Source organism: Amphiura filiformis, chromosome 15 (genome assembly GCF_039555335.1).
Source record: "Amphiura filiformis chromosome 15, Afil_fr2py, whole genome shotgun sequence".
NCBI lineage: Eukaryota > Metazoa > Echinodermata > Ophiuroidea > Amphilepidida > Amphiuridae > Amphiura > Amphiura filiformis.
In genome coordinates this window covers 34,541,702-34,664,830 of record NC_092642.1, presented here as the reverse complement: position 1 = coordinate 34,664,830, position 123,129 = coordinate 34,541,702, and the positions used below count along the sequence as shown (strand labels likewise).

General features: G+C 37.5%; 6 protein-coding genes and 2 long non-coding RNA genes across 8 annotated transcripts; 6 read left to right on the top strand and 2 right to left on the bottom strand.

Moving 5' to 3' along the window:
- The first annotated feature begins 2,161 nt into the window (after positions 1–2,161).
- LOC140171556 (cytochrome c oxidase assembly protein COX18, mitochondrial-like) lies at positions 2,162–9,918 on the top strand. Its single transcript, XM_072194830.1, is given in 7 exon segments — positions 2,162–2,514; positions 2,517–2,573; positions 2,576–2,766; positions 6,156–6,309; positions 6,677–6,820; positions 8,530–8,618; positions 9,697–9,918. Coding segments are annotated over 7 exon segments (1,164 nt in total). The 5' UTR covers positions 2,162–2,165; the 3' UTR covers positions 9,877–9,918.
- Positions 9,919–12,881: 2,963 nt separating this feature from the next.
- Positions 12,882–17,016, bottom strand: LOC140171555 (uncharacterized). Its single transcript, XM_072194829.1, has 2 exons — positions 16,692–17,016; positions 12,882–14,939 (listed from the first exon to the last, which is right to left on the bottom strand). The coding sequence occupies exons 1-2, from the start codon at positions 16,973–16,975 to the stop codon at positions 14,528–14,530; spliced, it is 696 nt and encodes a 231-aa protein (XP_072050930.1). The 5' UTR covers positions 16,976–17,016; the 3' UTR covers positions 12,882–14,527.
- Positions 17,017–19,661: 2,645 nt separating this feature from the next.
- On the bottom strand, positions 19,662–116,360 carry LOC140171559 (short transient receptor potential channel 4-like). Its single transcript, XM_072194832.1, has 15 exons — positions 115,514–116,360; positions 114,427–114,545; positions 113,063–113,170; positions 107,691–107,869; positions 105,814–105,919; positions 46,125–46,235; positions 43,375–43,562; positions 41,972–42,102; positions 38,391–38,530; positions 35,419–36,579; positions 34,068–34,339; positions 26,655–26,850; positions 22,273–22,458; positions 20,641–20,682; positions 19,662–19,787 (listed from the first exon to the last, which is right to left on the bottom strand). Exons 1-15 carry the CDS (start codon positions 115,695–115,697, stop codon positions 19,662–19,664), a joined length of 3,249 nt encoding a protein of 1,082 aa, XP_072050933.1. The 5' UTR covers positions 115,698–116,360.
- Positions 59,485–66,573, top strand: LOC140172209 (transmembrane protein 145-like). Its single transcript, XM_072195524.1, has 9 exons — positions 59,485–59,651; positions 60,990–61,106; positions 62,121–62,198; positions 63,877–63,978; positions 64,572–64,745; positions 65,245–65,316; positions 65,774–65,926; positions 66,182–66,260; positions 66,410–66,573. Exons 2-6 carry the CDS (start codon positions 61,053–61,055, stop codon positions 65,272–65,274), a joined length of 438 nt encoding a protein of 145 aa, XP_072051625.1. The 5' UTR covers positions 59,485–59,651; positions 60,990–61,052; the 3' UTR covers positions 65,275–65,316; positions 65,774–65,926; positions 66,182–66,260; positions 66,410–66,573.
- On the top strand, positions 66,453–77,936 carry LOC140171998 (uncharacterized). Its single transcript, XM_072195346.1, has 13 exons — positions 66,453–66,579; positions 67,652–67,751; positions 67,991–68,111; positions 68,988–69,116; positions 69,269–69,361; positions 70,162–70,320; positions 71,007–71,042; positions 73,214–73,315; positions 73,834–74,109; positions 75,370–75,411; positions 76,199–76,246; positions 76,824–76,925; positions 77,808–77,936. Exons 1-13 carry the CDS (start codon positions 66,453–66,455, stop codon positions 77,934–77,936), a joined length of 1,464 nt encoding a protein of 487 aa, XP_072051447.1.
- LOC140171997 (uncharacterized) lies at positions 90,390–95,967 on the top strand. Its single transcript, XM_072195345.1, has 7 exons — positions 90,390–90,553; positions 91,571–91,727; positions 91,967–92,087; positions 92,971–93,099; positions 93,256–93,348; positions 95,183–95,341; positions 95,893–95,967. Exons 1-7 carry the CDS (start codon positions 90,427–90,429, stop codon positions 95,965–95,967), a joined length of 861 nt encoding a protein of 286 aa, XP_072051446.1. The 5' UTR covers positions 90,390–90,426.
- Positions 96,014–98,320, top strand: LOC140172207 (uncharacterized). Its single transcript, XR_011861701.1, has 3 exons — positions 96,014–96,050; positions 97,421–97,522; positions 98,051–98,320. It is a non-coding gene; the product is annotated as an uncharacterized lncRNA (long non-coding RNA).
- LOC140171554 (uncharacterized) lies at positions 99,361–100,938 on the top strand. Its single transcript, XR_011861617.1, has 3 exons — positions 99,361–99,523; positions 100,121–100,213; positions 100,769–100,938. It is a non-coding gene; the product is annotated as an uncharacterized lncRNA (long non-coding RNA).
- Positions 116,361–123,129: the final 6,769 nt, after the last annotated feature.

Here is a 123,129-nt window from a genome sequence, read left to right as displayed (position 1 = left end):
CCTAGTAGTGAGTGCAGCTGTACTACACGATGTAGTCCATACCGGACCAACGCAATATAAAATTAGAGTTTTGGTCCGATTTTGAGTTCAAAGCGCACGGCCAATTTCAAAGCGCATTCTAGCAGTGTATGAGACCACATCTGGTTTCTTGAGAAAAATTCATTTACGGAGATATTCATCATTTTCTAACCCGGTATCCGAAGATTTTCGTCTGATATCAAAATCGTGCATAGCAATTCATGTGTATCGATCCGGTGTATTCATTTTAGTGTAGACCTCTGCTACACCAAATAATTATTAGCCAGGCGGTGTCGGTGTGCCCTGCTTTGTATGTGTTTACCTAGGTCACGGTCTGTCTATGTGACAAACAGTCAGGGTCAGAGGACAGCGCAACCTGTCTGCTGCCATTCCATAGAGGCCGGTCGACTGCATATCCGTCAGTACACGCTTTTCAATATAATGCTAACCTCATTGTGACATCATCCAAGCAGCAAAGTTCATTTCCCATTGAAAAAGCGTGTATTGACGGATATGCAGTTTACCGTTCTGGTAATATATCTATCAGCATACCTGCCAACTACTCCGATTTTCGCGGAGTTACTCCGATTTCGAGTTTTAAACCCCGAAAATCGAGTACTCTGATTTTCTGAACAAAAAAAATTTTAATTTAAATTTCTTTTCCAAAGTTTTCGGCGACTTTGGAGAACCACTGGACCTATTCTGAAATTCTAGGATCATTCACAGTTAATTTGAAAACAATTGGAAAAAAATTACAAAAAAATTACAGTTTGTTATCCTTTAATATGCAAACCACTAACTAATGTTTACCTCTTCATCTAGCACATAATTATTATAAATGCATAGAAAACCAATGCATGTATAATAATGTGATAGATGAAGAGGTAAACATTAGTTAGTGGTTTCCATATTAAGGATAACAAACGGTAATTTTTTTGTAATTTTTTTCAAATTTTTTTCAAATGAACTGGGAATGATCCTAGCACTTCAGAATACGTCTAGTGGTTCACCAAAGTCAAAAAAATTGACATGTTTTATTTTAAATGGATTTTTTTTTCTGAATTTTTAACTTTGTATTGTGCATTATATCAGTGTCCTATCAGTCACGTAGGCCTTGTTATAAAGCCAAAAAACGGCTTCAACGAATGATCGTTATGTACAAAAGTATAGGAAACTGCATTTTTAAAAGCACATTTTCTGTGTGAAGGTAGCATATTTTTCAAACTTATAAAAACAGATCCCAGAATGTTTTTTCACATTTTTTCATTGTAGTCATCAAATATGTGTTGAAATTGTTGCTAGATATGGAGTATAAATCCCTCCTCAAAGTGTATAAAAGCCTAGGGCTTCATTTTCACCTTGTTCTTTATTGTTGTTTTTCTATAAAATGTGTCTTCTGTGAAGGGGCTTACAAGGGTTTTTACAGTGTAGAAACCCTCTAGCTTTGGGGGGCTTCGCCCCCTCAACCCCCACCGGGGCTTTGCCCCTGCACCCACCACGGGCCCTTAAGCGGGCCCCTGGACCCCCAAAATCAGAGGTGATACTACTGGCCATGTACTCTGTTTTCTAGGTTTTCAATGTTGGCAGGTATGTATCAGTCACCTTTTTGTACCGTTCGCAGAGCGTGACGTCTGCACAACAACAGCCTAATATGGGCATAATGGCTCCGCCCAATGAACCATATACGGCGCTGTCAATCATCCTTTTCGAAGCTACGTCACATTATAGCTCATTCATATAACTTTGCCTCATTAATCCATATTTGGCGGGAACAGTAAATTGGTTCAGCAACTCACAGGTCGAGATCGAGCTACCTGACGGAGACATGCTGAGGGTTTCGTCCAGCAGTGGACCAACAATGGCTGATGATGATGATGATAGTTGTTAGGGTCTCTACAACCTGGATATAGTCCATGTTGTTCTCAAATGCATCAATTATAAGGGTTCTGTACAGATTTGAAACATGGTTGTAGGACCCACTTTGTCTCGTTGCCATATCATTGTGAAAGCTAAATTCAGATTCATGAGTAATAATTTTTTTTGGATTTGGCTAACAAAAAATTAACCAACTTACTGTTTTTGTTATGGTATTTTTATTTTTATGTGTTTGTTTACTCTTCAACAGGAAGTAACTTCGAGAAGTACAGATGTTTCAAACCATGGCTCTTGTAAAAATAGCACAAATACCCATCAGGACAAGAACACAAGTTACGTGGAGAACTTTTACAACATTTCGACAAAGCAAGCTATTGTACCAGAACAGTGGATCTTCAACATTACAGCAGTGGCATGTTAAATCGTCAAGAAACCTTGCGAACTATGTCAAAAGTTGCAGATATGCAAGTATATGTTGTACAACACATTCTAGAGAAAGAAAATTATTACAACATGACTTAGTTTCTTCAGTGCAATTATCAAATTCAAGACGGGGTGTAGCCACAGAGCCTAGCAGCGGATATGAGGCGGTGCTTGCCTCTCGACCTGTCCAGTTAGCACAAACAGTTTTGAGCAGTTTCATGACTTGACAGGTCTCCCATGGTGAAGTACAATAGTAGTTCGACTATAACTTTGAGACTGCTGTTGACATTGCCCCTGGCTGTGTATTCTAAACATATAGCTGCTAAGGTGGAGAAGTTACAACCAGAGATACAGACTCTTGCTAAACAGACATTTATAGCGAAGTATAGACATAGAGCCATGGCTGAGAAATGGTCTCAAGATAGAATAAAGAAGACAGTGTTTTATCTGGTAGGTGGTGGTATTATTATAAAATGAATCATTAACCATCAGGGCTGTACTTTTTTGTAAGATATCATCGTTGGACAGGGTGATGATATTCCAAAAAGTTGTTGACCTGCCAACAAAACTTGCCAGACTCATGATAGTGGAATACACACACATTTATGAGATTGTGGCAAAGTTCCTGCCACTGGTATGGTACGAGGGACGGTCAATAAGTTCGTAGAACAAGGTACTTGAAAGAGTACTAGCCAAATTCTTTCTATCTCACTCTTGAGCATGGTCACTACAAACCTTAATGCACCCGTCGCAATTTTTCTTTAAACCTTCTATGTCAACAAAATGGAAGTCTTCCGATAGCTCCTTGAGCCACTCTTCAGTAAAGGCTCACCAGCATTGATCACCAGCAAACCTGATATTATGAAGGTAGGGCTTAAAATTCTAAAATAGGTTTCACTAACTGGAGGCCATTCCTGAACCACAATGTGGTTACTTTCTAGTTAACTGACCCCTTTGTCGTGAATGGCAGCTAGGCAAACTAAGAATAGCGTACAGGACACAATCCGAGAATAGTCACATTCCTACCATCAACCTTCTTCACATGATGGCTTGCCTCAATTTTGCTATCAAAAGTGTATGATATATGCCTATGATTGTACTTTCATTTAGCAAATGATCTGTCATCAAGACTCTCCCTGGATCTCAGAAAAAGCGATGAAGACCTTGCACTATGGTGACCGAGTGATGGTCTTCTTAGGGGTGGGAGATCCAGGTGCGTCCACTAAATGCACTTGTAATTCCAGTGATTAATGTCTTGTCACCTTTAGCCACATATAAATTAAACTTGCCTCGGTCCTCATTGTAAGCGTATAGAAGGTGTGGACCTGAATATGTCAATTGGTATCAATTTTGTACATGAAGATTATGGGATCCCATCTAGAAGACACCCTGGAATACCCAATGTTAATGGATTAATGTTAAAAACATATTCATCAGAGTTGTCATATTTTGTGGCTATCTCATCTTTCTTATTTGGCTCCTTATTCATTATCAATGCCACTATACCAGCACATATATCATTAGTGGTGATGTCAGCAAGTCTTTTGGACCTTGGATGATCTTCAAGAACGCCCATTCCATTCTAGAACTCTAAGAACCATTTTGTTGCTGTTGAATACCACTGGGACTTCATTACCATTTACAGCAACTCTACATTGTTACATTTCATTTGAGTTTTCCCCGTCATCCGGAGAAATTTCCATAATGACCCTGTATTCACTTCTGGTAGTACCTGTGAATTCATGGAGGTAGGCTTCCTCTGAAGAGTGTCCTGCACACAGACAGTGATGCAAAAATCTAATATCTTTGCAGTAATGTTTTGAAGGAACAAGCTTTCAAATGAGATCAAATTCAATACCGTGCGACAAAGTAGCATACCGAGTTCTACGAACTTTTTGACCGCCCCTCGTATGTCATGGTTGTAAAGTTACAGCCCTACATATAAGTGCACAAACCAACTTCTGAGTTGGAGCAGGTTTTATGTGAAATACAAGCCATTGGCTAACAAAAAGATTAAATCCAGTACCCAAAGAGTACCGACTCAAAATTGCTCTCTGTGTAATGCTATCATAAATCCGCCAGCATTTATCGGCTAATGCCATAATGGAACAAAATTTGGTGTCTTTTACAAAGACAGTGCTCAGTGCACATTTTTTTGCACACACTACACGAAACATGCGATTGCTTGCACATAACGCAAGCAACCACCACACACTTTGAATCGAAGTTTGATTGGCGCATAGCGAATACACTACTTTGCCCTCTATGAGTGACATGCAAACATGGCGGAGTTGGTACTCTTTAGTTCTATCTCTTTGAATCATATATATGGCTCAAAATAAGCTAAGGTGTCATAAAAGTGTAACACACAATTATTTTTCCAGCTCTTTTCTTTTGGTCTCCAACCAGGTTTAAATTATAGTATGCACATATATCGTTCATAATACACTAAAAGAAAGATAAGTTATAGACCATTTACTTCACAAATTTAATTTTCTAGCCCTTGCGTACGTTATATTTGACAGACACAATTTTGATGATTTTCTGCAATCAAATAAAAATTTATAAAGTATTACATTTATAAAGTATTTTGTGGTTATTTAGGTGTAGGACCTACAGCAACTGATTGTGGAAAAAAATGTGTCCAAATATTACAATAAGGAGGATAAATTGTTATAAATAAAATATGTGTGTCTGTCAAGCCATAACATACGCAAGATGTCTGTCAAATGTAACATACAGAATAATAATTTGGCAAAAACAGTAGTTCAAGATGGGAAATTGAATAAAGATCACATGCAACTATAAATCACATGTTTTAAAACACTTTTATAAACTCTAAACATAATGTGAACATCAAGTGATTTTTAATTTTTTTAAACGTATTGCGTATGTTACTTTTGACAGACACATACAAATCTTGCGTATGTTACTTGCGTACAAATGTTTGACAGACAACACTTAACAATGGATTGTGTCATCAAAAAAGCTTCTCCTCACAAAGTGATAGTGCCACAAAGCTAGGTGGAGCTAAATGCTATGTCATGTAGCATAATTAGCTGTATCACCCTAGTTTAGCAGGAATTACAGCACCGTCTTGCGTATGTTACTATTTGACAGACATTTCAAGAAAAATTTTAAAATTGTTATATGTTCAAAAAAAGATGGCAGCCACTTACAAATTGATTATAATATGGAGAAATGAAGTTATTTACAATAGATTTACCCTTTAGTTTATGCTTCAAGTCTTTGTTTATAAAAAACTGAGGGACTTCAAAATCAATCAAAAGTTTGACAGACAATAGTAACATACATAAGGCAAACTTTTAAATCCTTTTTTGATCTGTTAACTTATAATTCATAATGCCTCTTTCTGTTTTTTGATTGGTTTACTGCACCATTTTGGGAAACAGGTCACATGAATTTCTATAAGGATCCATAAAAAAAATTAAAAGCTGTTGAAAAAAGGCGTCTCTTGGCATGTTACAAATAAAAGTGTAAAAATAGGCATTTTTACAGCTATATTTTTATTGTTTTAATTATTTAGAGTGAAAGGATTTTACTTAAATTGTGTATGCTATGTCTTTACTACCTAAACTTGCCACTAAACTAGCAAATATTCCATTTCTATAATTATTATTTTTAAAAAAAGATGTCAAAATATACAGGACTTCTCTAGTCTAACCTCTTTGACTATTCTGGCTTGTTGATTTGTTGTTGTTGCTGTTGTTGTCATCATCGTCGTTGTCGTCATCGTCGTTGTAGTTTACAGTTGCTCCACTTCTTTGTTTATAAATGACTCACAAAATGACTTGCTGTGTGTTATTTTCTCTTTTTAGTCTAAAACTCACGCCAAGGATCTGTATATACGAGACAACTGCCATCCGGGTAAAACCTTCACCATACTAATGACACAGCTACCTCTATGGATATGTCTCTCCCTGTCTCTCAGGAACATGAGTGGCTTCCACTTTGGTAACAAAATATTCACAGGTAAGCTCAAATGGGCTATTCCATTTAAAATCCACACTACCCCTGTGCATGATTTAGCTAAAGTCTTCCATATAGGGAGTATGAGTTTCAAATAGAATAGACAGTTGGGTAACTTCTATTTGAAGTGCTCACTCCATTTGTGGAAGATATAGGTAAAGCCATATATGCTTGCATCAGTCATTTGTAAAGCTACATTTTACAGAAAAACCCCATTGAAATTGAACATTTAGCTCCAAAGATATGAACAGTTCAGACTTCAGACTGATTTTGCTTGATCACATCACATATGGTGCTGCAATCATTTGAAATCAAGATGACATCAAATAAACATTAAAATAGGAAAGTTACCTTTCTCCCCTTTCCCTAGATCCAAACTTGTTGATATCAGACTTAAGTACCGGAGGAATGCTGTGGTTTCATAATCTAGCCGTAGCAGACCCATACTACATCTTCCCTGTTATGTTTGGTATGCTGAACCTCTTCAATATTCAAATGAATTTACTCCAGAAAGGTGAGAATTATTGAATTATTGGGCTATTCCAGATGAAATCCATACACCCCTATGGAAGATATGACTTTAATCTTTCACACAGGGTGTGTAGATTTCAAGTGGAGTCGCCCATTCAGGTAATCCCATTTGAAATTCACACTCCCTGTGTGGAAGATTAAGATCATGTCTTCCATAGGGGGTGTGTGGATTTCAACTGGAATAGCCCATTGCTCTATACTATGATCAGCACAAAATAGGCAGGACTTGCTCATTGATATAGAATACCATACACACAGCTGGGCACAGCCCCTATCTGAAGGAACTTTTGCCTATTGCGTGACTGATCAGCACTTTTTTTACTTTACACTGGCGTACAAAAATGCAAGTTGGGACTTTATTGATGGGCACAGTTACAAAAACTGAATCATTTTTGACTATTACGAGCTGATCATAAAATCTTGCACCATAATGATTTTACAAGTCAGCACACTCAAAACTGCACATACTAAATTTGAAGCTTAATCCCGCAACCGAATACGCACACAGGGGAAGTCAAAAGAAATATAGATAGTTCTTTACAGAAGACATGCAATTATGAGGAAATGTGCAACCTTCTATTGTCAATGTCAGTGTCTACATAGCAATAGTAATAAGCACATTGAGTCACTGAATGAGCATGCAGAAGAAAATCAAGCACAGCACTTGTCTGTTTTGTCAACTGTATTTTAATATATACAAAATAATATATAATCTTAATATGAAACCATTTCTTTTTTAACATACAAAATAATATTTATGAAATAGTGATAAAAATACTGAATACAAATTATACATGTACAATATATGCTTAAATACTTGGGAATATGTTTGAATAATAAGCAATACACTAGTATACATGATAACAAAGAAAATATTTGTCCTATTGTGGACACCATATATTGAAGGGGTGAACAATGGGCTGGGCTAGTCCAGTTGAAATCCATACACCCCTCATGGAAGACATGACCTTAATGTTTCACACAGGGAGTGTGAATTTCAAATGGGATTCCATTTGAAATCTACACCCCCTGTGTGGGAGATTCAAGTCATGCCTTCCATACAGGGTGTATGGATTTCAACTGGAATGTTCTTATTAGATAAAACCTGCAAACATCCACATCTCAGTTTAGAATGAGTTTTATATCTCTTTAAAAATTAAATTGGGCCTAAAAACATTTTTTGATTGGCGTAACCCGACCTACTCTAAAAAGAAGCCTGACCCTGACTTTTTTTTGCAAAAAAAAAGAGTTAAAAAGTATTTTTTTTAAATTGAATTAAGTTTTAAAAAAAGAAAAAAAAAAAAAAAGTTCCAAATAAATTTCAGCTTTAAAAGTTAAAAAAAAATCCCTACCTACCTACCATAATATTTTTTTATGTTATGCCAATCAAACCATTCTTTTAGGCCTTACTGATATTACTAAATTGTTGGTAAGCAATATTAAATCTTATGATCAAAACCAAATTTTTAACCCACTATTGACGGTTTCACCTTTGGTCCATAGTCACGATCTATGCAACCATGAAGTCGGGACCAGCAAGGCGAAACATTAACAGTCAATAGTGCTAAGTAAAAGTTTGGTTTTGATTAAAAGAAATCTTTTAATATTCAAATAACTACCAAGGAGCAGGTATAATATTGCCTGCTTGTCAAATCATCTTCATTGCAAAATTTGATATCTTTTTTGTTTCAGCTCCAATGATGAGAGGCCAAATAAACTTGCTGAGATTTATGCAGGTTGTTTCTATTGGTATGGTCGGGATTGCTACATTAGTACCTGCAGTAAGTATACAAAATGCTTTTGAAGAACTGATTACTTGGAAAATAAAACAAATGTAAATGTATCAACCTGCCCGAAAAATGAATCAACAGGAATCTGATCTGAAATCTGATGAATCCTCATATAAATATGTAAATTGTCCACCCAGCCATACGGAATACTATACCATTTTTCACCCTGATGTGGCAGTGACGTCAAAGCGTTGAGGCAACTGTGTCGCACACGCATCTATGCCTCGCACTTTTAGCGTGTGTATGCCAGCATTTGAGCGAACACAAGTGATTTGTACCTGTGCCTAATGAAATGCGCACTGACGTCACTGCCACATCAAGGTGGAAAATGGTATAGAGTTAAACAATTTGAACCTCATCCGTCACCAGAACAGCTTTAATATTGTTCAATTCACAAAAACTACAAAATAATGCCTAAACCAGTCACCATACCATACTATATCTATCATTATTATATAAAGTTTAGACTGCGTCGGCAATTAAAATTACAATAAGTTAATTAGCGTTTGTGCGGTATTTTTGTCTGTGCACCATTTATCCATTGTTTTTTTATTAACTTATTTCTCCGACGTCCAAATCGGTGTTTTTGTTTTGCATCAACTATCTGGTGCTTAATAGTTTGCTTATTTCTCCGACGTCCGTGTTTTGTAGATATATATCGCGCTTTTCGTTCGTATTTTTTCTCTACAATCCTGCATTGCTTTTTTCACCTGAAGAAGGGCTAGGCCCGATACCGGTTGTTGTGTAATTGAAATATATTCACGACAATTCTGTCACTTATAAACGCTAATTAACTTATTATCATTATTATATGTTGTATAGACAGTGTCCCTGTATTGGGCCACCTCAGCCTGTACCAGTCACCATAACCTTTACACATCTATTATTACTTATATGTTGTACAGTCAACATCCCTGTATTGGGCCACCTCAGCCTGTACCAGCCACCATAACCTTTACACATCTAGTATTACTTATATCTTGTACAGTCAATGTCCCTGTATTGGACCACCTCAGCCTGAACCAGTCACCATAACCTATCATACATCTATTACTTATATCTCCTACAGTCAATGTCCCTGTATTGGGCCACCTCAGCAACCTATAGTACCTGCCAGAATATCCTTCTCAAGCTGCCCTCAACAAGAGCCCTCCTAGGAATGCCTAGTACAGCATACGACAGTGACACACCACTGAGAGATATGCAGGACAGATTTAAAGAAAAATATTTCAAGAAAGGTAGCAAATAAGAAGTTGATGGGAAGGGTGGTGATAGTGAGATACCGTATTTCGTCAAAGCGTTACATTTTCCCAAGGGATGGCGTTTATTCAAGGTCAATTTTAGAACGATAATTCTCGTTAAAATCATTAGGTAAACTTAAAACTCATGCTAAAATGACGAACTATGAACTAGAAACACTGACTTCTGGTTCACTTCGGGTTTACAATCCAGATTTTAGTCAAAAAGTGGCGCTATTATCGACCATGTGGGCAACTTGGTAAGCTTACTACACAAGATAGCATGGAAATATCTGCATTTTTGAAACATCTTGGTTGAAAAAAGTGGTGGGGCGTTTATTTGAGGGGGGCGACTATTTGACGAAATACGGTAGGACTGCAAGCAAACAAAAGTTGATTATGTTACAGATAAGGAAAACAACATTAACAAATTAAAGTGAAATTTAAAAGGCCATTTTGTGATCCATAGCATCATCCCCCCACTTTTCTCAAAAAAAAAAGGTGAGATTTTTATATCATTGGAAACCTCTGGCTACATAATGGTTATGTATAAAAAAATTCTTGCAGATCAATTCGTTTAGCAAAGAAATAACAACACATTGTCTATGGAGCAGTGTAATACACATAATCATGCATAACTTGCAAATGCAAAATTGGAATCAACTGACATTTCGGGAATAAGCTTTTTTTGTGGATATCTACTGAAAAATGTCATAAAAAGAGGATGCTAGGATCACGAAATACTCCTTTAAGTAAAATTTACCAGTCCAAAATGATGCACGCATTGTGCAGAAATTAAAGTATCTTTGTGACTTTTCCCCTCTTAACCAGGCTTTGCCGTTTGAGGAGAGCTAGAGCGATTGCTCCCCATTACTCCCCTCAAATAAAGCTGAGGAGTGCTTTTTATTGCTCGCCTACCTTTGGTGTAACAATAATAACCACATATATACAGTATAGTAAAAATGCTCTCCTAGTGCTCTCCTGTAGCACTCAAGGAGAGCGATTAAAAGCTCCCCTGCAAATTTCAAAATGGCAAAGCCTGCTTACTGATCTCTTATACCCACTATCCTAATATACTATCACTATCACTATTGCTCTATTATTCCTATAATTTTGCCAGGGCTGGCTTGAAGCCCTGAATTGCTCTAAAAAAGGTAAAGGAGGCAAAAACTTGTATAAACAGTGAACAGAGTGCCCATCTCTCTTTCACTGGAAATAGGGCCAGACTCCTCCATGAAATGTTGCTGCAGTACCTCCTCCACAGCGAGTCTGTTACCTTCCCAGCATTTAAGAATGCCGGTACCCATTTAAACACCTGGGTAGAGAGGAGTCATTGAGGTAAAGCGCCTTATCCAATGGCACAGCACGCATGGCCATGGCGGGGGCTAGAACCCACAATTTCATGAATGAGACCTGTGCTCCACCACTAGACCACACATGCCCTTATAACTACTGTGACTGGCCTGAGAGCATGGTGGCTTAGCGTTTAACACATGATCCCAAGGTTGTGGGTTCGAGTCACATCTCAGCCATCTTGTTGTGTTCTTGGACAAGGCACTTGATCCTGTTTGCTTCACTACACCCAGGTGTAAATGGGTACTTGCTTAAAGCCATATTGTAACATTTCCATAAAAATAGATTAGCATTATTTTTTTTTCATAAATTATTGTCAGATATGATCCCCTTTTAATTTTAAGCTGAACAACTGAGGTAAAGCAAAGAAAATTGGAGTTTACTACCAGCGCCAATGCATGTTACTCCTTCGACGCTTCAGCCGTGCTACAGTACGATCCTTTGATGTGTGTGTATGATTGTCCCGCTCGCCATGTACGGACTGTGTTATGAACACAGCATATGTAATGAACTAATGATAAACCATCTTATAAAAACGGTTTATTCAAAATCTGGGATTTTGACAAAACTACAGCAGCTAAAGTCATGATTTTTGCAATGCAGGGTATCTTAGTTTACTGCAGTACATTACAATTGTGTTAAAAACAGAATTAAAAAACAATATGTGACACGATCAAGGAAATGAGTCGGATGTCGCTAATATTGATTTTGAGATATTGGCAAAGAAAGTGTTAAAATTCTTTTGTTTTATATTGTTTTCAGCGATTGATAAATTGACTTAACTCCAAAGAAAAGTCATATTAACATGGGCTTTTCAGTTTCTGAAAGCTCTAAATGTCCTCTTTAGAAAAATATGTAAAACTCATTTTCGACCAGGGTCGACATGTGACTCATTCCCCTTGATCATGTCACATATTGATGATGCCCTTCACCAGCAAATGTTACAATATGGCTTTAAAGATGGGAAGGTGAACATACTCTTTGAGTAAGAGGAGTAAGCAGCCACACTGCAACAGAATACACAGATAAGTCAGGCCCCAAGTCGCTCCAAAGGAGAGATGGGCACTGTGGCATGTAAACACAGGCCTTCATTACCCCCGGGTCATTACCATATAAAAAATATTTAAAAAACATGAGATAAAATCAGACCACCAGCCCTTTCAGCTCATATGTTTGCTTTTTTTGTGATCTGATGACTTTTGTAAGAATACAATAAATTATGGATCTAGCAAGAAAGTTGGATCAAACCTTACTGTACATTGTACCAAATTCTTTACTTGGCAGGGACTGTCTTTTAGAATTTTGGAAAATTGCTCTCCTGGAGAGAGCTGTTAAAGCATTTGCAATAGAATGTAAGGAGAGAATGGTCAACTAAGTAGAGCTAAAAATCACTCTCCTGTAACAGATTTAAGGAGAGCAGTAGAGAGTGATTGCTCTTACTCTGAAAGAAATTCACATGAAGCGGAGAGTGAAACCCATGTTTGTGCTCTTAAGGCCAATATAAATGTGTCCTCATCCACAAAAGAGCATGTCACCATTGACAGCATGGCAATTAAACTATCACCACAGCAATATGAAAATAATATCACAATCTGGGATGGATTATATTCTGTTTATTTTCTCGAATGTTTAACGCATCAATGATGCGTGCATTTGTCACAAGACAAAGCATTCAAAATCTTGAGTATAGGCTAAGAGTTAGTTCATAAGGCCGCAAACTAGGGTAGCATTTTAAGCCTTTTGAAGGGGTGTGAGAGCGGATTTCAGCTTTTTTTTATTGCCAAAATTTACATGTTTTCTTTTATTTTCAGCCCATATTTGACATTTTTACCCTGATTTTACGCTGCTTTTTAGCTTTTTTAGTAATTTTCCTCTTGCCTCTCACACCCTGTTTTTGGTATGTCAGTGACCCCTTTTTCTAGCCCAATATGGATAGGTCCTATTTTCAAAATTTTTCTTGTCTGAGCTAATTCTTAGCCTATACTCAAGATTTTGAATGCTTTGCCTTGTGCCAAGTCTTTTGCGATTACAATTGCAAGAAAATGTGCAAAATTGCATGTTTTTTACCCATTTTCCCTCAAATTAGTAAAATATTAAAATCATGATTTAGATATGTTTCATTTTCCCCCGCAGTGGTGTGAAATCTCCTCTTTTAAGCTGAATTCCTCTTTTTTGGAAATTTCTTTGAGGCAAAATTTTAGTTTTTTCTTTCATTTTCAGTCCATTTTGAGCATATTTCAGTGCTTTTCCTCTTTTTTGAACAAAGTTCTTCTTTTTTCAATAGAAGTCACTCACACCCCTGATTTGGCAAAACAAGATAATATTCTTTTAATTCCAACAAGTGAGTGCTGTGTTTTCTGGAATCGGGAGTATCACTTTATGGATCTAGCAAGAGAGTTGGATCAAACTTTACTACGCATTGTATCAAATTCTTCAGTCTTTACTTGGGCATGAATTACTTAAAATTTTCAACAGATTCTCCTTTAGGCTATGAAAAAAACCCACTCCGTTCTATGGGCAGACAGACTTGCTATTAGAATCGGTCAGTCAGAGGTTTTTTTACTGGAAGAGCCTTAATGACCCTTGAAAAATCAGAAAATATTTTGCAAACATATTTTGAAAAAGAATTTCACAAAATTTCAGTCAAAATTAATCCACTTCTGCCAAAAAATGGCTGAAATCCCCAAAATGTAAGTCATAAGTCTGGGATTTTTTGGGATTAAAAAAAATTTAAGTTCTGCCAAATGAAACATAGCTCAATCCTAATCATTCATTTAGTACTAACTGGAGATAAAAGAAAAAGTTCACTATTTTACTAATTTCTTGAAAAAAGAGCCAAAAACATGCATTTCGGCATATTTTCTGACAATCCAGTCACAAAATCAAAGACTTGGAAGTTGGAACAAGTCTAAGTAGACATGGAACAAGTCTAAGCCTCAAAATCTTGAGTATATGCCAGATTGTTCCTCTATTTGTCACTTTTTTGTGTTTCTTTAATTAAATAATTGGTTATAAGAAATGAAACATGTCTTTCCACTGATTACAATGCATAAATTGAAATTAGATTTACAAGTTTTAGACGTACAAGTCTTTAGACTCAATTGTTACAGCATGTAAAAAACACCATAAAAATGCATGTTTTTAGCCTTTAATGCATAAATTTGGAATAGAGGAATTTAACTTTTATTGCCAGTTAGAACTAAATGAACAATTAGGATTAAGCTGTGTTTTATTTGGCAGTGGTTGATAATATTTTTTAATCTCAAAAAATCATTGCTGTATTTTTCTGGAATGGGGAGTAGATCCTACTTATTCTCTAGATAAATCCTCATCTTCTAAAATCGGTAAAGTGGATGGTCTTCTGGAAGATGTCGGTAAAGTAGATGTAGATGGTCTTCTGGAAGATGTCGGTAAAGTAGATGTAGATGGTCTTCTGGAAGATGTCGGTAAAGTAGATGTAGATGGTCTTCTGGAAGATGTCGGTAAAGAAGATGTAGATGGTCTTCTGAAAGACTCTCCTTGCTGGGCTTGAAGAAGCTCAGCAAGCTCTCCAAATGTCAATGACTGTCTTTCAGGACGACCTCTTTCAGATGATGCGGATGCAGCATATGATGCATATTGCTCGTCTTCTTCTCTCTGTTGTTGTAACTGGTCCACAAGACCAAGCAAGACAGGTGGTCGTTGTTTTTCAGTAGCTCCCTCATTCATCTGTTCTGTAAACCTGAAAAGTAATGGAATATTACGATGTTTGTCAAGTGTATGAAAGTATCAAGGCAGCTATTCTCTTTGATTTGACATGCACAAGGCAGCTATTCTCTTTGGTTTGACAGGCACATGCAGTGGCCCAGCACCACCAGGGTTGCCAAAAGATTTCAGCCCGATCGCGGGTCAAATAATCGAAAAGTCGCCCAATTTTTCTCTTTACCATTGGTTTCTATGGGGCAGGAAACTATCGGAAGTTGTGGGAGCCAATGTTGATAAGTTGCCAATTTTTTTCTTAACCATTGGTTTCTATGGGACAGGAAATTGTCAAAAGTCGCGGGAAAAATCTTCAAAAGTCGCCTAATTGGGCTACCAAATCGCGGGTTTGGCAACCCTGAGCACCACCAATAAATTTGGGAATGGGGCAAGTACAATAGGGCCCGCAATAATTTAAGGTAAAGCTCATAATTTTTAGGTAAAATTTCTAATTTAAGGTAAAATTCATAATGTTAAGGTATAACTTAAGGTACAATTCATGTCAAATGCACAGACCTATTGAAAGCTGATCATAGTATACTGTAAAACCTCATCTACAAGCATATAGATTGGCATATTTACGCTTGTTTCGTATTAAATTAGCTTTCATCATTTATAAACACTATAATATGCTTGCTCAGTCGCCTATATCTGTGCTTGATATATTCTTACTGGGCTATTAATTGTTCACCTTGCAATTTTTTTAAGCTTATTTGATTCTTTAACTGTAAAAGTGGGAATTGTCATGCACCATTTATTTTTACACTTCACACGTTCCATGCAGCTTTACTGAACATTTTCCTCAGGACTGTTGTTAATAAATAAATTAAGAGATTTCATATTTCTAGTCCAATACTCACTGTGGACGTTTCGAAGTCTAGCAGACTTCTTTCTCAGCACTGATGTTGTTGTGACGATCTTCTGTTTACCGCTGATGATACTGGTTGCTTAGCTGCAACGCGGTTGCCAGTTGGTTTTCCAAGAAGTGTGACTGAGATTGTATTGCCCCTCGTCCCTGTTCATGATGTTGTCTTGCTTCCTGATCTGAATTGATGATCTTCTTAGAAAGCCAACTGGCAACCGTGTTGCTAAGCAACCAGTATCATCAGCGGTAAACAGAAGATCGTCACAACAACATCAGTGTTGAGAAAGAAGTCTGCTAGACATCAAAACGTCCACAGTGAGTACTGTTTTATTGGACTAGAAATATGAAATCTCTTAATTTATCCATGCAGCTGTGATAATTCTATCGATCAGGGTTGTTCCATCCATTGCACTTTTCTCATGTCTGTCAAAGGGGACACTCTCACAAAATCCTTTCAGTTCCAGTCAATTTTCTCCGCATAGAAAACACCAATTTGCTTTTCTTTTTGTAATTATTGGTTGTTTATTCCCTTGATAAGAAGTCAAACTTTTTGAATTGTTTCACTAAGAGGTATTATTTTATGACATGTTTTGTGATTTCTCCCATTGAGTGCAACAGTAAGTGTTCAATTTGTGTCCGGTAGCGCGAGATGGAAGAGCGAACCCTGGCAAAAACAACCAATGGGGTGACAAGATCTATCGCGAGTGACGTCATGCTGACCGACAAAATAATAATGCGTAAATATAATCTTTTTTGTATGGGGTCAATGTAGAATTTAGAATCGCAAATTTAAAAACAAGATCAAAATTAGCAAAGCACAACAAAATTAATGTGCGAAAATTCCTAGTTGTTCAGTATGGTATGTCTTACTTTGTAGCCATTGTCGAGACAATTGATTTCTTTTTTATGCGTACAGGTTTTTCAGGTGTGGGTTTAGGTGGTAAACATCCTTCCCTCGTAAGCTCTGGTAATTGGTCCACCAATTCCTTGAGTCTCCTCACATCTGTCACTTGCTTGTGGCTTTCTTCTTGTATTTGGTTGATGGTGCAGGCGATATCGTCAACTTGGACCGTATTCGTAGAGAGGTGGTCGGCACAACCCATGGCATTGTGTAAAGTGTGGTCTGATGCTTGGAATTTGAGAGAGCGTTTCATATCTGGTGATAATAATACGGCAAAAAAAAGAAAAAGTTGTTTGTTTGTCCACTAATATTTTTTTTTCAATTTTTTTTTTTTTTTTAAATAAGTAAAATTCATTTTTTTTTTTTTTTTTTGGAGTGTCTCTGGACCTAGCTAGAACTAAATACTAAGATCTTTCATGGTTGAAAGTAAAAAAAAGCACCCCAAAAACATTTTGTGTTTTCAATATGCAAAGTTATAACTTGTGTTCATGTCATAGTCTATTATTTTAGTGACTTCAAAATACTTTGGATTTGAAATCATTAAAAGACTATGACATGATCACAAACTATAACTTTAACTGCATATTAAAGAAACAAAATGTTGTTCTTTTAAGGATCCAAAATGAGCGTTTATTATGCGTTTTAGACAGTATTTTTGTGGGACATGAGAGCACCTTAGACCTATCGAATTGCATTCTGAATACGAAGCATGTCTTTCTGATATCAAATAATTTTCATTTTTTAACAATCACAATATAATACAAATTTTATGACAAATTATAAAACTTTGATATTTTTCAAATTTTTGATATATAACAGTCCTCGAAGTAAATTATATAAATCTAATGATATATTCTTAAAGTGTATGTAGCAGGGAGGAAAAGCCGACGGTCAATTGAAAATTTTGACCTTTCATATTGAAGATATGGATTTTTTTCCCAAAAAGACCTAATTTTTGTTGGTGTTTTGGGAAAAAAATCCATATCTTCAATACGAAAGGTCAAAATTTTCAATTGATCGTCGGCTTTTCATCCCACCTACATACACTTTAAGTATAAATCATCAGATTTATAAAGTTTACTTCAAGTACTGTTAAATATCAAAATATCAATTTTAATGATTTGCCATAAAATGTGTATTAAATTGCGAATTTCAAAAAATCAAAATTATTTGATATCAGAATGACATTCTTCATATTCAGAATGCAATTCGATATGTTTGATGTGCTCTAATGTCCCAAAATAAATACTGTCCAAGCGCTCATACCCCAGCCCTTAAGTCACCATGAATGATTGTAGCATTTAGCTCTAGCTAGGTTCAGGAATACGCCAAATCCCAATTTTTTTATATTTTTAAATCCGCCCGCCCACACGTCCTCTTTCAAAGCTGTGGAGGACAAACAAACAATTATTTTTTTGGCCTAATGATGATGATGATAATAATGATAATGATAATGTCAATAAAGTGAATTTTAGAAAGGTTCCATTGTTGAAATAATAATAATAATAATGACAATAATGTGAATTTTAGAGAGGTTTCAAGTATAAATAACAATAATAATAATAATAATAATAACTAGGCGGTTACCCGTATTTGGCGGTTCTCGGCTGTCGCAATTACCTGGCTGATGGTGACTTTACTCACCAAGTTTCATGCCCATACGACATTTTTTACCAATGTGACCGCAGATGACCCCTGGGTGACCCCAAAATGACCGTCTAAAAATGTGACTCTAAAAGTTGACTGTACCCACCAAGTTTCATGCCCATACCACAGTTTTTACTAATTTGACCTCAGATGACCCCTGGATGACCTCGGGTGATCTTGGCCCACTAACCGAAACAAACTTGTTCTGTCTGAGGTCCAGATGCACCCACCCACCAAGTTTGAGGAACGTGTGACAAAAGACTCGAAAAAATAGGTGGAAAACAGTTTTTACTAATTTGACCTCAGATGACCCCTGGGTGACCTTGACCCACTAACCAATACAAACTTGTTCCGTCTTAGGTCAAGATGCACCTACCCACCAAGTTGCAAGCCCATATGACAGTTTTTACTAATTTGACCCCTAGATGACCTCTGGTGACCTTGACCCACTAACCAATACAAACTTGTTCTGTCCCGGGTCAAGAAGCATCCACCCGTCAAGTTTGAGGAACGTGCGACCCCCAGTCTCTGAGAAAAACAGTTTTTACTAATTTGACCCCTGGATGACCTCGGGTGACCTTGACCCACTAACCAATACAAACTTGATCTGTATGGGGTCAAGATGCACCCACCCACCAAGTTTGAGGAAAGTGCGACCCCTAGTCTCCGAGAAAATAGGCGGACAGACACACAGACAGATAGACGGATAGACAGACGATGCCTATTATTATTATAGATAGATGATAATTATCCATCACCTTCAGATCTGCTATTAGTGACCATGTGTTCTAGCCATCTACTTCATTTGTTTTGTCTGTAATCATCCATTTGCTTTCTCCATTTTTTGTCTGGCCCTTTTATTTTGTGTTCGGTGTATTTAGGCCACCTTTTAAAGACCATTCAGCGATCCCAGCGCAAGTGTAAAAAAATTTAAAATTATTTATAAATTGTTTAAAAGTGAAAAATAAGTTATTGAAATTGTCATTTAGTATTTTTGAAATGAAAAATTTGTCAAAAAACAAAGAAAACAGTAGTATTGACGAAGTTGAAGCCCCATTCAAATACTTTTTTTTTTCTTTACCAGCAGGCTATGTTAGCACATCTATGATAATGACAAAGGTACCAAAAAACAGGATTTTGATGATTTTTACGATCATCCAGATGAGCAAATCACTGAATGCGTAAAAAAACAGAATTTTGAAAAATATTGAGGGCGGCGTCGTCGGCAAATGTTACAATATGGCTTTAAGAATGCTACCTAATGGGTTGTAGATCTTGGCAAGATAATGTTCTTACCTGAATGCAATGATGTCATTTCTAAGCCCCCTCACATCCTGAAGAGACAGCGGAGCCTCTGCATTGTTATCATCTGTGGCCTCGTGCTGAACAAAACGACCCACTAGCGTCTTTAGCACTCTCTAGAAATCAAAGAAAATCAAAATTATTGAATCTTTGTTACAGGATGTGTCCTCTTTGTAAATTACCATGATAATACGTTCTCTGCTTGCAAGAAAGATATATCCACTTGTGGGAAGCTTGTTCACTCTTGCTCAAATTATGGGGATGATATAAAAAAAATCACAATTGTCATCTTCCTCCAGGCCCTGTTTAGATGACAATTATTAAAGTGAATGAGCCAAACTTAGTGTAACAAAATTACCATAGATTTTTCATAATTCAAACAGCAAATAGTAGCAATCCCTTCATATTATGCTTTGTGCATAGTAACCTTTTAAAGTAGCTTTTGTGTTATAATACATGCACATATTTTGGGGTGGGCTTTTGGGTGTGCGAGCCCCCCTGGGTAAAAGCAGGGGGCAGCCAAAACGAAGGGGCGGCGGAAGAAGAAGGGGCAGCAAAAAGAAGGGACGGCGGAAGGCGAAGGGGCGGCAAAAAGAATTAGTAAAGAAAAAAGGGCTCTATACATCAAAATGTGTTGCTTTTCTTCACTTTTTCAAACCACCGAAAAAAAAATTGGGTCATCCTTTTCGGGCTGTTGAGGAAGGGCGGCAAAATCCAATTTTCTTCAGCCCCTGGGGTAGTAGCGACCACGATGCACCACTGTAATATGTGGCTTCATTCCTATCGCAACAAAACTTGGTCATAGCTGTGCTATGTGTGGCGTTCATCACCCATATCTTCGGACAACCTATATCAGGCCGCCGTGACATCCCCTATTTTCCCTTATTTTAGTACTCTACCAATATGTTATAAAAGACGTCTACATATCTTTAATAAAAACAACAGAATTTATCAAAATTTCCCAGTTACCTTATAATGTTGTTCATCAGCAATTTCCTGTGCCATCTTTGCCTGGGAAAAGAAAAATGACAGATTCAGAATTGTACTCAACAGAATTCAATTCATAAGGCCGTTTTAATTAATTTCCGATTCCCATCGGGTCCGCATCGCTTTTTGATGTTGTTCTCCATATTTTTCTTTTTCAATTTTCAAGTATAACTTTTGATTTTAAAGCTCCAGCAAAATGATAATAATAAAAAGTTAATTAAGGGAGTGTTCAGTAAATACTATGGTGGAGGGAATTTGGAATCTCCAACATTAAAATTAATTTTGTAGATCCCCTAAAAAGTGAATTTTTTATCTCCCCTTTTTTATGATCTAAAATTTTTTTATCCCCCTTTCATGTCCTAAAAAAAAACCCAAAAATGTTATTAACTCATTAGCTAAATTGTAAAGTGCACACATTTTGTTGATTTGAAGCTTGAGAGTAGGCCTACCCAATCAAATTCTTATCATTCATGGAGTGCGCACAATTTTTGGAATGTACATGCCTCGCTTGTCGTACATTTTACCCTATACTTTTACCCTCAAATTTTTTTGATCCCCCCTTTTAGGACCCAAAATTACAAATGCATGATCACCCCCTCACACACACACAAACATATGCTCATATGACTGCATAATCTGCAGACTCAATTTCCAACTCTCCTAGTCCCTCGTCAGTAATGGATCTGAAAAAACTCAACTAAACCAATACAACCCAAATGTGCATCCATTACATAAAACAACTGATAGAACCATTACCTATAATATTCAACCTGTATTCCATGAAGTAACTGCATAATTCAACAGAAAAGGCATCAAATAATTGCTTTTCTCGTATATATAACTATATTCAGCACGTAGGATGACTGTATTGCATAATGAGACAATCAGATGACACATAAGGTTAATTGTATGCTAGGTTTATAGTATGTTGGCTAGAGTCTGAATGCTTGCTGTAGTAATTGCACACACCACTGCTCCAATATTACAGTGCTTTTTTCCCCGGGGCTTTTTAAAACCTGCCGATCTAAATGTTTTCTTATTCAACCACATTCTTGTAAATACTACCTTTTTTACTTCTTTTTTCTTTCTTTTTGAAGTACAAGAATAAATTAAACTAAAGGCTCATCCTGATGATCGTAAAAACCATCCAAATTCAGATTTTGGTAGATTTGTCATTTTCATAGATTTGCTAACATCATTGCTAGTGGTTCAGCCAAAAGCCATGTATAAAAGACAATTAAATTAATAACACATTTTGCATGAATCTGTCATTTATATACTGACAGTATATAAATTAGCTGCATGTATTTCAATGGGGCTTCAACTTTGTCAATAATGCTGTTTCCTTGTTTTTTGCCAAAATTTTCCATTTCAGAAATACCTAATGACAAATTTAACAACTTATAGGCCTATATCCTTCACTTTTTAAGGATTTACTTAGTATACAAAATTTTAACTTCTTTATACTTTCGCTGGAATCATTGCATGGGGCTTTAATAACACCCACCCTTTTGCAACTACCAAAATGCTCCAAACGCCAATATTAAAAAAAAGCTCAAAATACGTAAACTTGTATAAAACAATTTGGTTGAAATGGTCAACAACATCTCTTACCTTCTCATCACAGCTCTTTTTATACTCCTCTTCAGCCAATTTGTGACAGCAAGCATTATATATAATTCTCTTTAATGTCTTGAGTGATAGGATCAAGTTAAATGGTGGTGGCAATGCAGAACCTAACATCAAATAGGATGTCCATAGCTTGGAACGGGAAAATTTCCACTCCATGTCCGCATTTTCCTGAAAAAATTGCAGATTGAAATCAGGGTAAAATTTTAAGTAAAATCATGTTGAGTTATTCCATTTGAAATCCACACTAAGATTAAGCTAGTCTTCTGCAGACTGGAGTGGGCATGGACTAAAAGAGATACAGATGAACCCCAAACAGTCAAATTCTCAGCATCGTCCGATAATGAGGGCCGATCATTCCACGAAGTGCAACAGATGAAACTGCTACGAACATACCACATATTTTTAAGGTCTTTAAACACAAAGACACACAATTCTCTATTGTGTATACACAATAGATTCTATTGTGTATAAACAAAGTCACACAATGCTGGCGTGATTGTTAAACTCAAATGATCGGTCTTCATGAATATGCGAGGATTTACAGCATACAAAGCACGATAAATAGTCTGTATTAGTCTGTAAGAATGGATTTCAAATAGAACAGACAATTCCAACATCATTTAGCAACATCATTTTGGGTGGGCGCTTTTATTTGACATTGTTTACATGATTGCAAACGTAAACAATGTCCCAAAATATTGATTTTAATTGTATATAGATGGTTCCATGTTTGATGGTTGGTTCCTTTAATATCTGCTCCGTGTAAGCTTCTGATTGTTGGGGATTTCAATTTTCATATAGATATACCCAATGACCCAGATACCATCAAGTTTCAGGATTTACTGGATACATATAACTTTACCCAATTTGTGAAAGAACCAACTCACGTGGTAGCCACACTTTGGATTTGGCTGTAACTCGTTCAACTGATGATCTCATTCAATCAGTTGGTGTAGGTACCCTCTTTTCAGACCATTTTGCCGTTCATTGTAAATTAAACTTGAACAAGCCGGGATCGCCAAAAATCAGACTACATATCATAAGTTGAAAATGATAAACCATGTGGATTTTGATTGTGATATAAGAAACTCTGAGCTTATCACAAACCCCAAGACTGATCTATCTGGACTTATAAATCAATACAATGAGATTTTATGTACCATATTGGAAAAACATGCACCTCTGAAATCAAGAACTGTCACATTAAGACCTCGCAACCCATGGTATAACGATGAAATTGCTGGCGAAAAAGAAAAAGAAAACGACTAGAGAGGCGATGGCGGAAATCAAAGTTGCAAATCGACCGTGATCTTTTCAAGGCTCAGCGTCTCCTTGTAAACACATTGATTAATAAAGCAAAATCGTCATACTACAGGGATCAGATAGTAAACTGTGAAAACACTATAAGGAACTTTATAATATTGTCGAATCACTACTCCATCAAAAGGGTAAACCCAAGCTACCATCTCATTCTTCTAATCAAGCATTGGCAAATACCTTCAACAAATACTTCATTTCAAAAATCACCAACATCCGTGCATCTTTCACGCATAATGACTTTTCTCCAACTCCTGGACTTACTCCGCCATCTATATGTAATTCTACTGTGCCAGAGTTGAACACCTTTTTGCCGGCCTCTGAGGAAGAAGTTCTAAAATTAGTCATGTCTTCTCCATCTAAGCATTGCCAATTGGATCCAATTCCTACTTGATTCTCAAGGACCACATTGACCTTCTCCTCCCAACCATCACAAATATTGTAAATTTATCTCTTGAAACAGCTACTTTTCCTATGCAATTTAAAAGTGCTGTTGTTAAGCCATTGCTAAAGAAGGCAACTCTTGATTCTGAAAATCTCAGAAATTATCGACCTGTATCAAATTTAACTTTTGTGTCAAAAACTATTGAAAAAATTGTAGCATCTCATCTGAACAATCACTTTGAAACGCACAACCTTCTGGAAAAGTACCAGTCCGCGTACAAAAAATTTCACGGAACCGAAACAGCAATTTTGAAGGTCCAAAATCATATCTTATGTGAACTTGATAAAAAACATGCTGTGTTCTTAGTTCTTCTGGATTTATCTGCGACCTTTGACACTATTGATCACAATATTCTTCTTTTCGCGTCTTGAATCCTTGGGTGTCAACGGCCCACCCTTAAATGGGTTTTGTCATATTTGTCATGCAGAAATCAATCCGTCAGCATTGGAAATACTCTATCATCTGCGGTAGACCTACCATTTGGAGTACCACAAGGCTCTGTGTTAGGCCCCATATTTTTCACTATATACGCATCACCTGTTATTGAAATTGCTCGTCATCATAACTTGAATGTTCATACTTATGCAGATGATATGCAGCTTTACCTTTCTTTTGATGTAAACAAACCCAAAGATGAAGACTTAGCTCGTCAGCGTATTGAAAACTGTATTTCTGATATACGATCATGGATGACAAAAATAAACTAAAACTTAATGATGACAAAACTGAATTGCTCATAGTATCTTCCAAAAACTCTCAAAGTAAGATTCATCGTAACAGTATTCAAATCGGATCCTCAACTATATCTGCTTCAACCAGTGTGCGAAATTTAGGCGTGTGTTTTGATTCTACACTGTCAATGGATAATCATATTAAAAAAGTGTGTCAATCTGCTTATTTTCAAATCCGCAACCTACGTAGTATTAGGAAACTTCTGTCAAAGGATACTGCCGAAATACTTCTTCACACCTTCATTACCTCGCGCTTAGACAATGGAAATGTTCTACTAAATGGAATTACTGAACAACAGCTTAGGAAACTTCAACTTGTACAGAACTCTGCCGCACGCGTTTTGACAAACACTCACAAATATGACCACATCACACCCATTCTTATGAATCTGCACTGGCTTCCCGTGCGTGAAAGAATTGTATTTAAAACTCTTCTTCTCACATGGAAAGGATTAAACAACATTGCACCTTCTTACATCACGGACCTTCTTGTTCCATACACACCTGTATGCACTCTCAGATCGTCAGACAAATGTCTATTAAAAATTCCCGATCTAATTATTCTCTGGGAGACCATGCTTTTTCTACTGTTGCACCAAAACTTTGGAACTCGCTTCCCTATAATCTGAGACAATCAATTTCTGTTGATCAGTTCAAATCTGGACTCAAGACTTTCTTATTCAATGCTGCGTATAATGTCAGTGTTTGATTTATCATGCTTTTATACTGCTCTGTATTTTCGTTTTACATGTATTTATGGATTCTTTGGTTTCATGTTGATTGTACATGTATTTTGTATGAAATTGTATTGAGCTAACAATTTGGATAGCTGATTTGTTTTAATCAGCTATACTTTTTTGTAAACTCTGTTTTCATGTTTACTTGTAGTGTATCTTGTTTTCTGCGCCTTGGATTAGATTTAATTTTCTAGATAAATGGCGCATTATAAATGCTTATTTATTATTATTTATTATTCCTGCACATAATAATAGGGGATCACATGTAGTAAAAGTTGCTGGGTGGGTGCTTATAGGGCATGGGCGGTTAATGGAACAAATACGGTAACGTCCATTTGAAATATTCACTCCAGTTGTTGAAGATTATTAGGCCAAAAAAAAATTGTTTGCTTGCCCTCCACCAACCGACCCAAAATTGAAAAAAAAAATGGCCAAAATCAGGGTTGGCCCTTTAAAAAAAATTTTTTTTTAGTTTTTAGTTTATAATTTTAATGGTTTTTACAACTTTTCTGGATCTAACTTTAATTTTATTTCAAAGCTAAATTTGGCCAACAACATTCATTACTGTAAACTCATTATAACATTTAGGCCTATATAATAACCATGATGTTTCCAATAAACTTGGCGTCTTATGCATGTAAGGGCGCACCATTAGATTTCAGAGGGCATGGGAGTTTTTGAAAAAAAAACTTACCCACTAGTGAGACGAAAAAAAAAATTTGCCTCACTGATGAGTAAAAAAAAAATTCCCCCACCCAACTTTGTATAAAGGTATACATTAAAATTGAAAAATAAATACTTTGCCGCCAAAGGCGGCGAAAAAAAAAATTCTGCCTGACCCAAACTCCCATGCCCCCCCTGAGAATCTAATGGTGCATCCCTAAGTATGCTGTCATTCTAATTGAATAAATTTCGGTGGTGTATCTTTCATATTGAAGGTCTGAAGTGAAGTATTGATGTATCTTTCTACATGACCAATGTTCATTGCATACAGGCCAATACACTATACAGTAGAGAGGCATTAAAAAAAAAAAATTCAGACCGACCGACCCACCCCAAAAATCCCACTGGAGGGCAAGCAAACAATTATTTTTCTTGGCCTTATTGTGATTTTACGATTTTATATAGACATACCTCAACAGTGGTATAGGTTGTTCCCATCATAGCGATCAGTACATTGAGTAAAACAATGACACCCAATACCAGATAGAATGCATACAGCATTATGCCAGTGAATTTAATGATGGTATGGTCCGTATCAAGCAGCGTGTCATTTTTACTCATAAAACCAAGAAGAATCCAGAATAGTGTTTCTAAGGAAGATGCAAAGCTGTAGGAAAATAATGGTAATTTTAAACAGTTAGCTTAGGTGATTTAAGAATACTTGATTAAAAATACACTGTCACATGGGTGCTGACATTACAGCATCTAAACAGGAAGTGACCTTCACTAATGTCATGACAGTGGGTGGACATCCTGTACATTTTAATGGAAAGGTGCCGATTTTGCAGCACATTGTTTCCTCTTTTTTTTTGCAAATTTGTTCCTTTGATAATTTTTCTTTTCCATTGGTGTAGCTTTCAAAATTTAGTTCTTGATGTAACATGTAAAAAATTCAAAATCCCCAATATGCAATAATTTAGCTAAAGATATTATCAGTAACTTTGATGATAACTGTGAGATGAATATTTCTATTCATTTGTGAAATAGATCTTGGCTTTTAGGTGAAGGGAATCAACCCATCTGTCACATGAATAATTATATTACCCTTTGGGTAGATTATTCGTCAGTAATTTACAAAAAAATTATTTTGTAAATTAAATCTTTTACTGGAACTAAAATTTGCAACTCACTTTGCTTTGCTTTGATCAGGGACCATGTATGAAGGGACTGGAAACGGATTATTGATAGCTATTGATATGAGATTATCTTTTACGAGTTTACGACCCTCGATTACATGCGAGTTGCGCTGATGGCACGATGTTTGATTTCTTATTATTTACTCATGTTGCCCTACAAGATACCAAAAAACCATCAAAATATTCCAATATTTTCTAAAGTTATGTCAAATTGTGTAAAATGTCTATCCTTTGTAGAACATAATTTCTGTGTAGCATTGAAAATCATTTACATAGGATTTTGGAGAAAAAATGTGATCATTCTGTGGATATACAGAATGCCAGAACAAACACATTAAAACTTTTCTAGGATGTGTACACCGTACGCTTTCCATTCCTACTGATTTCGCTACTGAAATAATTCTTAAAATAATGTTCTTTGATGATTTATGTTGGCATTTGTAGAGTCTTATCAGTATAGGAAAACTGTAGACTCATTTCGCAATATGCAAGGCAAGCCACGTGCTGTGTGGTAACTGTGCTTGGATTCGTCTATCGATCAATGCATTATACAATATACATGCTTGCTCAACCGACGATAATTTGTAAATCAGCAACTCGCATGGTACAATGGGTGGAAGCCGTTTCTAGTCCCTTCATACACTGTCCCTGGCTTTGATGATGGTGTGACATCAGATGGTGAGGAATGTCTCACAATGCCATGTGTGTGACAAATGGAGTCCCCCTTTCTTATACCTCCCAGCCCACTCTCTCCCATTATGGATTTTCTGTCTCATCTTTCAAATCACCTCTCTTTCAGGATTGAAGAAGTGTTCAGTGTTCTTATTACAGTGGTTATACACAGCGGAGTTTTGAGTTTTGTTGGAACTTGGGTGCCTGTATTGGTTTAAACAGGCTCATAGGGATTGTTTAGTTTCACCTACATAGGAGTCTCCACAGCTGAGGCAGCACACCATAACTGCAAAATAATCTGTATATGGGATGTGCAATTACTATTATATAAGAGTGTGTATCCATTGGAAATGCTAGAGAACCAGTTTTCTTGCTACATTTGCCTGACTTCGATGACAACTTTTGGGTCCAGGTTTGTACACAAACAAGGTAGCAGAATTTGGCACCTTTGGTACCACTGTCACACAAGTTTTAGGTTAAGCTTACATCAACTTTATCATTGCTTCATGTGCAATAAATACTGAACTATGGCTCCATCAACTATATAACCCTAGGCCGATGCTGACAACATTTTGGCTGATTTTATACTGGACTTTTAAACCGTTTTTAACTCTGTGAATAATATTAACTTTTGAAATCAGTGCCAACACCTGTTTTATAGTGGTTTGTGTGAACTGAACTTTTTGATAGCCGGTTTGGTCAATATGGTCAATATGCTACGTTACATGGTATCATCGAACTGGGTGTACCTTCTCTTAATTTCATGTGCAATAATATCCAGAACTCGAGCGTAAATCAACCAAGCTTCAATTTCATCATGAACTATGGTCTCCCAAATGAAAGTGAACACTGGGCGCCCCCTATCTCACTGACTGATAATCTGAGCACAACATCAACAATGTGCCAGTTTCGAGTGCCTTTTTGAACATGGCATCCCATTACTCCCCAATCAATCCAGAATTCTTCGTAAACTCGACAGAAGCTCACATGTAAGACTAGCACTTCTCATGATCCTGGCTGGAGATATTGCATCTAACCCAGGCCCTAGTACTACTGCAAGGAAACCTAAACACCCATGTGTCCACTGCAGTAAAGGCGTCGTTAGCAGAAGTAGAGCCATTACATGTGATAATTGTGATAGATGGGTACATAGCAGATGCACTCAAATACTAACCGGTGCAGAGTACGACATCATTGTTGCGGAAAACGCAGAGCTGAGTTACTTGTGCAATATTTGTTGCTTTGATGAGCTCCCGTTTGCCAACATTGAAGAAGACCAAGATATTAGCGGTACCAATAACTCTAAATCGTCTAACTTCAATCCTTCCGACGAACAATTTAGCTCCTTTTTTGACTGTTTCAAACAAAAGGGACTCCATTTCATCCATATCAATATTAGGTCGCTCACATCAAAAATATCTGAGCTCAAAATTCTTGCCAATAACTCTTCCGCGTCTGTAATAGCAATATCAGAAACATGGCTCGACAGTTCTGTCACTGACTCTGAAATAAACATCAATGGGTATACTGTGATCAGAGCTGATCGGAACAGAGAGGGTGGAGGTGTGTGTATGTACATTAAGAACAATTTGGCTTTTAATTGCAGATCAGATCTGCTTGATGCAAATGTTGAAGCCCTGTGGATTGAATTACTTTTGCCAAAAACAAAACCAATTGTTGTTGGGGTTTGTTATCGCCCTCCCAAGGACAGTGGGTTCCTTGATCGATTAGAGCTTATTATTTCTAAAATTAGATCTGATTGTGAGGTAATGGTCCTCGGCGACTTCAACATTAACACATTAGCACCTAAATCATATGGTCTGTTGAAAAAGTAGCTTGATATGTTGGGATTGTTTCACCTCAAAAATTTCATAAATGAACCAACCAGGATCACCTCAACTAGTTCTAGTGCTATTGATCACATCATTTGTAATAACAGCAACAAAATATGCCAGTCAGGGACTATCAATATTGGCATGAGTGATCATTTGTTGATTTTTTGTACTCGGAAAGTTGTCAAAGGCCAGATGAAACATCACAACATTGTCAAGATACGATCAAAGAAAAATTACACCGTTGATGCTTTGTTAACTGCCATTTCACTGGCAGACTGGTCTGGGGTTTTTGTACTGATGTCAATAGATCATGGTGTGTTTTTAAAACAGTTTTATCAAATATTATTGAAACCTTGGCTCCTGTCAAAGAAATCAGACTCAAAAATCACACTGAACCTTGGATGACTAGTGAAATCTTAGAAGCAATTAAATTGAGAGATAATCTTTTATACAGGTTCAAGAAAGAACAAAAGCCTGAATTGTATTCTGAGTATTCCAGATTAAGAAATAAAATTCAAAGGGATGTGAAAAAGGCCAAGAGTAGTTTCTTTAGGGATAAAATTGAAGAATTTAGATTCAATCCCAAAAACTCTGGGAGCAATTGAAAACCCTGGGTTACAGTAATAAAAGCAAGGATCAATCTCGTGTTATTCTTAAAATTGATGGTGACCTTTGTTTTGATCCTAGCACAGTTGCCAATCATATCAACCAGTTCTATACTACTGTTGCTAGCACATTAGTCAACAAATTGCCTGCCTCTCTCGGAAAGTTCAGCGTGAACTCCACAATTTTTTCGAGCCATTACAAAAAACTGGGCGTGTCACCTAATGCCTTTAAATTATGCCCTGTGTCAAGTGATTTTATCTTGAAAGAGCTTCGCTCTCTTAATCCCAACAAAAGCACTGGCCTTGATGGAGTTCCTGCCAAATTTCTGAGAGATGGGGCAGCATTATTAAAAAGTCAGTTGACCCATATAATTAATGTGTCAATAGCTACTAGCACTGTACCAACTGAATTTAAGCTTGCTCGTGTAAGACCCTTGTACAAAAAAAATAGTCGCTCTGAGGTTGGAAACTATAGGCCAGTGAGCATTTTATGTGTTACATCAAAATTATTGGAAAAAGCTGTGTATTCTCAGCTGGAGACCTATTTGAGAGAAAATAATATTTTGTATGGGTACCAATCTGGGTTTCGGAGTTCATTTTCTACTGATACCTGCTTAATTCACCTCAACGACTATATCAGGAGTCAAATGTCCATAGGTAATTACACGGTTTAGTCTTAATTGATCTACAGAAGGCATTCGACACTGTTGACCATGTCATTCTCTGCCAAAAACTTAGAGCCATGGGTGTATCTTCTGTTGACTGGTTTTCATCGTACCTAAGTGACAGGAAGCAGATTGTCAATGTAAACGATGTTGACTCTAATCCCCTTGGTGTCTCGTGCGGTGTGCCGCAAGGCAGCATTCTTGGTCCCCTTTTGTTTCTTTGCTATGTGAATGACATGGCCAGCAGTGTCGACTGCAAGCTTCTGCTCTACGCTGATGACAGCGCTCTTTTAGTGTCTGATAAAAATCCGGGGCACATTGCAGAGAGACTTGGTAAAGAGCTTGACTCATGTAGACAGTGGCTTATAGACAATAAACTTTCTTTACACCTTGGAAAGACTGAGTGCATGCTATTTGGTACAAAAAAAGACTCGGAAAGTTAATTCATTTTCTGTTTCTTGTGGTGGTCAGAAAATAACATCCTCCAAGGTTGCAAAATCTTTTGGGGTGACCCTTGATGAAACACTGAATGGGGAGTCAATTGCCCAAGATATTATTAAAAAGGCTAGCGCACGGTTGAGGTTCTTGTATAGACAAGCTGGTAATTTAAACTTAACCACTCGTAAGATACTTTGCAATGCCCTTATTATGTGTTATTATGATTATACATGCTCTTCATGGTATTCCTCTCTCTCACAACATTTTAAGAACAGGCTGCAAACCATGCAAAATAAAGTTGTGCGGTTCATTTTGGATTTGGGACCTCGTGCACACATTGGTCAGGCAGAGCGGAACAAAATTGGTTTGTTGTCTGTTCATGATAGGGTGATTCAGTTGAAACTGAATCAAGTTTTTAAAATCTTCCATGAAAAAGCCCCGGTCTATCTAAGTGCCAATTTTACTCGTACAAAATCTTTGCATAACTACGGTACCAGGGATAGCTCATACAATTTTGTTGTTCCTAGAAACCACGGTAATGTTAGTCACACCTTTTTTTATAGTGGCATCAAACATTGGAATTCATTACCAAATTCCATCAAACAGATCACCAATTTGACCCAATTTAAAAAACCGTCAAAAACATCTGATGGATCAAGCCATAAGAACTGAGCAAAGTTCTTTCATTAGGTATTGATGGAGTTTGATCTTTTTCTTTTTGGTCGTAATTTTATGTGCAATATGGGATTTGGGTGTTATTTATTTATTTTGTGCAATATTTTGGGTTCGGGAGTTATTTATTTATTTATTTATTTGGTTCTGTTGCCTGATCTGCTTGTTTCCCCATTTCTTTTTTTCTTTAAGGACCCCAATGGAAATAAGCCTCAATTTTATTGAGGCTTTTTGGGCTATCCTTGGTACTCGCCTGGTGTTTACTCCATAATCCATATATTTCGTTGCTATATCTGGTATTTCATGCAATTGACCACATCTTGTATACGTATTTATAATGTATATTTTTTTATCATATGTGCTGTAATATTTTTTATGTGAGTACTGAATAAATATGAATGAATGAATGAGGTAATGCCATAAGAATAGAGGAGCCTGCCATTAACTATACAGGGGACTCCATTTCGAGTTGTGACACACATGGGCCCGGCATTGCGAGACATTGCTACGTACCAAAGCGAGTTGCAAATTTTAGTTCAAATATTAGATTTAATTTACAAAATAATGTGTAATTATAGTTACTTGGTGGTCTTGTTATGGCAACTTATGGGTACATTGACATCATGTATTACTATACCTCATAAATATTTATTAGGTAATCCAGACATCTTATTGGTTAATAACGCTAGCGTCCGAGTACGGTATTTTGACTACTTCCGCGCCTGTGCAATTACGCTGTGAACGCGAGGGAAGTAGTAAAACTTCCGCACCCTACTACCACACAGTGTCTCGACCCAGCGCGTCACCGTTCCTTCAGGCGTAGCATTATGCTACACAACGGCGATTCTGCAGATGCGTTTATCGTGAAAATGGCGTCGGCTGCAGTTATTTTGCCGAGACTACCGATGGATAATAACACACGAATTTGACGTTTTATGAAACAAAATGTTATTTATGGAAAGTTAAAAAGAAAATCTGAATAATATAGGCCAAAATGTAAATATTGATTGAACAGAAATCCTGCAATAAAATCGGGTAAGCAAAATATTAAGCTTATTTACCATGCCGGCCGGCACATTGACTGGTGTGTGTTTTGACTTTTGTTTACGATTTTGCCGTGATAGTGAAAATATTTATGAGGTATAGTAAAACAAATACAACATGTTTCATTTTGGGGAAGTAATCAAAACTACTGGTCCCTCGGTGTTGGATGATTTGATTACTTCCCTCCGCTGACGCGTCGGGAAGTAGTCAAATCATCCAACACCGAGGGACCAGTAGTTTTGACTACTTCCCCAAAACATGTTGTATTTGTATATTATTGTTGACAATGTTAAAATGGTCCACTTTTGGTGACAGAAATTGCCAACAATTATATCACATCCTTGTTTGCCATCCAGCACTAACTTCCCATGCATTTGAATGGGAAAATACATAAGCCAGACCTGAGTACAAGAAAGTACCCAGTCAGTCAGTACAACATGAAACTTGGTTTTTGGCCCTTACAGGAAATTTGCTTTTAGGTAAAGGAAATCAACTGAAAAAGTCTTAACCAGCTTATCTTCAGGAAAACTACTTTTTTATGACGACCATGCTCAGAGGTGCACAACAACACAATAACACTAACATTCTCGATGTGTTATAATAACATACCAATATTCTTTTAGGTATACATAAGCTTTTATGTAAAATAGGCTTTTAAATAAGGTATAAATATTCTTTTAGGTATAAATATGCTTTCAGGTATAAAGTTACTTATATTTTAGTCTTTCTTTTCAAATTTTAAACATGAAAAACTTACGTTGCAAATTTTCCTTTGACACAACTTGAACCACCACCTTCTCTGATACATCTGATGTGGAAAGCGTTCAAATAAGGTGCATAGATCTGGGTCAGACCCACAGCAAATGCAAGCAAAATCACAGCATAAACGATGCAGAATTTGATGATGTCAGTGCCCATTGCACTTAAGGAGATTTGGAGGGGACCGATGGTTTCACTGACGGATATCAAGGCAAAGAGACGTATGGTGACACACAGGCCTACAACGCCGAAGAGGACCCTTGATACAACCTATGAAGAGAATATAAAACAGTGCCAGAAGTGGGTAAGTGTAATGGTTGCCCTGTGAACATTGGGTAATTTACACACAGTATATTGTACTCATCTAGACATTGCAGCTACACATGGCAGCTATTGCACTTACCCACTTCTGTCACTGAGCAGTACTGTACAGTTGACAGTCCGGACCGACTGTCTGATCAGGAAATACTGCCGAATCAGGCAGCATGTTGCCGAGTCAGGCAGCATGGTATCCCACAATGCAATGCTCTATTTCAAATAGAGCATCTTGTAATATACCGTTGTTTCTTGGTTTAGAGTAAAGAAGTAGGTAAAATATATAAAATTATCAATGGATGTACAATTAGTAGTATTTTTTCATCAATTTTTAGTTAAAATAAAGTTAATTTGAATATTTAAAGCAAAGTTTTGTGGCAGTGGCAGATTTGCATCGGTGCGTTTACATGGTTGTGTCGCCAGCGTACAGACAAATCCCCCTTCTATTCATGTGTATATGCCCTGTAGAATTAGGCTAGCGCACACAATTTGAATCTGCCACTTCAAAATCCAACATGGCGTTACTCTCAACTTGAGAGTTATCCCATATTTGAAAGACTATTCATGCCTTCAAGGTGAAATAAACCTACCCATGTTACCATCTGGCCATGGTCTGGTCCAATGTCAGATCTTTCCCTGGGAAAGATGACATTCCAATCTTCCCCTTTAAGAACCTTTTAAAGTCCTACTTGAAACTGATTTTAGCATTAGCACTGTTTGACATATATTTTAAGGGACAGATCCAGGGTTTTAAGTAAATTAGGGGAACAGAGGCTAAAATAGCTACAATAGGCAGACTGTGTAATTTATGATTTAGGCAGGGGAAGGGTCCTTCTGTCCCTCCCCTGTTTGATACATGCCTACCTTTTTTGGCTTTATTATTAGCAGGGCTGTCAACTTTTGGCAATTGTTTGAACCTATTTGTATAACAAAAGTCACAATTTTCAAGCAAATGTAATATAGTTTTAAACTTTTCCTCAAACTTTTGGTAAATTCTGAAAACAGGCTACAGTGAGACAAAAAAAGTAACTTACCCTGGGATCATTAGCATCCAGTGTATAGATATTTTCTTCTCCATCCTTGACAGTGGCAGAAAGATCATTTCCACTATCATCACTTATACCTCCAGAACCCCGCCTAGTACTAGTAGAACGCTTCAACCTGCTGCCATGACCAGCTGATGTTGCAGATGGTAAATCTGCTTGGTCGAGGTCAAACATGGAATCTAAGGCTGCATCTGAACTCTGCTCGCTGTTGTCTTTGTGCTCACTGCCACGATATGAAGGAAACTCTTGATCACTGCTGCTGTAATCAGGTCTGCTGCTGCTGTAACCAGGTCTACTGCTGCTGTAATCAGGTCTACTGCTGCTGTAATCAGGTCTACTGCTGCTGTAATCAGGTATACTGCTGCTGTAATCAGGTCCAGTACTGCTGTAATCAGGTATACTGCTGCTGTAATCAGGTACACTGCTGCTGTAATCAGGTACACTGCTGCTGTAATCAGGTACACTGCTGCTGTAATCAGGTAGACTGCTGCTGTAATCAGGTCCACTGCCGCTAAAATCAGGTCTACTGCTGCTGTAATCAGGTCTACTGCTGCTGTAATCAGGTATACTGCTGCTGTAATCAGGTCCAGTGCTGCTGTAATCGGGTATACTGCTGCTGTAATCAGGTATACTGCTGCTGTAATCAGGTCCAGTACTGCTGTAATCAGGTATACTGCTGCTGTAATCAGGTATACTGCTGCTGTAATCAGGTACACTGCTGCTGTAATCAGGTACACTGCTGCTGTAATCAGGTCCACTGCTGCTGAAATCAGGTCTACTGCTGCTGAAAACAGGTCTACTGTTGCTGTAATCAGGTCTACTGCTGCTGTAATCAGCTGATATTGTTAGTAAATCCTCAAACTTTGAATCTAATGAATCATCATTTTCATCCTGACTACCAGTCTTTTGTTTATCATCATTATGATCACCCTTCATCCTGTTGTGTAACTCATTATGACTGGACAAAATGTCCAATGAGTCTAGGTTTGGAAGGTCAAAGTTCAGATCAAAACTTCTTACATTCGTCTCTTTTGTTTCTGATTCTGGGAAAGCATTGTGATGTTTGAGATTGCTTGATTGGAAGTCCTCTGTACTGAGAAGAGATTTTTCTTGTACCTGTAGTCGGTATTGGGGTACCTCTGTGTTAATCTGTCAAGTCAACATGGAAACAAGATGTTTATTGAGTACATGTAGGCCTATATAATACAAGTCATTATGATTATGTGTACAGCATATCCCAGGTTCACATGTGACTAGTGGCAGCACCGGAAAAATATAATTGGAGGTATGGGGGGAATTAATTCCAGGGGAGGTGGGGAAAACATGAACAAAATATGTGCACAATTGCCTCAAAATATGCAAAAAGTGGAATTTCTTAAAATTTTGGGTTTTTTTTAGACAATAATAACTACAAGACCATCTATTTTGAGGTCATTGTGTGAAATCGAGGGTTTTGTTTTGGGCTGAGGTATTTCGGGAGGGAGCGGTAGCTCGAAAAATACCGAGGCCCAAAAACAAAACCCGATAATTTCACACAATGACCTCATAATAGATGGTGCAAAGTTATTATTGTCATTCATTACCGTCGTATCTAATATTTTGAACAAATCAAAATGGCATTTTATGTTATTTTATGCCATAAAACGCTGTTAAATATAACCAGATTTAATCATTGTTGTAACCTACCCTACAAAAAAATCAACCAGGCGAATATAACATTCGCGCCGACAACAAGAGCTACCAATCACAGAAGTGCGACAGCATCGCGTAGGCGTGTGCGTTGCCATAACGTGTAGCTTATACACGCACGCACGCGCAGAAGTCATTGTTGCGCGTCCGGAGTCTTGGGGGTTATTAATGACCTCGCAATTAGTGCGCGGTCAGGCAATCAATTTCTTTTGATTGGATTACAGGCTTCGCGTATATTAATGAGGTTATGAATGGGGAATATGGAGGCCAAAAGTTTCGACTCCCGCATTGCCATGATTGCCCCCTCCCTCTGTGGTGCCACCACTGCATGTGAAACCCGGGGGGGGGGGTCACTCCCATTGTGGCCTGTAAACCCTCCGCGATAATCAACTTTTGAAAAGCACTCTAAACAAGGATTTAACCCTTGGCTAAAACGATACCCTAAACAGGTGTTTTCACACCCTAAACAGGGATTTTATTCCTTGCATCAAATTTTATACCCTTAATTCCATTTCCGCATATTAGCAATTGCAATTTTGCTACCCTTTTCCCAATATTTCATGTTTTTGACACTACGTATCCACGAAAAACTACCCTTTTACGTGTTTTTATTATCGGGGATGGTGTAGAGGCCACAATGGGAGTGGCCCCCCCCCCCCCCCCGGATGTGAAACAATACAGGCGAATGAGTCTTTGGTCAGAAATTGATCAAATTTAGTTTTCATAAATACAATTATCTACAAGAATACATAAAAATATACACCCCACACACCCCACCTCCACACATTTTAATTACATATATATAACCAGGACAGTAGCCCAGTGGCAGGCGCAAAGGGGGGGGGGGGGTGCAGGGGGACACGTGTCCCCACTTTTGCTGGTCATTAGGGGGAAAACGCTAAAACCGCACCTTACACACCTAAATCAGACTCCATTCGGGGGAACTGAACAACCTGCCCCTCCCCCCATTTTCAATGTGCTGCGCATGCCACTGCAGTAGCCAGGATTGTTTGCATGAGAACAGAGGGGGGAAGAGAATTTCCAAAATGTGAACTTTTTCCCAAAATAATTTTGCTTACATACAAAAACTTAACCCCCCTTAAAAATTTACTGTTTTGGCTATTTCCACAGATTAAAATGTTGTTTCTTTGGTATGTTTTTAAATTGGACTTCTTAGGTACATTTTAGCATTTCCCCCCTGAAAAATGGACCCTTTTTGTTGATTTGAGGGTGCATCGCTACCCCATGGCTACAGGTCTATACACACATACCCGATGTGATCCTGCAGCTTCTACCATAAAGGCACTGGTGTAGAGAATCAATATCAATGTGTCAATCAAGTTCCTCCCATTAGACAGGTACTTCATCAGACCATCATCCATGATTTCTTTGCAATGTTTCCAAGCCAAACCTGAAACAGTATTGAAGCATCATTACACGTTATTAGATTTACAATTGAATATATGAATACAAAACCCACCATAGTCCACAGTTTGGCCAAATTGAGTTAAGCATGGGAAATTATTGTTGCTATACATAGGCCTGTTAGGCACAAGAAACAAATATGTTCGGTCTTTGGATCGACCGTCGATGCTGCTTCGATGCTTGTTATTAATGAACTATCAACTAATTAATCAAAATTAAGGCTAAATTTGCATTGGTCAATATCCCTACATGCAAAAATTACTATTTTATCACAATTAACAACAGTAAATTAATTGATTTCATAAGTAATAAGGATCGACCAAGCATCGATGGTCGATCGAAAGATCGAACTAATTTGTTTCTATTGCCTTATATGTATGAAAGAACAACTCAAATTCATCCTCTGTGTCTATTGAGCATGTGAAAAATGGCATGTATGCAAGAACCACCAAGTCCAGGATTTGAGTATTGTAACACATTGATTGAAATCCAGTATGTATAAAAGTCCACTTGTAACACATTCATTGCTGGAGAGTAACTTTTGAAAAAAAGGGGCTTAATCAAGGAAAGTGTGTGGTTTATATTACATGGCAGTATGCTTATCAACATTATACATTTTGTATTATCTTACTAGTGGTAATCTCATTCCAACATTGTCCAACCCAAGTCCAGCATTTAAAATGAACCCCCACAAAGTCCCTTAAATGCTAATCGTCATACCTAATACAGTTTAACCCACTCATTTGCATGTAAAACATACCATATTGACCAGGTAAATCTAACTGAAGGAATTAAAATGATATACAGGTTTTTTTTCTCAAAATCACTTCCCTTGGACTTGGGTGGGTTTTGTATTCATGTATTCAATTTCATTCAAAGCAATAACTGTACTGAACAATAACTTTTCTAATAAATTTTATAATTATCTTTCTTTCTTTCTCCCTTTATACGAGTAGTGCAGACTTTGTATGAACAAAGATAATTCGCACTGCTTTATCCTGGAACCTAGGATTGATTGCAGATATCAGAACCGGGGATGGTCCCCCTTCTCTTTTCAAATAGCTCTGACACTTAACATGTACAGGGTTTGACTCTTCCTGTACACAGGACCAACAGCTTTCGAACCATGAGACCTACCTATATCTGCATGTGTATGGGAGTGAGAAGAAATTCTACAATTTTATTCTGTAATGTAACTGAACACAATTGTAGGATTAGCCTGCTTAGTAAAAGTAAAGATACTTGCACATTTACAAACAAAACTGTGGTATATACAAGGGGCGATAAATAGTAGAACAAGATATTTGAAAGTGTACCAGCCAAATTCTTTCCAGCTCAATTTTTCTTGAAACCTTCTATGGCAACAAAATGGAAGTCTTCTGATTGCTCCATGAGCCAATCTTCAGTGAAGATTCACCAGCATTGATCACCAGCACACACACTAAAAACTACGGGGTTCATATTTTCCGTGGTCATTTTGAATTGACCACGATTGGGGTTGTTTTGACCCTTCAAGGGGGTTGTACTGTTTTAATTTGACCACTTTCACGAGGTCATTTTAGCCATGACGAACGTGGTCAAAAACTTAGTGGTCATTTTGCCGATACCGTCGCGCATTGATATCAGTTTCATTCTTCCGCTTTGAAAATCTCAATACATAAATGAGTTTAAACATGAGCTGCAAATAATGTTTGTTGATTAATAAATAAAACTAATTTTTTGACCGAAGTTACCCAATTTGTCAACTTTATCATGACTTGCATTTCGGAACTATTTGCACACACGGTGTGCATCGGCTCACGTGGTCACATCAGCGCCATATTTGTTCTGATTGTGCAGCTCAGCGGATTGTCGTGTGTGCTTGTCTGCATGATGGAATATGAAAAGTTAGTTGGAAAGGGAGACTGCAAGGATGCATATAGACCCTTGTCTATGCACGCAAATTCATTCCAATTTCATGCTGTTGTGGCTGGTGTTTTGGCTGCAGTTGTTATAAGCTTATATCATGTAAGCTTATAATACGTGAACTGTCATAGGCGATGACTGACTGTGTGTGAGTGTGATACACAGATGCATTTTGCAGTTTGCTGTTTATGTAATGCTTTCTCTGTGCAGAAACACACTTATGTCCTGGTGGGACCAGCATGACCATAGTCCTACTAAAAAATCCAAACAACCCCTAAATGTGGTTATTGAGTAACCCTATAAAACAACCCTTTCAAATGGGTCATTTCATTTGACCCCGAAATGAGGTCATTAAGTAACCCAATAAGGCAACCCTTTTGAAGGGGTCATTTCATTTGACCCCGAAATGTGGTAATATTTTGACCCCAATGGGGTTACTATTTGACCCAAATACGTAGTCATTGCAATGACCCGACCAATGGGGTCAAAATGACCCCGTTAGTGGTATGGTGTTTAGTTGATAACTATGCTGGGGTCAAAAATGACCCCGTTTGGGTCATTTTTTGACCCCGTAGTTTTAAGTGTGCACCTGATATTATGAAGGTAGGACTTAAACCAATAATGTGTAATTTGCTCACAAGGATGTGTTCAATTGTTAAATTTCTGATTTTTGCATGATTGTAATACCCAATGGTGTACTTAAATATTGTGAAAGACTAAGGCAATAGCAACAAATTAGTTTGATTTTCAACCGGGATCCCCGATTTTATTTGCCGCCCCCATAGAACTCCACAGTTAAGAGGCTACGTGATTCACTTCCAGTATTACCTGTGAATTCAAGAAGGTAGATCTTTGTTGGGTGTCATGCCCATATACAGAGATGTAAAAATCAACTAATGTGTTGTGAAGGAGCAAGCTTCGAAATGAGACCAAATTCGCTTCATTACCCAGTGATGAAGAAATAATGTGATACCTTGTTCTACAAATTTATTGACCGCCCCTTATAACCAAATTCAAAGTCCTTGAGAATGAGTATCTGTAAATAAATGTGCTGTAAATTTTAGGGCCCTTTTTCTTTAGGTCCAGCAAAGTGGAAATTGATTTTCACCATTAGGTTGATTTTGGCACAATCTCATGACAGTGGCGTAGCGACAGGGGGCAGGTGGGGGCACATGCCCTCCCCTGGGTAACCTTAGGGGGCACCAAAATGACCACTTCAGCATCAATTTTGCACCCCCTCCATGCAATTAAAGTCCAAATTTAATATTTAGTGATTTGAAAGATCAATTCAAGACCGAAATTCAACTTCATTATAACCAAAAAAATGAATTACTGGTATTTGTGCAAATTTTCTTGGGCTCCGGGCGCAATTGTTTCAGGTATGGGTTGGGGGGAGAGGCGCCATTATGTATCCTTAGCCCCGGGCGCCACAACCCGTAGCTACGCCACTGTTAAATTTCATGAGAATGGGAAATTGGGAACCTAAACAAGACCCCAAAACATTTTTATTTCATATATTTACCTACTGTGAAGAGCACTGCATAATTGATCATGAAATTTACTGTTGGTGTGATTTCTGCAGAATAAGAAATGACCACTAGTACAGCCAAGAAGGACATATCAGCACCAGTATGAAAAAGAAACTTCACAAACCTATAAAATAATATTAAGACAAAAATCAATGAGTGAGTAAGTATATAGATTATAGTATGCATTAGTATTACCATTTCTTCCAGTTCAATTTTTTTTGGCAAGTTAAGGAATTGAATAGCGATGTTTGTACAGTATTTTTGTGAGACCTGAGAGCACATCAGACACACCAAATTACATTCTGATATCAATATATTTTATGGTAACTTATTAAAAATTGTTATTTTTGACATTTATGGGGGTACTACACCCCTGGCCAATTTTGTGCTTATTTTTGCATTTTTCTCAAATATAGCACATAAGTAAAATATGTATATTATAGGGGCAAGGACTACAACTAACTCCACAACTGTTGTCTGTGCTGAAATAAAATAGCCAGTGTAGTAGTTGTAGTCCTTGCCCCTATAATATACATATCTTACTTGTCCCCAATGCGCTATAATTTTTGAGAAAAATGCAAAAATAGGCACAAAATTGTGCAGGGGTGTAGTACCCCCTTAACAGTCCTTGAAGTAAACTTTATAAAAATAATGATATGTACTTAAAGTGTATGTTGCTGGGAGGAAAAGCCAACCATCATTTGAAATTTTGACCTTTTACATTGAAGATATGCATTTTTTATCCAAAAAAGACCTACAAATTTGAGCACCCTGGATATAGTCAGAGAAGATATCTAACCCTTCCCAGAATTCTTTGCAACATGATACATCACCTCATTTCATCAAATGACACTCCCATTACTTTGTACATATTCCCTTTGTTTTCAATTTGAGAATAGACTGGCTATAAAACATGGGTCGATGTCGAGAAATCATTTTGATTCAATGTGCTCTGTTCATTGAGGTACATTCCGTCACCATCGACCCATGTTGCACTAGATATCAGTACTGGAAATTAAGATGGGAGAAATGCATTATGGGAAGTGTAAGATATCTTCTCTGGGATATATTACATCCTGTAAATTATATTCAAATTTACACTCTCGGAGAAAACGGTTCTAAGTAGAACCTAAAATGGTTCTTTAGCTGTCCTGTATGTGGAACCTTAAATAGTTCTACAAACGTGCCAAAGAAGAGAAAGAACCATTTTTAGACCTGAAAAGGATTCTGGAAGGTCACAAAGAACCATTTTAGATATGAAAATGGCTCTGGAAAAGCCAAAATGTTCTTTCCAAGAACCCTTTTCTCTTGAAGGTTCTACATACAAGACAGCTGAGAACCCTTTTTTTTCAAGAGTGTACTACCCAGCAGCTAACAAATGCATCAAAATACTCACGGAATTCGTACAAATCTTTTGATTTTCATGGATGGGATGAAGAGATATATGAGAGAGATCACAGGATATCCAAGTAACATCAGCACAGTAAACATCAGTTGTTTAACAGTATTCCAATCTCGATATGATGATAAACCACGGTAGAAATGGGTGATTAAGATTTGCTGGCAATTAGGGTGGGCAACAAACTGAAATGAGAAGTGAAGAAGATTAAGTTTGTAAGGTACCGCTCACAAACACTTGTTAGGGGGGGCCTGATGCAAAAAAATTCATCGCGAACATTTTTGGGGCCCCCCTTTACAGATCTCCAAAATTTCAGGCCCCCCCTTTTGACATGAAAATTATGGGTCAACCCCAAAGAATAAACTCAATTTTCCCAGGAAAATTTGTGGTCATTTTTTCAGCCCCCCTAGGAGGGTCAAAAAATTTCAGGGCCCCCCCTTTTTGCATCAGGCCCCCCTAACAAGTGTTTATGAACTGTCCCTAAGTTTATAACCTTACATATAAAGACATCCCAAAAAGTAATGACCCCCTTTAATATTACAAGGCAATAAGTCTTGTGTACTGTTATTTTGACATGTTTTTGGGTCTATGAACTGCTATTTTGACATGATTTTGGGTCTGTGAACTGCTATTTTGACATGTTTTTGGGACTGTGAACTGCTATTTTGACATGTTTATGAGTCTGTGAACTGCTATTTTGACATGTTTTTGGAGCTTTTTGGGTCTGTGAACTGCTATTTTGACATGTTTTTGGGTCTGTGAACTGCTATTTTGACATGTTTTTGGGTCTGTGAACTGCTATTTTGACATGTTTTTGGGTCTGTGAACTGCTATTTTAACATGTTTTTGGGTCTGTGAACTGCTATTTTGACATGTTTTTGCGTCTGTGAACTGCTATTTTGACATTTTTTGGGGACTGAACTGCTATTTTGACATGTTTATGAGTCTGTGAACTGCTATTTTGACATGTTTTTGGGTCTGTGAACTGCTATTTTGACATGTTTTTGGGTCTGTGAACTGCTATTGTGACATGTTTTTGGGTCTGTGAACTAAAATTGGTCCAAATTATTGGATGTAGAGCTATGGAAATTAAATATTTTTCCAAATTATATTTAAAGAGTTACAATTTTGGGTGTTTTTCTCAAAGTGGAGCTAATGAGCTAGAGTATGATCTCCCCATGTGGGAGGGAAGAGGAAAGTTGCTAATTGTTTTATTGTTTATTTGTTGGGCCTTACCATTTTGGAATTATTAATAAAACCGCCCTCTAATTGACCTTTTCAGTTAAAGCCTTAATGTACGATTTCCGTCAAATTTTAATTTTGTTATTCTTTATTAAAAATGTTGAAATTATATTAGTAATAACTGTGGGAAGGGTTGCTGTCCATTTTAAGTTGAAATAACAAGGTAAAATGAAAGAAACCCCACAGGTTATTTTGGCCATTTAACATGCAGTTCTATAAGAGGACATATTATCAGAATTTTTAAATTATGATAAAATGTCGAACTTTGCTCTGTTGACCTACAAAGACAACAAATTTGGCCGATTCCATTTAGGTGCAAGTTGGGACATGTGTAAACATTACAAATATGCAAAAAAATCAGGTTTGAAAAAAATTAACAAATTTCACATTATAAGATCGTACATTATGGCTTTAATCCAGTATAAGCCTTTGCGAGTACACCGAGATGTCGTCATATGACGTAACTTGCCGTCTTGCAATGTGCAGGTACGATGTTCGATATACAATGTGCGCACTGCGCAGCGGCGCAGATCGTCGTGACGTCAAATGACAACATCTCAGGTGTACTCGGAAAGGCTTATGGGATTTAAGGAAAAGGTCAATAACCGGATTGATGTTAAGGGGCAGGTCAATCTTTTTGCCCCCCCAAAAAAAATATTCACAATTTTTTAGACAAAAAAATAACATGCAAATAAAGAGCCCCACTTAATTTCCTAACTGAGTTAGTATTTGAAATTGTGTGTGTCCACCTTTTTTTGTAAATTCCCCATCACCACAGATTTACAGTAAACATGAACTCCAGTTGCAAGTCTTTAATTAATATGGAAGTCTCCGGCCCTGCCCTACCAGGCTTGCGGCCTTGATCAGATGAGTTGCAAGATCCTCGAAAGCCCATGGACAAGGAGTGGGACCAGGCAGTGGCGTAACGTGCGAAATTTTGGACAAATAAGGCCTACCCTAATTAATTTTGGTTACTAGAAGTTGAATATCGGTCTTAAAATGTTCTTTCAATTGGTTTTATGCTGAAATGACTTTCATCACTTGGAGGGGCGCAGAATCGATGCTGAATTGGTCAATTTCGTTCCCCCTAAGGGTGGTGCCCGAGGCATGTTGCCCGTCCCCCTGCCCCCTAGTTACGCCACTTGGACTAGGAGCAGTGCGGCGGGGCACTTTTAACATCTCCTTCATTAGCTCTTTTCCCCCTAATTTCATTTTCACTTTTGCTCAGAGCCCCAGAACCCTTCGGCCCCTGAACTTATGCCCCCAGCATACTTTCCTGCCGCTTGCCGCTCTGACAAGCGGCAGGGCGCTTCAACCAATGACAAGCCTTGATTGTGTCCATTTGTCTGCAATGCGTGTGCGCCACGCCACTCAGCGGCAGGGTAGTATGAAACCAGCTTAAGTCCACCTTGTTACGCCACTGGCCTTTGAAGTTTTTAAAGCCCTGATGGGCTGGGCAACCCAAAATATTGATGGAAAAAATAATAAAATGTACATGTATATACCTCTTTTTGATTAAACTCTATTCCACTAAGTAGTTTTACCAGCAAAAATCTAGTGCCTTCTGGTGCTTCTCTGCTATTCTGGTTTGCCTCATAGGTCATGATAGCCATAATCTGAAGAACATAATTTTATATAACAAGAAAGATAATTAAAAATTATTGCAAGGAAAGTAACTTTATTCCTGTAAAATAATAAATATAAATTGTAAATCTGTGGGAACAGATGACTAATCTGTGGGAACAGATAACTAATCTGTGGGAAAAGATGACTAATCTGTGGCAACAAATGACTATCTGTTGGAACAAATGACTGATCTGTGGAAACAGATTACTGATCTGTGGGAACAGATAACTAATCTGTGGGAATAAATGACTAATCTGTGGGAACAAATGACTGATCTGTGGGAACAGATGACTGATCCGTGGGAACAGATTACTGATCTGTGGGAACAGATAACTAATCTGTGGGAACAAATGACTAATCTGTGGGAACAAATGACTGATCTGTGGGAACAGATAACTAATCTGTGGGAACAAATGACTAATCTGTGGGAACAGATGACTGATCCGTGGGAACAGATGACTGATCCGTGGGAACAGATTACTTATCTGTGGGAACAGATGACTAATCTGTGGGAACAGATGACTGTTCCGTGGGAACAGATGACTGATCCGTGGGAACAGATTACTGATCTGTGGGAACAGATAACTAATCTGTGGGAACAGATGACTGATCCGTGGGAACAGATGACTGATCCGTGGGAACAGATGACTGATCCGTGGGAACAGATGACTGATCCGTGGGAACAGATTACTGATCTGTGGGAACAGATAACTATATATGTGGGAACAAATGACTAATCTGTGGGAACAGATGACTGATCCGTGGGAACAGATTACTGATCTGTGGGAACAGATAACTAATCTGTGGGAACAAATGACTAATCTGTGGGAACAAATGACTGATCCTTGGGAACAGATGACAAATCTGTGGGAACAGATGACAACTCTGTGGGAACAGATGACTAATCTGTGGGAACAGATGACTAATCTGTGGGAACAGATTACTGATCTGTGGGAACAGATAACTAATCCGTGGAAACAGATGACAAATTCGTGGGAACAGATGACTAATCCGTGGAAACAGATGACTAATCCGTGGGAGCAGATGACTAATCCGTTGGAGCAGATGACTAATCCGTGGGAGCAGATGACTAATCCGTGGGAGCAGATGACTAATCCGGGGGAATAGATGACTATAATCGGTGGGAACAGATTACTAATCCGTGGTAATTCAGATGACTTATCCGTGGTAATTCAGATGACTTATCCGTGGAAACAGATGACTAATCTATGGGAACAGATGACTAATCCGTGGGAACAGATGACTAATCTGTGGGAACAGATGACTAATCTGTGGGAACAAATGACTAATATGTGGGAACAGATGACTGATCTGTGGGAACAGATGGCAAATCTGTGGGAACAGATTACTGATCTGTGGGAACAGATAACTAATCTGTGGGAACAAATGACTAATCTGTGGGAACAGATGACTTATCCGTGGAAACAGATGACTAATCTGTGGGAACAGATGACTAATCCGTGGGAACAGATAACTAGTTCGTGGGAACAGATGACCAATCCGTGGGAACAGATGACTAATATATGAGAACAGATGACTATAATTTGTGGGAACAGATGACTAATCTGTGGGAACAGGTACCGGTAACTAATCTGTGGGACAGATGACTAATCTGTGGGAACAGATGACTAATCTGTGGGAACAGATGTACAATCTGTGGGAACATATGACCAATCTGTGGGAACAGATGACTAATCCGTGGGAACAGATGACTAATCCGCGGGAACAGATGACTAATCCGTGGGAACAGATGACTAATCCGTGGGAACAGATGACTAATCCGTGGAAGCAGATGACTAACCTATGGGAGCTCCGTAGGAGCAGATGCTAATCCGTGGGAACAGATGACTAATATATGAGATCAGATGACTATAATCTGTGGGAACAGATGACTTATCCGTGGAAACAGATGACCTATCTGTGGGAACAGATGACTAATCTGTAGGAACAGATGACTAATCCGTGGGGACAGATGACTAATTCGTGGGAGCAGATGACTTATCCGTGGGAACAGATGACTAATCCGTGGGAGCAGATGACTAATCCGTGGGAGCAGATGACTAATCCGGGGAACATATGACTAATATATGGGAACAGATTACTATAATCTGTGAGAACAGATGACTAATCTGTGGGAACAGGTGACTAATTCGTGGGAGCAGATGACTAGCCTAATTATCCGTGGGAGCAGATGACTAATCCGTGGGAACAGATGACTAATATGTGAGAGCAGTAGGCCTATATAATATGTGGGAACAGATGACTAATCAGTGGGAACAGATGACTCATCCGTGGGAACATATATGACTATATCTGTCGGAACAGATGGCTAATCTGTGGAAACAGATGACTAATCCGTGGGAACAGATAACTAATCTGTGGGAAAAGATGACTAATCCGTGGGAACAGATGACTAATCCGTGGAAACAGACGACTTATCCGTGGGAACAGATGACTAATCCGTGGAAACAGATGACTAATTCGTGGGAACAGATGACTAATCCGTGGAAACAGATGACTAATTCGTGGGAACAGATGACTAATCCGTGGGAGCAGATGACTAATCAGTGGGAGCAGATGACTAGTCCGGGGAAATAGATGACTATAATCTGTGGGAACAGATGACTAATCCGTGGTAACAGATTACTAATCCGTGGGAACAGATGACTTATCCGTGGAAACAGATGACAAATCTATGGGAACAGATGACTAATCTTTGGGAACAGATGACTAGTTCGTGGGAACAGATGACCAATCTGTGGGAACAGATGACTAATATATGAGAACAGATGACTATAATTTGTGGGATCAGATGACTAATCTGTGGGAACAGATGACTGATCTGTGGGAACAGGTACCGGTAACTAATCTGTGGGAGCAGATGACTAATCTGTGGGAACAGATGACTAATCTGTGAGAACAGATGACTAATCTGTAGAAACAGATGACTAATCTGTAGAAACAGATGACTAATCTGTGGGAACAGATGACTAATCTGTGGGAACAGATGACTAATCTGTGGGAACAGATGTACAATCTGTGGGAACATATGACCAATCTGTGGGAACAGATGACTAATCCGTGGGAACAGATGACTAATCCATGGGAGCTCCGTAGGAGCAGATGCTAATCCGTGGGAACAGATGACTAATATATGAGATCAGATGACTATAATCTGTGGGAACAGATGACTAATCCGTGGGAACAGATGACTTATCCGTGGAAACAGATGACCTATCTGTAGGAACAGATGACTAATCTGTAGGAACAGATGACTAATTTGTGGGAGCAGATGACTAATCCGTGGAAGCATATGACTAATCCGGGGAACATATGACTAAAATATGGGAACAGATGACTATAATCTTTGAGAACAGATGACTAATCTGTGGGAACAGATGACAAATTCGTGGGAGCAGATGACTAGCCTAATTATCCGTGGGAGCAGATGACTAATCCGTGGGAGCAAATGACTAATCTGTGGGAGCAGATGACTAATCCGTGGGAACAGATGACTAATATGTGGGAACAGTAGGCCTATATAATCTGTGGGAACAGATGACTAATCAGTGGGAACAGATGAATAATCTGTGGGAACAGGTGACTAATCTGTGGGAACAGATGACTTATGAGTGGGAACAGATGACTAGCCTAATCCGTGGGAGCAGATGACTAATCTGTGGAGCAGATGACTATAATCCGTGAGAGCAAATGACTTATCTGTGGGAGCAGATGACTAATCCGTTGGAGCAGATGACTAATCTGTGGGAACAGATGACTATTCTGTGGGAACAGATGACTAATCAGTGGGAACAGATGACTAATCCGACCGTGGGAACAGATGACTATAATCCGTGGGAACAGATGACTTATCCGTAGGAACATATGACTAATCTGTGGGAACAGATGACTAATCCGTGGAAACAGATGACTAATTCGTGGGAACAGATGACTAATCCGTGGGAGCAGATGACTAATCCGTTGGAGCAGATGACTAATCAGTGGGAGCAGATGACTAATCCGTAGGAGCAGATGACTAGTCCGGGGAAATAGATGACTATAATCTGTGGGAACAGATGACTAATCCGTGGTAACAGATGACTAATTCGTGGGAACAGATGACTAATCCGTGGGAGCAGATGACTAATCCGTTGGAGCAGATGACTAATCAGTGGGAGCAGATGACTAATCCGTAGGAGCAGATGACTAGTCCGGGGAAATAGATGACTATAATCTGTGGGAACAGATGACTAATCCGTGGTAACAGATTACTAATCCGTGGGAACAGATGACTTATCCGTGGAAACAGATGACAAATCTATGGGAACAGATGACTAATCCTTGGGAACAGATGACTAGTTCGTGGGAACAGATGACCAATCTGTGGGAACAGATGACTAATATATGAGAACAGATGACTATAATTTGTGGGATCAGATGACTAATCTGTGGGAACAGATGACTAATCTGTGGGAACAGATGACTGATCTGTGGGAACAGGTACCAGTAACTAATCTGTGGGAGCAGATGACTAATTTGTGGGAACAGATGACTAATCTGTGGGAACAGATGACTAATCTGTTTGAACAGATGACTAATCTGTGGGAACAGATGACTAATCTGTGAGAACAGATGACTAATCTGTAGAAACAGATGACTAATCTGTGGGAACAGATGACTAATCTGTGGGAACAGATGACTAATCTGTGGGAACAGATGTACAATCTGTGGGAACAGATGACTAATCCGTGGGAACAGATGACTAATCCATGGGAGCTCCGTAGGAGCAGATGCTGATCCGTGGGAACAGATGACTAATATATGAGATCAGATGACTATAATCTGTGGGAACAGATGACTAATCCGTGGGAACAGATGACTTATCCGTGGAAACAGATGACCTATCTGTAGGAACAGATGACTAATCTGTAGGAACAGATGACTAATCCGTGAGGACAGATGACTAATTCGTGGGAGCAGATGACTAATCCGTGGGAACAGATGACTAATTTGTGGGAGCAGATGACTAGCCTAATTATCCGTGGGAGCAGATGACTAATCCGTGGGAGCAAATGACTAATCTGTGGGAGCATATGACTAATCCGTGGGAACAGATGACTAATATGTGGGAACAGTAGGCCTATATAATCTGTGGGAACAGATGACTAATCAGTGGGAACAGATGAATAATCTGTGGGAACAGGTGACTAATCTGTGGGAACAGATGACTTATGAGTGGGAACAGATGACTAGCCTAATCCGTGGGAGCAGATGACTAATCTGTGGAGCAGATGACTATAATCCGTGAGAGCAAATGACTTATCTGTGGGAGCAGATGACTAATCCGTTGGAGCAGATGACTAATCTGTGGGAACAGATGACTATTCTGTGGGAACAGATGACTAATCAGTGGGAACAGATGACTAATCCGACCGTGGGAACAGATGACTATAATCCGTGGGAACAGATGACTTATCCGTAGGAACATATGACTAATCTGTGGGAACAGATGGCTAATCTGTGGGAGCAGATGACTAATCCGTTGGAGCAGATGACTAATCCGTGGGAACAGATGACTAATCCGTAGGAGCAGATGACTAGTCCGTGGTAACAGATTACTAATCCGTGGGAACAGATGACTTATCCGTGGAAACAGATGACAAATCTATGGGAACAGATGACTAATCCGTGGGAACAGATGACTAGTTCGTGGGAACAGATGACCAATCTGTGGGAACAGATGACTAATATATGAGAACAGATGACTATAATCTGTGGGAGCAGATGACTAATTTTTGGGAACAGATGACTAATCTGTTTGAACAGATGACTAATCTGTGAGAACAGATGACTAATCTGTGGGAACAGATGACTAATCTGTAGAAACAGATGACTAATCTGTAGAAACAGATGACTAATCTGTGGGAACAGATGACTAATCTGTGGGAACAGATGACTAATCTGTGGGAACAGATGTACAATCTGTGGGAACATATGACCAATATGTGGGAACAGATGACTAATCCGTGGGAACAGATGACTAATCCGTGGGAACAGATGACTATTCTGTGGGAACAGATGACTAATCAGTGGGAACAGGTGACTAATCCGACCGTGGGAACAGATGACTATAATCCGTGGGAACAGATGACTTATCCGTAGGAACATATGACTAATCTGTTGGAACAGATGGCTAATCTGTGGGAGCAGATGACTAATCCGTAGGAGCAGATGACTAGTCCGTGGGAGCAGATGACTAATCCGGGGAAATAGATGACTATAATCTGTAGGAACAGATGACTAATCCGTGGTAACAGATTACTAATCCGTGGGAACAGATGACTTATCCGTGGAAACAGATGACAAATCTATGGGAACAGATGACTAATCCGTGGGAACAGATGACTAGTTCGTGGGAACAGATGACCAATCTGTGGGAACAGATGACTAATATATGAGAACAGATGACTATAATTTGTGGGATCAGATGACTAATCTGTGGGAACAGATGACTGATCTGTGGGAACAGGTACCGGTAACTAATCTGTGGGAGCAGATGACTAATTTGTGGGAACAGATGACTAATCTGTTTGAACAGATGACTAATCTGTGGGAACAGATGACTAATCTGTGGGAACAGATGACTAATCTGTAGAAACAGATGACTAATCTGTGGGAACAGATGACTAATCTGTGGGAACAGATGACTAATCCGTGGGAACAGATGACTAATCCGTGGGAACAGATGACTAATCCGTGGGAACAGATGACTAATCCGTGGGAGCTCCGTAGGAGCAGATGCTAATCCGTGGGAACAGATGACTAATATATGAGATCAGATGACTATAATCTGTGGGAACAGATGACTAATCCGTGGGAACAGATGACTTATCCGTGGAAACAGATGACCTATCTGTAGGAACAGATGACTAATCTGTAGGAACAGATGACTAATCCGTGAGGACAGATGACTAATTCGTGGGAGCAGATGACTAATCCGTGGGAACAGATGACTAATTTGTGGGAGCAGATGACTAATCCGTGGAAGCATATGACTAATCCGGGGAACATATGACTAAAATATGGGAACAGATGACTATAATCTTTGAGAACAGATGACTAATCTGTGGGAACAGATGACAAATTCGTGGGAGCAGATGACTAGCCTAATTATCCGTGGGAGCAGATGACTAATCCGTGGGAGCAAATGACTAATCTGTGGGAGCAGATGACTAATCCGTGGGAACAGATGACTGGGAACATCGGTGGGAACAGATGAATAATCTGTGAGAACAGGTGACTAATCTGTGGGAACAGATGACTAATCCGTGGGAACAGATGACTTATGCGTGGGAACAGATGAATAATCTGTGGGAACAGATGACTTATCTGGACGTGGGAACAGATGAGAAATCTGTGGGAACAGATGACTAATCCGTGGGAGCAGATGACTAGCCTAATCCGTGGAGCAGATGACTAATCTGTGGGAGCAGATGACTATAATCCGTGAGAGCAAATGACTTATCTGTGGGAGCAGATGACTATATCCGTGGGAGCAGATGACTAATCTGTGGGAACAGATGACTAATCAGTGGGAACAGATGACTAATCCGACCGTGGGAACAGATGACTATAATCCGTGGGAACAGATGACTTATCCGTGGGAACATATGACTAATCTGTGGAAACAGGTGACTAATCTGTGGGAACAGATGACTAATCCGACCGTGGGAACAGATGACTATAATCCGTGGGAACAAAATGACTTATCTGTGGGAGCAAATGACTAATCTGTATGAACAGATTACTAATAGGCCTAGGCCTAGGGCCCTACGTGGTAACAGATGACTTATCAAACTTTATTTCTTTCATTTTTTTCTTTCAAACTTTCTCTCTTTCAAACGTTTTCATTTATTAACTTAGTTTCTTTCAAACTTTCTTTTTAAGTTTTTTTAAATTTTCTTTCTTTCAAACTTTCTTTTTTTAAATTTTCTTTCTTTCAAACTTTCTTTTTTTAAATTTTCTTTCTTTCAAACTTTCTTTCTTTTAAACTTCCTTTCAAACTTTGTTTCTTTCAAACTTTGTTTCTTTCAAACTTTGTTTCTTTCAAACTTCCTTTCAAACTTTCTTCTGGTTCTCTGGTTCTGGTTGATTGATTACTCCAACTAAGCGGGATCCCGCATCAGCGTTCTTTCTTTCAAACTTTCTTTCCTTCAAATTTCTTTCTTTCAAACTTTCTTTCTTTCAAACTTTCTTTCAAAATTTCTTTCTTTCAAACTTTATTTTGTTCAAATTTTCTTTTTTTCAAACTTTCTTTCTTTCAAAACTTCTTTCAAACTTTCTTTCAAACTTCCGACCAATTCAGGCAATTTCTACAGGAAACAATTTGTAGACCTGAAATGGATGTTGAAAATCACTTCCGGAAATCACTGCACCGCCACTGTTTTGGCGCAGAAAATTGCATGTACATGTACGCTCATGTTCCTTGGTAACTGTTCATACCGATGAGCGATTGATAGCTATAAATAAATGGCCAATAAACTCACGCGTTCGTTTTTAGCCAGGTAGTACGAGTCGGTCCATTGGCTAGACTAAATTAACTATCGCGTCTGAAGCTATGAGCATAGGAGAGCGTACATGTATGTACGCGTTTAATGGCCATGGTGACCATAGACATAGGTTCTCGTTTGTCTGGGATGGTGACGATGTTTGTTGTTGGTGGTGGGGTAAAGAGGAGTCAGTGTGAAGTTGCGAGAGTTTTGATCAGTTGGATCAATTTTCTTAGTTCTGTTTTGACAGATTTTTAAACCGATTTGCGTTTTAAACGTTTTATAATAAGTAGTAGGCTTACAACATCGAGCCTTTTGGCGGAGTTGGATCAACAAAATGGTTCAACTCCGAATTTTGATAATGATATTTGCACCAGCAGTTTTGCTGCTGAGTGGTGAAGTTCGGCAAGTGGAAGCCCGCACAGTTGCTGGTGAGATCGACACGAAATTGGTGAGTTCATATTATTCATTCTATCTTCAAATAAACATAGAATGTGTCATGGTGTATAAAAGGCCTAGGCTAGGCCTACAACTAATATGGCCTAATGCCTATGCAGTCGATATTGACCTCACCTAGTAGGCCAGGCCATTCAAACATGTCAATGTTGGTCGTGCTTCTTCTTCTTCTTCTTCCGGTACTGTGCAAAACCTCAAAAGAGTATCGACGCACATTGGTTGATTTGTAGACATACAGGTGCAAAACATGCTTGGACGTACTACTATTTAAAAAGCAAGAGGCCTCCAGCCTAGCCCTAGCATAGCATTCTAGGCTAAAAATAAGCCATGAATGATAATTTAAAAGCTATGAGTAAGCCTATGATTGTGTGATGTTGTACATACATGCATGCATGCAATGATGCATGCCTGGTTTATGCTTACTTAGGTAGGCCCAGGCCTAGCCTAGGCGAGGGGAAGTTAGGCTAGGCTTAATTCTAAATTTGATTCATCATTGTTGACAAGTCTAGGTTGATAGGAGACACAGGATTTGAATTCATGATCTTAAACTTTTATGGTCAGACTCAGGTCCCCTGTTGTTCTTGCTCTACTTGAATGACCTACCAGCCACCCTGAAGTCAAATTTGCGGATGATTGCGTAGTATATAAAACTATAAGGCCCTTCGCACTTGATTATTAGTTTCCTGTTTACCGCCCGCGTCCAAAATTGAAAATCTCTAAATAATTAATTATTTTATTTTTATTTCTAATTTTCTCCTTTAAAATAACTTTCAACTACTTCTACTTGCCATTTTCTGACTTTAATAATGTCAACAATAATGATGAATAAACAAATAGTAGGGCCTACAACTCCACCTTCACTTATTTATAAAATCAAATATTGTTGTGAAATAATTAAATGCCCGCTCTTGTCAAAATGAGTTGAAGGTTGCTTGTAATAGTTCAAACTAAATAAAGAAAATAAAAGATAATTAATCTTACTATAAATAGGGGAATGTTGTATGTATGTATCTATCTATGTATGTATCGCTATAAAGGCTCCGTCAGTTTCGATCCAAATGGCGCCAAATTCATACGGGAGATCGAGGAATATACGGGAACGTGTTTAAACTTTATTTAGTTGAAAACGGTCAAGAATTGGTCTCAAAATCAGTGAAAATGTGGTCCGTTGCTATCCAAGGTAAACAAAAAGAGGAGTCGGTTACTAAGCTAGGCCTGCAAGGCGTATGGCGTATCTAATGCCAAGCAGCTCACAGTAGCTCAGCGATACACGCTGGGTAACGCAGCACTACGCCATGGCACGCGTAAACGACGCAGAGTCACGTAATGAATGATATTACGGGTGCGAACGGCCGTAGCGTAATATACTGGCGAATACGGGAAACAGATGTGTGTTAAAAAGTACAAACAACATGAAGAGGTAGGCCTACTAAGTACTATAAATAAAAAAGAAAACAAAATGAGGACAAACAGGCTGTACGAGTATGTGGGTTATACTAAGTCACAAAATGAAACCGGGAATAAAATAGGCTAAAGAAGGAAAGAAAGAAACTCTTCAGGAAATGTAAGGGGAAAAAAAGCTATAATAAAATCAGGAAGTTTAAATAAAAAAAGCTATTAAACTGAGGACAGAATTAAATAAATAACATGAAAACGGGAAATCACAAGCTATGCAGCAAATAAAATAGAAGCTAAAATGGAAATGTAAGAAAGGACAGATTTAGAAAATAATGGGAACGGGGTTAAATAAATAAATAAACATGGTAACGGAAAATCGGAAGCTTAGCAGCAGAATTTTTTTTTTAAATGGAACAAAATTGGCCCATGTAGAAAAAACTAAAAAGAAAGAAAGAAGTTAAAATGGAAACGTAGGCTTAACATCTTTAGGTTCAGATAAATAAAATTTACCTTTTCAATGATTCTACCTGTTCAGTAATTCCTCCTGTTTTAGTGAACGCTCCCATTTACTCATCTAGCGGGGACCAGCAGCGTAGCGCTGGTGTCCCGCTAGTCTTACTATAAATAGGGAAATGTTGTATGTATCTATGTATCTATCTATGTATCATGGAAAGGCTCCGTCAGTTTCGATCCAAATGTCGCCAAATTCATACGGGAGATCGATGAATATACGGGAACGTGTTTAAACTTTATTTGGTTGAAAACGGTCAAGAATTGGCCTCAAAATCAGTGAAAATGTGGTACGTTGCTATGCTGGGTAAACAAAAAAGGGAGTCAGTTGTCAAGCTAGCCCGTGCGCCGTCGCACGGGCGTATCTAATGCCAAGCCGCTCGCGCGTAAGCGCAGCGATAGCGCCATGCTGGTAACGCAGCACTACGCCATGCCACAGATAAACGACGCAGAGTTGCGCAATGAATGATAATACGGGTGAACGACCGACCGTAGGCGTAATAAATCGGGGAAAAGATGTGTGTTAAAAAGTATAAACAACATGAAGAGTTAGGCCTACTAAATAAAAAAGAAAACAAAATGAGGACAAACAGGTAGGCCTCACGAGTATGTGGGTTAGCCTATAGTTAGTCACAGTAAGAAAAAGAAAACGGGAATAAAATAGGCTAAAGAAGGAAAGAATAATAAAATCTAATAAAATGAGATGATTTAAATAAAAAAGCTATTAAACTAAATAAATAACATGAAAACGGGAAATCACAAGCTAAGCAGCAAATAAAAAATGAAGTCAACGGGGAAATGTAAGAAAGGAAAGATTTAGAAAATAATGGGAGCGGGATTGAGTAAATAAAAAAACATGGTAACGGAAATTTGCAAGCTTAGCAGCAAAATGTTTTTAAAAAATGGAACAAAATTGGCCCATGTAGAAGAAACTAAAAAGAAAGAAAGAAGCTAAAATGGAAACTTAGGCTTAACGAGGGTCAGACTCAGATAAATGAAATTTACCTTTTCAATGATTCTACCTGTTCAGTAATTCCTCCCATTTTAGTGAACGCTCCCATTTACTCACCTAGCGGGGACCCGCGCATAGCGCGGGTGTCCCGCTAGTAATTAATAATTAAAAGTCACCTCGTCCCTTTTTCAAAATCTTCAACAGGAAACTAATAATCAAGTGCGAAGGGCCTAATCACCAAAAAGGACACACACATCCTGCAACAAGATATAGGAGTCACTTGTAAAAGTGGCAAAACACATGGCAAATGGCATTTAATGCCAGCAAATGCTTTCTGCTACGCATCACTCATAAAAAAAATCCAATTATCACAGAGAATAAACTTAGCAAGGAGGTTCTAACTGAAACCCAAAGTCATAGTTACCTAGGTGTTGAAATAACAAGTGATCTAAGGTGGAATGCACACATAAACAACATAACAGCAACGGCTAACCGCCAGTTGGGCTTCATTAGGAGAAACCTCCTATCGTGCCCAAAAGAATTAAAAGCTCAGGCTTATACAGCCTTGGTCAGACCTCAGCTCGAGTATTCGTCCACAGTTTGGGATCCGCATACAGGAAAACTAAAACAGCAGCTTGAATCCATCCAAAGAAGAGCTGCAAGGTTTGTTATCAAGAGACTACAGAAAAACTAGTAGTCCAACAAGCATGATGGCCAAACTCGAGTGGGACACTTTAGAACTCAGACGCAAAGCAGACAGACTCACCCTCATGCACAAAATCACCAGTGGTCAGGCAGCCATTCCGGAGCAAACGTTTCTGCAGCCTGTCAGACGTCACTCCAGAAATCTCCATACAAAAGCTTTCCAAAGACCAACAGGCAAGAAAGACTGCTGGGTTTACTCATACTTTCCCAACACAACCAAAGATTGGAACCAGCTTCCTCAAACCATAGTCGACATTACAGAAACCAAAGTATTCAAGAAAGAAGTCCTAAAACACCACCAAAACACAGCTCGAAACAACTAGCATCTGACGTTCTGCGCACAATACCCTTCTCGCCTGGCTTTGTAGAAAGTGTTGAGAAGTATTTAACCAGAACCAGAACCAGAGACATATCATATTAAAGATCATTCATGCACTGCAGAGAGTCTGGAAGAACTGTGAATCTGGAGCCACTCAAACCAGCTGAATCCCAAAATGATGTCATCCAACAGAAATTTGGAAGGGTAGAGATTTCATCCATCATCAGTATTCAGTTAATTGGGTCCCAATTTTTGGTTCTCTAGGAAATAAAATGATAAGGATTATCCGATATATTGAACTCTTTTTGTCAAATGTGTCTTGTCAAAAAGGGACATATTTTCCCCTATTTGTTGATGGGAAGAAGTTATGCACTCACCACTGTAATTGTTTTATATATGTTTTTTTTTCTATCCATAGGACACCTATTTTGTGTCCAGATTCGTCTTTGAGCCAAGTGTGAAGGCCAAATTCACTTACGAAATTAAATATAGAAAGGTAAGCAATAGTTTCTCTGATATAAATGTGATATAAATTAATTAAATAAATTCTTAATAATGTGGCTGCCTGCCAGTCTAGCTTATGCTTTAATTAGGTTAGGCCATATAAAAAAATTACTTAAATTGTTTCATCCGCCTCCCTGCTCATTTTCTTGGATATAAAAATATGTGCAATGCAGTTGTGGTCAATTTTGTCATGGTATTTTGAATGGGATTAAAGTTGACCCTTCTATAGATGAGGTGACCTCAATGTTTATCAACAAAGGCAAGGGACTGGTATATCTTTATGCTTGAATGAACCCCATGCAACCACTACACTGTTCAATTGCCTTATTGTGATGAGGCGGGAGTTTTAAAAACACGAGCCCTGAACAACATATGATGCGCACACATACTGCCAGGCAAAAACAATGGAAATTGTGATGATGCGTGCGCATACTGTCAGGCATTGACGTCAGAAGTCACATCATCTATAGAGGTTATCCGTGTTCTATAAGTTGCATATCCTATCAACGACTGCTAGGCCCTGTATCCATAGGCTGTTCCCTTGTGGCGTGTGCCCTTGTTCCATGTTCACTTGTTCCCATGTGACGTACCTGCCACACAGACAATGAACCTTTGTTTTGCTTAGCGGCCACTAAGCAAAACAAAGGTTCGTTGTCTGTGTGGCAGGTCACATGGGAACAAGTGAACATGGAACAAGGGTACACGCCACAAGGGAACAGCCTATTGATACAGGGCCATATACCTTGTTTAGGATTTTCAAAAGAAGTACCTGCATGTGCAACCATAACTGTTTCAAAAAAGCCCGCCAAATTCATGCAAGTGACTCCGAGGTCGTGCATTGAATTGGTTTGAACTTTGAATGAGGAATACTATGGGAACCAGCATATTTTGTTAGAAGTCACACATGAGTACCGTGGATAACCTCTATTGTTAAATCACACACACTTGAGAGAAGCAAATCTGTAGCAGCTAATGATTGCTTCCATCATGGCAACATTGGGCTATTCTATTTAAAATCCACACTACCCCTGTGGAAGATTGATCTAAAGTCTTCCACAGAGGGAGTATAAGTTTCGAATAAAATAGACAATTGGGTAACTTCCATTTGAAATACTCACTCCAGTTGTGGAAGATATAGGAAAAGCCATAATACAGAGGGAGTATGGGTTTCCAAATGATTAACTCTGACCAATTACATTTGAAAAACATACTCCCCCTATGGACGATATTTCCAAAATCTTTCACGGGGGTAGTGTGGATTTCAACTGGAATAGCCCATTGACTTCACTTTCATCATAATCACCACCATCATTCTTGCTATACTTCACAGTTCATTGACAACAGCGAACCTACGGCTAAATCTACCATATCTGTAGACCAGAGTGATGATGTCATGATCGATATCAATGACCGTCGTCAGCATGCCGTTGAAACTAGTGATAAAACTGTAAGTTTCTTGAAAAAGTGTTAGTTGTTGGAAAGGAAATAAATAATGCTGGGGATGATACAGAAATGTTCATTTTATATTTACAAATGTTTTGGATTTTGTAATAATCTAGAAAATATAGGCCTACTGGTACTTTAAGTGCGCTGCTCTGTAGTTTTTATTGTATTGTATCTTTTCCGGGGGGGGGGGGGGGTCCTCAAGTTTGGTTTTGGTAGGGACGTGCCACTGACTCTTGAGAATTTGAAAGTGGACCCATAAATATACCAATTTTTCAAGAAATTTGGACCCATTTATGTACCAAAAATCAAACTTTTCTGCCGAATTTAACCCAAATTGTCTTAGTTTTTACAAATTTTCCCAAAATTTTGGGAAAATTTGAAAATTGGGCTATTTTCCGAAAAAATTGAGAAAATTTTGAAAAAAGGACCCATTCATATACCAAAATAGGCTTTGAAAAAGGGGTCATTGGTCCCCGTATGGTAATTTGTACTGAGTACACCCCCGCAGGACTTTTTCAATATAAATAGTCTCGGATAATCACTAACAATGTAAACCTCATCTGAACTGCATGAAGCTAGCTTTGCCTTTTAAAAGAAATTTCGATTTTTATTGTCCGAATTCAGACTGGCATGAGATCTGTGTCTATAATAATTGTTAAAAGGTGGTATTTTAAAACCATTAAAGCTATTCTGAAGACAGTGAAAACAACAAACGGGTACACCCCGTCAGTCCAAACCACCGCTAGTCCAGGAGTCCAAATTTTAAGCTTCCCTAATGCTAACCCTAAACCTTACCCTAAAACTAACCCTAAAACTAACCCTAAAACTAACCCTAAACATAACCCTAAACATAACCCTAACCCTAAAAATTCGGACTAGCAGTGGTTCGGACTGACGGTGTTTCGGACTGACGGTGAGACCCTACAAAAACTCAATTTCTGTAGCTTATTGACAAAGTAAAAATAATCTAAAGAAACACATTAATGTGAAGAGTAATATTTGTTTATATCTGTAGAATGATTACTATCGCATAGTAATCTATAACGACAACCCAAACCAATGGCCATATATCCGGAAAAACGAGGACAAGTTGGTAAGTTGTACTAGATAGATAACACATGCAATGGGCTATTCCATTTAAAATCCACACTACCCCTGTGGAAGATTTTGGAAATATTTAACACAGAAGGAGTATGTTTGAGGCGCGGATCCAGGAATTTTCAATAGAGGCGCCGAGCCACCACCGCGCCGCCGCCGCTGCTCGGCGCCACGCAAAGTCGGGCGCTGCTCTGCAAAAATACACAGAGTCAGGCGCCGATCTGCAAAAAATAGAGGGGGCGCGCACCGGGTGCGTCACCCTCTAAATCCGCCCCTGTGTTTTTCAAAATGATTTACCCTGACCAATTACATTTCGTCACCCTCATAACAAAAAAGTCATTTTTATATGTTTCTCATTTTCTGAGTAATAAACCCATAATTAATAGTCTATTAATCAAATTTCCAGCCGCATTCTTCATTAATTTGTGGAATATATCACAGACATGTATTCCACAAGTTAATGAAGAATGCGGCTGGAAATTTGATTAATTATGAGTTTATTACTCCGAAATCAAAAATGCAAATGAGAAACATGTAAAAATGACTTTTTTGTTATGAGGGTGACGAAATGTAATTGGTCAGGGTAAATCATTTTGAAACCCATACTCCTCTGCATTATGGCTTTGCCTATATCTTCCACAACTGGAGTGAGTATTTCAAATGGAAGTGTCCAAATTGTTTATTATCAGGCCGTTGCAACTCATATGCTAGCGCAATACAAAAAGGTGGCGACAGTGTCGGCTTTCCCTGTGTATTACCCTGTACTAACATGGCGTCCAATGGCGTCTCCCGGGCGGGGCCATTTTGGAAAAGTAAAGAAAAATGCTGCTGCCACCACGATAGTACTATAAGCTACGTAAAAAATATGTGTAGTGCTGTGGAGACTTACTTTAACATGACGTCACGAATATGCTAATTAAAGAAAAATGCTGCTGCCATCTACGTCCACATGTTGCAAGCGTGACGATCGCTGGCCTCACGTCGACGAACAGAGTTCTACGTGCTCTATATTTAGTCCATGTTATAATATTTAAAACTCAAACTCCCTCTGTGGAAGACTAAATCTTCCACAGGGGTAGTGTGAGCTAAATTTTGTGTGGATTTTAAACGGAATTGGTCATGACACCAGGATTGGGCAATGGAGCACAGATTTGAGAAGGGCAAACAGTTTGTGAGTATGATACAGATGTGCAGCTGTTAAGGCCCAATATTGGGGCCATAATGGAGTCTCCTGACCTTTGACATTGGATGCATTGGGCAGACATGGGGAGGCATGGGAACAAAATTTCAAAATCATCCCAATAGCCCTCTGCTAAATGACTTTACTGAGACCATAACAAAAACCACATGAAAAGTTGCAGCCAAAGCTGAATTTATACTCCACCGCTGAGGGACGAGCGATTGGTATTTGACCAATGAAGAAGCACGCTTTTCTGAACCCAACAAAAAGTGAGCTAAAAACAAATCGCTCATCGCTCAGCTTTAATGATTACATGAGCCAAAATTATGTTATTTTGGTCTAAAACAGGCCAGAGAATGTGCATATCACAAATTTTGGTCAATTCTTCCCTGCTATTTCGGACCAGGAGGAAACTTGCCACTGGCACCGGTTGGATGTATTATAATATTTATGTTATCAGAAGAATAAATCTATTTGTCATATTTCAATTTAGTCGTGCCTAGACAAACAACAGATTGCAAGTGATGGTGGCATGGTCATGATTTCACTGTCAACGGAGAACGGGTGTATAGAAACAATCGAAAATGGCATCACGGTAAGTAGAAATAAATAACTTTTAGGCTCGCTTTTAAATTAGTTGATTTGATATATTGAAAATGGCAAGCGATAAGGTAAACATGATTAAAACTTAAGTTACTGAACAAGTTACTGATAATAAAGCCATTTTAGAATTAGCCACAGAGAAAGAGTCTATAATTTTTTGCTCTATGGATAAGATAAAGGAGTCAAACCTGCATTTTTTTATAGGACGGAGTGCCCATCTCTCTTTCGTAATAGGCTGTACTCCACCGTGAAATGTTGCTGTGGTGGGATTCCCAGTCAGCAAGTCTGTTACAAGTTCCCAGCATTTAAGAATGCCGGTACCCAATACACCTGGGTGGAGAGGCGTAATCGAAATAAAGTGCCTTACTCAAGGGCACAACACGATGGCGTCGCCAGGCCTCGAACTTGCAACCTTGCGATTATGCGTCGTAGCCTGTGCCGTTGGCCCACTGTGCTCCCAAAGACTTATAGAGGAAGGACTTTAGATTGGGCTATTTATGCACAACACTGAATTCACCACACACTTACACAAATTGACATAACTTTGCAAGAAAGTTGACCACTTAATTTTCATGTTAATTTTAGTTCATCAAGTGCAAAGGATACCGAACTTGGAAAGAATACAACTGGGCGAGATGGTGGTACATCACCATCCAGAATTGTGGCAGCTACAGAGAACCGGGTCTTGAACTATCTTATCGATTTAACATGACAAACGGGATGAATTCCTTACCAAACAATTCTCAGCCGACGAAAAGAGTAAGTTTACTTAATTTGTTCAAATGTTTTCTAAAAAATGAGGATTGAAGGTGAAATTATATGATATATTGCATTCTTTTTAAGTTTATACCTCAAATATTTTTGCACACATTACAACTTAGGCCAACAAAGGGAAAAAGGGTTTTCTGGCCTATACTTGAAAACTTATGTCTTCTCAGACTTGTGTAAAGTCTGAGAATTTTATGACTACAATGGAAAGAAAACATGCAAAATTTCATGTGTTTGGCCTATTTTCCCTAAAACTGCAAAAATATTAAAAATATGACTTATTTCCTGATAAAACTAACTAAATTATTAGGATTTAGCTATGTTTCATTTGGAAAAACAAGATAATTTTTTTTAATTCCAAAAAATTAAGTGCTGTATTTTTCTAGAATCAGGAGTATAGGCAATAGTGCGTCTTGCACCCCCTAGAATACGCCTCCTGATGATGAATAATATGAAAAATCTGTGTTTTGTTTTTGTTTGTTTTCATCAGTCGTACTGCAGACTGACATTGCCTATCTGACCCTGTCCATCCTGGTAATGGTGGTGGCATTCGTCTACCGACGTAAGTACCTTAAAAACTAAAATACAATTCTACCATAGAACCAAAATCGGAGGGGGGGGGGTTGTACTTGGATTTTTTTCTACAGAGATGTGCGGCTCGAGCCCTTACCCATTTCTAAGGGAAATTTTACTGAAAATAGGAACCCATATCTAAGGATTTTCCGAAAATAGGGACCCATACATAATGAGGTACATATCTAAGGATTTGAGCTTGAAAATAGTAAAAGCAACATGTTTTTCACACATATAGCACGGAAAATTTAAAAAGGAGACCCATATCTAAGTATATTTATCTATGTGATTTTTGTGGAAAACCTACCATGGAGCGGCACGTCCCCGGATGCCATTACCATGTGAGTTTATATTTATGAAACATTCATCAATTTACATCTATTCCACACTTCATAGGAAGTACATCTTATGAACTATGATATTTCTGTCTCTTTTCATCATGTTAGACATTTTGAGGAAGCGTCGAATGTTGCATTCAACTTTTCAGCTATATCTCTGGAGTGTAGTTGTGCAGTTCATTGGTATGGTATGCTTGGTGGTGTCACAGATGAATTTTGCGAGGACTGGATACATGTCACTAGAATGGCTTGAAACAACTGGTGAGAATTTTGAGTATTGATTGCACTGCATTTGTTGTTGTTGTTGTTGTTGTTGTTGTTGTTGTTGTTGTTGCCCATGTACTTTGATCATGATAAAGGTTACAGTACGCTAGCATTAGCTGGTAGCTTACAATTTGTATACCTTTCCTTTATTATTTTACTTTTTATTTTGTTCCTTGTATTATTATTCTGTATTTCTATTCAATACTTTGCAATCTATAAAATGCCTGTCTATAATATTTTCTTCATCCACAGGCCATGTTCTGACTACGATTTCCATGCTGCTATTGATCCTGGATTCGATCCTTATCGGAAAAGGTTTTACATTGACAAGGTACAAATTAGGCCAAATGAATTTACCAATTTTAACTTGACCTTAATTTTTGGTGACTTGTTATACAATCCTAACACTTTGCAACATTTGCATAAAATTGCTGTTTCTTTAAAAAAATAGTCATATAATATCTTTTTGGCACACTATAGGGGCAAGATATCTACCTCTGGATGTATCAAGATCACCGTTGTCATGGTGTTGTTCACCATCGCCTCTGCAGTCCAATACCTCTACAAACATGCATTAGCAGATGACAGGGACTACTTCAATGTGAACCAGACTCCTGCAGCATATGCTGGAATTGGACTGAATATCTTTGGTAAGGAAACAAGTGTTTCTAGAAAATCTGATTAAGTTGCTCCAACATCCATTTATATGGGTTTTCAGTGTGTGTGGATGCACAAATTTGATATCTTTGGGCACATTTGTAAGTTGTGTACAAAGCTTCTTCCTTTTAACATCCTCACAAGAAAATATTTACAAATATATGCAATGTAATTATCATGGAATATAGCAAATATTCATTGTTAAGGCTTTATTTCTTAAAATTACACAAAAGCTGAAGTGTTTAAGCTCATATCTGTCCGTAAAAGTGGACCAAAATTACATAAAACCCTGACAACTTAAAATTAAAAGTTACACGAGGTATAATTATATATATAGTGGTGTGTGTGTGAGGGTATTATTTGTATGTGTCTACAGTATGTGTGGTGTATATATTTATGGCTTTCTTACACATTTAAGAGGTTAATGCGAAACTCAATGTTGTCCGTAAAAGTGAACCAAAATGACATTAACCCTTGACAGTGGCGGCGGAAGCATTATGATATAGGGGGGTCAGGGGACGAGCATATTTTTTGTTTCGGTTTTACTTGGACTTTTTATGCATGAGTGAAGTGCAGGAAATATTTCAATTTCAGACTATTTAAGCCCAAATAAAGGTGTGTTTTGCTATTTTATGGGCCAGTACGCTAAGCACGCAAACTTTTGCAATATTACCCTATTTGGGCCCAAAACTTCGGGTATTTTTGTGCTAAAAAGGAAGATGCAGAGGGCAATTTTTTTATTCTATTATGATTTTAGTGGGGTCAGACCCCCATCTAAAAATTTAGGGGGGTCCTGACCCCTGCACCCCCTCCCTGCTTCCGCCACATATGAACCTTGATAACCTCAAATAAAAATGTGCAATTTAAGTTGCATAAAGCATTATCTGTATGTGTATGTATGGTAGGGGGGCATGTACAGTAGGGGTGTGCGTGTGATCAAAACATTGCCACAATAATCATGCTAACTACCTAAAACATGATGCAAGTTGTCACAATTTCCATAATTACAGGTCTTGCTTGGGTGCTTTACGCTTCACCATCTCTGTAAAACATTACCCGGTAAAGGGCGCTTTTACTGCTACTTTGGCTTATTCTTCATCGCTTGGTTTTTGAGTGAACCACTGATGATTTGGATTACCAACAGCGCTGTATCATCTCATTCAAGGTGAGTCATTATTGTGTATAATTGGAATTAATCTTCAGTAAAAATAATATTGCATTTAAATATGTTTTAATATGATATTCTCAAATCACAAAGGCAACACTATTACTTTCATCTTTTTTTCAGGAATGAGAATCACAAATTTAAGCAATTAAAATAAATTATACTATAAGTGACATGTAGCTCTTGTAATCTATCGTTAGATCATTTCAGCATCAGTGTGTCTTTGATTTTGTTTTCAGGGCCCAAATAGTGCACTGTGCACACCTGACCGTGATTCTCTCTGGACATGTATTCTGGCTGGTTTTGTTCTTTCCTCAAAGCTACAACACCCTGTTCCCTTATCACATGAAAGCCAACCAGGTAAGTTTGAGGATTTAAACTGTTGAGAACAAAACAATTCTACAATACTGCTATGCTATGCAGGGTAACGCTAAAACAAAGCGCCCAGAGTCAGCAGGGACCCACCGAACATGCAAAAAATCTGAAAGTAGGGGGTCCGTAGTAGAGTTTGGCGAGTCAGAGTACAAATGCAGCATAAATATTATGTCTGCGGTAGTGCTAGATTGCAACAAGAACCCCTAGACTCACAGAAATTTTTTTTAAAGGGGTCCCACCTGTATTTAGGTGAATCCGGGACCCCAAAACGCAGCCTGGTGCTACCCCTGAATTGCTATCCTGGCATGCTATTTGGTGTTGGGAGAGAGACCCTTTGGTAACACTAGCATGTAAAAAGTAAGTAGTGTTTGAGCATGCTAGTTTATTTATTAAATTCTTGGAATGCTCGCAACAAGTTTGTGTAACTTCTTTAAAAACAATCTGCCATTGCCTTCGGATTTTTGTTGTTGTTCTTTTCACCCTCTTTTCAACAATTTTGGCTGGATGTCCCCCCCACACACACACATTTCGAGCCGGATTGGCGCTATTGCACTCTGTGTTAAACATTCTTATTGGATGAAACCATATTGCAATGCCCCAAATATGGACTGGGCAGAGATCACTAGGACCCACAGCATGCTCATCTATCAAGCCACAGTTCTTTAACCCCAATACATTTGTACATTCATTGAATGACCTTTGAAAATTTGAGTACAAAAACTCATACTCTGAAAATTGAGGTCAAATTTTGCACTATGATTGTTTAATTGAGGTTATTGAACTATGCCATTGAGCTGAGGTCATTGTGGTCCATTATAACTTACAGGTTGATTTATTAAATCTGCACTTTTTTGTTTGCAGGTTGGAATCCTCCAGATTGGGGATGTCGAGGACACTGAGGGCAAATACTTCGATAGCGTTATCGTTGATGGAGAAGTGGAGACCAAAAATAACGTGATTCATGAATGCGAAACTGCCGCAACAGCAAGGGTAATTTGACATATAAAGATCCTTTACCATTATTTCCGATACCATTATTTTACCATTAAACATGTATAAAACCAAAGACAAACTATTTTCAATCATTTGTGAACTTCTGCAACAGTTTAGTTCTCTAACGACACTACTTTTTTTTGTTACAGCCTGTTCGTCCAAAATATAACAACTTCTTCCCAGATGCCAACAACAATTCTACCAAGAAAGAACACCCTGGAGCAGCTGTTCCCATGTGTGATGTAAGTTATTTGCTCGATTGTATGCACCCATGTTTAATTCCATCTAAGTTATACCGTTATATGGAAAAATATGATTTATGCATAGTCTAGTAACATTAAACTTACTGTTATGAGCTGTTTGGCTATTTGGCTCTATTAGACTGTTCCATTAAAAATCCACATTAATTTAACCTTGTGGAAGAGTTGGGAAATATCTGTCGCATGGGGAGCCGGAGTATGAATTTCAAATAGAATGAGCACATTAGGCACCTCCATTTAAATTTTATACGCTCTATGAGAAAGATTCAAGCTTACACGGAGGGAGAGTGAGTTCAGCCTGCTGTGTTAATTCCATTTGAAATCCATAATCTTCCACAGGGGGAGTGTGACTTTTTAATTGAATAGCCCCTGTCTACTTTCCTGTTTCATTCCTTCTAAGTTCCACATGGAAAAATAATTACTATTTCTGCACAGTATGTTTATATTGGTATGAGTTTTGCAGAACACCGAATAGCGATTTGTCGCTTTGTTAAATTCAGCATCACATGGTAAAGAGCCAGAGGGCAGAATATCAATTATTTAATGATGATTCAACATGATAAGTGAGCTGAAAATACCTGCATACAGGGTTTGGTTAACAGTGCAATGCTGTGCAGGTTGATCCATTTTATAATTCAGGAGAATTTATGCATAACAATATGAAAACAAATGTAAGATTTATGCACTGTTTAGCGATATTATTTAGAATCATGGGTATTATGTTCGTAAATTAATGTCGACATTTTATTTATCTAGTTGTCTTATAATTTGACTTGCTACAGCTCCCTGTATCAAAGATCTTCTACGCAACTGGCCCTCTACCACAACCACAGGTAGGCCAGAAACACCTGGCAGGCCAGGAACATGAGTCAGCCAAGAACATGCAGGTAGCACCAAAACAACAGCAAACCAAGGAACTAGAGCCAGTCCAGGTAACGATGGTAAGTATATACTGTACTAGGGGCTTGTAAATAAAAGAGAAATCGTCAATTTGATTTTTATTATAGGAATATCTTTTCACTATACTTAGAATAGGAATCATCCTTTTTGAGATTGGTAAATTTTCAAATTTTTCTAACTCCCATACTTCATTTCATCGCTAGTATACATGCTGGTTTACATTTCATGGAAATTTTTTTTTGTGGAAATATCTTCAACAGGGGGAGTATGTTTTCAAATGTAATTGGTCACGGTTAATCATTTTGAAACCCCTGCTCCCTCTGTAGGCTTCTTTTGGCTCACACCCAAAGACGCCAATTAAAAGAACATAATTATTCTCATCCAATGCCCCCTAATTTAACAGACCCAAACGGTCTGTCTCTCACCCAATGACCCCATATGTTGTACATTTTGCTCTCAGCGAATGCCAAAAATCATGCTCTCACCCAATGACCCAATACTTTTTACATTTTGCTCTCACCGAATGCCCCTTACTGTGAAAGTGCCAGCCCTACACCTATTATATTATATCTATTTCATATTGAAGTGTCACCCCCCCCCCCCAGATAGAGGTACCCTATTACACAGAATACCCACTTTTTGGAGTTTCGACTCTCCAGTTTAACCCTTCTGATGCATGATTGCATAATTTATGATGTAAAATTCACTTTGCTCTTTCTTATCTTAGAATGCACCAATCGCTCCATCTGGAAAAATTACACAGGTAATGCATAAAAAACATTTGCTTGCTACTTTTTTATATTTTGCTCTCAACAAATGCCCCTAACTGTGAAAGTGCCACACTAGACTACCCCGTAGTCCACTTGCCCATTGTGCATACTCTGGATATTGTATTTAAGCTTAAAACTCTGATTTAATTAATGTGTGCACAATTGATAGATTTTCACATCTGATCAGTCACCCTACTCCCTCTGTTTGTTAGCTACCCAAGTGGACTACTGACATTGCCTTGCGGTTAAGATTTTTAACACGGGACTCTATGGAGAGTTATTAAACTAAAATTGGCCATGATGTAATGCATCTTTAAATGGATCTGCCTTGTGATTGGTCGCCCATACCTCGCTATGGTTTAATCGTCTGCCCGCGCCATTACCATTAACTACACCGTAAACAACTGTCTGTGGTATTTGCGGTGCTTTTGTGTTGACGCGAAAGTTAATCTCTCATCAAACATCTAGCGCGTACTTGTGGTTAATGGACTGATAAACAAGTATGCTTGACAGTGTGTTTTTAGAGAGCCCAGGGGGTGGAAGTCCAGGGGGTAAAGTTCTGCTTACAATTCAAAGTTCATAGTCGAAATTTCGGGGTTCGCTATCAATAAACTGGTAGATTCTAAAATCAGAATTGTTCAGTATTAAACATGTTAAAGTGAGCCGTTATAATTATGCAAGATAATGTTGCATTCAATTACTTTTATTGTCACTAATCGTCTGATATTTTTAACTCTTTATGACCATTTTACTATTGAATACTTTAATCTTACTATAAATAGGGAAATGTTGTATCTATCTATCTATCTATCTATGTATCTATGTATGCCTATAAAGGCTCCGTCAGTTTCGATCCAAATGTCGCCAAATTCATACGGGAGATCGATGAATATACGGGAACGTGTTTAAACTTTATTTGGTTGAAAACGGTCAAGAATTGGCCTCAAAATCAGTGAAAATGTGGTCCGTTGCTATCCAAGGTAAACAAAAAGAGGAGACAGTTACTAAGCTAGGCCTGCGCGTGCATACGGGCGTATCTAATGCCAAGCAGCTCACAGTAGCGCAGCGATACCACTGCTGGGTAACGCAGCACTACGCCATGGCACGCGTAACGACGCAGAGTCACGTAATGAATGATATTACGGGTGAACGACCGTAGCGTAATAAATACGGGAAACAGATGTGTGTTAAAAAGTACAAACAACATGAAGAGGTAGGCCTACTATAAATAAAAAAAAGAAAACAAAATGAGGACAAACAAGTAGGCCTACAAGTATGTGGGTTAGCCTACCGTATAGTTAGTCACAGTAAGAAAATGAAAACGGGAATAAAATAGGCTAAAGAAGGAAAGAATAATAAAATCTAATAAAATTAGATGATTTAAATAAAAAAAGCTATTAAACTGAGGACAGAACTAAATAAATAACATGAAAACGGGAAATCACAAGCTAAGCAGCAAATAAAAAATGAAGTCAACAGGGAAATGTAAGAAAGGACAGATTTAGAAAATAATGGGAACGGGATTAAGTAAATAAAAAACATGGTAACGGAAATTTGCAAGCTTAGCAGCAAAATGTTTTTAAAAAATGGAACAAAATTGGCCCATGTAGAAGAAACTAAAAAGAAAGAAAGAAGCTAAAATGGAAACTTAGGCTTAACGAGGGTCAGACTCGGATAAATGAAATTTACCTTTTCAATGATTCTACCTGTTCAGTAATTCCTCCCGTTTTAGTGAACGCCCCATTTACATACCTCGCGGGGACCCGCGCGTAGCGCTGGTGTCCCGCTAGTGACTAATAATAACATATTTTTAATAACATTCGACTATGGCATAATCTAGCTCTACACCTATTATATATCCATTTCATATTGAAGTGTTCTCCTTGCCTCACTCCCCAGTTTGCCCCATCCCCAACTTTCAAGGCAAAACCAGAATATTACACAAATGTCCTCTTTTTTGGCAATTTTGGGCAAAATTTGTTGATTTGTCCCCCCGAAATTCACTTTGCCCCCCCTCCCCATGCCCATGGGCAAATTGTCAAAAAATGGCCTGTGTCCCCGCAATCAGACCCAGTGCCTCCCAATCATGGTCGGTTCCCCCATTATGATGACCCACGTACGGCACTGGTATCATCATTATAATCTTCATCGTGTTTATTTCCAGCCTGCTGCTTGCAAGGATTTCTCCATATTCTTAGCCTCTTCTGTTAGGGCAGCCCAGGAACAACGGGCAGCACAGGAACGCCGGGTCGCCCGAGCACAACAGGTAGGCTAGAAACAAAAGGTATATGTTGTCTATGTACACCTTTGGATGCATGAACAATATGTTGTGTTTTTTACAAATTGACAAGAATAAACCATTCAAATACAGCAACACCAAACTGCATAAATTTCATACAAGACAGCCTTGGAGGGATATTACTCTTCTAGTTCTCTTACTTCATCAGTTTTGCATCATGTGACACTTCAAGTTATCATCAAGTTAGACCATCTTAATGTAATAATTTGTCTCAAAGCTCCCGACTCCCACGCAGCATTAGTACGTAAATTTACTCGCTTTTTGCATTATTCCCGCTGGATTGAGTAAATTTCAGTTTTCTTCAGATGCTTTTTTTTGTGGTTCAAATCCACCACACGAAAATATCACGTCTGACATAGTCAAACGTCAAAATAGCATAAATCGTAAATCTAAAAAAAATGCATTCCGCATTAGGTTTTCAAAGGTTTCAACTTGAGAAGGGCTTTAAATTATTGCCTTATTTATTAATTTGACACTTGTTACAGTTCCATGCAGCAAAGACTAACTGCAACACCATCCTTGCATCTGACGCTGTACCACAAGCCAAGGAAGAACATGTTTCCAAGAAAGCACAAGGAGCCAAGCTCCCTGCATCAAAGACTGATTGCAACACCGTCCTTACATCTGACCATGTACCACAGCCACAAGCAAAGGAAGAACATGTTTCCAAGAAAGCACAAGGAGCCAGGAAAAAGCAGAGAGCAAAGAAAGCAAAGGTTGCTAAGAAATCACGGGGAGCAAAGGAACCACAGCAAGCACAGGTAACGATGATAAATATTATACCAAAGGCTTTTAAACAAGAGAAATCTTCAATTTTGTTTATTTCTGTTCTATTCATGATACTTATTGTGTCTCATGGTCTGCCATATCTCCAAAATGCTCTTGCATCGTTCAATAACAACAGCTACATGTGCATGAGCTATTATTATAATACAGGGTGAGTCAAAAAAAGTGCAATAGAGAAAAGAATCCATTTTTATTTAAGAACCGAGTTGAACTTTTTAGGTTTTAAAACATTTTATATATGGTATATTCATCAGTGACCTTGTGTGAAAAAATTAGGGAATTAGCATTTACCGTTTTGTTTTTATGACACATTTTATAGCGCTACCCAATTTTAATGTTTGTCCAAGAGACATCTAAAATTTGAATGTCAGCCCACTCTGTGTTAGGTAGATTTGGAACAACTGCTATTTTCTTAACCTCATTGGGATTAAAATAAAATGGAGCACTCAAAGTGTTATTGCCCTTGGTCTTGTTTAAGGAGAAGAAACATTATTTGTTGTTATTTTCATTTTACCTTTACTTTAAAGATGTTTATTCTCTATCAAAAATATACAAATTTGTAGGCGAGTTTTTCAAATGTCAAAATGAAATGCGCGCAAATTGAAGTGGAGTGAATTTCAAAATATCCAAAAAGTTGGACATATTGGGATTAAAAAACTGGTGTTGGAGTCGAGTGAGGTATGAAGGACTTAAAGTAATGTTATAAAAAGTTTGTTTGAACAAAAAAAAGAAATTAATATAACACAAAAACAACCTCATTTAAGTTAAAGTCAGTTTCAGATATGGTGTCTTTACCGTGCACTGTGTGCTCTCATTCAAAACACATGGTACCTCGTGGACAAATAACGAAATTGGGTATCGCAGCAAAAGGACTCATAAAAATTAAACGGTAGTCACGATTCACTTCATATTTTCACAGACAGTGGCCATTGAGTGTAGCATTTATAGATTTGTTCAATATTGGGAAAGTTCGACCTGGTTCTTACATAAATATTGATTCTTTGCTCTATTGCAGTTTTTTTGACTCACCCTGTACATGCATGTGCAATTTTGGTTGAATATTTTACCCAACGGAACTACATTATCGTTCCGTTTCTGGCTTTTGCCAATAAATGATAGAGGTACGAACGCTACAGATTTTCCTTTTTGGAGTTTGGACTCTCTAGTTTAACCCTTCTGATGACATGACTGCATAATTAATTGTGTTAAATTCACTTTGTTCTTCCTTATCATAGACTGCACCAGATGCATCAGATGCCATACATGTAGTTACCCAGGTAATGTATAACAAAACATCACATTTTTAATAATTTGTCATGTTTTTTACAACTTAACAAAAATGAACCATTAAAACAAAGCAACAACTAAATTGCATCAATTTTCACACAAGAGAGAGATTTGGAAGGATGATTAACCTTTTCAGTTCTCTTACTACCCAAGCTTTCATACTTACTTGTTTATCCCTACTAGCAGTCACCAATCTTTTGATTTTTGTAGCAGTTTGTTAATTGGGCATTTGAAAATTGCAATATTCATTTCAAATACCAATCTATGATTACAAAAGACTAATAGATTATTTGACTTTTGTACTGCTGTAAAGCATTATTATATGGGTGTTAATGATATGATTCCTAAAGTATTGGTTGTAGATTTTAGGCTGTTTGTGCTCAATTTTGGACTTATTACGAAGATTGGAAAGATTAGATGAATGTGCAGTGTGACCTATAGTGTATGATTTACATTTCATAAATGTAATGCTTCCCCATGGCACCCACTCTCTTCATTCATGTAGCCCTTCTGATGACATGACTGCATAATTAACCCCCTGGACACTACTGGTCATCTAACAGCATTTCTGATTGGTTGATAACTTGAAATGCTCATTTCAATTACCAATAATGACTAGGCTTTAACTATTTATGTTCAAACTTGCATTTGCAGATGATCTGTTTAATACCCTCCTTGATTGGTTCAAAATTGGACACAATGTTCATTTTGGCCAATCGGCAGGTAGTTCTCATGGAGTTAATGTCAAACTCATATTGTTCTTCTTTGTCTTTATAGTACGCACCTGTTGCGCCAACAGAAAAAACTGCTACCAAAGCTACTCAGGTAAATCCATAACAAAAAATTTGCTTGCTACCATATCATTTAAAGGCCTATTCAAGGATCCCAGCGCAAGTGTAAAAAAATTAAAACTGTTTATAAATTGCTTAAAAGTGAAGGATAGGTCATTCAAATGGTCATTTGGTATTTTTGAAATGACAAATTTGGCAAAAACTAAGAAATCAGCAGTATTGATGAAGTTGAAGCCCCATTCAAATACATGTAGCTAATTTATATTACAGATTCATGTAAATGCCTTATTTGTCTCAAATACACAGCTTTACGCTGAATGTTAGCACATCTATGACAATGATAAGGGTACCAAAATCTGAATTTTGATGATTTTTACGATCGTCCGAATGTGCAAATCACTGAATAGGCCATATATTTTTTATCATGATAAGATGTCCAACTCCCTAAATTATTATAGATAAACCTAATTGAACGTAATATTTAATAAGATTATTTTTATTAATCATTATTATCACAATCATCGTTGTCATCATCATCGTCATCATCACCATCAGCATCATCATGGATATCTTTATCATCATAATCTTCATCGTTATTATTATGTTTCCAGCCTGCTGCTTGTAAGGACTTCTCCATATTCTTAGCCTCTTCTGTTAGGGCAGCCCAGGAACAACGGTTCGCCCAACAACACCAGGCCGCCCAAGAACAACAGGTTAGAGGCTAATAAATATTAATAATAAAGTAAAGATACTCTTAGTTTCCTAGATTCAATTTCTGTACAGAAAGTGACTTGGCATTGCAAGAATATGCATAATCAGGTTATCAGTTGTGTATCAGGTAAAACTTTAAAAAGGAGAGCAAAACTTGGAAAAATTACCCAGCTGACCAACAAACCAATTCATCAAGACAAATAAACATAATGTAATATAACACTAAAAATTGACCCCAAATTTAAGCACATCAAAAATCGCAGTTAATTTCATCTTTGTGTTGTGCAGCTGTCAACAAGGGTACTACCCTCATTTTTTGTGTAAAGCATGGCAAGCGGTTTTATGATACAAATCCTCAATATCATGGTTTACCCACAATATGGTGGAGATTTTTACAGTATGTGTGATCAGGGCCACCGAAAAAAAGTCAAGGTAAAACATGGTAAAAGGTCCAAAACGGTCAAACAAATGAACAAAAGGGACAACTGGTTAAACTGTTCAAAATAGCCCAATATATATATATTTTGGGGGTGAAATTTACTTTTTGCATGCAAAAACCTTTTCGGGAAAAAAGTCCACATTTTAGAGTGACATTCTACCCCCCCCCCCTCAAAAAAAGTCCTGTGTACGGTCCTGGTGTGACCCAATCAAGCTTAATATCAATTTAAGGTTGTTGAATCTTGATGGTAAAGAGATTTTTATGAGAAAGCATTTATAGATTAAAAGAATGGCTATTTGAACAATAAAAAGCAGGATTTTAAAAGTAAATTACCTCATTACTGAAAACACCTTGCAACAATCTGCTTAATAGAGTCGCGAGTCCTATATACACCATTTTTATGTTTTGAATTTTACATCAGATTTATTGATTTCACCCCTTACAGGCATCCATTCAGGCACAGAGCAACTCAAGACAAGATTCACAAGAAGACAGTACTATGATTGAGGCATTTCAACAGTCTCAACCAGCTTCAGAATCAGTATCATTCACTAGTGTAATTGAAATTGTCTAATTTATTTGTTTTTATCTGGAAAATGGGGTCGGGCCTGGTATACTGATGTTTGTACCAACCATGTCATATTCTACCCACTTAATATAATAGTTTAGATTTTTTTTGTCATTTAAAGGGATATACGTTTTCAGGAAAAATATAATTCAGGATTTTTTTATCTTCCCCACCTGTACAAAAAATATTCATATTTTCTTATTTTGTTCCCATTCCAGTATTTCAGGATAGTTTTTTTAAACGTACTTCACATCCTTGCATTTAGTTTTTATTTTGGTTCCTTAATCTGTAAATCAAATTAAATTTTCACTCCAAAGCAGTATTTAAAAAAACAAACCAGTTTGTGTCTTACGTTCCTGTCAATCAAACTCCCCACGGCCTGTGATTGGTTAAGCATAGCGTAACTAGGGAAGGCGCCACCCTATTTACGCTATGCTGACCATCACTTGCCACAGGGAGTTTGATTTGATGAGTATGTCAGACGCAATCTTTTTTTCTTTTTATTTCTGCCTTCGAGTATAAAAATTCATAATTAAATATTTTGGACATACATAAATTTTACCTTGTTTTAGATTAGAGATTTCAATCTAATAAACCTTTCATATTTTGTAATCTTAGAGCAGGTATTACTTCAACCATCTGATTAAAACATTAAGGTTGGTAGAAATATTGTTATACCAGGCCCCTCCTAGGGGGGATATCAAATATTACATAACTTAAAAGGGCATTTCGTGATCCACAACCTCATTCCCCCACTTTTTTCAAAAAAAGTTGAGACTTTTATACCACTGGAAACTTCTGGCTACATAATGTTTATGTTCCAAATATTTCTTGCAGATTAATATGTTTAGCCTATCACAAAATCCTCCTTTAAATACAATTTTATAATGATTTCAATAGTGATTTAGATGGATAAAGATGAGCAGAATTGTATTTGATTGCAAATTTTTATCACAAGGGAGGGTTTTTCACACACAATATTTCACATGTCTTTAAATGTGAGAGTTTTGCAACGATACAATCAACTTTTATACTATTTCATAAATTATTAACATGTCAATTAAAAAAATAATCATGATTAAAACAAATCATAATTTTTACAGAATCATGTCAATTAAAATAGGATATATATATTTATATCCATACAAGTAAAATTACATGTAATGTTGATTTTGTCTAAAGTGTTCTTGTTCTGTTCACATTGGGATATTCCATATAAAATCCACAATACCCCTGTGGAAGATTTTGCTGAAGTCTGCCACAGAGGGAGTATCAATTTTTAATACAATAGACAATTGGGTAACTTCTATTTGAAATACTCACTCCAGTTGTGAAAGATATAGGTTAAGCCACAATACAGGGGGAGTATGGGTTTCACAATGATTATCTATGACCAATTACATTAATTTGATAAACATACTCCCCCTATGGAAGATATTTCCAAAATCTTCCACAGGGGTAGTGTGGATTTCGAGTGGAATAGCCCATTTATCTCATATTAGATGATGAAGAAATGAGGTGGCCTATTATGCCTGCATCCTAGCAGGGCATAAGACAATGTGCAACACAATTAATTTTTTTGCGACAATCAGAAATTCATGATGCAAGTCCCAGAAATAATGATTTTAATGACTTTATAAACGGACATATTATAACTTGCGACAGCAGAAAAAAACAGGACTCAGCGGGGTCGTGCTAATGTTTATGATATGAGCATTAAGATACTCAGTGGTGGCACAAAAGGAGAGGGGGGTCAATGCGGCATTTTCCCTCACCCATATTTTTCTTGCCCCCAATTTGAAGACAAAATTGGTTGATTTTTCCCTCCCTGAAATTCACTTTGCCCCCTTCCCCCAAACAAATCCTGATGCTGCCACTGAAGCTTGAAGATACTGTTGCCGAAGGTCTAGTAAGTAGATGGGATAATGAGCATCTTCCTTGGTGTCTTACTTAATGCTGATGACAGTGTGGATGGCTTCTATACTATCTACTTCTGATGAGGGTGTAGAGAACATACTTGGTATGCTATCTAATGCTGATGAGGGTGTGAATGACATACTTGGTATGCTATCTACTGCTGATGAGGGTATGGATGACATACTTGGTATGCTATCTAATGCTGATGAGGGTGTGGATGACATACTTGGTATGCTATCTACTGCTGATGAGGGTTTGGATAACACACTTGGTATGCTATCTACTGCTGATGAGGGTGTGGATGACATACTTAGTATGTTATCTAATGCTGATGAGGGGGTGGATGACATACTTGGTAAGCTATCTACTGCTGATGAGAGTGTGGATGACATACCTGGTATGCTATCTACTGCTGATGAGGCTGTGGATGACATACTTGGTATGCTATCTACTGCTGATAAGGGTGTGGATGACATACTTGGTATGCTATCTACTGCTGATGAGGGTGTGGATGACATACTTGGTATGCTATCTACTACTGATGAGGGTGTGGATGACATACTTGGTATGCTATCTACTGCTGATGAGAGTGTAAATAACATACATTGTATGCTACCTACTGCTGATGAGGGTGTAGATGACATACTTGGTATGACATCTACTGATGAGGGTGTGGATGACATACTTGGTATGCTATCTAATGCTGATGAGGGAGGGTGTGGATGACACACTTGGTATGCTATACTGCTGATGAGGGTGAGGATGACATACTTGGTATGCTATTTACTGCTGATGAGGGTGTGGGTGACATACTTGGTATGCTATCTACTGCTGATGAGGGTGTGGATGACATAGTCTTGATATGCTATCTAATGCTGATGAGGATGTGGATGACATACTTGGAATGTTATCTACTGCTGATGAGGGTGTGGATGACATACTTGTATGCTATCGACTGCTGATGAGGATGCGGATAACATATTTGGTATGCTATCTAATGCTGATGAGGGCGTGGATGACATACTTGGTATGCTATCTACTGCTGATGAGGGTGTGGATGACATACTTAGTATGCTATCTAATGCTGATGAGGGCGTGGATGACATACTTGGAATGCTATCTACTGCTGATAAGTGTGTGGATGGCATTTGGTATGCTATCTACTGCTGAGGGTATGGTTGACATACTTGGTATGCTATCTACTGCTGATGAGGGTGTGGATGATAAACTTGGTATGCTATCTACTGCTGATGAGGGTTTGGATAACACACTTGGTATGCTATCTACTGCTGATGAGGGTGTGGATGACATACTTAGTATGTTATCTAATGCTGATGAGGGGGTGGATGACATACTTGGTAAGCTATCTACTGTGATGAGGGTGTGGATGACATACTTGGTAAGCTATCAACTGCTGATGAGGGTGTGGATGACATACTTGGTAAGCTTTCTACTGCTGATGAGGATGTGGATGACATATTTGGTATGCTATTTACTGTTGATGAGGGTGTGGATGACATAATTGGTATGGTATACACTGCTAATGAGGGTGTGGATGACATACTTGATGTGTTATCTACTGCTGATAAGGGCGTGGATGGTATGCTATCTACTGCTGATCAGGGTGTGGATGACGTACTTGGTATGCTATGTACTGCTGATGAGGGTGCGGATGACATTATTGGTATGGTATACACTGCTAATGAGGGTGTGGATGACATACTTGATGTGTTATCTACTGCTGATGAGGGTGTGGATGACATTATTGGTATGGTATACACTGCTAATGAGGGTGTGGATGACATACTTGATGTGTTATCTACTGCTGATGAGAGTGTGGATGCTCTGTGACGTCACCATAAGTAATATGACTGTAAAAATTATATATTCAGTTGAAGTTTGTATTTACCTTTAATATACCATTAACCATAACTTGAATCTTACAATTTTTTATAAAAACCCCACTATCGGGGCAAAACGGAACCCCCTATGGGGCAAAACAGCACCCTGGGTGCAAACTTATATTAGTTGTTCCATCGGTAGGCCCTAGTCCTAGTTATATGTAGGCCTATATTCAGTTACAATATTAAGTGGGCCTACCATCTCTGTAGGTCTAGTTATATGTCTATGTCAGCGAAGTGTTTACCATGTTCGAGTAGGCCCCTAGATAACGCCTACATTTCCTTGAGTGAAGACAAGTTATGTCCAATTGGGGCAAAACGGAACCCATCTGTGGGACAAAACGCCCGGGGCAAAACGGAACCCTGTTCCGTTATGCCCCGCACCTAGGGTTCCGTTTTGCCCCATACCCGATTTTTTAGAAATTGGTTGCATGCATAATACATCGTAGCATATAGGCCATGCACTTAATACAGCTCATGGCTAGTACCTTCGTGTTTACAATAATATTGTAAACACGAAGGGTTCCGTTTTGCCCCGGGCGTTTTGTCCCACAGATGGGTTCCGTTTTGCCCCAATTGGACATAACTTGTCCTCAAAGTTAAGTGTTCCGTTATGCCCCACCTTCCCCTATACGTCATCCGGACTCTCGTTGGATTGAATACCGAGTATATCATTCACACCATAGGAACTAACATTCATGGATTTATATTGGTCGGCAAGCTGAGCTGTCAGACTGTCAGTAACATCGTCTTGATGATTCATTTTCGGGCGATTTTGATAAATGTAGGCCTAATCTAAGAGGTAACGCCTTTTTAACACGAAACATGTTTTCTAAAACATTTTGCACATTAGTGTTCAAGAAAATAACAAAAGAGTATAGGCTAAGGGGGTCTTTTGGAGCTGCAGTCAAAATTTACAATGTTCTTTTTTTAATTTCTGGTTGACAATCGTCTGGAAAAGCAAAAAATGTGAGGAATAATCAAAATCAAGGGTCTTTCTGAGGGTCTTGAATGGTCAAATTTAGCGTGTCTTTCGGAGCTGCAAAATCAACAAAAAAATTAAGGAAAAAAAGGTGGTGTACGGGGGAACATACCTGTAATATCATTTGTATTAAATGCCTCCACTCCGATAAAACAAGTAGGGCCTACCCTATGTATCATGCATATTATGCATATTAGCTCTTTCCAGCAATTTATGCCGGCAAAAGCGTTTGATTTTGTCGGGCAACTTGTGCACGTGCTAAAATTCACGCAAACTACGGCGTGTAAATTACGGCGTACATTATTTTTACGCGATATAATACGCGTTGCTACCGTAACGCGCGTACACACGTCCATGGCGACGATTTGTGCGGTTTGTTTGTTTTAGTGAGGAGTTGGAGTGAGTTGCGATAGTTTTGATCTGTTGCGAAGGATTAGTTTTCTTGATTCTGTTTGACAGATTTTAACCGATTTGCGTTTTAAGTTTTATAAGTAGTAGGCTTACAACATCGAGCCTTTGGCAGAGTTGGATCAACAAAATGGTCCATCTCCGACTTTTGATGATGATATTTGCACCAGCAGTTTTCCTGCTGAGTGCAGCAGTTGTGCGAGTAGAGGCCCGCACAGTTACCGGTGAGATCGACACGAAGTTGGTGAGTATTCAATCTGAAATCTGTAACTTATTTTGACTAAATTAACATTTTTACTATATAGTTAGGCATATGAAGGTGTCAATCATAGAAATTATGCTGATCATATTCGCATATTTGATAAATTTTCACATTTTTAGCGGAATGATTAACCAGCTTGTTCTCCGGCCTCGTTGCATAATTGGCATAAGCATATATCATGTCCAAAAAGTTATTCAAGCACGGGCCTACTTTTTTACTAACTACAGAAATAAACAAACGTTACAAAAAGTTTGAGAAACTAAGGTTTTGGGGTTTTTCAAGTTATAGTTTTTACAATAGGACCTAATTGTAATTCTAGGCAATTCTATATTCACAAGTCAGTCTAAATTCTATGTAGGCCTATTTTACAAGATGTAGGCCTTTTCTTGGTCGAGCGTAGACCTATGTAGTCATCAAGCAGATGAGTCTATAATTTGTGACGTGTCATGTCAAAAGGAGACACTTTTGAGCAGGTTATCAATTTTGAGATTTTAACATATCTTAAATATAGAGATATTTTGCTCTACAACGCTGTTTTCCCCAATGAAATCGGACATTTCTAAGCGAAGATATTGAGTTTGTAAGTTATGGTATTATAAAATTGGAAATTGAGATATCAGCCTTTTAAAATATTATTGACAATGTTGAGAGTAGGAATTACCGTGAAAAATGTTTCAAAAAATACAAGATGCCAGTTATATTCCGGTCTGAAACTATCAGACAATATTTTTAACATTAATAACATCACAAATTCGCAACAAACCCAAATTGTGAAAAAATTACCACCGGGTAGATTTTTGGCTATTTCTCCATTTACGATCCTGCCCAAAAGTGTCTCCTTTTGACATGACACGTCACATTTGGTGTTAATCAACCATGCATCCGAGATATGTGGGGAACATTAAAATATCAATCTGAGATCATAGGTCATACTGAGGCAAGTTTGAAGCTTGCCCAAATGGGCTTAATGGTGAAAATATTCTGCGATAGGAGTGGAACATCACAAAATTGAGGTCGAAGGTCATCAGTTATACTCGGTCAATTGTTAAATTTTTCCCGTTTGGCCTTAAACTTTCTAGATCAGATCAATCACGTCATAATTGAGAGTAATTCGTTGTTTCAATAATTGAGGTCAAATGTCATGCAGATGTCATCAAAATCAAAAGCCACCACGTAACATTCGTGGCTCTGTGGCCACCGCAGCTCTAGTTATTATTGTAACACCTTTGTTGTTGATCATATAGGCCTGTCAAATCTTAGCACTTGTTCATTTTAGCCAGTAGAGATCTGGGTAATGTGAGTTGGTAGCCCTTTGATATTGGCCCTAGATAATTTTGCATGTTTAGGCCTATTTTTGAAAGAATTCAAACTATTTTTCCAAGCCATTTGATTCCTATAGGGACCGTTCACAAACACTTGTAAGGGGGGAGGCTGATGCAAAAGGGTGCCTTATTTTTTTTTATCCCTCTGGGGGGTGTCTTTAAAATATTACCTTTTTATCTATAGAACATGAGTTTACACTGTTTTCTATAGGGTTGACGTTCATTTTTCATGACCGGGAAGGGGGGGGGGCTGAGAAAGGGGGCCCTTGAAAAAGTTTGGCCTACAAGTGTTTATGAACAGTCCCTGATGATATTAAAATAGGGTAGGACCTACACTTTACTTCAACCAAATCCTATAATACCCCCTCCCTTGGGTTATCATATGGGGGGTTAATCCTACCGACTATGATCGGGGGCACCGGGGGCATTGGGGACAAAAGCCGTTTTTTGGCAATTTTCCAATGGGATTCTCTAAATTTTGCAATCGATTGGGGGGGGGGGGGTACGTGCCCCTATGACGCTACATCACCACTGAGGTGTACTGTACCATCCCTGAAATATTATTTTTCATGTTTTTGTCTATCCACAGGACACCTTTTACGTGTCACGTTTCGTCTTTGAACCTAGCATCGAGGCGAAATTCTCTTACGAGATAAAATACAAAAAGGTAAGTAAATAATTGTTTTCTTTTATGTATGATTCATACGTGGCTGCCAGTCTATCTTAGTTGTTATTAGTTCAAGATTTTAATCAAACTTGAGGCATTTTTTTTCACTGGAAGAAACCAACCCACTTAGACTGATTCCATTATGTATGGTATGTATTCTTTATTTGCAAGTGTTTTAATGCCGTTTTGGTCAAATTGTCCTGGCATTTTGAACAGGGAGGGAGAGTCAACCTATCTTTATCACTTTTGAGAGTAGCAAATCTATATCTGTAGCCGTTAATAACCGATTCCATCATAACAAACATTGACTTCACATCATCATCATCATTATTGCTATACTTCACAGTTCATCGACAACAGTGAACCTACGGCTACATCTACCATATCTGTAGACCAGAGTGATGATGTCATGATCGATATCAATGACCGTCGTCAGCATGCCGTTGAAACTAGTGATAAAACTGTAAGTTTCATGAAAAAGTTTTAGTTGTTAATAGCCTACTGGTCAGTTGGAAATGAATATGGCCTAATGCTGGGGGATGATATGAAAAGAAATTTTCATTTTATTTTTACAATGGTTTTGGATTTTGTAATAATTTAGATTATACTAAAAGTATCAAGCTGCTTTGTAGTTTTATCCTGCGTTTTATCATGGATTTTGACAGAACTGCAGCACCTAGAGTCTTGATTTTAGCAGGGTATGTTGGTTTAATAAAGTATATACAATATAATCGTGTAAAAAAGAATTTTGAAAAATATTGAGGACATCTCCCTCAGCACATTTTATAATGGCCTTAAGGGATCTAAAATGAGCGTTTATTGCGTTTCGACAGTATTTTTATGGGACATGAGAGCACCTCAGACCTATCGAATTGCATTCTGAATACGAAGCATGTCTTTCTGATATCAAGTAATTTTCATTTTTTGAAAATCACAATATAATACAAATTTTATGACAAATTATAAAAAATTGATATTTTTCAAATTTTTGATATATAACAGTCCTCGAAGTAAATTATATAAATCTAATGATATATTCTTAAAGTTTATGTAGCAGGGAGGAAAAGCCGACGGTCAATTGAAAATTTTGACCTTTCATATTGAAGATATGGATTTTTTCCGAAAAAGACCTATTTTTTTTGGGTGTTTTTGGAAAAAAATCCATATCTTCAATACGAAAGGTCAAAATTTTCAATTGATCGTCGGCTTTTCATCCCACCTACATACACTTTAAGTATAAATCATCAGATTTATAAAGTTTACTTCGAGTACTGTTAAATATCAAAAATATCAATATTTAATGATTTGCCATAAAATGTGTATTAAATTGCGAATTTCAAAAAATCAAAATTATTTGATATCAGAATGACATTCTTCGTATTCAGAATGCGATTCGATATGTCTGAGGTGCTCTAATGTCCCAAAATAAATACTGTCCAAACGTTCATACCCCAGCCCTTAATTTCTGTAGCTTTTTAAGATTGTCAACGTAAAAATAATCTAAAGAAACAAATTAATGAACAGTAATATTTGTTTTAATATATCTGTAGAATGATTACTATCGCATAGTAATCTATAACGACAACCCAGGCCAATGGCCATACATCCGGAAAAACGAGGACAAGTTGGTAAGTTGTACTATCCTTGGGCAGGAAAAACCTCCTATGCATCATTGGCCCCTAAACAGGTTTAAAGCAAAACCTTATATGTAACCTGTTGGCAGTTTTGTTTTAAACATGTTCAGGGGCCACAAGCACATAGGAGCCCGGGTTTTTCCTACCCGACGAGATAGATAGTTCATGTAACATGTGTAATGATCCTAACTTTGGTTCAGTGTGGCATCAGGATTGGGCACATTGGGCTATTCCAGTTAAAATCCATACTAACGCTGTGGAAGATTTTGGAAATAGGCCTCAGTAGGCCTACCTTCCAGAGTTGATCATTTTGAAACCCATACTCCACCGGTATTATGCCTGGTAGGCCTATTACTAGCATAACTTCTACAATTGAAGTGAGTATTTCTTATGGAAGTTCCTTGTCTTTGAAACTTATACTCCCTCTGTGTCAGTGAAAGACTTTAGCTAAATCTTCCACAGGGAGCTTCCTTACTGGCTAAAAACAAATCGCTTGTCGCTCAGCGATGAGTATAAATTCAGCTTTAATTCTTATATGAGCCAAAATTATGTTATTTTGGTCTAAAACAGGCCAATGAGAATGTGTATATCACAAATTTTGGTCAATTTTTTCCAGGTATTTTGGGCCAGGGGGAAACTTGCCAGCGGTGGGCCTCTGACATTGGGGGATGTATTATTATATTCATGTTATCAGAAGAATAATTCTATTTGTCATATTTCAATTTAGACGTGCCTGGACAAACAACAGATTGCAAGTGATGGTGGCATGGTCATGATTCCACTGTCAACGGATAACGGGTGTATAGAAACCATCGAAAATGGCATCACGGTAAGTAAAAATCAATAACTTTTAGGCTCGCTTTTAGGTTATTTGAATTGATGTATTTAAAATGGCAAGCAATAAGGTAAACATGATCAAAACTGAAGTTACTGAACACAACATACCGATAATAAAACCATTTATTAGTTTAGAAGCCCCAGAGAAAGACCCTTTAAAAGATAACTTTTTTGCTCTGTGGAAGGACTATAAAAAAGGTAAAGGAGTCGTCTTGAACCTGCATCTTTTATAGGACGGAGTACCCATCCTCTTTCGTTAGCGATTAGGCCAGACTCCACCATAGTTAATGTTGTTGTGGGGGATCGCCACATCTCCTCCACAACGAGTCTGTTACAAGTTCCTAGCATTTAAGAATGCCGGTACCCATTTATACACCTGGGTGGAGACGGGGGTGAAGAGGAGTAATCGAGATAAAGTGCCTTACTCAAGGGCACAACACGATGGCGTTACCGGGCCTGAAACCCGAAATCATTTGATTATGCGTCGTAGCCTGTTCCGTTTGGCCACCATACTCCCAAGGACTATAGATAGAAAGGACTTTAGATTGGGCTATCTATATGAACATTAACACTGAATTCACCACCACGTCACACATACACAAATGGACATAGCTTTGCAAGAAAGTTAACCAACCACTTAATTTTCATGTTAATTTTAGTTCATCAAGTGCAAAGGATACCGAACTTGGAAGGAATACAACTTTGCCCGATGGTGGTTCATCACCATCCAGAATTGTGGAAGCTACAGAGAACCGGGTCTTGAACTATCTTATCGATTTAACATGACAAATGGGGATGAATTTCTGACCAAACAATTCTCTGCCGACGAAAAGAGTAAGTTTACTTAATTTGGGAAAATGTTTTCTAAAAAATAAGGATTGAAGGTGAAATTATATGATGTATTGCATTCTTTATAAGTTTTACCTCAAATTTTATTGCACACATTACAACTTAGACCAACAAGGGAAACAGTTTGTCTTGCCTATACTTAAGGTTTTAAAAACTTAGACTTGTGTCAAGTCTGCGAATTTTATACAATGGAAAGAAAACATGCAAAATTTCATGTATTTTCCCTAAAACTGCAAAAATATTAAAAATATGACTTTTATTTCTTGATAAAACTAACTAAAGGATTATTTTGTTTTTTTAATTCCAAGAAATTAAGTGCTGTATTTTTCTGGAATCAGGAGTAGGCAATAGTACATCCTCGGCACCCCCTAGATACGCCCCTGATGATGAATAATATGAAAAATCTGTGTTTTGTTTTTGTTTGTTTGTTCAATTGTTTTCGTTTGTTTTGTTTGTTTTCATCAGTCGTCCTGCTGACTGACATTGCCTATCTGACCCTGTCCATCCTGGTAATGATTGTGGCATTCGTCTACCGACGTAAGTACCTTAAAAACTAAAAAAATACAATTCTACCATAGAACCAAAATCCGTGGGGGGTGTAATTGGATTATTTTCTGACAGGGATGTGCGGCTCGAGCTTCCGAACCCTTACCCATTTCTAAGGGTAATTAAACCGAAAATAGGAACCCATATCTAAGGATTTTCCGAAAATAGGGACCCATACATATCTAAGGATTTGAGCTTGAGAATAGTAAAAGCAACATGTTTTTCACACATATAGCACGGAAAATTTAAAAAGAGACCCATGTCTAAGGATTTTTCCTTCAAAACATAGACCCATGTCTAAGGATTTTTGTGGAAACCTACCCATTGGAGCGGCACGTCCCCGGATGATGCCATTACCATGTGAGTACCCCCCCATCAAAACATTAGTTTATATTCATGAAACATTCATCAATTTACACCTATTCCACACTTCATAGGAAGTACATCTTATGAACTATGATATTTCTGTCTCTTCATGTTAGACATTTTGAGGAAGCGTCGAATGCTGCATTCAACTTTTCAGCTATATCTCTGGAGTGTATTTGTGCAGTTCAGTGGTATGGTATGCTTGGTGGTATCACAGATGAATTTTGCGCGCACTGGATTTATGTCACTGGAATGGCTTGAAACAACTGGTGAGAATATTGAGTATTGGTTACACTGCATTGTTACAGATGTTGTTGTTGTTGTTGTTGTTGTTGTTGTTGTTGTTGTTGCCCATACATACTTTGACCATAATAAAGGTTACGGTACGCTAGCATTAGCTGATAGCTTACAATTTGTATACCTTTCCTTTATTCTTTTACTTTTTATTTTGTTCCTTGTATTATTCTTCTGTATTTCTTTTCAATACTTTGCAAACTATAAAATGCCTGTCTATAATATTTTCTTCATCCACAGGCGATGTTATGACTACGATTTCCATGCTGGTTTTGATCCTGGATTCGATCCTAATCGGAAAAGGTTTTACATTGACAAGGTACAAATTAGGCCAAATGAATTTACCAATTTTAACTTGACCTTAATTTTTGGTGACTTGTTATACAATCCTAACACTTTGCAACATTTGCATAAAATTGCTGTTTCTTTTAAAAAATAGTCATATAATATCTTTTTGGCACACTATAGGGGCAAGATATCTACCTCTGGATGTATCAAGATCACCGTTGTCATGGTGTTGTTCACCATCGCCTCTGCAGTCCAATACCTCTACAAACATGCATTAGCAGATGACAGGGACTACTTCAATGTGAACCAGACTCCTGCAGCATATGCTGGAATTGGACTGAATATCTTTGGTAAGGAAACAAGTGTTTCTAGAAAATCTGATTAAGTTGCTCCAACATCCATTTATATGGGTTTTCAGTGTGTGTGGATGCACAAATTTGATATCTTTGGGCACATTTGTAAGTTGTGTACAAAGCTTCTTCCTTTAACATCCTCACAAGAAAATATTTACAAATATATGCAATGTAATTATCATGGAATATAGCAAATATTCATTGTTAAGGCTTTATTTCTTAAAATTACACAAAAGCTGAAGTGTTTAAGCTCATATCTGTCCGTAAAAGTGGACCAAAATGACATAAAACCCTGACAACTTAAAATTAAAAGTTACACGAGGTATAATTATATATATAGTGGTGTGTGTGTGAGGGTATTATTTGTATGTGTCTACAGTATGTGTGGTGTATATATTTATGGCTTTCTTACACATTTAAGAGCTTAATGCGAAACTCAATGTTGTCCGTAAAAGTGAACCAAAATGACATTAACCCTTGACAGTGGCGGCGGAAGCATTATGATTTAGGGGGGTCAGGGGACGAGCATATTTTTTGTTTCGGTTTTACTTGGACTTTTTATGCATGAGTGAAGTGCAGGAAATATTTCAATTTCAGACTATTTATGCCCAAATAAAGGTGTGTTTTGCTATTTTATGGGCCAGTACGCGCAAGCACGCAAACTTTTGCAATATTACCCTATTTGGGCCCAAAACTTCGGGTATTTTTTGTGCTAAAAAGGAAGATGCAGAGGGCAATTTTTTTATTCTATTATGATTTTAGTGGGGTCAGACCCCCATCTAAAAATTTAGGGGGGTCCTGACCCCTGCACCCCCTCCCTGCTTCCGCCACATATGAACCTTGATAACCTCAAATAAAAATGTGCAATTTAAGTTGCATAAAGCATTATCTGTATGTGTATGTATGGTAGGGGGCATGTACAGTAGGGGTGTGCGTGTGATCAAAACATTGCCACAATAATCATGCTAACTACCTAAAACATGATGCAAGTTGTCACAATTTCCATAATTACAGGTCTTGCTTGGGTGCTTTACGCTTCCACCATCTCTGTAAAACATTACCCGGGTAAAGGGCGTTTTTACTGCTACTTTGGCTTATTCTTCATCGTTTGGTTTTTGAGTGAACCACTGATGATTTGGATTACCAACAGCGCTGTATCATCTCATTCAAGGTGAGTCATTATTGTGTATAATTGGAATTAATCTTCAGTAAAAATAATATTGCATTTAAATATGTTTTAATATGATATTCTCAAATCACAAAGGCAACACTATTACTTTCATCTTTTTTTCAGGAATGAGAATCACAAATTTAAGCAATTAAAATAAATTATACTATAAGTGACATGTAGCTCTTGTAATCTATCGTTAGATCATTTCAGCATCAGTGTGTCTTTGATTTTGTTTTCAGGACCCAAATAGTGCACTGTGCACACCTGACCGTGATTCTCTCTGGACATGTATTCTGGCTGGTTCTGTTCTTTCCTCAAAGCTACAACACCCTGTTCCCTTATCACATGAAAGCCAACCAGGTAAGTTTGAGGATTTAAACTGTTGAGAACAAAACAATTCTACAATACTGCTATGCTATGCAGGGGTAACGCTAAAACAAAGCGCTCCAGAGTCAGCAGGGACCCACCGAACATGCAAAAAATCTGAAAGTAGGGGGTCCGTAGTAGAGTTTGGCGAGTCAGAGTACAAATGCAGCATAAATATTATGTCTGCGGTAGTGCTAGATTGCAACAAGAACCCCTAGACTCACAGAAAATTTTAAAAAGGGTCCCACCTGTATTTAGGTGAATCTGGGACCCCAAAACGCAGCCTGGTGCTACCCTGAATTGCTATCCTGGCATGCTATTTGGTGTTGGGAGAGAGACCCTTTGGTAACACTAGCATGTAAAAAGTAAGTAGTGTTTGAGCATGCTAGTTTATTTATTAAATTCTTGGAATGCTCGCAACAAGTTTGTGTAACTTCTTTAAAAACAATCTGCCATTGCCTTTCGGATTTTTGTTGTTGTTCTTTTCACCCTCTTTTCAACAATTTTGGCTGGTTGTCCCCCCCACACACACACACACACACATTTCGAGCCGGATTGGCGCTATTGCACTCTGTGTTAAACATTCTTATTGGATGAAACCATATTGCAATGCCCCAAATATGGACTGGGCAGAGATCACTAGGACCCACAGCATGCTCATCTATCAAGCCACAGTTCTTTAACCCCAATACATTTGTACATTCATTGAATGACCTTTGAAAATTTGAGTACAAAACTCATACTCTGAAAATTGAGGTCAAATTTTGCACTATGATTGTTTAATTGAAGTTATTGAACTATGCCATTGAGCTGAGGCCATTGTGGTCCATTATAACTTACAGGTTGATTTATTAAATCTGCACTTTTTTGTTTGCAGGTTGGAATCCTCCAGATTGGTGATGTCGAGGACACTGAGGGCAAATACTTCGACAGTGTTATCGTTGATGGAGAAGTGGAGAACAAAAATAATGTGATTCATGAATGCGAAACTGCCGCAACAGCAAGGGTAAGTCGACATTATTTAAAGATCCTTTACCATTATTTCCGATACCATTATTTTACCATTAAACATGTATAAAACCAAAGACAAACTATTTTCAATCATTTGTGAACTTCTGCAACAGTTTAGTTCTCTAACAACACTACTTTTTTTTTGTTACAGCCTGTTCGTCCAAAATATAACAACTTCTTCCCAGATGCCAACAACAATTCTACCAAGAAAGAACACCCTGGAGCAGCTGTTCCCATGTGTGATGTAAGTTATTTGCTCGATTGTATGCACCCATGTTTAATTCCATCTAAGTTATACCGTTATATGGAAAAAATATGATTTATGCATAGTCTAGTAACATTAATTAATTATCCAGAAACACAGATTGAACTATCACATATACGCAGATGATACGCAAATATATACAGAATTTAATCCCCGCATACCTGGAGATAGTGTAACTGCTCTTTTCAAATTGGAATCATGTATTGCTGAAATCAAGAATTGGATGAATGTAAATAAGCTTAAACTGAATGAAGATAAAACCGAATTCTTTGTTGCTAGCTCTGCATATAATTTGAAATATATATATGAACCAACTCTTAATGTATGTGGAACAATTATCAAACCATCTGATTCTGTACGCAACCTTGGAGTTCTTTTGATTCAACCATGTCTATGTCATCTCAAATATCTGCTGTCTCTCGCTCTTTAAATTATCATCTTCGTAATATAGGACGCATTCGCTGTTATATTGATAACGATACTTGCAACCATGCTGTCCGCTCACTTGTTATTTCTCGAATTGATTATTGTAACTCTTTATTATATGGAACAACTGTAAAAAACACACAAAAACTACAAAAGATACAAAACAGAGCTGCCAGACTTGTTTTCAAGGCAAACCGTATGGAACACACCACTCCTCTGCTGAAAGAGCTTCACTGGCTTCCAGTAAATGAGCGTATTACCTACAAACTACTCACATTCGCTTATAAAAGTAGACATGAAACAACACCACTGTACATACAAAATCTCCTAAGATCTCACACATTTTCTGATGGTATGTTCCTACGATCACATGCTGATGGCAGTCTGCTTGAATGTAAAAGAACTCACACAACATATGGGAATAATGCCTTCTGCAATTCTGTGCCAGCTCTCTGGAACAAATTACCTTTAAAACTTCGTACTTCACATAGTCTGGCCACTTTTAAATCTAACCTGAAAACCTATTTGTTTCCAAACTAAGTTTTTTATTTTTAATTAAGTTGTACATTAAGTGTAGCCTAAGATGTAGTGTAAGTTGTACTTTTAAGATCATTGTAAAGCGCTTTGTTCATACTTATGCTAAGGCGCTATATAAATTCCGTTTTATTTTTATTGTATTGTATTAAACTTACTGTTATGAGCTGTTTGGCTATTTGGCTTTATTAGACTGTTCCATTAAAAATCCACATTAATATAACCTTGTGGAAGAGTTGGGAAATATCTGCCGCATGGGGAGCTGGATCATGAATTTCAAATAGAATGAGCACATTAGGCACCTCCATTTGAATTTTATACGCTCTATGAGAAAGATTCAAGCTTACACGGAGGGAGAGTGAGTTCAGCCTGCTGTGTTAATTCCATTTGAAATCCATAATCTTCCACAGGGGGAGTGTGACTTTTTAATTGAATAGCCCCTGTCTACTTTCCTGTTTCATTCCTTCTAAGTTCCACATGGAAAAATAATTACTATTTCTGCACAGTATGTTTATATTGGTATGAGTTTTGCAGAACACCGAATAGCGATTTGTCGCTTTGTTAAATTCAGCATCACATGGTAAAGAGCCAGAGGGCAGAATATCAATTATTTAATGATGATTCAACATGATAAGTGAGCTGAAAATACCTGCATACAGGGTTTGGTTAACAGTGCAATGCTGTGCAGGTTGATCCATTTTATAATTCAGGAGAATTTATGCATAACAATATGAAAACAAATGTAAGATTTATGCACTGTTTAGCGATATTATTTAGAATCATGGGTATTATGTTCGTAAATTAATGTCGACATTTTATTTATCTAGTTGTCTTATAATTTGACTTGCTACAGCTCCCTGTATCAAAGATCTTCTACGCAACTGGCCCTCTACCACAACCACAGGTAGGCCAGAAACACCTGGCAGGCCAGGAACATGAGTCAGCCAAGAACATGCAGGTAGCACCAAAACAACAGCGAACCAAGGAACTAGAGCCAGTCCAGGTAACGATGGTAAGTATATACTGTACTAGGGGCTTGTAAATAAAAGAGAAATCGTCAATTTGATTTTTATTATAGGAATATCTTTTCACTATACTTAGAATAGGAATCATCCTTTTTGAGATTGGTAAATTTTCAAATTTTTCTAACTCCCATACTTCATTTCATCGCTAGTACATGCTGGTTTACATTTTATGGAATTTTTTTTGTGGAAATATCTTCAACAGGGGGAGTATGTTTTCAAATGTAATTGGTCACGGTTAATCATTTTGAAACCCCTGCTCCCTCTGTAGGCTTCTTTTGGCTCACACCCAAAGACTCCAATTAAAAGAACATAATTATTCTCATCCAATGCCCCCTAATTTAACAGACCCAAACGGTCTGTCTCTCACCCAATGACCCCATATGTTGTACATTTTTCTCTCAGCGAATGCCAAAAATCATGCTCTCACCCAATGACCCAATACTTTTTACATTTTGCTCTCACCGAATGCCCCTTACTGTGAAAGTGCCAGCCCTACACCTATTATATATCTATTTCATATTGAAGTGTCACCCCCCAGATAGAGGTACCCTATTACACAGAATACCCACTTTTTGGAGTTTCGACTCTCCAGTTTAACCCTTCTGATGCATGATTGCATAATTTATGATGTAAAATTCACTTTGCTCTTTCTTATCTTAGAATGCACCAATCGCTCCATCTGGAAAAATTACACAGGTAATGCATAAAAAACATTTGCTTGCTACTTTTTTATATTTTGCTCTCAACAAATGCCCCTTACTGTGAAAGTGCCAGCTCTACACTAGACTACCCCGTAGTCCACTTGCCCATTGTGATACTCTGGATATTGTATTTAAGCTTAAAACTCTGATTTAATTAATGTGTGCACAAAACAATTGATAGATTTTCACATCTGATCAGTCACCCTACTCCCTCTGTTTGTTAGCTCTACCCCGTAGTCCACTTGCCCATTGTGCATACTCTGGATATTGTATTTAAGCTTAAAACTCTGATTTAATTAATGTGTGCACAATTGATAGATTTTCACATCTGATCAGTCACCCTACTCCCTCTGTTTGTTAGCTTCCCAAGTGGACTACTGACATTGCCTTGCGGTTAAGATTTTTAACACGGGACTCTATGGAGAGTTAGGCCAATTTCTGGCCTAACTAAAATTGGCCATGATGTAATGCATCTTTAAATGGATCTGCCTTGTGATTGGTCGCCCATACCTCGCTATGGTTTAAATCGTCTGCCCGCGCCATTACCATTAACTACACCGTAAACAACTGTCTGTGGTATTTGCGGCGCTTTTGTGTTGACGCGAAAGTTAATCTCTCATCAAACATCTAGCGCGTACTTGTGGTTAATGGACTGATAAACAAGTATGCTTGACAGTGTGTTTTAGAGAGCCCAGGGGTGGAAGTCCAGGGGTAAAGTTCTGCTTACAATTCAAAGTTCATAGTCGAAATTTCGGGGTTCGCTATCAATAAACTGGTAGATTCTAAAATCAGAATTGTTCAGTATTAAACATGTTAAAGTGAGCCGTTATAATTATGCAAGATAATGTTGCATTCAATTACTTTTATTGTCACTAATCGTCTGATATTTTTAACTCTTTATGACCATTTTACTATTGAATACTTTAATTTTAATAAACATCAGTATAATTTTGAGTTCAACGAAATGGGTTCATCATGACTAATAATAACATATTTTTAATAAAATTCGACTATGGCATAATCTAGCTCTACACCTATTATATATCCATTTCATATTGAAGTGTTCTCCTTGCCTCACTCCCCAGTTTGCCCCATCCCCAACTTTCAAGGCAAAAACCAGAATATTACACAAATGTCCTCTTTTTTGTGGCAATTTTGGGCAAAATTTGTTGATTTGTCCCCCCCCCCCCGCAATTCACTTTGCCCCCCCCTCCCCATGCCCATGGGCAAATTGTCCAAAAATGGCCTGTGTCCCCCCAATCTGACCCAGTGCCCCCCAATCATGGTCGGTTCCCCCATTATGATGACCCACGTACGGCACTGGTATCATCATTATAATCTTCATCGTGTTTATTATCTTTCCAGCCTGCTGCTTGCAAGGATTTCTCCATATTCTTAGCCTCTTCTGTTAGGGCAGCCCAGGAACAACGGGCAGCACAGGAACGCCGGGTCGCCCGAGCACAACAGGTAGGCCAGAAACAAAAGGTATATGTTGTCTATGTACACCTTTGGATGCATGAACAATATGTTGTGTTTTTTACAAATTGACAAGAATAAACCATTCAAATACAGCAACACCAAACTGCATAAATTTCATACAAGACAGATTTGGAGGGATATTAATCTTTCTAGTTCTCTTACTTCATCAGTTTTGCATCATGTGACATTTCAAGTTATCATCAAGTTAGACCATCTTAATGTAATAATTTGTCTCAAAGCTCCCGACTCCCACGTGCATTAGTACGTAAATTTACTCGCTTTTTGCGCATTATTCCCGCTGGATTGAGTAAATTTCAGTTTTCTTCAGATGCTCTTTTTTTGTGGTTCAAATCCACCACACGAAAATATCACGTCTGACATAGTCAGTAGTCAGACGTCAAAATAGCATAAATCGTAAATCTAAAAAAAATGCATTCCGCATTAGGTTTTCAAAGGTTTCAACTTGAGAAGGGCTTTAAATTATTGCCTTATCTATTAATTTGACACTTGTTACAGTTCCATGCAGCAAAGACTAACTGCAACACCATCCTTGCATCTGACGCTGTACCACAAGCCAAGGAAGAACATGTTTCCAAGAAAGCACAAGGAGCCAAGCTCCCTGCATCAAAGACTGATTGCAACACCGTCCTTACATCTGACCCTGTACCACAGCCACAAGCAAAGGAAGAACATGTTTCCAAGAAAGCACAAGGAGCCAGGAAAAAGCAGAGAGCAAAGAAAGCAAAGGTTGCTAAGAAATCACGGGGAGCAAAGGAACCACAGCAAGCACAGGTAACAATGATAAATATTATACCAAAGGCTTTTAAACAAGAGAAATCTTCAATTTTGTTTATTTCTGTTCTGTTCATGATACTTATTGTGTCTCATGGTCTGCCATATCTCCAAAACAACAGCTACATATGCATGGGCTATTATTATAATACATGTGCAATTTTGGTTGAATATGTTACCCAACGGCGCTACATTATCATTCCGTTTCTGTCTTTTGCCAAGAAATGATAGAGGTACTACGCCACAGATTTTCCTTTTGGAGTTTTGACTCTCTAATTTAACCCTTCTGATGACATGACTGCATAATTAATTGTGTTAAATTCACTTTCTTCTTCTTTATCAATTATCATAGACTGCACCAGATATATCGGATGCCATACATGTAGTTACCCAGGTAATGTATAACAAAACATCACATTTTTAACAATTTGTCATGTTTTTTTACAAATAAGCAACAACTAAATTGCATCAATTTTCACACAAGAGAGATTTGGAAGGATGATTAGCCTTTTCAGTTCTTTTACTACCCAAGCTTTCATACTTACGTGTTTATCCCTACTAGCAGTCATCAATTTTTTGATTTTTGTAGCAGTTTGTTAATTGGGAATTTGAAAATTGCAATATTCATTTCAAATACCAATCTATGATTATGACTAATAGATTATTGGACTTTTGTACTGCTGTAAAGCATTATTATATGGGTGTTATGCGATAATTATGATTCCTAAAGTATTGGTTGTAGATTTTTAGGCTGTTTGTGCTCAATTTTGGACTCATTACGAAGATCGGAAAGATTAGATGAATGTGCAGTGTGACCTATAGTGTATGATTTACATTGCATAAATGTAATGCTTCCCCATAGCACCCACTCTCTTCATTCACGTAGCCCTTCTGATAACATGACTGCATAATTACCCCCCTGGACACTACTGGTCATCTAACGGCATTTCTGATTGGTTGATAACTTGAAATGCTCATTTCAATTACCAATAATGACTAGGCTTTAAACTATTTATGTTCAAACTGATGATCTTTTTAATACCCTCCTTGATTGGTTCAAAATTGGACACAATGTTCATTTTGGCCAATCGGCAGGTAGTTCTCATGGGGTTAATGTCAAACTCATATTGTTCTTTCTTGTCTTTATAGTACGCACCTGTTGTGCCAACAGAAAAAACAGCTACCAAAGCTACTCAGGTAAATCCATAACAAAAAATTTGCTTGCTACCATGTCATTTAAAGGCCTATTCAGGGATCCCAGCGCAAGTGTTAAAAAAATAAAATTGTTCTTAAATGTGAAGAATAAGTCATTTAAATTGTCATTTGTTATTTTTGAAATGAACAATTTGGCAAAATTAAGAAACCAGCAGTATTGATGAATTTGAAGCCACATACATGCTGCTAATTTATATATTGTCAGTATATAATTACAGATTCATATAAATGCCTTATTTTGTCTTAAATACGCGGTTTTCGGCTGAATGTTAGCACATCTATGACAATGACAAAGGTACCAAAATCTGAATTTTGATGATTTTTACAATCGTCCGGATGAGCAAATCACTGAATAGGCCATATTTTATCACAACTCCCTAAATTATTATAGATTAACCTAACTGAATTATTAACATATGTTTCTGGACTGTAATCTTTAATAAGATTATTTTTTATTAATAATTATTATCACAATCATCATTGTCATCATCATCATCATCATCCTCATCATCATCACCATCAGCATCATCATGATAATCTTCATCATTATAATCTTCATCATTATTATTATCTTTCCAGCCTCCTGCTTGCAAGGATTTCTCCATATTCTTAGCCTCTTCTGTTAGGGCAGCCCAGGAACAACGGCTCGCCCAGGCCGCCCAAGAACAACAGGTTAGAGGCTAATCAATATTAATAATAAAGTAAAGATACTCTTAGTTTCCTAGATTCAATTTCGGTATAGAAAGTGACTTGGCATTGCAAGAATATGCATAATCAGGTTATCAGTTGTGTATCAGGTAAAACTTTAAAAAGGAGAGCAAAACTTGGAAAAATTACCCAGCTGACCAACAAACCAATTCATCAAGACAAATAAACATATGTAATATAACACTAAAAATTGGCCCCAAATTTAAGCACATCAAAAATCGCAGTTAATTTCATCTTTGTGTTGTGCAGCTGTCAACAAGGGTACTACCCTCATTTTTTGTGTAAAGCATGGCAAGCGATTTTATTATACAAATACTCAATACCATGGTTTACCCACAATATGGTGGATATTTTTACAGTATGTGTGATCAGGGCCACCGAAAAAAAATCAGGGTAAAACATGGTAAAATGTCCAAAAAACACCTTGCAACAATCTGCTTAATAGAGTCGCGAGTCCTATATACACCATTTTTATGTTTTGAATTTTACATCAGATTTATTGATTTTACCCCCTTACAGGCATCCATTCAGGCACAGAGCAACTCAGGACAAGATTCACAAGAAGACAGTACTAAGATTGAGGCATTTCAACAGTCTCAACCAGCTTCAGAATCAGTATCATTCACTAGTGTAATTGAAATTTTCTAATTTATTTGTTTTTATCTGGAGTGGGAAAATGGGGTCGGGGCCTGGTACAGGGTGTCCCAGAATGATTTGTACCGTGTTTGCAAAAATAACTAAAAATAGAAGACGGGCAGTGTATCTATTTTTGATACAAGCATTATAATGTTGGACATGTCTCCTACTTATTCTGTTAATTTCAGCACGCTACCTTTATTTGTTTTGGCGTGGCATGCAATAATGTAAAATCGATGAAAAACGACTCGCATACCTTTGAAAAATGGCACGATACGATTAAATGAAGAACGTGGGATGTTTTGCACAGCATTTCGACGACAACTACTGTTGGGGTTGCGCCTTAAAGCTTGTCGGACAGCTGCAATGTTTGCTCTAGTTCTTACAGTCTTACGAGCACCCGAAGCTTCACTCTGCCGATTCCTGACAGTTCCGTGCTCGTCAAACTTCTTTACATTATACACTATCGTCTAATGAATCTTCTTTGCGTCTAAACATAGCTGCCGGTTTACCAGTAAGTTTTTAAAAGAAATCCACACTGCTGTACAGTAAATTGAGGAGCCTTCTTTTCTGTACCACAACCAGTTCGATCTCTGCAAGCATTTCAAATGACATGGACCTCACATCACAATAACCATATTTAAAACTACCGCCAAGGAGAGAATGGGATTAGGCCACAAATCCTTAATTCCATATAATGATTGCTTCGTAACGTCATAAATAATAGATAGATATCGGCTATTTAGTGGAAATATGATCAGAGCTAAAATACCTGCATAACTTTTTTCCAAATAACTTTGTGCTGAACGGTTAGTAATGTTACAGATTTTCAAAATAGGTTACGTTGTCAAAACTTAGAATTCACCATTTTTACGCAATCTTCTATAACTTCTACTAGAAACGTCCAATTTTTAAAATCTAAAAATCTGAGAAAGCTAAATATATGCAGAACTTAAAATGCAAAACAATATGACCATTCAACATGCCCTTCATACCTAAAAAATTCCATATTTCCCGGTACAGATCATTCTGGGACACCCTGTATAATGATGTTTGTACCAACCATGTCATATTCTATCCACTTAATATAATAGTTTAGTTTTTTTTGTCATTTAAAGGGATATACGTTTTCAGGACAAATATAATTCAGGATTTTTTTTTTATCTTCCCCACCTGTACAAAAATATTCACAATTTCATATTTTGTTCCCATTCCAGTATTTCAGGATAGTTTTTTTAAACGTACTTCACATCCTTGCATTTAGTTTTTATTTTGGTTCCTTAATCTGTAAATCAAATTAAAATTACACTCGAAAGCAGTATAAAAAAAAACTAGTTTGCGTCTTGTCTTCCTGTCAATCAAACTCCCCACTGCTTGTGATTGGTTAAGCATAGCGTAACTAGGGAAGGCGCCACCCTATTTACGCTATGCTGACCATCACTTGCCACAGGGAGTTTGATTTGATGAGGACGTCAGACGCAATCTTTTTTTCTTTTTATTTCTGCCTTCGAGTATAAAAATTCATAATTAAATATTTTGGACATACATAAATTTTACCTTTTTTTAGATTAGAGACTTCAATCCAAATTTCAATCTAATAAACCTTTCATATTTTGTAATCTTAGAGCAGGTATTACTTCAACCATCTGATTAAAACATTGAGGTTGGTAGAAATATTGTTATACCAGGCCCCTCCCAGGGGGGATATCAAATATTACATAAACTTAAAAGGGCATTTCGTGATCCACAACCTCATCCCCCCACTTTTCTCAAAAAAAGTTGAGACTTTTATACCACTGGAAACTTCTGGCTACATAATGTTTATGTTCCAAATATTTCTTGCATATTAATTTGTTTAGCAAAAATATCGTCAAATTCAAATTTCGTTCTGGTATACCAGAACGAAATTACAACAGTGGCCTATGGAGCAGTGTAAGAGGATGCTAGGATCACAAAATCCTCCTTTAAATACAATTTTATAATGATTTCAATAATGATTTAGATGGATAAAGATGAGCAGAATTGTATTTGATTGCAAATTTTTATCACAAGGGAGGGTTTTTCGCACACAATATTTCACATGTCTTTAAATGTTTATCTGTGAGAATTTTGCAACGATACAATCAACTTTTATACTATTTCATAAATTATTAACATGTCGATTAAAAAAATAATCATGATTAAAAAAATCATAATTTTTACAGAATCATGTCAATTAAAATAGGATATATATATTTATATCCATACAAGTACAAATACATGTAATGTTGATTTTGTCTAAAGTGTTCTTGTTCTGTTCACATTGGGATATTCCATTTAAAATCCACAATACCCCTGTGGAAGATTTTACTGAAGTCTGCCACAGAGGGAGTATCAATTTTTAATAGAATAAACAATTGGGTAACTTCCATTTGTAATACTCACTCCAGTTGTGGAAGATAGCCATAAAGCCATAATACAGAGGGAGTATGGGTTTCACAATGAATATCTAGGATCAATTACATTTGATAAACATACCCCCCCGGAAGATATTTCCAAAATCTTCCACAGGGGTAGTGTGGATTTCAACTGGAATAGCCCATTTAGCTCTTATTAGATGATGAAGAAAGGAGATGGCCTATTATATGATGATGACATACTTGATATGCTATCTACTGCTGATGAGGGTGTGGATGACATACTTGGTATACTATCTACTGCTGATGAGGGTGTGGATGACATACTTGGTATGCTATCTACTGCTGATGAGGGTGTGGATGACATACTTGGTATGCTATCTACTGCTGATGAGGGTGTGGATGACATACTTGGTATCAACGCTCTGCAGGGTCTATTGTTCTATTGTTTCCGATTAGAGCGCTGACATATTGGAAAATGTTGCCAATAAATATTCATGAGAGCGTACATTCAACGTCCATTTATCAAAATTGGGTGACTTGTGTTTGGCAGGTGTGAAATACATTTGACTGGGTGTTTTAATTACATAACGCATAAAGGTTTTGGCATCATTGAACGGCTGCCTAGTGTTGTTATATGCTTAGTTTCTATAATAATAATTTTCTTTATTCATCCCTTTCTTTTCCTTTCTCTGCACGTACTTATTCTTTCTTATGCCTACACTTTAGCAGTGGCGTAGATTTCTTTTTGACATGGGGGTGGGATTTGTTTTGTAGGCCTACCCGGTATAGTGAATCCATTACCTGTACCTTATGCGCGCGCGAAATATTTTACCATAGGCCTATTGAAACTAAACTGGTGAAATATGGGACAAAAGTGGAATAAATTCGCGCGAAGCACTGGTCAAATATGAGGTTGATTTCGACAGAAACCATACACAGGCGTCAACATGAGGGGGGGGGGGGGGGTAATTGTATGGACTATCCCCCCTCGGATCTATACGCCTACTTTAGGGACCTGTCACTCCATCGCTCTCCTTCTTCTCCCTCTCTCTCTCCTTCTCCCCCTCTACCTTTCTTTTTCTTTTTGTCTTTCTCCCCTCCCTACAATCCCGATCAACCACCCACTTCTCTTTTCACCCCTCGACCCTCCTTCACTACCTCAATTGCCCCTACTGGCTTTTAAAATGGATATTTGTGATATTAAGAAACCCATTTGACTTTATTGGACAGGCCTATAACCATCATAACAACATATAGGCCTACTGCGAAGAAGTTAATTATAGAAAGTGACACATATAGACCTATATACATAGCATGCAGCCATGGCACGGTGTTACGGGTAATCGATCAGCAAGGCGCCTAAATAAAGGTGGGTGGTAAATAATTGTACTTCGACGGTAAAGTGTAATTTTGTGTGCTGGCGAACACTCAGTTACACCCTTGGGTTGAATGAACACAATAGGTACCTCTCACTCAAGTGGGCGCTTTCACATGACATTCTTTTGATCACTTATTGACGATTGACCTGAACAAAAGGTACCTCTCGATGAATAGCTTGGCGGAAATTGAAATCGGCACAAAGTTACAATGCGTTATGTAATCTAATGCGCCTCCACGAATATGATAGCTCCGTGCTTGGTATGCTATCTACTACTGATGAGGATGTGGATGACATAAGCTATCTACTGCTGATGAGGATGTGGATGACATACTTGGTATGCTATCTACGGCTCATGGGTGTGGATGTAGCACATATTGCTATGCTATCCACTACTGATAAGGTTGTTGATGAGTGACACAAACCAAACATTTTCCTAAAGTGCAGTGTAGAGAACATGGCAGGTCTAGATAAAATCATGGTGATAGAACAAACCCGAGGCATATAAACCGGAGGGAAGGATTAACTTTATAATAGTCCCTCCAACAAAACTTTCAACTTAATAAATATAGATTATGTTTTTTTAATGAAGTTATATACTGGGCTAGTTCTGATTATGTTGCCAAATCTATTTCACCAAAGTAGGGGTGGTTTGATTATCAGAACGGTCAACTTAACTGCAGATCCGTAATATAACGCTTTTTCGATGGGAAATGAACTTTGCTGCTTGGATGATCTCACGATGAGGTTAGCATATATTCCGTATTGAAAAGCGTGTTCCGACGGATCTGCACTCGACCGGCCTCTTATACAATAACAAAATAATGATACCGTAAAAACTCGATAGTTAGCATATGTGCTTACTATCGAACGCTTTTAAAACATGCAAACATGAAGAGCCCCATCCACAAAAGTGTAAAGGGTTTTGAGAAAATCATAGATACACATAGGTCTCGGACATAGGTATGTACCAACAAGTAAACCTGCAAATGTGTGTCGCAACCCCATTAGCTCAGTTGGTAAAGCGCCAGACTTTGGTACAATTTCATGTTTTCAAAGTGCTTGATAGTAAGCACATACATATGCTAACTATCGAGTTTTTACGATATTCAAGGATCTGACATTTGTTACAAGATTATGAATCCTCTTACCTCTTCTGTGCTTCTACATTGACCCAGTATATCTCCTGCATACTGTCGAACTCTGTCTGCTAATTCGATGAATTGCGCACTGAATTCAGGCATCAAATTACTTAAACTGTCAACAAATAAAGAGAACATTGGTAAAACTTGTTAAAAAGGAATAGGGCCACCGACAGCTGGTCTATGCGCTGCAAGGTAAAAAAAAAATCATACAGAATTATAACTGTACGTATAAAAGCATCATTTTTGGAAAACGTGATTATTTTGGACCAAAGTAAAATGATACTGAGATGGGAGAACTTTGGTAGGGTAACAAAAAGATTTCACTATTCACATGTTTTTAAATTGTTCAAATCGACAAAATATCAAGTTTTGCGAAGAAATGTTGTGTAATTTTAGGGATGGGGTATTTTTTAAACCCTTTAGTAGGGCCCTACATGATTTCATGGTTTTCGTTTCAGTTTTGTGTTGTGGCATGGTGAGCTGAATATTTACAGCTCTTCTAAATTTTCTGAATATTTACAGCTCTAATTGTACTTTCCTCACATTAGAAACAGTGGCGGCACCAGAAGTTTCTTTTTGGGGGGGGGGGGCATGAGGTGGGGGAATCAACAAATTTTACACAAAATTGTCGCAAAAAGTGGACATTTTTGTAATTTTGGGGTGTTTGCCTTAAAACTGGGGGGGAACTAAAAAACTGCCCCCCCCCCCGTAGCGCCGCCACTGATTACAAAGTCTGATCTAAATGGATATTCGACTGTCATAACTTTGTTCATATGTGGCAGTAGCGAAGGGGATAGGGTAGAAACTTGGAGGCGGTCTGACGAAAATAGTCCAAAATGGTTTAAATGAAAGGTGTAAAATATTTTAGAATTTCGGCGGCCAACATCTCACGGGAGTAGGCAAGATATTTCTGCTGCTCCTTCCCCCTGGCTACGCCACTGAATTTAGGTACATAACTTTTGACATTACTAACATAAGGAAAACGTAAGAAGAAACATATATTTTCAATTTTAGGCTATGCATGAGTCAAGTTTTATGCCTCGTGGAATATGAAAAAGATTAAACCATTTTTGTAAAATATACCACGAAATGCGGCAAAAAACAGTTTCACAAACATCGCCGTTTCAATAAATGCTATCTACCGTAGATAGCAAGTTTCCACAAACGTCATGGTTTCAATAAATATGGAACGCATTATTCTCAATTACTAATAATTTTACTGTAAAATTAATATTTTACATAAAAATAGATCTATATATACTTTTGTTATTTCTTTATTATGCAGTCTCCGACAAAGCAAAATAAATGAATCAATTCAAATAAATACAAAAACCTTTTCAACATTAGGCTAATTAAAGTCGACTCACAGTTTCCCGTTACCCGACTCCGGTCTCGGATATTTGCCGAAGAAATAATTCATTATTTCCAAATATTTCATTATTTGACACTTTTGTCAAGTTTTAGAAAAATAAAATCAATTTGAAACTATTCCTCATCAAGAAACCCGTATTTTAAGCATATTTTTAATGGATATATGGGGGGGGGGTGTAGGTCCTATATAATGCACTCAACTAACATCATGACATCGTTCGTGGTTAGCGTTGCACTTCTGCTATCTTTTACCACATGCTGATTTGGGCACTACTAAAATAATTAAAAAAAGTCACCAACTCAATCTTGAAAAGAAAAATGTATCGGGAAATTGGGAATTGACTTTCATTAACCTTTTAAGGTTAAGAAGAAAAAACAAAACAAAACAAATAGAAAAACAAGACTTATTTTTCTGTTTGTTTTGTTTTGTGTTTTCTTGTTGTTGTTGTTTTGTTTGTTTTGATGTTGTTGTGCTTTGTTGCTGTTGTTGTTGTTTACATATCATTGCTTACTTTTGCAATATCCGACAAAGACCAAACGCCGTATCAATAGGATCCACAGACGCCAAGGAAATGTAAGCTTCGCTACATAAGGCTTTGTAAATATCAATAAGATCATGCGTTTCTTCAAGAGTATTTGTCGACTTGTTAGGGTCCGGTTCTGGGATGAATGCGCCCATTTTTATAAGTATCTGCGGAGGAAGAAATAGTAGATGATGATGATGATGATGATGATGATGATGATGATGATGATGATGATGATGATGATGATGATGATGATGATGATGATGATGATGATGATGATGATGATGATGATGATGATGATGATGATGATGACAATAATAATAATATTATTATAGTTAGTAATAGTATTGATATATAAACGTATTTAGGCGACGAAAAAAACATGTTTTATGGGCGAACGGTCCTTCAAGTATAAGGTTGGTCGGGCGGGCGGGCTGTTTTTTTTCTGGTGGCAAAAATTAGACTAAAATCTAAACAGTTTTTGCAAACATATTTTCTGAAAATGTTCAGCCAAAATTAAAACAATTTTGGCAAAAACGGCTGATTGCGAAATATCAAAACAAACTTATGCAAAACGCAAATTCTTGGTCGGTCTTTTGTTTCGTCGTGGAAAAAATTGGATAATCATGCTCCACCCTTACTTTTTAGATTCTTGAGCGCACTGGGCAACAATTCACAACTTCCGTCGGCAAAATTATAAAAGGCAAAGGGTACCTGCTTTCAGTAAAAACCTGGTCATTAAACTTTCTGCCTTGCTGTATTAAATTATGAATTCTTCTGAGAAATTCTGAATTACATAACTAATAGCCTACAGTGAAACCTTATCTTGGTTTCTAAAAAAGAAAAAAGGGTCATATTTTGTGGATAAAGATATTCAAAACTATGAATATCCAACAAAAAGATTATACCAATCATATCTGTCTTTTTGTTAAGTTCGGTGGCTATGAAAAGAGCCGTTCATTCTGTGGTTAGGAAACCTTTTTTCTGACTATGTTTTGACAAAAGAAAAACTCTGATTCGTTAATTACCAAACTTGATGAATTTGTTGCAAGGAATGTCCTTAGTTATGTTTTTCTTTATCGATACTAGTTTGGATACATGCATTCAAAACTTATATTTTATTGCTTTACAACTTTGGTTGCTCTGAGATGTGATTAGAGTGATTATTGATTATGCTTAGTTCTCCGAGTTGAGTGGATGAAGAAATTTTATTCTTTCCCCAGAGCAGCCAGCGCACATGAACGTTGAAAAAAATTCGTAATTGTGTATTTGTTATAAATATGCAGCTATGCTGCTTTCTATGATAATATAGGAGCTATGGACCAGATTCGAGATTCATTCAGGGCTTTGTCCCACCAGATAATATCACATCTATGACCTAATTCTCTGCATGTCAAGCACAATAAAACTCTATACCAGAAGCAATATACGGATAGAGGTTATCCGCGTGTTCTATAAGCTGCATATCCTATCAACGACTGCTATACCTTCTTTAGGAGTTTCAAAAGAAGTACCTGCATGTGCAACCATGACTGTTTCAAAATAGCCCACCAAAGTAATGCAGGTCATGCTTTGGATTGGTTTGAATGAGGAATACTACGGGAATCGGCGCCTTCTGTTAGAAGTCACGCATGAGTAAAGTGGATAACCTCTATTGTGTGCCAGACTCTTATTTCTCTACTCAAATCTCGACACTATCAACATTATTTCTGTAATGTGTTAGCAACGCGTATCCAAAATTCAAACAAAATCTCTTGATAGTAAGCTTTCCAATGCAGTGAATTCAAAACAGGACATGGTGCATGGTGCTTGATTATAGTAAAAACACTTGAAACAAATTCATTTGGCTCCGAATAAAACGACAAATCCTTAGACCTTTACCTTTAAGGGCTGGGGTATGAACGTTTGGACAGTATTTATTTTGGGACATTAGAGCACATCAGACATATCGAATTGCATTCTGAATACGAAGAATATCATTCTGATATCAAATAATTTTGATTTTTTGAAATTCGCAATTTAATACACATTTTATGGCAAATCATTAAAAATTGATATTTTTGATATTTAACAGTACTTGAAGTAAACTTTGTAAATCTGATGATTTATACTTAAAGTGTATGTAGGTGGGATGAAAAGCCGACGATCAATTGAAAATTTTGACCTTTCGTATTGAAGATATGGATTTTTTCCCCAAAACATCAAAAAAAAATTAGGTCTTTTGAGGAAAAAAATCCATCTATATAAATAAAAGGAAGTCGCTAAATCTTGTCCAGAAGCAGTCTCCGAGATGCTTTCACTTTCAGCGCTGATTTATTCGTACATTGATCGGGTACATATTGCCATTAAACCATCTGACGTTCATTTTTGCAAAACTATTCAGTCACTATGGAAATAACAAAAAAAATGTTCGGTTGCTAGGCCGTTGAGGTCAATAACCTTATGGGTCAGGTCATGACAGCAAACGCGTCAAATGCAAGTGGTGTCCAACACGCGCGGTAAGTGGCGAGTCACGCACCTGCGCGCATGGCGTAACTAGGGGGGGGGGGCAGCTGCCCCCGGACACAAAAAACTGGGAAGAAGTGCAAAAATGGGAAGGGAAAAGGGGAAGAGGATAGAAAAAGAGGAAAGAAAAAAGGGGAAGGAGAAGAGAAAAAGAGGGAAAAAGAGGGAAGAAGAGAAAGGGAAAGAAGAAAAGAAAAAGAGGGGAAGGCAGAAGAGAAAAGGGAAAGAAAGAGGGAAGAAGATCTATACTACTTTCATTGTGAAATTTTGTACTCTGAACACTATGCCAAAAACCATGAGCTTCAGGGGGCTCCGCCCCCTTGACCCCCGCCGGGGCTTTGCCTCTGGATCCCACCAGGGGCCCTAAGGCGGGCCCCTGGACCCCACCCGTTTATCACTTCGCGGCAAGCCGCTCGCGATGCGCACATAAATAATACAACTTTTGGTCAAAAATTGGGACATTTTTCAATCTTGCCCCCGGAAGGTCAGGTCTGGTTACGCCCCTGCCTGCGCGTACACGGCACCATGGTTTCACGCGCATTGCGGCGCATGGTATGGACGCATTTAATGTTGGCTTACCGCGCGTAGGCCTACGTATGTTTGTCTGGGTGTGTACGTGACTGACTGCTTCTATGAGACAGTGGCGGATCCAGGAATTTGGGAAGGGGGGGAGGGCACACTCCAGGGTGGCACACTCGGAAGTTTTTTGCCGCCACCTTTTTGAATGGCCACGTAGCACCACTGTGTCGCGCGCCGTGCAGCCGGCTGTGTCCCCTCAGAATTGGAAACTGGGTCAAAGCAAAGGCCTTGAAGCCATTTCGGGGGGATCATTGGGTGTAAGCTGATGAAAAGGGGGGGGGGATATTTGGTGACAGATTTGCAAAAAAAAATCCACTTTTCAGATGGAATGTTGAAATATAGCCAACAGAGTCGTTCAACTATTCAGTATAGCCCGAAAAGATTAAATGATAGAGGGTGGGTGAGCCCACTTTAGTGGAACTTGAAAGTCCACATTTTAGAAATTCTGGACCCCCGCAAATAAATCCTGGCTATAATGTAGGCCTAGCTATTAACACGGGCTCGCTTAAAATGTTTTGCTGCGACTTTTAAACATGTTGCTTACATGTTTTATACCATTATAACCCGAAATTGAAACGTTTTCTAGGAGCTAACATATGATTATCAAGCTAACATGGTCATTACTATACTGGATGAATAATCTACACCAAGACACCATGATTATCATCATCACCGTTTACCATGTTTACTAACCACTCCCGTGTACTAACCGCTCCCGTTTACTCAACTAGCGGGGACCCGCGCGAAGCGCGGGTCTCCCGCTAGTATCTTTAATACGAAAGGTCAAAATTTTCAATTGACCGTCGGCTTTTCCTCCCTGCTACATACACTTTAAGAATATATCATTAGATTTATATAATTTACTTCGAGGACTGTTATATATCAAAAATTTGAAAAATATCAACAATTTATAATTTGTCATAAAATTTGTATTATATTGTGATTTTCAAAAAATGAAAATTATTTGATATCAGAAAGACATGCTTCGTATTCAGAATGCAATTCGATAGGTCTGGGGTGCTCTCATGTCCCACAAAAAATACTGTCGAAACGCAATAAACGCTCATTTTAGATCCCTTAAGGGCTGGGGTATGAACGTTTGGACAGTATTTATTTTGGGACATTAGAGCATAGCAGACATATCGAATTGCATTCTGAATACGAAGAATGTCATTCTGATATCAAATAATTTTGATTTTTTGAAATTCGCAATTTAATACACATTTTATGGCAAATCATTAAAATTGATATTTTTGATATTTAACAGTACTTGAAGTAAACTTTATAAATCTGATGATTTATATTAAAGTGTATGTAGGTGAAATGAGATTGACGATCAATTGAAAATTTGACCTTTCATTGAAGATATGGATTTTTTCCCAAAACACCAAAAAAAAAATTAGGTCTTTTTGGGAAAAAAATCCATATCTTCAATATGAAAGGTCAAAATTTTCAATTGACCGTCGGCTTTTCCTCCTGCTACATACACTTTAAGAATATATCATTAGATTTATATAATTTACTTCGAGGACTGTTATATATCAAAAATTTGAAAAATATCAAATTTTTATAATTTGTCATAAAATTTGTATTATATTGTGATTTTCAAAAAATGAAAATTATTTGATATCAGAAAGACATGCTTCGTATTCAGAATGCAATTCGATAGGTCTGAGGTGCTCTCATGTCCCACAAAAATACTGTCGAAACGCAATAAACGCTCATTTTAGATCCCTTAAGGGCTCGGATTTTTTCTGGGACATCAGAGCACATCAGACATATTGATTTGCATTCTGAATAGCAGGGATGTCCTTCTGATATCAAATAATTTTGATTTTTTTTTTTAATTCGCGACATAATTCAAATTTAATGGCAAATTACCACAAATTAATATTTTTGATATTTAACATTCCTCGAAGTAAACTTTATAAATCTAATGATATGTACTTAAAGTGTATGTATGTGACCTAAAATTTTAGGTCGGGGGGGGGGGGGGTGAGTACATTCAATACGAAAGGTCAAACTTTTTAAATGAATCGGCTTTTCCTCCCAGCTACATACACTTGAAATTCATATTATTAGATTAGGCCTAATTAAGTTTACTTCAAGAACTGTTCAATATCAACAACAAAAATATCAAATTTTGATAATTTGCCATAAAAATTTATATCATATCACGAATATTCTACATTTGTTTACACTTTCGTTGGGATCACTGAATAGGTCTTTTAACTACAAAAACGAAACAGAAAAGGAAAAAACAACATATTAAATACCTCAACAATTTCAAAGTTATTGTTGTATGCAGCTAATATGATTGGTGTAAAACGTGGGTGTAAATCTCCATTGTCGCATCTACAGTTAAGGATTGTCTCTCTTAGTTCCTGAAAATAAATAAATAAATAAATAAATAAATAAATAAACAAATAAAAATAAATAAATAAATAAATAAACAAACAAACAAATAAAAATAAATAAATAAATAAATAAACCAACAAATAAAAATAAATAAATAAATAAATAAATAAATAAATAAATAAATAAATAAATAAATAAATAAATAAATAAATAAATAAATAAATAAATAAATAAATAAAAATAAATAAATAAATAAATAATACACTGTTGGTCAGAACTCAAGGATCATTTTAGTTTTGATTGTAGCGCATAGCACAATGGGAAGCCGCTCATGTAAAAAAACTAATTATTTTGTCCTTGTTTATACAATGAGATAACCCTGAAATATCATAACTATACGCCCATTAAGGCAACCCTGTCAATGTAAATCAGTCAAAATGGGTAAAATGGGCATTTTTAGATTATTTAATTATAAAATAATGTGCAATTTAAGCTTTAATTTGGTTTTTTACTTGATTCAATTTGATCGTTTGGTTCCAAATCTGTGGGCGTTCAAAGATAGATGACGCAAATGTTTGATCTTCTTCGTTTTTATATACAAACGCACACTGCAAAAACAGTGTCTACTCCCTATTCCAGAAAAATACAGCACTAATTTTTTGGGATTAAAAAAACTATCAAATGAAACATAGCTAAATCCTAATCCTTTAACTGGCAATAAAAGTCAAATGTTAATATTTGGTCAATTTTTGGAAATAAGGGCCAAAAACATGCATTTTTATGGTGCTTTTCGTATGCTGTGACAATCAAGCCCAAAGACTTGTACCAAGACTAATTTCAGTTTATACAGTTAATTTTTGGGAAAGACATTTTCATTCTGATAACCGATAATTTAATTAAAGACACACAAAAAAGTGAAAATTATAGCAAAATTTGGGCATATACTCAAGATTTTTAATGCTTAGACTTGTTTTTTGGCTCTTTTATCAAGAAATTAGTAAACTAGTGATTTTTTTCTTTTATTGCCAGTTACCGAAAATCGTTTAATGTCGTCAGTCAATGTCAAGCAATGTCAGGCAGTTGTGAAATGTCAGACGTTTTTGTACAATTTGGTCAACTTTGGGCACCACCCCCCGGTGACATGTAAAATAACGATAAAGCGAGGACAAGGGTATCACGTGCCTATAAAATAACGAAAGCGAGGTTAAGAAGGGCGTTATAATCGATGTTCACCCCATCAACGACAGGAAAGTGCCAATTATAGGAATGGTCTATACATTACTGGGTGTTTCCTGGCGTAGCTACAGATTTCTTCTACCGCATCCATAAAATCCGCATCCACGGCTCGTAGTAAGGCGTCCCCCAGCGGTACGTCGTATTTCAGCATCATTTGAACCATCACTTTGTATGAAAAGAAAACATTGGGCTATTCCATTTAAAATCCACAATACCCCTGTGGAAGATTTTGCTGAAGTCTGCCACAGAGGGAGTATCAATTTTTAATAGAATAGACAATTGGGTAACTTCTATTTGAAATACTCACTCCAGTTGTGAAATATATAGGTAAAGCCATAATACAGGGGGAGTATGGGTTTCACAATGATTATCTATGACCATGGAAGTACTAGATTACATTTTATAAACATGCCCCTATGGAAGATATTTCCAAAATCTTCCACAGGGGTAGTGTGGATTTCAAGTGGAATAGCCCATTATGAAAACAGGTATAAATGATTGTTTTCAGGGCAGCAACATGTATGAAAAATAAATTTAAATTTAATAAACACGAGTCGTCACATAACGACTTCCAGTGGAAAAAATAACTGACCATACAGATTTGAACCTGGGACCTACACTACAATCCCGGAAAAAATTATGTGTTCGAACTCTGATTCTAATTCCAATGTTCAAACAGTCACTGGAAACTTAGAATTGTAATAGTGTTGCAGACTGTTCTTCCTTGTGTGTGAAAGATGAGCCAAAATCCACTCTCTAAATAGTCTTCCACGTACTGACACTTAATCATGGTTTTCATGGAAGAAAGGCCCAACTCACATCATCATCATCATCATCATCATCATCATCAACATCATCATCAACATCGTCATCATCATCATCATCATCATCATCATCATCATCATCATAATTGACATCATCTTCATCTTCGCCTTCATCCTTGCCTTCATCTTCATCCTCGCCTTCATCTTCATATCTTAGTGCTTGCCATTTAGTCTTACAAAACATTATAGTAGTACAGCCAGGCTCTTACCTAGTTCCAGTAACTGTAACCATACTCTCTATCTAGGTCCGTAGATGTCATTATGTTTATGATAAAGACTGAAGTCTTGCTGGCAAGACTAGGCTCTTACCTACATATCCTTCTTGTATCGCAACCGTATATGCAGAGTTCCCAGTGGTATTTTGGTATTTAGATTCCTTAAGTCCATTTGTATGTCGTTCCTTCAGCATCATATCTACCAAAGCAAGATCACCTTTGACGATAGCATTCGCCAAGACATCACCAGGTTTGGAGTCGCTATCTGTATCTGCCATGTTGGGTCTTGGGTGCCAAAATTTATACTACAATATGATTTCTTCCATGATCTTACTATAAAAGGCACGGATGTGTCCTACGCGGGCAAGTTGTCCAAATAGAATCAGCTATGCCATGTGTGCAGCCTGATCATGTATCTTCAGCATATCAGATGGCGAAATACATTTGTCGTACTGGCTGTCATGTCAGTGTCCAAATGCATGCATGGTAGATGCCCATACTATGAACCTTAGCGAAAAATCGCAAGCATGGGTTTAGGCCTACCTCTAATATGCCTATATGTCCCAACGACAAATGAGGATCACTGTTCATGAAGTCGACTCAAAACGGGAAAACTTGTTACTGTAGAGATTCCAATTACACACAACACTGACTGTTCATGAAGTCGTCTCAAAACGGGAAAGCTTATTGCCGAGAAAGTCGTAGTGCAAAACTTGACCACTTCAGGTACTCAACTTCAAGTTGCTTGTCATCATGGTCATGGCCGGCGTCCTTAGCCCTACCCATTATCAATTGACACGCACTCACTCATATCATTAGTTTGGTCATTGACAACAACCAAAATCAAAAAATAAACGCTAGACTATCTCATAAAAACATCAGCAGCTTTATCTAAAACTTATACAATCCACTGCATTTGCAATCGATTTGTATCTTTATAATCGCTTCGTCTTCTTAGGTGATGGTACTTCCCGGTCCCTGTTTTCACGGTAGACCACTTAACAATGGTGACCCGTGTATATAGGGCGAACTGTTTCAGCTTGAATAACTTTTTAATTTGAGCACCAAATATTATGATGCCAAATGTTATGCATCACTTAACATAAAATGTCTAGCATTAAAGCCTGTCGAGGACAACTTTAAAAAAATCCAAAACGGCATTGTTCATGTCAAATCATTATTTCCAAAATAAATATTATACTGCAGATGAGATTTTGATACCACAATTCATTGAACTCAAGGTGATGCCCCAAAAGCTAGCTATTCCAGTTGAAATCCACACTACCCCTGTGGAAGATTTTGGAAATGTCTGCCACAGGGGGAGTATGTTTTTTGAATGTAATTGGTCAGGGTTAATCACTTTGAAACCCATACTCCCTCTGCATTATGGCTTAACCTATATGTTCCACAACTGGAGTGAGTATTTCAAATAGAAGTTATACCAAACTTTCTATTCTATTCAAAACTCATACTCCCTCTGTGGAAGACTTCAGCTAAATCGTCCACAGGGGTAGTGTGGACTTTAAATGGAATAGCCCAATGCAGGAAGCAAGATGTTCCACATTGGCTACGCTAAACAGACTTTTATTAATTATGTTAACAAATTTTCATTTTCTATTTTGCGTGAGATATGGGCTGGAGAGTACCATTTAATTTTCGGTACTGACCAAATTGATAGTAAAAGGGAAGATGTAATAATAGGCCTACAAATTTGTTTGGCAATCTACGTTTGGACAGTATTTATTGTGGGACATTAGAGCACATCAGACATATCCAATTGCATTCTGAATACGAAGAATGTCCTTCTGATATCAAATAATTTTGTTTTTTTGAAATTCGCTATGTAAGACACATTTTATGGCAAATGATTAAAAATTGATATTTAACAGTACTCGAAGTAAACTTTATAAATCTAAAGATTTATACTTAAAGTGTATGTAAGTGGGATGAAAAGCCGACGATCAATTGAAAATTTTGACCTTTCGTATTGAAGATATGGATTTTGTTCCCAAAACACACAAAAAAATTAGGTCTTTTGGGAAAAAAATCCATATCTTCAATATGAAAGGTCAAAATTTTCAATTAATCGTCGGCTTTTCCTCCCAGCTACATACACTTTAAGAATATATCATTAGATTTATAAAATTTACTTCGAGGACTGTTATATATCAAAATGTGAAAAATATCAAATTTTAATAATTTGTCATAAAATTTGTATTATATCGTGACTTTCAAAAATTTGATATCAGAAAGACATTCTCCGTATTCAGAATGCAATTCGATATGTCTGATGTGCTCTCATGTCCCACAAAATATACTGTCGAAACGCTCAAAACGCTCATTCCAGATCCCTTAACATAATAGCAAAATTTGAACCACTAAACTCAATATAGATATTGTTAAATCGACCATGTTACCTACAAATACCCGGGTTTCTTCACCTATCATTTTATAAAGCGTTAGGTGTATGCTTATGTCCTAATATTCCTGAAAACAGATATCCCACTCTTTCTTATATATACAATATGTAAATTGATAAATTACAGAAACTGACCTAAACTTCATTTTCAAAAATAAACTAGCATAACTTGAATAAGATCATATTGATCGCGTTATAAAAATGAAAACAAATATTTTCTAGTTGAGCTTGTATTTTCCTGACACCCTGTGGTCTACATTACACGAAAAAAGCATTAATGGGAATATTCCATTTGTTTTAGGTTGATTAGTATTGCGATAATGAAAGCATCCTAGTGGTATTTGTAGGTAACATTGGGTTATGATGTCACATTTACTATCACACGTCCTGGATTTATTTTTCAAGATTAGTAATGTTCCTATAATCAATCAATGGGCAAAAGGAAAAAATTGTGGAGACATTTTTATTTTGGACTTTTATTTTTGGCCCGTGTACACTTTTGGTTGGATTCAACCGTATACATTACTAGCACCCACTCCATATTAGTACGGAAAACTGAAATATTATGCTATTGACCCCAAATATTCTAGGCTCTGGGTGGGGAGTTCGTGTTCATGACTCTTTTAAAGACTTACTATGCATTTTCGTGTTATATATGCCAAGACCTTCAAAAACTGTCTGAATAAGAAATTCAGACCAAGTAAATTTTCAAGATGGCGTCCAAAATGGCCGCCAAATAGGGTCTTCCATTTAAATACACTATAGCTACCTTAATGATACAAGATATCAATGGAATGAATGTTACTAATGAACAGAAATACAAATTTGCACATTTTGTTTCTTTTGCATCTTCCCAATTCAAGATGGCGTCCAAAATGGCCGACAGAATAGGCTATTTCTTTTGATATACACTAGAATAACACAATACACCAATAGACACTAATATGCCTTAAATAAATTATTTATTTTGGTTTATTATTATAGCAAACAACATTTTAACACGAATTGTTGGCATACATTGTGGTTCGAGGTACAAAAATGACATAATAATACTTAATTTTAGCCAAAAATAGCTGTATTTTAAGAGCAATTCCAAGTTTGATGGCTGGGGAATCACCCATATATTGTAAGTAGAGTTGCCAAACTTGGACATAAGTTTTCTTACCAATTTATGTTATCTTAGTAATGCAATCTTCATATAGATACCTGATGCGTATATATTCTGCTCACACGACATATTGTAAGCCCAAATTAACTCTAAGCAGTCGCTTTCAGGCCATATTTGTCCGATGGTCATATTTCCTAAAGTAAGTGTCAAAGGAAGTTTCTTTTTGTGGCTGTCCATATATTTTCGACACCAATACATTGATTAACTCTATTATTCGGATTTTTGGAGTTGACATAATAAGCATAATTTTCACTGTCTACCAAATGGCCGACAAAATGGATAATTACTGGATTTTCATATAATTCAACTTTACCACTTGTACCAACGCGGACCATAAACATACAACAGTTTATCCTATCTAATCTATTATCTTGTTCTATTATACTAACTTCCTGGATTATCTATACATTTATCTCATTGGAGTATAAAACAATCATGACAAGTGGTAAAGTTGTACCCAGACCAAACAATGAAAGCTAAACACTTGTGAGATCTACAAAAGTATACATGCCTCTTTCAGAGTGGCTTCTTATTTCCTTGTGTGTCTATTATATGAAAAATCCAATAATTATCCATTTTGTCGGCCTTTTGGTAGAGAGAGAAAATTATGCTAATTATGTCAACTCCAAAAATCAGAATAATAGTGTTAATCGATGTATTGGTGTCGAAAATATATAGACAGCCACAAAAAAGAAACTTCCTATGACACTTAGGCCTACTATAGGAAATATGACCATCGCACACTGGCAGAAATCGCCATGCTGGTAGATCGAATCCCCTAGTTCTTCAACAGCCACGCATGGCTATTTTGTTGCGACCTGTATAATAGTTTTGAGACTACAGGCCGAGGGACCTCTGTAGAGGTCATTGAGCCTGGTACGTTATCTACTTTTAGACTGCCTCCACTAGTGGTCTACACTGCGCCAGTACTGTGTTATGTTCCGTAAAGCGAGTGTTTACGAATGAGGGCAGCTGTCATTTTTTTTTGTTCTGCACATATAAGATCTGAATGTTTGTCAGTTTTTTTCAAAAGGCACGGTTGAAGTTCAATACATTCACTTAAGATTGTCATGTTCTTTTAACACATATATTCAAGTGCAAGCCTTACAATTGGCTTCTTTTAAAACCAAAAATGACGGGAGATATTCATCATTTTCTACCCCAGTATCTAAAGATCTTATCGTCTGAAAATCAATACACGTGTATCGGCTTGCATATAGCAGATACGCGTGTATTAATTTAGTTTCCCTGCTGTACAATATAATTATTTACCATGCGTAGTCGCTGTGCATCGGACATTTTGTACCTCGAACATGTCGAACCACAATGTATGCCAATAAACTGTGTTAAAACCTTGTTTCTTATACTAATAAACTTAAAGTAACCAAAATGAATAATTCATATAAGGCATATTAGTGATCTATTGGTGTATTATGCTATTTTAGTGCATTTCAATGGAAATATCATATTCTGACGGCCATTTTGGACGCCATCTTGAAATGGGAAGATGCAAAGAACCACAATGTGTAAATATATATTTCTATTCATTAGACACATTCCATTGATATTTTTGTATCATTAAGGTAGCTATTCTGACGGCCATTTTGGACGCCATCTTGAAATGGGAAGATGCAAAGAACCACAATGTGTAAATATATATTTCTATTCATTAGACACATTCCATTGATATTTTTGTATCATTAAGGTAGCTATAATGTATTTTAATGTAAATCCTCTATTTGGCAGCCATTTTGGACGCCATCTTGAAAATTTACTTGGTCTGACCTTTTTACCCAAACTTTTTTGCAGGTCTTGGCATATATAACATGTAAATGCATGCTAAGTCTTTGAAAGAGTCATGTACACGATCTCCCCCTAGAGTAAAACCAATTGAATTATATTTGCTGTACACTGTTGACAGCTATGGCAAGTATATTGCACAATAGAACAGAAAAACCAGGTTTATCGGCCGGGAAACCTGGTTTTTCGCCGATAAACTTGGTTTTTCACTGATGAACCTGTTTTTTCAATCGAAAAACCAGGTTTATCGAATTCGATTTTCATACTTGAAAAAACAGGTTTCTCGGTCGAGAAACCTGGTTTATCAAAACCTATGACAATCAAATTCGAAAAACCAAGTTTATCAGTGAAAAACTAAGTAACTTAGTAACTGTTTATCATGCGAAAAACCAGGTTTCTCGGTCGATAAACTTGGTTTTTCGCCGAAAAACCTGGGTTTTCGATCAAAAAACCAGGTTTTTTCTGTTCTATTGTGAAATATATATACTTTCAATCAAAAAACCACGTTTTTCGAATTCGATTGTCATTGTGTTTTTTTGTTTGATAAACCTGTCGATAAACCAGACGATTTTTCCATCAACAGGTCGTCAAAGATATACCCTAGATGAGCCCTCGTCTCGGTTCATTGTGGTGCATTGCTTTCTGATGGCGATACGCCGTAGAAGTGACGTCATAATCGGATTAACTACCATAGCAATGGATGAATACAATTTTTTAATAGACCGCCCTGCACTACAAGCAGATTGCACTAATCACCTGTGTATGTCAGTAAACATAGATTGAATACAATGCCACTGTTTTCAAAGATACTTATCTTACAGGTGCGTGTGATCAGCCTTTCTTTGACATAAATGCATCGGTACCGCGTGAACGTTGTAGTGCAGGGCGGTATAGTCAAAATTGTATTCATCTATTGCTATATGGTAGTTAATCCGATTAACTACGTCACTTCTACGGCGTATAGCCTCTTTATCCATTTTGTGTATTTATCACTCTCTTATCTGCTCATTGCCAAGCAGCGATCAACAACAGCTGTTCAACAATCATCACATCAACAGTATAGCATTGAGAAAGATAGCTCGTAGCTATATCGAAACGTCTGCACGTAAGTGTGTTTAATCTGGACTATAGTATTGAACATATACAGTTTTATGGATGAATTTGCTCAAGACTTAACAAGTATTTGTATCATCGTGATTACTATTCTCTTTAGTGACTTCCATTATAACCGGACCTATTAATTTATTTCTAGCTGGTGAAATGGTCCATTTAAAAATTGCGTGTTTTTTTATTTTAAGAGTGAAGTGCTTTAAGGATACAAGCCTAACATGTTGATTATAGATTTACATGTATTTAAGGGGGTACTACACCCCTCAATAAATTTGTGTCTATTTTTGTATTTTTCTCAAAAACTAATAACAAACTGGTAACAAAAGTTATGTATATTATTGGGGCAAGGAATCCAATTACTACACTGGAATTTCAGTGACCCAAGGCAAGCAGTTCGTTATTTATGATAAGAAATAAGGTACCGCTAGGATGTACCTCATTTCCTATCATATATGCGGAACCGCTTGTCTTGAGTCACTGAAATGTCAGTGTAGTAATTGGATTCCTTGCCCCAATAATATACATAACTTTTGTGTTACCTGTGTGTTATTATTTTTTGAGAAAAATGCAAAAATAGTCACAAATTTACCACAGGGGTGTAGTACCCCCTTAACGAAATTACTTCAAAGACATTTTCGATGGCTGTACAATAACATTAATTCCCAGCAAACACAAAACGTTTTCAACATCATTCGCATAAAGGTTAGAGAAGGTTGCAGAAAACGTTTAAATGTCCGGTTATATAAAGGGCATATAAAGGGTATAAAATGTTTTCATAACATTCAAAAACTTTTTTTGATAACCTGCTATAAATATTCTAATATAATGTTATTTAAGTGTTGACATTAATATTTGGCAAAACAAAAACATTTGCAAAAATATTTTGAAATAACATTTTGAAAACATTTTAAAAATATTGTTGTTGTGTGTTTTTATACAAATATTATAACGTTTTCATGACTTTTATTTAACCCGACATTTAATGTTATTAAAACGTTTTTACCTAAACCAAAACCCCAAATATAATATGTTTATAACGTTTTGGTTATGCTATTATTTAGTCTATTCTACAATACAGAGTGTATATTAATTTGATCAGGTTATATATATAAGTCAAGATTTATTAAGATAATATAGTTTACTCTGTAAAACTTCGTGCATGTGTAGATTAATTTCATTTATTTTTAAGTGCCCAAGGTGAAGCTCAATGATA

Bases quoted from the DNA above. Each gene is read 5' to 3' on its own strand.
- LOC140171998 (XM_072195346.1), top strand. From the start codon at position 66,453: ATGGTGTTGTTCACCATCGCCTCTGCAGTCCAATACCTCTACAAACAT. The intron at 73,316-73,833 runs GTAGGCTAGAAA...CACTTGTTACAG, and splicing joins GGGTCGCCCGAGCACAACAG to TTCCATGCAGCAAAGACTAA. The intron at 76,247-76,823 runs GTAAATCCATAA...TTATGTTTCCAG, and splicing joins CTGCTACCAAAGCTACTCAG to CCTGCTGCTTGTAAGGACTT.
- LOC140171997 (XM_072195345.1), top strand. From the start codon at position 90,427: ATGGTGTTGTTCACCATCGCCTCTGCAGTCCAATACCTCTACAAACAT. The intron at 90,554-91,570 runs GTAAGGAAACAA...CCATAATTACAG, and splicing joins AATTGGACTGAATATCTTTG to GTCTTGCTTGGGTGCTTTAC. The intron at 93,349-95,182 runs GTAAGTTATTTG...GACTTGCTACAG, and splicing joins CAGCTGTTCCCATGTGTGAT to CTCCCTGTATCAAAGATCTT.
- LOC140171555 (XM_072194829.1), bottom strand. From the start codon at position 16,975: ATGAAACGCTCTCTCAAATTCCAAGCATCAGACCACACTTTACACAAT. The intron at 14,940-16,691 runs GTAAGACATACC...ATTACTTTTCAG, and splicing joins GTCTCGACAATGGCTACAAA to GTTTACAGAACAGATGAATG.
- LOC140171559 (XM_072194832.1), bottom strand. From the start codon at position 115,697: ATGGCAGATACAGATAGCGACTCCAAACCTGGTGATGTCTTGGCGAAT. The intron at 43,563-46,124 runs GTATATACATGT...TTCTCATTTCAG, and splicing joins TAGAGTTTAATCAAAAAGAG to TTTGTTGCCCACCCTAATTG. The intron at 36,580-38,390 runs GTATGTGTGTAT...TTGACTTGACAG, and splicing joins AAGCTGCAGGATCACATCGG to ATTAACACAGAGGTACCCCA.
- LOC140172209 (XM_072195524.1), top strand. From the start codon at position 61,053: ATGATCGATATCAATGACCGTCGTCAGCATGCCGTTGAAACTAGTGAT. The intron at 63,979-64,571 runs GTAAGTAGAAAT...TGTTAATTTTAG, and splicing joins CAATCGAAAATGGCATCACG to TTCATCAAGTGCAAAGGATA. The intron at 64,746-65,244 runs GTAAGTTTACTT...TGTTTTCATCAG, and splicing joins ATTCTCAGCCGACGAAAAGA to TCGTACTGCAGACTGACATT.